Below are 144,179 nucleotides of genomic sequence, written 5' to 3'. Positions count from 1 at the left end.
AATCCTAATAAAAACATTAGTATAATTACAAGACATATTACATTCTTAAGTAAATATGTCTGCAAACATTAGAATTTATCTTATAGAAAAGAGGAAGATAGCTTTTTAGAAGAAGGCTTCAGGAAGGTTGAGGAAGCTGCTTTTGGGCAAAGATCCTAAGCCTGAAAATCAGGAAGAACTGTGTAACAAGCACTTCCTATTTAGGTATAAGCACTTCCCAGATAGGGTATAAGTCTAAAAGAAATCAAGAGAAGAACTTGGGATGGGTAGGTTTTGTGAACAGAAATTCAGTTTGATGCCTTCAGCTGTGTTAGTATACTTTGCAGTTAGCTACTGCTCCTTAGTAGTACAGAACATTTATGTGTGGAGAAAAACGTTATATAAACAATGTAACTTTTGTGTATATTGACACAATTCCCTTACTCATTGTATTAAAGTAACACAAGTTGTAGCATAATGAACTGAACATACATATATTTCATAAAACTATAAAGTAAAGGAATGTGAAATACAAATTTGGCAGTAGTTAATCTCTTTGGAGAAAGGAACAGGATGGGCTTGATTAGAGGCACAGAGGGGTTCCAAAGAATTAATATTCTTAAACTGATTATGGGCATGCAAGTATCCATTTTATTATTATTCTTTAATATTCGTATAATATATATATATATTACATATCTCTAGTATGAATATTTCATAATAAGTCAAGCAATGTTTGATATTTTCATTGTAAAATGTTAGGAAAATATAAAATGAAGAATCAAAAATTGAAGTTAGTTATGTAATTTACTAGGAAAAGAAAATAAGTGTTTTTTGGTTTAAAAACAAGAATTGCTACCTGTAAAATATGCTAGCAATGTACAAAAGTATAAAGAAGAAATCAAAAGAAACAGAAAATTAAAAATCACCCCAAAGTCCATCACCAAGAGATCTTTTGATGACTATATATACACATACATGTATAATTTTACAGAAAGGGGATCATGTCATAAATTCTGGTCTGCAACCCAGTTTTTTTCATTAAACAATATGTATTTCTTTCCATACAAATGTAATAGTCATATTTAATGACTTCATAGTGATTAGTGGTATATCAAACTTACATAACCAAGCATTTACTGCTGGGTATTTAAGATATTTCTTAGTTTCTTTTTGCTATTACAACCAATATTTCAATTAACATATTTTCAAATACTTCTTTAACACTTGTTCAGTTACATTATTATTATTATTATTATTATTAGAGATGGAAGTACTGTGTCATGAGCTTTTTTGTGTTTGTTTTTGGTCAAGGATAATTTTCTCTTTTCAAAGATTACTTGCTTTTAAAAAAAAACCAATATATACATTTTTTAAATACAAGGAGTGCTAACTGATATTTTGTTTTAGTAGGTTATTTTCTAAGGTTAAACTATTCCTTCTACAATTGGTTATGCTCTAAAGAAAAAGCATGAATTAGAAAGCTCCACACCCCCCTCAGGGAGCCTGAGTGGTGGAACTTGTTTTTAAAATATCTGAAAAAAAACACTTCAGAGAAGGTCCAAATCAAAGGCTGAAATGATTAGACTAAGGATTACCAGCTGAATGGAAAGTATAAATAGATGAAAGACAGACAGGTGGACTCTCTAGAAGCAGAAATGGGGACTTAAAAGGGGTCAATGAAGGAAGCCAGCAGAGAGATGATCAAAGTGATGAGAGCAGAAGGAAAAGCTGAAGGAAGAATGGGAGGCACTTTCCAAAGACACCTTGAGACCTGAAAGAAGGGGAGGCAATGTGGTGAGTTGGAGGAGATGGATGTGAGTCAGCTGCAGGAGGCGGTTGGAAGGTGATCAGGTCAAGAAACCAAAGTGCACTGAGTCAGAGAAAAAAACTAACGAAAGCCTGCATTAAAGAAACCAAGAAGATGGAACTCAAATGTCAGTAGAAATGGTTGTTTGTGGAGGAAATAATAAATATAAAAAGGAGCACTGGTAAATATGAACAGCATTCATAGATCTTATAATTTTTAAAAAGTGTGAAATTTTCTTCACAGTGTGAGTGAAGTTAAGGAAAAGTGGCTACTGCTCTAGAGGAAAAATGAGGTCTGTCAGGGTTCACACAACCAGGTAGCAGAGGGAAGAGAGGATGTTTAGTTAGTTTAGACCAGGAAAAGGATTTGGATCAAACAAGCTCTGAATTTGCTACCTGAACCACAGGGCACAAAATACCAGACAAGAACTTAGTTTCATGCAGACATTTCCAACACATACGATCAGCTCCCCAGCTTAGCCCCCAGGTGGGTGGACAAAAAGAACAATCCAAGAAGTCTTTAGCATAAAAACATTAACAGAGGGAATGCCCAAGATGGAGTGCCAAAGATTCTATGTCTTCAAACAACACACAGACATTTTTCCAATTAAAGAAGAAAAATAAGTTTTAAAAAGCTTCAATGTCAATTTGAAAGGTGCACAATAAAAACAATAAAAGAAAGTAAAAATCAGTCTTAGTTCTATCCCCTTAATCTCACAACTCTTTGCATTTTTGATGTATACTACATATCTGCGTCTCTTGCTCTGTATCATTTCTCTTTGAATCTATTTTGTAGTATCTGTTTTTACAAAAATGGGTGTAATCTGAAATCCTATAGTAGTTACTATATCCTGCACACATTTCTATGCCACTGAATATTCTTTTTCCAAATAATTTTTAATGACTACTTGGTACTTCATTACCTCTGTGTATCATATTTATTTTCCTCTGTTGGACATGGAACCTATTTCAATTTTTCATATTATGAATATTGCCTCCTTGAACTCCCTTAGGGTTAAATCTTTGCACATATTAATGATTATTTCCTTAGGATAAATTCAGTCATGGGAATTGCTAGATTAAAAGGATAAGGACATTCAAAAAGATTATAATATGTGTTGCCAAATTGCCTTCAATAAGGGTGTTTCCGTTTATACCATCATGGCAGTATATGAGAGAACTTTTGGCAAAATTATCGTGTTTTTTGAAGAATAGAACAAAGCTCCCAGAAACTAAATTTTGACTATGGGCTTTGGAATTATGTGACAAATGTTTGAATGTAGGCTGTTCCACTTACTGTCCGTGAGACCTCAGGCAAGTCACTTAACCTCACTAAACCTCAGTTTCTCCATTGTATTGGGATAATACCTAACTAAAGTTTTTGATAGGATCAAACAAAGCAAGGTATAAAAATGCTTAGCACAGTACATTGTAAACACTAAAGAAACAGTAAATGGTATTCCTTAGAATTTTTTTCTTAGGGTTTCACATTGAAAGCTACCAAGAATAGCACATGGAATGAGGCACCAAATAGAAGGAATTCAGACTACAGGAGGTACTGAAGGAAAGCATCAGGGCCACCACAAAAGTGGCTCACAAATGTGGGTCAGAAAAAAACCTTCTGAAAAAAAGAAAACTAATTGAATCTACCATAATGTACTAGTGCTGTCATTTTAGCAGGGTAGCTACATGAGGCTATAACACAAACACAACCTGTACTTTCCTACTAATGGACAGGGAGGAAATGAAAGCACCATGGGAAATCTCACTCTTTGGCTATGAGGCCCAGCTGCTCTGCAGACACCTTACAAGGAGATAATGAAAATTAAAAAAGGAAGATTTTAAACCCTGAGATGTATAAGCTGTCATAGGGGGTTGATAACACCATTCAAGCAATAACAGGAATAATGACCTCAAAAAGAAGGAGGAACGCAGGAATGGAAGGAGGGAGGGAAGGAGGGGAAGAAGGGAAGGGAGAAAATACCAAAGTGTACAGACCAAATGGATGGGTCCCACCATACTGGCCCTAATAGATTTCATTAGGGGAAATAGTTCATTTCATTAGGGGAAATAGGCAGTTGAGAGCTCCTGACATACTTGAATGAAGACAAGGATGCAGAGTGAAACTGGGAAGCAAAATAATGGAAATGGAATTTGAGTAAATATGGAGGGAGAGGGGTGGTACCTGGAAACCCTCAAGAAGAACCAAGTGTTATAGGGCATTGCTAGTGCTTCTCTGCCAAATGTAGGGCCTCATAGAAAAGTTCCTTCCCATGATACTGTGCAACAACAAGGCAAGTCACCCACAGCTGCAGTGGAGGGAGGCGGGAGATTAAGAAGGGTTAAGGTTGGCCTTTTTTTTTTTTGTCTTCTTGTTGATGTGGCTTGATTTCACCAAATTAGGAAAGGACAAGGTGGAGATAGGGGGCTAGGAAAGGAGAAGAGTAGGAAGGGGGGTGGGTAAGGGAAGCAGTCAGTCCCCACCATTGCTAGTCCAAGGGGAACCCAGAGATGCATGAGATGGGCCTGGATTTCAAGGAGTTCCAAATTCAGTTAGGAAGACAAAAATCCCTTAATATGAAAACATAAACACATATGATAAATCCCCAGGTAAAAACAAAAGATGTGGCGGGGTGTTGGCTGTGGGCAGCTGTAGCTAGGAAAGCTTCCTGGCATAGAAGGCCTGGCTGGGATCTGGATAGGTGATGAGGAGACGAGGGGGTTCTAGATTGGAGACTAGGCAAGAGCTAGGCAGCTGAGGCAGGACCGAGAAGGCATGTTGACTAGAGACCTGGTGACATGTACCACCATGTGAAAGGGATAGGACAGTAAAATAGAAAAAGCTTGAGCTTTGGGGCCAAGAGGACTTGCTCTTCCACTTACTAGGTGTCCTAGGACCTCAGTTTTCTCACCTCCAAAATGAGGATGTTGGAAGGATGAAAAAAAATAATATGGATAAAGCACTGACCATTACTGGAGCATCATAAGTGCTTAGAAAGTGATATAAAATTTTATTATATTACTGCTTCTGGAAATAGAAGCACAGTGTAGTAAGGAGAGAATAGGAGAATGATAACATAAAAAACAAGTTGGGGTTTCCAGAGATTAAAATGTTCAAATAAGAAAGATACTATAAAAGGAGTGATAAAAATGAAGGAATGGATCAGAGCAGGGCTACCTAAAGTGTGGTCCATGGATCAGCATCCCCAGCATCACTTTGGGAGCTTGTAAGAATTACAGACATTTGACTCCACCCCAGAACTACTTAGTCAGAATCTCCGGGTGTGGAGCTCAGCAATCTACATGTTAAGAATATCCCCAACCTTAAAGTTTCAAAGTCCTGGGCTGGAGGAATCAGAAAAATTTCTTGGCCAAGAGATTAGCTCCAAGTATATACACCTGATTCCAGTTAGGTTTGACCTTAGAGATTCTGCATGGAAAGTAAAACCATGGAAAAGGATTAAGATTGACGATAGTCACAGAATATGGGTACAGTAAGTGGGATAAGGTTGTGTCAGTTTATGTCAGTTCAATTATATTTTGCTGGTAATAAAGATACAAATTTTGGAATTGTGAATGATGTTGATTCATTTAAGCCACAAAACAACCCTATGTGGTAGGTACTCTTGTCATCCCCTTTGTGTAGGTGAGAAAAGTGAGGCATGGTGAGGTTTCCAAGGTTACATGCTAATATGTGGCAGAGCCAGGATTTGAACCCAGGTGGTGAGGCTCCAGAATCCATGCTTTTAGCTGCTAGACTATGCTGCTTCCCCCCCCCCCACCATAATTTATTTAACTACTCCCTTACTATTGGACATATAGGTTGTTTCTAGTATTTCACTTTCGTTCTTTAAAAAAAATTTTTTTTATTTACATTTATTTATTTTTGAGAAACAGAGTGAGACAAAGCATGAGCGGGGGAGGGGCAGCAAGAGAAGGAGACACAGAGTCTGAAGCAGGCTCCAGGCTCTGAGCAAGTGGTCAGCCCAGAGCCTGATGCGGGGCTCGAACCCACGAACTGTGAGATCATGACCTGAGCTGAAGTCGGACGCTCAACCGACTGAGCCACCGAGGCACCCCTACTATTCCACTTTCATAAATAAACACTGTGAAGAACATCTTCAGATATAAATCTTTAATTCCTGATGACTTCTGTAGGACAGAGTCTCAGAACTGAAATCCTTAATCAAGGGCCACAATTTTAAGGCAATTGTTTTCCAGATAATGTTACAAGGATAGCCATTTCATCCCACTCCACCAGCATTATATTTAAAGTCTTAGTATTCTTGATAAACAAACTGGCATACCATTAAAAAAAGTTCTTATTCCTTTTATTCAGGTAAAGTTAAAATATTTTTATATGTTCACCAACCTTGTGCTTTTCCTTATTTGAAAACTGTTAAATCCTTTGCCCACTTTTTTGAAACCACAGTTTTAGTGTTCTTCCTGTTCAATTCTGTGAGCTCTTTAAGATACCAAAACTTAGGGGCTCCTGGGTGGCTCAGTCAGTTGAGTGTCTGACTTCAGCTCAGGTCATGATCTCACAATTTCTGGGTTTGAGCCCCATGTTGGGCTCTGTACTGACACCTCAGAGCCTACAGCCTGCTTCAGGTTCTATCTGTCTCTGTCTCTCTCTAACCCTCCTCTGCTTACACTCTGTCTCTCTCTCTCTCTCTCCCCGAAAAATAAACAATAAACATTAAAAAAAATTTTTTTTAAATAAGATACCGAAACTTAACCTTTTGGCATAATTGGTACAATTTGTTTTAGTTTATTTTCCTTTTAATTTAGTTATGACTTTTATAGATAAGTATTTTTAAATGTTTATATAATAAAATCTATCAGTATTTTTCCTTCATGATTCTCTGCTACTTTTACACTTAAAAAAAAAAAAGAATTTCCTCATTCCCATAAAATATCCTCTGTTTTCCTCCCCACACCCCCCAAAAAGAAACTTTCCAAACTTCAAGTTTAACTTGAAGTTACAATTTGATGGAGTATATTTACAGTAAGAAGTTCATTTCTTCAGAAGGCTAAAAGAGCTATCTCTATGTGTTCACTTTTGCTGTTGGTTATCCTTTGAATTCCATGAAACCTGCATAAGATCAAGAGACAGCCAGATAGTGGGAAGGGTAGAGAGCTGGAAATAAATGAAGTCCAGAGTGTTAATCTACTCTGTCATTTATAGTCACGTTTTCTCAGGCAAGTTATTCCACCTTTCAGTGCCCTCACTTGAGAAATGGAGATGATGATACCTGTTCATTTCCCTTATTTATCTCTTGGGATGTTCTGAGGATCGTGAGTTAATATTAGGAAAGTAGACTGGTTTAGCAGTCTACAGTACTGAGATTTGTTCATTCATTCAGCTCTTCCAATGTACTAGTCACCAAGCTGGATTCTGGGGTTTTAACACCGAGTAAGACATGCTGTCTGTAGTTGATGAGGTTGAACAATGTGTATTGGCTCATTTAAATCTTTTAACAACCAATAAGTGGGCAAAGTGAGGTGGGTGAAATGGGTGAAGGGGGTTAAAATGTACAAACTTCCAGTTATAAAATAAGTCATGGGGATGTAATGTATAGCATGGTGACTGTATTGCACATTTGAAAGTTGCTGAGAGTATATCTTAGTTCTCATCACAAGGAAAAAATGTAACTATGTATGGTGATGGATGTTAACTAGATTTATTGTGGTAATCATTCTGCAGTATATACAAATACCAAATCATTATGTTGTATATCTGAAACTAATATGTATCAATTGTAAGTCAATAAAAAAATAATCAATGAAGTGGGTAATATTAATAACCCCAGCTTATGGATAAAGAAACTGGAGAACAGAGAGATTAAATAACTTGCCCAAGGTTACACACTTGTAAGTTGTAGGGCTGGGACACAGGCCCAGGCAGTCTAACTCCAAAGCCCAGACTTTAAACCACCATGCTGTGCTGCCTCTCAAAAGATGATGGTGAAAATTAGATGATAATTGCAGAGTGAAACTTTATTTGGAATATTTTCATTTTTAAGACTACAGAAAGAGAAGACCATTTGGCCTCCTCACTATTTTTATCTCTTGGTTTCTCCATTGACAAATAGCACAAAAGGGCTCTCTTGGACAGGGCCTTGGGGCATAGGGAGGGACAGACCAGGATCCTGACTTGAAGGAACTCATGATCTGATGAACCAGGGGTCTGAAGCTGTGGTAGAGAACCTCAGTCTGAAGGTTTCCTTCTCAGTGGCTTTCTCTGATCAGCTGGCAACCCCCCCCCGCCCCCCACACACACACCTTTGCCTACCCATCCTCTTCTGCAGGGGCCACCAGACTGGAGATCTGGGTATCAAGGCTGGCCTGAGTGTGTAGTGCTAACTTAATGCCTGACATGCAGTTGGAGATCAACCAATGTTTATTGAACTAAACTAAATGCTTATGTCAAATTATAGAATATTTAGGACTAAATGGAGGATATGATAATTTTTTTCAACCATTAACTTCTGTTAAGAGGAAAAAAACAACTTTCTTTCTAAGGACAAACAGATCATAATTATTATTGAGGGTTGGGGGAAATGGTTACAATATTTTTGAGCCTGCTTCTCTCTACATGAAAAACAACAAATAAATAAGAAACATGCTTGTTAGGAATGCCGAACAACAAAAAACATGGGAGAAAGAAGTCAAATCACTTCATTTTTCTTACTATTAGTAATTTTTCTTGTATGTAGGTGAAAGACTTGTTGAAAGAATAGCTAAAATTAGTCTTCTCTCCGCGGGTATCATATTACCTTTGTCCGCATCATACTGATAAGCATTCCCCGAGGGTGGAGGAAAACAGATTTCCACCCCAGTTCCCAGGGGAAAAAAATCAATTATGGATGAGAAACACATAAAAGCCAATTAATTCAGGTTACTTAACCTAAGAAATCTTGATTCTTCCTGCTTTTTCAGTGTAAAAAAAAGATTTCAGACAGGAGCTGAGCCAAAGGATACAGACCAGTTAAATAGCTACCTTGCAGGCATTGTGTTAAACACTTTTCATTTATAGTTCATTTAAACCTCACAACCACCCTTTGAAGGAGACACTACCTCAGTTTTACAGATATTCAAAGGAATATCCACCAGTAAAAACTGAGGCTCAGAGAGGTGAGATGTGTTGCCCAAAGTCACAGAGATTGGAAAATCCACTTTTATCCAAACTCTCTGTCTCTGGCAGAGGCAGACCTTATTTTTTCTCATTTCACACTTTACCACCTAACTCATTGGCCCTGCCTAATTATAATGTCTGTTCATTTCTGCGGCTTCAAGTAATTATAAAATTGTTCAGGCAAGTGAATCCAACATTCAGTCAGCATTTCCTAGGATCCAGACTTGGGGGAAACAGGCATAAAGTTCCCAGCAACTTTTCAGCAAACACTATCACACATATGTGGATTATTTTCCATCTTAGGAACGGATGATGTGGTTACCAAGACTACCTTGCATTATAAAATAGGGAGCACCTCAATCCTCTCATTCTCACTAGCTTTGATAGAGGCACCTCAGCCTATGCATATTGGATTCTGAGAGAGCATTTGAGAAAAAATTCAATCAGGCTGGTGTCAGGCAAGAATAGAAACAAAACTACAAGGCATGAGTGCTTGTTGTATGTGCCACTTTATGACAGTGGCAAATGGATGAAGTCTACTGTTCACTCACCTTGAACGAAAAGCCTCCCAGAGATGAGAGAGATAATGGATTTTATTTGTTATGGATCAACTAAGCCTTCCCAGTACTATTTTACGTTGTGACATAGAAGTTGTCAAGGAGTCTTCTCAGTTACAAAGACAGCTTTTTTTGGTACCAATCATTAAGTCCTCTGCTAACACAGAAGCACTTCCTAGATACCTGATCCCTAGTCCCGGTTGACACATGGCATCCTTTCCTTTATCCTAAAATCACTTAGATGACAGAACCAAAATATGACAGAGCAGAGTCCCACTTCCCACAAGTAATGAGTAATTGAGTTTTGTGGAGTTTACATTGCAGACATCTCTAGCATTGGTTCCTTTTCTCCATGGCCACTGCTATGGCCACCATGGTTCGGGCTATCCTCATCATCATCTGAATGGTTATAATTTCTGTAAGTGGTTTCTCTGTTCCAAACTTGCCCCCCTTTAATTCAGCATCCATATACAGCCAGGATGATTATGATCTAACCCAAAATGCACATTAAGTCTACTTAAAACCCTACAGTGGCTTCCTTTGCATTAGGATAAATAATAATAATAATAAAAAAAGCCAATATTAACTATACGCATAATCTTGCCACGTACCACATGACTTATCATTTCTTGCAGGAACCTAATAAGGGAGGTACAACCTTCACCGCTATTACTTATTGAGGTCAAGTTACTTAACCAAGGTTCCACATCTAGAAAGTGGCAGAGCCATGACTCAAACCTGAGTCTGTATCATTTCAGATGCATATTTTAACCACCAAGTTATCCATGTGATGGCATGCAGGTTCTCTGTGACCTGGCCTGCCCACCACTCCAGCCTTGTCTCTTCATGAGTCCCTCTTTGCTCCTAATGCCTCAGCTCTTTGAGCTGCTTACAGGTCCTGGACCTTGACATGCTATTTCACACCTCTGGTTTTGCACATAAATCCCTTCTCTATAATGCCCTCTTCCCTTTGTTTATCTTGTGGAGTGTCTCATCTTTCAAGATTCATCTCAAGTGTTAACTCCTCCATGAACCTTTCCTCAGCCCCTCTTCTCCTTGGTAGAATTGACTACTCCATTCCCTGTGTATCACTGTACCTTAATTATGCTTTCATTATGGCAACCACAACACTTTCCTATCCTTCCATGGACAAATGATTCCCTCCTCTTAGATTCCTATGAATTCCTTAAATGCTGAGACCATGTCTTACTAATCCGTTTTATCCATAGTATCTAGCCCAGTGCTTGGCTTACAGAAATTTAACTGCAAATATTGTTGAATGAATGAAAATATTTGTTTGTACATGAAGTATGCTGCTTGGTCAGAGCACCCCATGCCAATACATTGTGAGATTTATATTGCTTTTATTTACAGCATCAGTGTAATTAGTAACGTTTTTTCTTTACTGAGGGACTGAATATAAAACTCTGAAGAAGTACATGCAGCTTTATGATAACTAAACATTTTGACATCCTCCCAATTAGAGCAGAAGATAGGACTGGAGAGAAGATATTGTAGTCTACCTACCACACTTATTTTCACTTGAGAAAGTACTGGGAAAATGATAACAATGAGTTGTCACTGTACCAGCCAAATTTGGTATGGCAGTTACACATACATATCTGCCTCTACAATGGGAAATATTCATATTTGAACCACAATGCACATATTTTATTATGCATAATAAAATAAACTAATAAAAATGAAATTAATTTGAAATTTTAATTTAAAAGCAAGAATGACAGCAATGGAAAGCCACGACCAACTCAAGACGGCATAAATGATGTTGTGTGAACAAGGAATATCTCCCCAAATTCCAGAAATGCCAGTTCTACATGTCTACACATGCCATATGGAAAACACTACATGGCAGCCAGACTTCTTGATTACTAACTCACTAGCAGCCAAATGCAATGTCTAGCCGATACATTCTGGTCCCATCTCAAAACCATATATCTCCAATATTTCCACCTACTCTTGAATCTCAGCTCAAGGGAAACTTCCTTGAGAAAGCCTTCCTTGGTCTATGCAGTAAAGTCTGTATACACCCTCAATGAACTAACATTCTTTTCTTTAGGGAGCTTATTTTAGTTTATAAAAATATATTTAATAGTTTGTTATTTTACTAACAGTTGCCTCCCCAAAGCATCTATAAGCTCCAGGAGATCAGAGATCTTGCCTGGTTTTTTCACCACTTTTCCCCCAGTTGCTGACACATAGCCAGGCACTCTTATAAACATTATGAATGAATGAATGAATGAATGAATGGATAGAATGATTCCTTCACCTCTTATTCATTGTCCAGTTCTCTGAAGAATTATACCTGATTCCTTGGGAAATACAAATCAAAACCATGATGAGATACTAGCTCACACCTGTCAGAATGGCTAAAATCAACAACATAGGAAACAATAGATGTTGGCGAGGATGTGGAGAAAGGGGAAACCTCTGACACTGTTGATGGGAATGCAAACTGGTGCAGCCGCTCTAGAAAACATTACAGAGGTTCCTCAAAAAGTTACAAATAGAACTACCCTACTCTCCAGCAATTGCACTACTAGGTATTTACCCAAAGGATAAAAAAATACAGATTTGAAGTGGTACATACACCCCAATGTTTAAAGCAGCATTATCAACAATAGCTAAACTATGGAAAGAGCCCAAATGTCCATTGACTCATGAATGGATAAAGATGATGTGGTATGTATATACAATGGAATATTTTTTTAAATGTTTATTTATTTATTTTGAGAGAGAGTGAGAGAGCATGAGTGGGGAAGGGGCAGAGACAGAGGGGGAGAGAGAGAATCCCAAGCAAGCTCTGTGCTGACAGTGCAGAGCCCGACGCAGGGCTCAATCTCATGAACCTCAAGATCATGACCTGAGCCAAAACCAGGTGTTGGATGCTCAACCAACTGAGTCCCCCACGTGCCCCTACAATGGAATATTAGCCATCAAAAAATGAGATCTTGCCATTTGCAACTGCATGGATGGAGCTAGAGTGTATGATGGTAAGCAAAATAAGTCAGTCAGAGAAAGACAAATATCATATGATTTCACTTGTATGTGGAATTTAAGAAACAAAACAGATGAACATGTGGGAGGGGAAAAAAGGGAGAGGGAAACAAACCATAAGAGACTCTTAGAACAAACTGAGGTTGATGGAGGGAGGTGGATGGGGAAAGGGCTAAATGGGTGATGGGCATTAAGGAGGGCTGTTGTTATGATGAGTACTAGGTGTCATATGTTAAGTGATGAATCATTGAATTCTTGAAACCAGTATTGCACTCTATGTTAACTAATAGAATTTAAATAAAAATTTGAGAAGAAAAACCACAAAGATTCCTTATGAGACTCAAGCTGGTACTCAATTCATTCCTCCTCATTGTTTCCTTACCCTACGACAAGGATCAGTCATTATTTTCTAATCCATTCTCCTCTCAACCTCCATTCAAAAAGGCTTCTTAGAAAGGGCAGTTTCTAACCAACCTGAACTTTCTGACATGTGTGGGATCCAGGTCTAGGTCATGCAACATGAAAAAAGTGAACAAAATAAAGGAAAATGTAGTGACTTGGAGTACCTATTAGGTTATTTTAAACACTCTGCATAATTCCTAAAAAACTTATTATTTCATTAAAAATAATTTAAACCACTTATATTTTCTCATATAGATAAAAAAGGGGTTTATTTGCTGATTTTTTCCATTTCTCAATATATTTTGGCCTTGCATAGTAAAAGCCTTGGAACAGAGTTGATTGTGCTGATTGTTGGCAGAAATAAGCCACATGTGTGGTCTTTTAGCAGAATTATCTGATGATTGTTCCTAAATGACAGGGCCCTGTGCTCCAGGATTCTTTTCCACTCAAGAGTCTTGGCCTACTCCTCCCTTCCTACTTCTCTGTTCCCCTCTAACTCTTCTACATCTTTCCCTCCTGGTGGTCTGCCACAAAGCTATGTCCCTGAGCCCCTTTACAAGTATAAAACACCTATTTTCTGAGATTCTTACGGAGGAAGAATACTATGCCTGCCACTCTGTTGGTCCTGGGTGGAGAAGGGACAGGCAATGTAAAAGTGTAATTGGCCAAGTTCTGCTTTCTGGAATTCCTGGAAATCTAGTGCATTTTAGGAAACAGCCTTCATTAATTCCCCCTCAGTACCAGACTCTACTTAAATTACACTTGGAAAGACTAGTTTAAGGGAAAGAACAGATAGTATAGTACTCATCATGGATTCTTCCCGAATGCTGGGACAGTTAGGGAAAGTAAATGAAATGTCATGGTAGTGGGCTCCCTACCCCAAGGGCCAGCCCAGTGAAAGATTCTGAAGACAGCAGGGGTGGTACCAGTTGGGAACACTGGAGATTATGGGGTGTGGGCAGTGGCAATGATGTCATTTTCCTCTGGTACTTTCATTAGGCAGGAGGTAGGATAAAGAATCAAGGGGCGCCTGGGTGGCTCAGTCGGTTAGGTGGCCGACTTCGGCTCAGGTCATGATCTCGAGGTCCGTGAGTTCGAGCCCCCGAGTCGGGCCCTGGGCTGATGGCTCAGAGCCTGGAGCCTGTTTCCGATTCTGTGTCTCCCTCTCTCTCTCTGACCCTCCCCTGTTCATGCTCTGTCTCTCTCTGTCTCAGAAATAAATAAACGCTAAAAAAAAATTAAAAAAAAAGAATCAAAAGGAAGGGACAGAGCAAGAGAGGAAGGATATGAGTAAAAACAATGAGCTATAGATACAAATGCTGGTATAAATATTATCTCTAGAAGATTAACTTTTGCATTGTTTGATTTTAAAAATCGGGTGCCTGCGTGGCACTCTTGATTTCAGCTGAGGTCATGATCTCCAGTTGCTGAGATCAAGCCCCTTCTCAGGCTGTAGGCTGACAGCACAGGAGCCTGCTTGGGATTCTTTCTTTCCCTCTCACTCACCCTCTCTCTCTGCCGCTCCCCACCTCTCAAAATAAATAAACCTTAAAAAACCCATGCTCATGTGTTATCTGTTGAAATTATCTCTTAAAAATAGTTTTAAAAATAATAAAAAAAACCACATCTGGTTCTTCTTGCTCTTTTTTCCTTTGTCCTCAAGACACCTGGAGGCTTGGGCCAAGGAAGATGGGTGCTGACACTGTGGCCCTCCCTTAAATATCCGAAGACACTAGAAAGCTGCCTGTTGCCTTGTTAACATACACGGAAAGGTGTGTGTTCTTTCTGACCGCGCCACAGGCAGAAACAAGGCGCAGGCACAAGACACTACCCACAGTCCGTGTCTTGGCACGCACTTCGGTTCATCAGAGAGGGCGACCCCCAGCTCCTTCTGGGGGTAACTGAACAGTCTGGTCCTGTGCCCAGGAAGTCTTTTTGGTCTTGTAACCTGGCCCTGACTTTCCCCGCACAGACCCGCACCCGGTGTTCCCGGGGCTGAGGTGCTCCCGCGTGCGCCCTTCCTTTGGTTCCTGGGCCCTTGCGGTCCCTGGACCCCGCCACTGCCCGCCCTGCGTTGGGGTGCTTTCCGGCCCACCCTCCTCCCCGACCTTGGTCCTACCTGCAGCCCTGGCCCGTGCTCCCTCACCAGGGGTAGCGCCGGCCCGTCAGCTGTGGGTCTACACGAGAATGGGCTGGAAGTTGAGCTCAGGACGCCACGCGGGCCCAGCTCCCGATGCCAAGGTCACGGTCTCGGAGAGGCGCCAGCTGTCCGGTCCGGCCACAGCAGCCCCCCCACCCCCCACCCCCCGCGCCGACCCTCTGGGCGGCTGCCACTGCCCGGGCCTCGGAACTCCGCCCCTCTCCCGCTCCCCGCCCGCCTGCCCCCTCGGGGTCCCAGACTGAGGAGCCCGGCTCCCTTCGGAGCCCACTTGCCGGCTGCTCTGTTATCTTGCACTCCTGGCAGCCCCAGCACCCTCACCGTCTTCCCCGTCCACATGGAGCTGCGCTGACTCCTCTGGAGCCCAGCGCCGAGGGCGCGTCTTTTCTCTCCCGGGGGCCACTCGTTGGGTCTGGTTCCCGGGGACCCGGCGCCCCACGCTCGGGTCCTCTCCAGTCCTCTCAGCGCTGGGAATTCCTGGACCCTAGATCCTGCTCCTGCAGTCTGAGAGAACCCCTTCCTTCCTTTTTGGAAATGGAAAGAGGCTTTAGACGGTGGGGGCTTACGACTACACCAACGTTCTCCGTGCCAAGAGTGGGAAACTTTTTTTTGATAAAAGGCCAGAGAATTACAGTAAAATAAATATAAAACCCATGCTCAAACTCTTACTCATTCTGCAAGACTCAGGTCATGCGCTGCCTACGCAGGGAGACTTTCTCGGTGCTCGCAAACAGCTCCCTCCTCTCTTCTGTCCACTCTCCGCGCCAAAGGGCTCTCAGTCCTCCTCGGCCAGAAGCAGTCACCGCTCGCGTGTCATTTCCTGTACGGAATCGACCCTGCGCTCCTTGAAGACGGGGACCCACCTGCCTTGATCATCCCAGTCCCCATCCTCTGGCATGACGCCTGCCACCTATCAGGCGCTAGAATATTTTTTGAAAAAGGGGAAAATGAATTTATTTTGTAGAAACCCAGTTTTTTCTTTTTACCCTCAAACAACATGTACTCCTTTGGGTGAGCAGCTTGCTGGTGTCTGTAAAGAGCCACAAAAATTATTATCCCTTTGATGCAGTAATTTCATTCTTGGGGAAATTTCCAGAACAAAATAATGTTCATGGGCAGATGATCATAGCAAGATTATTTTTTTAAACATAAGATAACAGCAGTAAAAAAAACACTAAGGCAAACAAACAAAGCAAACTGTCAACAATAGGAAATTGGTTAAATAAATTATGGGAGGGTAACTTAATGAGATATTACACAATCTTTAAAAATGAAAAACATCAGGGCAGGAGTGCTCAAAATGTTTTTTAGAACAAGAGGGAGTATTTATTTTTAAAGCAAAAAAAAAAAAAAAAAAGAAACCTAAAAGAAAATATGAAGTAACATGATGAAGTGTTTGCAAAATAACATTAAGCCATAAGAGTGAAAAGTTGCATAGTTACTAAGCTTAACAACTTTAAGTAACAACGCAGATTTCTCCTCTGTATTTCCATTTTCTTGCTTCAGAGGAGCATAGACTCACATCGGGACTCTCAAATACATCCTTATCAGACCCCAGTTCTGCCCATTGACTTACTTCCCTTCCAATGCAGCACAAGGGGAGGTAAACAAATGTTCCAACACCAGGATAGAGTGAAGAGAAGAATCTAGTTAATAAAAATAACTTGTTGTGATGAACACTGGGTGTTATATGTTAGTGATGAATCACTGAATTCTACTCCTGAAACCAACATTGCACTGTACATTAACTAAAATTTAAAAAATAGTAATAAATGCCAAGTCCTCCCTCAGGCCCAAACACCCAGCAATACAAATTCATAGTGGGGGATTTGGTTCAGTAGCAGTAGGTATTAAAATGTCCTAACGACTGTACAACCTAGTCAGTGCCAAAAGGCTGAATTAATTCAACTCCAAAACTGAATGATGCTGCAGCCTTAGGCCGAATTAATTCCTCTCAGGGATTAGTTTATACCTGGGCATAATGTTCAAATGCCTTTGATTAAGAAAGTTTCACTCTGAAGAGCTATTATTACATTTTAAAGATGAAGAAACCGAAGCTTACAGCAGTTAGGAGGTGGTGGAAACATGACCAGCCAAGGTGTTTGACCATTTTGCCCGTGGGTCTCAGTGTGTACATCTCCCACTAGAGGTACAGTAGATGGTTTTGAGTGGTACACAGTTGATGATGTTAAATAACTAGATCACGTGGTGAAAAAATTTATGTCTTTTTCAGTTCTCTTGATTCTATGGATTATGTCTGGGAAGAACTATCATTTTTGTGATTCTTTGTCTTTACACCTCTCTACCACTTGCTAATCTGTTTTAACAAAGAGAAAGCCTGCCTCGGGCTCAGCACCTTTGCTAGGCAACAGTTCCTAAGTAGAATTTAATATCATCACTTTCTCTTCCTTCTGATATTATTCCTTACACTATTAATTTCTAATTGATACAGGCTTTCCACTTACAAGGTGATGTAGTTTCCATTTAAGGTCAATTTACTTGCGTAAGAAAATTGGGTAATTTTCAAAGAAAGATATTAAAGGAAGAATAAGACCAGTGATATTTGGATATAGTAGAAATGGCAACATAATGAAGGTGGGACACAGATGCCTGACATTTAGGAAATACTGCCTCACACTCCATTATGACCAGTGGATGGAAGGTATGTTGGGGCATGTTTCAGTTGAAAATGAATGGATACTCGAAAAGAATGTGTATTCTTTTCTAAATTCTAAATAATTCTAATTTCTGCTGCTTTAGGGTGAAATGCTCTGAATGTATCTGTTAGGTCCATGTGATCCAGTGTGTCATTCAAAGCCATTGTTTCCTTGTTGATCTTCTGCTTAGATGATCTGTCCATTGTTGTAAGTGGGGTGTTAAAGTCCCATTCTATTATTGTATTGAGTTTCTTTAAGTTTGTTATTAATTGACTTATATATTTGGCTATTCCTACATTGGGGGCATAAATATTTGCAGTTGTTCAATCTTCTTGTTGGATAGCCCCCTATATTATGATATAGTGCCCTTCTTCATCTCTTACTACAGTCTTTGATTTAAAATCTAGTTTGTCTGATGTAAGTATGGCTACTCCATCTTTTAATGTCCATTAGCATGAAAAATAGTTCACCCTCTCACTTTCAATCTGGAGGTATCTTTGGGTCTAAAATGAGTCTTTTACAGGCAGCATATCAATGGGTCTTGTTTTTTATCCATTTTGATACCCTATGTCTTTTGATTGGAGCATTTCAAGCTATATTACAAAGCTTTACTCATCAATACAGTATGATACTGGCGCAAAAACAGACACATAGATCAGTGGAACAATATAGAGAACCCAGAAATGGACCCACTACTGTATGGTCAACTGACCTTTGACAAAACAGGAAAGAATATCCGATGGAAAAGAGACAGTCTATTTAACAATTGGTGCTGGGAGAACTGGACAGCAACATGTAGAAGAATGAAACTAGACCACTTTCTTACACCGTACACAAAAACAAACTCAAAATGGATGAAAGACCTAAATGTGAGAAAGGAAATTATCAAAATCCTAGAGGAGAACATAGGCAGCAACCTCTTTGACCTCAGCTGCAGCAACTTCTTACTAGACATGTCTCTAGAGGCAAGGGAAACAAAACAAAAAATGAACAATTGGGACTTCATCAAGATAAAAGTCTTGTTCACAGTGAAGAAAACAATCAACAAAACTGAAAAACAACCAACAGAATGGGAGAAGATATTTGCAAATGATATCTCTGATAAAGTGCTAGTATCCAAAATCTATAAAGAATTATCAAATTCAACACCTCAAAAACAAACAATCCAGTGAAGAAATGGGCAGAAGAAATGAACAGACACTTCTCCAAAGGAGACATGCAAATAGCTAACAGACACATGAAAAAATGCTCAACATTACTCATCATCAGGAAAATACAAGTCAAAACCACAATGAGATACCACCTCACAACTGTCAGAATGGCTAAAATAACAACTCAGGCAACAACAGATGTTGGTGAAGATGTGAAGAAAGGGGAACCCTTTTACACTGTTGGTGGGAATGCATACTGGTACAGCTACTCTGGAAAACAGTGTGGAGGTTCCTCAGAAAGTTAAAGGTAGAACTACCCTATGACCCAGCAATTACACTAATAGGTGTTTATCCAAAGGATAAACAAATACTGATTTGAAGGGACACATGCACCCCAATGTGTATAGCAGCACTATCAACAATAGCCAAATTATGGAAAGAGCCCGAATGTCCGTTGACTGATGAATGTATAAAGAGGTGGTGTATACACACACACACACACACACACACACACACACACACACACAGGAATATTACTCAGCCATCAAAAAGAATGAAATCTTGCCATTTGCAACAACATGGGTGGAACTAGAGGGTATTATGCTAAGTGAAATTAGTCAGAGAAAGATAAATGCGATATGATTTCACTCATATGTGGAATTTAAGAACCAAAATAGATCATATAGAGGAAGGGAAGGAAAAATAAAATAAGATAAAAACACAGAGAGGCAAACCAAAAGAGACTCTTAACTATAGAGAAAAAACTGAGGGTTGCTGGAGGGGAGTTGGGTGGGGGATAGGCTAGATGGGTGATGGGCATTAGGAAGGGCATTTGTGATGAGCACTGGGTGTTATATGTAAGCCATAAATCATTAAATTCTACTCCTGAAATCAATACTGCACTATATGTTAACTAACTTGAATTTAAATAAAATCTTGGAAAGAAAATAAATTAATGGCAACTCTGACAATCAGAGCTGTCTGGGAGGATTTGAAAGGGCTGCCTTGGAGGTATTTACCACATTCCCTTCCCTCCAAGGACTGAAGCAGAGGTTAGGTGCCTGCTTGTCACTAATGATACCATGGGAGGTCACACACTAGATAGGCTATAAGCTTTGAAGTTCCTGCCAACCAGGAGAATCTGAGATTCTTGGCATCAAACTTCCTAGGGAGCTGACCACTGGAGAGACTGCATTTTGAAGTAAATTACATAAACTTCCTGAGGAAAAATCCCAAGAAGGGTTTCAAATAAGCTTAGAGCAACAGCAGCACCAGTGTGACAATTGTGTTATATATAGAACAATAGCAGATTATTCTCAAGGTAGTTGCTTTGAAAGGATAACATTTGGGGCTATTGAAACTGTTAAGGTGTTTGCTTACAATTCAATCATTTTCTCTATAATTACACTTTCTTCTGGTGTAGCCTCTATTCATAACCATCCCTAAGGGCTGGGAGGACAAGGCTGCTCTTCCTTCTTTCAAATATCAGCATCTCTCAGCCTCAGGCTTCATTTTGTGTGGTGTCTGCTTACCCCAAAGCAGCTGCCCCTGCTGTTCATTTTAACCCATTTTGACCAGTATAAAAATGCATGTGTGGTGAAAAAGGCACATAGCAGATAAAAAGTTACTTTGGTGTGGGAAATTTACTTTGCGACTGCATGGCCTAAAAATTCATGATGTACAGGATCATGATCTGACTGCCTTAAAGCTCCATAATGTTTGGCACATGCAATATCTTAGAGGTCACCCAGCCCATTGCTTCTAAGGATCTTACACAGCAGGTAAACTAGAAGGAGACAAACATTCAGGTGGAATGAGTAAACTGCCTATGCTAGAATAACTGCTCTCAGGGAAGCTCATTCAACAGACAGATCTTTAGGTTAGAAAGTTCTTTCCTGAGGCATCCCTGGAAGGACTCTTTCCCTCACATTCCATATCCAATTCATCTGCAAGTCATGCTGGCTCAGATTTCAAAATAGAGCCAGAATCAACCTCTTGTCTCCACTTCCACCACCACCAGCCTCATCCAAGGCAGCATCTCCTAGAAAACTTTCTAACTGTTCCTGCTTCCACCCTTGCCTCTCTGCAATCTATTCTTCCCATAGCAAAGGGATCGATACATTTGGAATAACTTGGATTATGTCATTTCTATGTTCAAAACCCTGTCTGTAATGGCTTCTTATTTCACTCGGACTAAAATCCAGTAAAATGCATTGTTCATAAAGGCCAGCATCATCTGGCTATTTCCCTGATCTCATCTCCTATAATCCTTCTTGGTTCCCACACACTGGTTTCCTTGTTGGTCTTTGAATGTGGTCAGCAGATCCTGCCTCAGAGACTCATTTGCTATTCCTGGTCTGGAACACTCTTCTCCCTCACTTCTTTTGCTCTCCATTCAATGTTACCTTTCCAGAAATGCATTCCTCTGGGATTCATATCACCATAGTGTAGCCCCTCTTTCACCCCACTCCATCACTATTTCTTTATTCTTCTTTACCATTTTTTAGGGTGTTGCAAACTTTATTTATGGCTTGAAAGCAATAAAGTTGGGGGGTAGGTGATAGGGTCACAGAAGTTAGAGCAAATTGCACACAGAAAACAACTTAAAAATGAATATGTAATACTCTGTTCTTTAAAAACATGTAGGAATCCAGCTGCCATGAATTTCTCATTGGCTCTCTTTCCTCCTGGGTTCTGACTTTCCTGTCTCATTGCTAGAGGGTGTTTTCACACTCTCATCTTTAGCCCCTGTCCTCTTTTCATCCTGATCCCTCTCAAGATGCTCTAAGAAACTCAAATAGGGCCTAGTCATTTTCTTTTTGTTTTAATTAATAAATTTTATTGAAGTAGAACACATGTTTAGAAATTTGTACAATTTGATCAGCACTTGTACTTTTTTCCATTGTCCTGATTTATAAAACCATAGATTATTTATATTTATATCAGTGGAATTATTCAGTAAATACTCTTTTGTATCTAATTTTTTTTCATTCAACAACTTGTGAGATTCAACCATATTGTGCAGTAACTTGCTCCTTTTAATTGCTGTAGAATATTCTCCTGCATATATCACAATTTATTGATCATTTCAGTTGATGAGCGTTTGAGTTGTTTTCAGTTTTGAGCTATAATGAATAATCCTGCCATGAATGGTTGTTGGTGTACATGTGCTTGAATTTCTGTTGGGCAATATATCTGAGTAGAATTACTGGGTTAATAAGATAAATAAGAACTCTCGGGGAACCTGTGTGACTCAGTGGGTTGAATGTCTGACTTTGACTCAGGTCATGATTTCATGGTCCGTGAGTTCCAGCCCCACACCAGTCTCGCTGAGGTCAGCACAGAGCCCAGTTCAGATCCTCTGTCCCCCCTCTCTGCCCCTCCCTGACTTGTACTCTTTCAAAAATAACTAAACATAAAAAACAGATAAATAAGAACTCTCATTGACTACTGGTGGAAATGGAAATTAGTATGACCACTTTTGAAAAATCTTTGGCAATATCTTCTAGTGTTAAACACATGCATACCTTTTATATTCTAGGTTCTTTGTCAATTGTTGATATTAAAAATAGTTTTTCCAATTCTGTAGTTTGCCTTTTCACTCTCTTAATAGTGTCTTTTTATGGACAGAAGTTCTTATTTTTAATATAGTCCAATTAATTATCTTTTCCTTTATGGTTAGTGTGTTTTTATCCTGCTTAAGAAAGCTTTGTGGACATCAAGTCATGAATATATTCTGCAGTGTTCTCTTCTGGAAGCCTTATGTTTTCCTTTTACTTTAAGATATATAATCCTCCTGGAATTGATTTTTCTATGGTCAACTTTCATTTTTTTCCCAATGAATATCCAATTGACTTGGCACCATTAATAAAAAAGATAAACATTTTTATTCTGTGTGTCATCTTTGTCATAAAATACCCAATTATATGTGGGTCTGTTTCTGGACTCTCTATTGTGTCCTATTATGTCTTTGTGCATTCTTTTGCCAAAACTCCACACTGTTTTTTTTTTTAATTGTGGCTTTATAGTAAGTTTTGTAATCTGGTACAGTAAGTTCTTGAACTTTATTCCTCTTTAAGATCATGTGGGCTGCTATTGGCCCTTTGCATTTCCATATACATTTTTAGAATCAGCTTGCAAACACACACACACACACACACACACACACACACACGTCTGGATTTTTTACTGAGATTACATTGAATATATAGATCAATTTTGAAGAAAATTGATATCTCATAGTTAGGCTTGCAATCTGTAAACATGACATATTCTCCCATTCAGTTAAATCTTCTTTAATTTCTCTCACTAATAATTTATAGTTTTCTGTGTATAAGTTTTTTGCACATATTTTGCTAGATTTGATGCTTTTTTGATACAATTGTATTTGGCATAATTTTAAAATTTCATTCTTAATTGTTTGTTGCTGACACTTTGCTGTATTTCTCTTCTTAGGATACATCATCCCCCATCACCTGTCATACTTATGTGTTATTGTATATCTCTCTTACAAAATGAGAATCAAATTTTGTCCATTTTGATTACTGCTTTATTCCCAGTGCCTCAAACAATTCCCAGTACATAACAGATTCCATAAATATTTGTTGACTTGAATTGACTTATATTGAACTGAAATCTTCCTGCAGTTCATCCTTCCTTCCTCTAGAACAATACAGAATAAGTCTCTTTCTTGTACATGCTGGCTCTTCTACTGTTCCCCAGCAGCACTTCCTTCCCACAGCCAAGTGCTTCAGTTCCTTCAGCAGTTCCTCAAAGGCAGGTTTTAGAGACTCTATCATCATATTGCCTTCCTTCCTTAGTATGAACTCTGGTTTGCCAATATTCCCTTTCAATCTGGGCTCCCAGAGTGATTTGACTGATGCCTATGGTAAATTTGGAATATTACTTGCCTGAGATGGCTCATTTTTATTTGCTCTGTCACAATATTGATGCACAGTAAGATTGTGGTCAAGCAATATCCCGAGTTTGTATTTTTGAAATAAAATTCAGTTATCTTAACATAAATGTAGAACTTTTGCCAAAGGTAATTATACCTTCAAACTAAAAAAGTTTAAACATCAAGATCCTTCATTTGTATAGCTCCTGTGAATCTGCACAGGGATGCTTGGGGTTAAATAAAAGGACCTAAATAAAGCTGTAGTGATTTCTTTATCACACTAATAAATACTCACTGTATTTTTTGTATTCATAATGTTGCATTTTTTAATTTAAAAAATTAATTTAATCTTATTAATTTTTCCATTTTATCAAGATAAAATTGACATAATATTGTATGAGTTTTAGGTGTATGTAAATATGAAGTGATATATGTATATTATCGTGAAATGACCACTTCAATAAGTTTAGTTAACATCTATCACCATACATATCTGTAAATTTTTTTTTCTTGTGATGAGAGCTTTTAGGATCTGATCTCCTCACAACTCTCAAATATGTAGTGCAATATTGTTAACTGTAGTGACCATGCTGTACATTACATCCTCAGAACTTCTTTATTTTCTAATTGGAAACTTGTAACTTTTTGATCGTTTTTGCCCATTTCACCCTGTCCTGCCTCTGGCAACCACCAATCTGTTCTTGGTATCTATGAGTTTGGCAGGGGGCAGGTTTTGGTGAGTTTCTCCCCCTAGATTCCATATATAAATGAGATCATACAGTATTTGTCTTTCTCTGATTTGCTTCACTTAGCATCATGGTCTCAGGGCTCATCCATATTGTCACAAATTTCAGAATTTCTTCTTTTTGTGGCTGAATAACATTCCATTGTATACATATACTACATCTTTATGCATTTTTTTGTTGATGGACACTTAGATTGTTTCCATGTCTCGGCTATTGTAAATAATGCTGCAGTGAACATGGGGGTGCAGATATCTTTTTAAGATAGTAATTTAATTTCCTTTGGATACATACACAGAAATGGAATTGCTGGATTGTATGATAGTTCTATTTTTCAATTTTTGAGGAACCTCCATTTGGTTTTCCATAGCAGCTACACTTGGGAAATGCCCTTTTCTCTACAACCTCACCAACACTTATCTCCTGTCTTTTTGGTAATAGCCATTCTAACAGGTGTGAGGTGATATGTCATTGTGGATTTGAAATGCATTTTTCTGATGATTAGTGATGTTCCTGTTGGCTATATGTATGACTTTTTTGGAAAAATTCAGGCCTATGCAGGTCGTCTTATCTGAAATTGTATTGCACACCTGAAACTAATATAATGTTTTATGTTAATTATACCTCAGTAGAGAAAGAGGACAGCTAGAGAAAAGCAACTCATCACATATAAGGGATCCTCAATAAGATCAAAAGTTGATAGAATTCTCAGAAGCTAGAGAGGTCAGAAGGCAGAGGGATGACATACTCAAATACTGAAAGAAAAAAATTGTCAACCAAAAGATATATTCAGCAAAATTATATTTCAGAGCCAGAGAAGAAATTAAGGTGTTCTCAGATAACAAAAAGCGAGACCTGCCCAGAAGAAATACTAAGTGTATGTTGTGATGGACATTAGGTGTTATATCACTAAAGTATTTAATCACTAAATTCTACACCTGAAACTAATATTACATTGTATGTTAACTAACTGGAATTTAACTAAAAACTTGAAAAAAATCCTAAGTGTAGTCCTTTAGGTTCAAATGAAAGGACACTAGACAGTAACTCAAATCCACATGAAGAAGTAAAGAGCACCAGTAAAGGTAATTACATAGATAAAAGGTATAAGTGGGTATAAGTGTACTTTTTTGTTTTTAACACTTTTTTCTCCTATCTAATTTAAAGACAAATGCATAAATCAATGATTATAATGCTGTGTTGCTTACCTTATATGTCTAAAGATACAATTTTTATGACAATAATGGTACAAAAGATGGTGGAAGAAAAGGACCTATACCGGAGCAAAGATTCTTATACTGTTGAAATTAAGTTGGTATTTATCTGAATTAAATTATTTTCAGTTAAGATGTTAATTGCAATCTCCAGAGTAATCACTCAGAAAATTAAAAAAGTATATATAGTAAAAAAAAAAAACCAAAAAGGGAATTAAGATGGTATGCTAGAAAGCCTCCCTTTCATCTAAAAGAAGGTAGTAATGGAGGAATAGAGGAATGAAAAGACCTAAGATACATATAAAATAGCAAAAAGGCAAACATAAATCCTATCTTTGCAGTAATTTAATTAAATGTAAATGGATTAAACACTTCAATCAAAAGGCAGAAATTGGAAAAATGGATAAAACATATGATCCGACATTTATGTTGTGACAAGAGACATTTTTTTTCTGTTTGAGTTGACACACAATGTTACATTAGTTTTAGGTGTACAACAGTGATCTGACAAATTTATACATTATGCTATGTTCACCACAAGTATAGCTACCATCTGTCCTGTTATATTGCTATTACAGTATTATTGACTGGTCCTTGCTCTGCCTTTTATTCCCATGACTTGCTCATTCCATGACTGGAGGCCTATTCCTCCCTCTCACCTGTTTGGCCCAAACCCCCACATCCCTCCCCCTCTGGCAACCATCAGTTTGTTGACAAGAGACATACTTCATTTATTTATTTATTTATTTATTTAAATATGAAATTTTTTGTCAAATTGGTTTCCATAAAACACCCACTCATCCCGACAGGTGCCCTCCTCAATGCCCATCACACATTTTCCCCTCCCTCCCACCCCCATCAACCCTCAGTTTATTCTCAGTTTTTAAGAGTCTGGCAAGAGACATACTTCAGATTCAAAGATACAAATAGGTTAAAATAAATAATGGAAAAAGATATACAATGTAAATAGTATCCAAAAGAGAACTAGAGCAACTATCTTAATATTAGACAAAATACATCTTAAGACAAAAATTATTATTAAGGACAAAATAGGTCTTTTTTTAGTGGTAAACGGTTTAATTCATCAGAAAGATATAACAATTGTACACATACACATACATAACAAGAGATTTTCAAGATCCATGAAGAAATAAATTAAAAGAATGAAAGGAAAAATATAATTTTAACAGTGATAGTTGGGGACTTCAATACCCCACTTTTATCAATGAATAGAACAACTAGGAAGAAAATCTAAAAGAAAGTAGAAAACTTGAACAACAGTGTAAATCAATTAGACCTAAACAGACACCCATAGAATATTCTACCCCAAGATAGCAGAATACACATTCTTTCAAGTACAAATGGAACATTCTTCAGGATAGACTATGCTATAGACTGCATGTCTGTGTCTCCCCCAAATTCATATGTTGGAACATAATCCCCAGTGTGATAGTATTTGGAGGTGGGGCTTTTGACAGGTGATTAGGGCTCTGAACTTATAAATGTGATTAGTGTCCTCATGAAAGAGGCCCAGAGAACTCCTTTGCCTCCTTCTCCCTATGTGAGGACACAGCAAAAAGACACTTGCCTGTGAACAAGGAAGTGGGTCTTTACTAGACACTGAAACTACTAGAGCCTTGATCTTGGACTTCCCAGCCTACAGAACTGTGAGAAATAAATTTCTGTTGTTTACAAGTTGCCAAGTTTATGGTAGTTTGTTATGGCAACCTGCATGGACTGAGGCAGACCATATGTTAGGCCATAAAACAAGCCTCAATTAATTTAAAGGGATTGAAATCATATGAAGTATGTTTTCTGACCACAATGGAATGAAATTAGAAATTAATTATATGAAGAAATTTGGGAATTCACAAATATATGGAAGTTAAACACACTCTGAAATAAATATGTCAAAGGAGAAATTATAAGGTAGATTAGAGATTTTTTGAGATGAACAATATAACAAACATAAGGGATGCAGGTAAAGCAGTGCTTAGAGGAAAATTTATAGCTGGAAACATCTCTATGGAAAAGAAAGAAAGATCTCAAATCAATAATCTAGCCTTCAAACATAAGAAACAGACAGAAAAAGATGTGAAAACTAAATAGAGAACAAACACAAGGAAGGGAAAAAGGACCTGAGTGGAAATAAGTGAAATAGATAATAAAAAACTAATAAAATCAATAAAAGAAAAATTTGGTCATTTGTAAAGGTCGATAAAATTAACAAATTTTTAGCTAGATAAACTAGATAAAAAGAATACACAAATTACTAAAATAATGAATGAAAGAGGTAGCATAACCACCAACTTTGCAGAAATAAAAATGATATAAGAGAATATTATGAAAAGGTGTATGTCAATAAATTAGAAAGCCTATATGAAATGGATAAGTTACTAGAAAGACACAAACTACCAAGAATAACTCAGGAAGAAATAGAAAATTGGAGTAGACCTGTAATAGGTAAAGAGATTTAATTAGTAACTAAAAAACTTCCTACAGGCATAATACCTTTCAGTTCCATTATGCTAAGTGAAATAAGTCAGTCAGAGAAAGACAGATATCATGTTTTCACTCATATGTGGAACTTGAGAAACTAAACAGAAGACCATGGGGAAAGGGAAGGGGGAAAATTGTTTCAAACAGAGAGGGAGGCAAACCATAAAAGACTTAAATACAGAGAAAAAACTGAGGGTTGATGGGGGGTGCGTTGGCAGAGGTGGGGAAAATGGGTGATGGGCATTAAGGAGGTCACTTGTTGGGATGAGCACTGGGTGTTGTATGTAACAATGAATCACAGGAATCTACTCCCAAAACCAAGAGCACACTGTATACACTGTATGTTAGCTAACTTGAAAATAAATTATATTAAAACAAAAACAAAAACAAAAACAAAAACACTTCTTACAGGAAAATGTCCAGGCCCAAATGGCTTCACAGGTTAATTATACCAAACATTTAAAAAAGAATTAATACCAAGTCTTCACAGACTCTTCCCAAACAGAAGATGAGGAAACACTTTTTAACTCATTTTAGGAAGCTACTATTACTCTGATACCAGAAGCATTCAAAGACATCATAAGAAAACTACAGCTCAGTATCCCTCATGAATATAAAAACAAAATCTTCAACAAAATATTAGCAAACCAATCCAGCAACATATACAAAAGATTATATACCATGAACAATTGGATTTATCCCAGTCATACAGGGCTGGTTTAGCATCTGAAAATCATTTATTGTAATATGCCATATGATTAAAAAAAGAAACAAAACTGCATTCTCATGTCAACAGATGTAGAAAAAGCATTTGACAAAACCCAACTCAATTTCATTAAGATAGAAACACCGAACAAACTAGGAATAGAAGAGAACTTCCTTAACCTGACAAAGAGCATTTTTGAAATATCCACAACTATCATCATACATAAAAATGAAAGACTGGTTCTTTAGATAAGGAACAAGATGAGTATGTCTGTTCTCACCATTTATATTCAACATTGTTCTGGTGGGTTTAGCGAGGGCATTTAGGCAAGAAAAATAAATTTTAAAAAATCCAGGTTGGAAAGAAAGAAGTAAAACTATCTTATGACATGATCTTATATATAAAAACAAAATTAAGAAACCTACAAAAATTATAAGAATGAATAAATGAGTTCAGCAAGTGGCAGAATACACAATAAATATGCAAAATCAAGTGCATTTCTATACACCAACAATGAACAATCCAAAAATGAAAGTAAGAAAAAATTCCATTTTCTGATAGGATCAAAAAAAGAGAAATACTTAGCAATAAATTTCAGCAAAACAAGTATACTCTGAAAGTAACAAAACATAGTTGAAAAAAGTGAAAGAAAACCTCAATACAAGGAAAGAGACCTCATGTTCATGATTCAGAAGAGCTAATATTTTTAAGATGGTAATGCTCCTCAAATTGGTCTACAGAGTCAATGTAATCCTTATCAGAATCTCAGTTGACTACAGAAATTGATGAGTTGATTCTCAAATTCATATGGAATTGCAAGGCAATTAGAATAGTCAAAACAGTTTTGAAAAAGAACAGGGGTGCCTGGGTGGCTCAGATGGTTAAGTGTCCGACTGTGGCTGAGGTCATGATCTCACAGTTTGTGGGTTCAAGCCCCACATCAGGATCTGTGCTTACAGCTCAGAGCTTGGAGCCTGCTTCGGATTCTGTGCCTCACTCTCTCTCCGCCTCTCACCTGCTTGCACTCCTGTTTTTGTCTCTCAACAATAAATAAACAAAATAAATAAAAAAGAAATTTAAAAAAAAGGAACAAAGTTGAGGACTCACATTTCTTGATTTCCAAACTTACTACAAAACTACGGTCATCAAGATCATGTACTAACTACTGGCATAAGAATAGACATACAGATCAATGGAATAGAATGGAGAGTCCAAAAAATAAACCCATGAACCTGTGGTTAACTGATTTTTTTTTCTTTTTCTTTTCCTTTTTCTTTGTGATGTTTTTCTTTTTCAATTTTTTATTTAAATTCCAGTTAGTTAACATACAGTGTAATATTAGTTTCAGGTGTAGAATTTAGTGACTCATTACTTACATACAACACCCAGTGCACATCACAAGTACCCTCCTTAATACTCATCACCCATTTAACCCATCCCCCACCTGCCTCCTCTCCAGCAACCCTCAGTTCTCTATAGTCAAGAGTCTGTTTTCTGGTTTGCCTCTCTCTTTTTTTTACCCTTATGTTCTTCTGTTTTGTTTCTTAAATTCCACACAGGAGTGAAATCATATGGCATTTGTCTTTCTTTTAGTGACTTATTTCAGTTAGCATAATATTTTCTAGCTCCATCCACATCATTACAAATGGCAAGAGTTCATTCTTTTTGACATCTGAGTAATATTCCATCGTATATGTATAGCACATTTTCTTTCATCAGTCGGCGGACATTTAGGTTATTTCCATAATGTGGTTATTGTTGATAATGCTGCTATAAACATCAGGGTGCACATATCCCTTCAAATCAGTCTTTTTGTGCCCTTTGGGTATATACCTAGTAGACAACTGATTTTTGACAAAGGTGTCAATACCATTCAACAGGTGAAGCAATAGTCTTGTCAGCAAATACTGCTGAGAAAACATGATGGCACATGCAAAAGAATGAAGGTAGATCCACCTTATAAAAATTTTAACTTAAAATAGATCACAGACCTAAATACAAGCTAAAGCTATAAAGTTCTTAGAAGAAAACACAGGAGTAATGGTCAATAAGCATATAAAAAGATGCTCAGCATCATCAGTCCTTTGGGAAATGCAAATCAAAACCACAATGAGATACAACCTCATATTCACTAAAATGGCTGTAATAAAACAGATGGAAAATAACATGTGTTGGTGAGGAGGGGGAGAAATTTGGATTGTCATAAATTGCTGGTGGGGATGTAAAATGGGTGTAGTCACTTTTGAAAACACTTTGACAGTTCCTCAAAATGTTATAGAGTTATCGTATGACCCAGTAGTATGTGTAAGTGTAACTGTATATACCTAGATGTTAGGTGTATGCCCAAGAATTGAAAATGTATGTCCACCAAAATCTTGTATATAAGTATTCATAGCAGTGTTATCATAATAGCCCAAAGTGGAAACAACCAAAATGTCTCTCAACTTATATATGGATAAATGAAATATGGTATCTCCAACTAATGGAGTTTATTTGGAATAAAAAGGTGTACAATGCTGATAGCATCCTATAACAGGGATGAATATTGAAATCATACAGAATGAAAGAAGCCAGACACAAATGGCTATACATTGTTTAGTTCAATTTATATGAAATGTCCAGGATAGGCAAATCCATAAGACATAAAGTTGCCAGGAGCTAGGTGGAAAAGGGGAATGAGGAGTGACTATTAATGGATATGGAGTTTCTATTAGGGGTGATAAAAATTTTCTGGAATTAACAACTTTATTAATATTCTAAATACCACTGAGTTATACACCTTAAAAAGATGGATTTATGGCATGTGAATTATATCTAGATAAAGTTGTTATTAAAAATAACCAAGACAAAGTGAAAAATGTAAAGATATCAATAAAAATAGAGAAGTAGTCCAATAAACAAATGGAGAGTGATATCATTTTATGCATAGAAAGATTTAATATTATTAATAGGGTATATTACCAAGGTATATTATTTGTCCCCAATTTGACATATAAATTTAGTGTAATTTCAATGAAAATTAGTTGCTTTTTAAAAAATTAATCCTGGGATGCCTGGGTGGCTCAGTTGGTTGAATATCCACCTCTTGATTTCAGCTCAGGTCATGATCTCACAGTTTATGGGCTCAAGCCCCACATTGAGCTCAGTGCTGACAGCACAGAACCTGCTTGGGATTCTCTCTGTCTCTGTCTCTGTCTCTCAAAACAAATAAATAAAACAGAAATAAAAAAGTAATCCTTTTCTAGATGATTCTAAAGTTTATTTGAAAACATAAAAAAAAAAAGAGGTTAGAGTGGGAGAGAGCCAAAGCATAAGAGACTGTTAAAAACTGAGAACAAACTGAGGGTTGATGGGGGTGGGAGGGAGGGTAGGGTGGGTGATGGGTATTGAGGAGGGCACCTTTTGGGATGAGCACTGGGTGTTGTATGGAAACCAATTTGACAGTAAATTTCATATATTAAAAAAATAAATAAATAAAAAACAAAAAACAAAAAACAAAAAAAACCAAAAACAACAACAACAAAAAAGAAAACATAAATACATAAGAATAAACAATAACATTTTAAAATAGGAAAGATATCAAGGAGATATCTTCCTCCAGAAGAACAAAACCTATTATGAAGTTAGTAATTAGAGAACATAAAACTAGATCTAAGAAGACTACGGATTTAGTTTGTGATAAACGGACAATTGCTCATATATTTTAGAAAAAATAAAATCACTCTTCACAACATACACAAAATGAAATTCCATACAGTTTAAATAGCTAAATATAAAAAAATCATTATACTAAAACTTCTGAGAGTATTTTTATAATCATGGGATTGGTAAGACTCTTCTAAGGTAGATAAAAACATAGTTGCCAACTTGTTAGGATGAGCACTGGGAGTTATATGTAAGTGATGAATCACTAAATTCTGTTTGTGAAATCATTATTACACTATATGTTAACTAGCTTGGATTTAAATTTTAAAAAGTAAAACAACAAACAAACAAGCAAAAAACCCATAAGTGGCAAAAGGGAGAGACAGATGGATCTGACTATATACAAAGATTAAAAATCTCTGTACACAATGGAGTACTACGTGGCAATGAGAAAGAATGAAATATGGCCCTTTGTAGCAACGTGGATGGAATTGGAGAGTGTGATGCTAAGTGAAATAAGCCATACAGAGAAAGACAGGTACCATATGTTTTCACTCTTATATGGATCCTGAGAAACTTAACAGAAACCCATGGGGGAGGGGAAGGAAAAAAAAAAAGAGGTTAGAGTGGGAGAGAGCCAAAGCATAAGAGACTCTTTTTTTTTTCAATATATGAAATTTATTGTCAAATTGGTTTCCACACAACACCCAGTGCTCATCCCAACAGGTGCCCTCCTCAATACCCATCACCCACCCTCCCCTCCTTCCCACCCCCCATCAACCCTCAGTTTGTTCTCAGTTTTTAAGAGTCTCTTATGCTCTGGCTCTCTCCCACTCTAACCTCTTTTTTTTTTTTTTCCTTCCCCTCCCCCATGGGTTTCTGTTAAGTTTCTCAGGACCCACATAAGAGTGAAAACATATGGTATCTGTCTTTCTCTGTATGGCTTATTTCACTTAGCATCACACTCTCCAGTTCCACCCACGTTGCTACAAAGGGCCATATTTCATTCTTTCTCATTGCCACATAGTACTCCATTGTGTATATAAACCACAATTTCTTTATCCATTCATCAGTTGATGGACATTTAGGCGAGACTCTTAAAAACTGAGAACAAACTGAGGGTTGATGGGGGGTGGGAGGGAGGGGAGGGTAGGTGATGGGCATTGAAGAGGGCATCTTTTGGGATGAACACTGGGTGTGGTATGGAAACCAATCTGACAATAAATTTCATATATTAAAAAAAATCTCTGTTACAATACGAGCCATTAAAAACAAAGAAGACAAAAAGGAAACATTTGCAATATACATTACAGGCAATATATTTTGGTAATATTTAGAGGCCTTCTGTAAATCAACAAATAAAATATGAACAACTTAATAGAATAATGGGCAAATACCCATAGTCTGCAACGATAGGAGAAATGAATATATGTGGTTGATATATTAACATTGTGGTTGAGAGTTTAAATGGTATAGCCTATTTGGAAGGCAATTTGGCATTGTCTCCCCCAAATTCAAATATGTGTACCTTTTGACTTAGCAATTATACCTCTAAGAATGTAATCCTCTAAAAATACCTGTCAGTCTAAGAACATCTCCCTCCAGGAAATAAGTGGAAGTTAATAGACAGCTTCCCTTGTGCAGAGTAACTGGGATACCCATCAGTATTGGTGGAAATAGAAACTATATCAATATTTATCAAAAGTGCAAAAATTTCATACCATTTGACCAGGTAAATTCCATTGCTCATAATGCACCATGAAGGAATTACCCTATGATAACAAAAACTTTATAGATAAAGATATTCATAGCATTATCATCCTTTATAGCTAAAAGTTTGAATGTATTTAAAATAGTCTAGTATGGGGAAATATCAAATAAACCAGAGCATATTTGCTCAGTAGACTATTCTGACACCATTGGAAATGATATTTTTGAAGATAATGTATTATTAACATAGAAAGTACTTCTGAGATTATATTTTGCAAAAAAAGTCAAGGTACTAGATTATACATGAATTATCACCACAGATGTGTTAAACAAATAAATATCTACTACTTGGAAAACCTCTTCCCATATAACAGCTCCAAGGCCCTCAGCCCCAATCCACCTATTTCCCCGTTCCCTGCCCCCTTGTCTGCAGGATTCTCTTGTGTCTGCTCTCTCTGAGTTTATCCACACTGCAGCCTGCCTCTCTACTGTTTCCTGGCTTCTACCATTTCTTTCAGCATCTGTGGTCCCGTCTCCTCTGTGCTTCATTCCACAATAGGCACCACCCTTCTTCCTTCATTCCCCCAAGGCTGCAGGAATATAAATATATAATATACTCGATTCTGACTGAGGAGTTAGGGATTTGGCGGGAGGATTTGAAAGTAGCCCTTGAAAAGAGTGTCAGAAGAGTATACATCACTGTTGCTAGTTGTTCTCTTCCCTTAGTAGAATTCCAGTGCTGTTAAAACAGTAATGTGTTTTCCTCTCCTAGTGAAAAAATAATATGCATTGTTTAACTGAGGAAATATGTGGTGATTTTAATCAGACATGCCTACTCTGATTGGTGGGGCTGCCAAGAGTTCTGTATTCTGAGGTTGGGTTTAGGTTCAGTGAGAAAGATTAGCACTGCTCTCTGCCATGGCCCAGGGAGGGCCTCCAGTCAGCCATCTTAGGTTAGTATTAACATTCTGTGATTAAATAGGGTCAGACACTGAGACCATTTCCACAGGCAAGAGAGGAAATCAAATTCTCCAGCCTCAGAATAGGGACAGCTTGTGCTGTTCCAGAAGCACATTAAGCAAAATTAAAAAACAAAATTGTGCTTTCCTGTGAGATGGTGCTGCCCTCATATCCATACGCTAGAAGATAGATGAATCATGTAGCTCCATGCCCTGGTCATCCATGTCCACAGGCTGCAGCCAGGAGTCAAGGACAGGGCAGGAAATGACTGTGAGTTGCTTACCACAGTTTGTTGCTAGAGAGGAAAGCTGCCAATGTCTTCAGGATACTTATGGGGGGATGCAATCTTATTAAGCTCCTGTTAATAAGCACAACTTCCTTATTTATCAGGATAATGTGGTCTGGGATTAGAGAGAGAGCCTAGTGTTTAGCTTTCAGGAAATCAACTATTTTTTTCTCTTTTACCCCACAGCTGTGAACCCAAGATTAACTATTTTACTGTCATGGTATTGACCTTAACCATGATGTACCAAACTCATATTTGAGTGTTTAATTCTGTCTCCATTCTTGATTTATAAAATTGTTGCCAACTGATTATTAAGAAACCCATAATTGTAAATATCAAACTTCCTTTCTAAAGGGTGACTTAGGCTGTTTTGAGAAGAAAAAATTCTGACCATATTTTTCTTTGTGATAAGAACAAATCTCCTTGAATTTTAGATGATTTATTGATTAGGTCCATCAAATTTTCCAGCAGAATTTCTAAGGTGAACTTTACCCTTTCAGGTGGGGAGCCCTGCAGAATGTCTCTTTCCTTCCCTGAGAATCCCTTCTTATTCTGTGTCACAGACTAGTTTGAGACCAAGTGCAGTTCAGAGGGAGCCTCCTTCTACCCCATGTACTATGCCACCAAGAGCAGAGTTTCCTGTAGAGCTGAAGGTTCCATTAAACACTCAAGGAAGCAGCCAGAAATGATGACCTGGTGGGCAGCACCCTACCCCATACTCTGACAGTTTATGATTGGACATTTCATAGCTATAGAGGTAAAGCAGATGACAGAATGCTGCATGGAGAAAGTTAAAACATATGAACTCACTGAAGACCACCATGGTGTGGGATAGAACTCTGGTCAGGAAAGAGATTCATTCATGGGGCCTGGGACTGGGTAAGTGGTCTGCTGTGGAAAGCTAATGCCATGCAACTGTTATTGGTGGGAGAGTCTGCATTGTATGAATGGAGGTCTTAGTTCGTGGATTCCCCGTGGAAGATTTACATGAGGATCTGTGCTTGATTAAAGACAACCAGGGGCGCCTGGGTGGCTGAGTCGGTTGAGTGTCCAGCTTTGGCTCAGGTCATGACCTTGTGGTTCATCAGTTTGAGCCCCGCGTAGAGCTCTGTGCTGACAGCTCAGAGCCTGGAGCCTGCTTTGGATTCTGTTTCTTCCCCCTCCTTCTGTCCCTCCCCTGCTTGCACTCTGTCTCTGTCTCTGACTCTCTCTCAAAAATAAATAAACATTAAAAAAAATTAAAAATAAATAAATAAGCATTAAAAAAAAGACAGCCAGAAGGAAAGTAGCAAAGCACAAAGCAGTTCATTAAGACAGTACACTCTCAAGTAGGGAGAGTGTGCAGGTCCAGAGGAGGCAACTAACCCGAGGCTACAGGGGTCTTTTTCTTTTATGTGAAAGTGGGGTGGGCTTGGGTCATGGAGGGTGGTCTCTAATGAAGGCTGCTTCCAATCATTTGGGAGATTCTTCCTACAAGCTGGGAGAAGTAGTTTTGGACCCTACAAGATTTGTACCAGAACAGTCATGGCAGCCTTCCCCATGGGGGGACTAAAATTGCAATACAAATGTATTATAATGAGTCTAGGGGTTACCCTAACACAGAAATGGAAGGGGATAATGCATGTATTGCACTGGTGGCTCTTGGTCTGCTAGCCCTGGGGTCTTGGAAACCACAAGGCCATGATATGGAAGGGTCTTGGAAGGCACAAAGTCAGGATGTTGTGTCCCTAGCCTGCTAATGTGTAACCTATTTATTGCTGTTCTTGCCTCCAGCTCATGTCTATCACAACCTTCTATGTTGAGCATGTGGTTAGCAAAGCTCCTCTAGCCAGCTTGAGTTTTCATTTTAGCTCACCTTGACTAAGAATGTTAATATGCATTAGCCAGTGCTTTTGCTTTTTTTATTTAAATAAATAAAGCAAGGCACTTGGCCCAGGTAAATGGAGGAAGTCTTTTCCTTTCCATGTTTGGGGGTCTTAGCTAAGAGTATGTGTCTTGGAATGCCGTTGTGTCACTCTTTGCAGACTTGGTCACCAGGCCTCTGAAAACCTCTGTGGGGCTGCAGAGACCATCTACAGAGACCAACTACCATTTATCTTAGAGAAGCATCCTCACTATTTGAGAGAGGCCTCAATAATAAAAGTCTAGCTGATTGAACAATAAACATTTATTGAGCATCTAATATATGCTCAACACTGAACTGGGTGCTGAAAAATTATATATTATAAAATTATAATGCTTACATAGATTAAGTATTAAAACCCTCTAGAAGGCCCATTATTATTCAAATTTTATGATGAGAAATTGAGCTCAAAGTGAGGAAGATTAAATAATCTCCCTAAGACCATGCAGCTGGTGTTGCAGAGATTTTAATTGTAAATGCCAAGCCCTTGGCTTGAGGAAGACACTAGACGGCCCTTTCCTGTCACTTTAGGACTTCTTCTAAGATCCTGAAACCCTAAGGATATAATAGCTTATTTTCCAGACTATAGTGATACAGAAAACATGGATTCATTGACTGCATGTTCGGTCTTCTGTTTTTTCACAGTCCAAATACTTAGGTTTGTTTTTGTCACGAGATCTCTATTATTATTGTGAGGACTTTTCTCAAGGCACTGGAAGTATTTATGTGCCACTGTTTCAAACAGTACTCAAAGTGTACTTTTATTTACTTCACTATCTGTTTGCTCATCTAAGCACAGAGTATTTTATCTGGATCAGGTTCATCTGACAACTTCAGGGTGATTTTTCCACCCCTACATGCTCCAAATCCCTTACGCTAGGAGTTTTATTTTTCTGTCATATCTTCATTGGGTCAGTTTTCTCAGAACTTCGGTTTTCAGAGCAAGAGTGACTCATGCCATGCTAAGTCAGCAAGGTGGCGAGGAGAAAGGGATGCAGAAGCAAACTTGGGTCTATCCTTATTAGGGATGATGGCTCAAAGTGGAATAGTGTCAGACAAAAGACATGTTGGTAGCCAAGGAATAATAGCCACAGGTATCAGACAATTACAATAAATCATGGTGCAAGCTTTTGTGAAGGTAAATGAGGCACAGTGAAAGCTCCAACACCCATTCTCTCTCCCAGAATTTTGTGTTTCTCTTTCATCATATTTACTACACTATGAAATGAGTGTGCATGTTTAATTACCTGTTAAATGTATGCCCTTTCCACTAGACTGTGAGCTCCATGAGGGCAGGGGTCTTGTCTGCTTTATTCACTACTGTATATCCAAGTTTACTCATCCACTGTGCCTGAAACATAGCAAGTACTCAGTATTAATTGAACAAATGAATGAGTGAATGGCAACCATTCTATTCTAAGAAAGATCAGGAATTGTCTTTCATAGTAGATGCAATGCAGAAATGTTGAAGAGCAAATTAGATATAGGTAAAATGTTAGTGAATTACAAGATGGGGCAAAAAAATGTTTACAGGAAAAAACTCTGGGAAATACAGGTGGAAAGTTAAGAAGCAAAGAGGGTAGTGTGGGAAGACTCAATCAGTTAATCAGAACTGCAGTAGAAGAAAGAGAAATTTGAATATGAAGAGATACTGTATGAAAATTTACTGGAAATGAAAAAGAGATATCAACACAGCAACTAAGAAGCTTCAGGAAACCCAAGCAACATAAATAAAAAGAAATCTGTATCTAGATACATTATAATCAAACTTCAGAACCCCAAAGTCAAAGAGATTATAAAATAAGTCAGAAGGAAAAAGAAGACAGATTGCTTTCAAAGGAGGGACAGATTATCAGTTGACTTCTGAACATAACAAGGAGAGCTAGAAGACACTGGAATAATATCTCCAATGCATCAAAAAACAATTGCCAACATAGAATTTTATATCTGTGTCAAGTACAAATGGTAAATAAACAAAACAAAGAGCTTTTCAATAGCAGACCCTCACTAAAAGAAGGTCTAATGCATATACCTTAGATAGACAGAAAATGATCCTAGAGGGATCCTAGAAGGCCTACAATTTAAGAAGAAATAAAGAACAGTAAAAGTAGTAAATATGTGGGTAAACTGACTATATAAAACAGTAATGATGTCTTGTGCTATTTTTTAAAAAAATAAAGATATAATTAAAGTATATGACAAAACTAATATGTAAGTTGGAAGGAGTTTAAATGGTATTAAAAGTGTACTGTTAGCCTTGTATTGTCAAAGAGGAAACAGTGATTAATTGTGCACTTTGATAGGTTTGTATATTGTTATTTCTCTAGTAATCATTAAAATAATGGAACCAAAATGCCTAATTTCACACCTAGTAGAGGATAAAACTAGAATATTGAAAGATACTTAACCTAAGAGAAGCCAAAAAGGAGCGAAAAATACACATAGAACAGGTGGAAAAAATAAAAAGCACAAAATAAAGCGATATATTTAAACCAAAATGTATCAGCAATTATAATAAATATAATAATAATTGATAAACCGGGTTTATAAAAACTAAGAATAAATGTATAGACACATCTAAAACATAAGGACACTAAGAGATATCTTAAAAGGATGAAAAAAGATATGGTATACAAATACTAACCAACAAATCTGGCATGGTTAACTAACATAACACAAAGTATACTTAAATACAGAAAGAATTACTATATGTAATGAGATTCACTCCATAACAATAAAAGAATGCACCAGGAAGACAATTACAATTTAAAATTTACAATGCATTTAATTATATAGCTTCAAAATATACAAAGCAAAAATTGACAGAATTATAAGAAATGGAAAAATGCTTAGCTATATTGGGCAATTTAACTAGTTTCTCTCAGTAGCTGATAAAATAACAATACAAAAAAGATCAAAAGGATTTAAATGATTTAACTAACATTGATTAACAGATTTGACATACTGAATTTATATAGGACCCAGCAACTACAAAAGTACAAACCCATAAGGAGCATATTAAAAAACGTGACCATATACTGAGCTATAAAGAACAACAAAACCAAAGGCTGGAAATCATGCAGATCAAAACGTGACCATATACTGAGCTATAAAGAACAACAAAACCAAAGGCTGGAAATCATGCAGATCATGTTCTCTGACTATGATGCAATTAATCTAAAAATTGGTAAAAATAACACAACAAAAACAAAAAAACTTAGAAAATCTCTAATTGTTTAGATAATGAGAAATACATTTATAAGTAACCCACAAGCCATATAAGAAATCATAAGAAAATAGAATTTAGAAAATATTTTGAACTGAACAATAATGTAAATGCTGCATTTGGGGACACAAAGCAGTTTTTAGAGGGAATTTTATAACCCTAAGTAATAGATCAGAAAAGAAAAAAACCCGATGATCAATGGTTGAATCATCTATTTCAAGAAGTTAGAAAAAGCATGACAAAATAAACCAAAAGTAAGTAGAAAGAAAGAAACAATAAATATAAGAGCAGAAATTAATGAAGTAGGAAATAGTATATAAGAGAGAGGATCAATAAAACCAAAAGGTAGTTTGTTGGAAAGACTAATAAAATTGACAAACCTCTGGTGAGATTGAGTGCATGTGTGGGAGAGAGGTTGGTTGGTATGGGGGGAGAGCACAGGAAAATAAAGGTACAAATAACTAATGTTAGGAATGACAAAGGAGCCATCGCTACAGATCTTGCATACATTAATATACAAGAAGATTTCATAAACAATTATAAGTCAATAAATTTGAAAAGTTAGATTGGGTAATTTCCCAGAAAAATATAACAAAACTGATTCAAAGAGAAAAAGTAAACTTGAATAGTGCTATACTACTAAAGAAATTGAATCAGTAGTCAGAATATCCTTGTAAGAAAACTCTTGGCACAGATGGATTTACCAGCAAGGTCTGTCAAACATTTGATATTGAGATAATTCCAGAATGAGACAAACTCTTTTAGAAAATAGAAAAGGAGAAACATTTCTCCAACTCATTATCAGAAACTAACATACGTTTGATACCAACACTGGACTAGGACAAGAAAATTGGACAAGAAATTACCAGACATTTCACACATGAAAATGGGTACAAAAATCTGAAGCCAAATGTGGCAAGCCAAATCTAGTCACATATAAAAAGGATCAAGACCAAATTGTATTTATCACAGAATACAAAGTTGAATTACGTTAGAAATACAATTAATATAATTTGCCACATTAATGGGATAATGTAGAAAAATTGTATTATTGTCCCAAAAGATACAGAAAACCATTTGATAACATTAAAAATCCATTTATAATAATATAAAAAATCTCTTAAAGTAGGAATAAAACAATATTTAATCTGATAATGAATATGTACAAAAACCACTGCAAACATTCTTAATTGTGAAACATTGGAAAGGATCTCTTTTGAGATCAAGAATAAAACAATACCTGCTATCACTTTTTTTTTAATTAAAATTTTTTTTAAACATTTATTTATTTTTGAGAGATGGAGAGAAAAGAGCGTGAGCAACGGAGGGGTAGAGAGAGAGGGAGATACAGAATCAGAAGCAGGCTCCAGGCTCTGAGCTGTCAGCACAGAGCCCAACACGGGGCTCAAACCCACGGGGCTCAAACCCACTGACCTGAGCCGAAGTTGGATGCTTAACAGACTGAGCCACCCAGGTGTCCCTACCTGCTATCACTTCTAATCAGTTTTGTACTGAAAATCCTAGGAAGAACAGTAAGGCAAGGAAAGTAATAGATGATATAAATATCATCAGAAAGGAAGAAATAAAACTATCACTAGTCTCAGATGACACGACTGTGTAAGTAGAAAACCTGAAAGAATCTACTGATAAATTAGTAGAATTAACAATAGCATTTAGGAAGTTTACTGCATACAAAATTAATGTACAAAAATAAATTGTAGTTCTAGATAATAGCAACAGTTAATTAGATGAAATAAGACTGCAAATATCATATCAAGTGCCAAGGATCATGCCTATCAAAAGATGATCAAGTAAGGATGGCCACCATGGAGAAAATGTTAGCATTTTATTGAAAGGCATCAAAGAAGACATAAATGATTGGAGAGTGTTACAATATTCATAGGATGGAAAACATGATTTGGTGAAGATACCCATTCTTTGTTTTTTAATTTATTTTTTTAAATTTACCTTCCAGTTAGTTAGCATATATGTTAACATATATGTTAGCAACAATGATTTCAGGAGTAGATTCCTTAATGCCCCTTACCTATTTAGCCCTCCCCCGTCCCACAACCCCTCCAGTAACCCTCTGTTTGTTCTCCATATTTGTCTGTTTTGTCCCCCTCCCTGTTTTTATATTATTTTTGCTTCCCTTCTCTTATGCTCATGTTTTGTATCTTAAAGTCCTTATATGAGTGAAGTCACATATTTGTCTTTCTCTAATTTCACTTAGCATAATACCCTCTAGTTCTATCCACATAGTTACAAATGGCAAGATTTCATTCTTTTTGATTGCTGAGTAATACTCCGTTATATATATATATATATATATATATATATATATATATATATATATCACATCTTCTTTATCCATTCATCCACCGATGGACATTTGGGCTCTTTCCATACTTTGGCTATTGTTGATAGAGCTGCTGTAAACATTGGGGTGCACGTGCCCCTTCGAAACAGCACACCTGTATCCCTTGGATAAATACCTACTAGTGCAACTGCTGGGTCATAGGGTAGTTCTATTTTTAATTTTTTGAGGAACTTCCATACCATTTTCCAGAGTGGCTGCACCAAGAAGATGCCCATTCTTTACAAATTGATTCATAGATTTAATGTAGTAACAGTCAAAATTCAAAAAGATCCATTTGTGGAATTTGGTAAGCAAATTCTAAAATATATATGAAAGTGCTAAGGGCTAAGGACAGTCAAGACAGGAAGTGGAAGAACTTGCTTACCAGACTTTATTTTAAGACTTCTTGGTAAGCCCTAACCAGACAGCATGGTAGTATTGGTGTAAGGATGAAAAACAGGTAAATGGGTAAAACACAGAGCCCCCAAACAGATCCATGCATGTCTGGACAATGACTTATGACAGAGGTAGTATATCAAAGCAGTGAAGAAAGGGTGGGTGTTTTTTTTTTAGTAAATGGTGCTGGAAATATTGGGTATCCAAATTGAAAAAAAAAACCACTATTTGGGACACTTCATACCATACACAAAAATAAATTGTAGATTGTACTTAAATGTGAAAGGAAAAAAACAAAAACATTTTAGGGGATAACACAGGAGAAGAATATCTTCATGACTTTGCATGTAGGGACTGATTTCTCAAACAAGGTACAAAAACACTGATCAAAAGGGAAAAGATTGATGCTTTTGACTATATTAAAATGAAGAACTTCTGTTAAACAGAAGATACAATAAAAAGAATGAAAAGACAAGCTTATGGAGTAGGAGAAGATATTTATAACATGTAAAACTGACAGAAAAACCTCACTAATAATCAAAGAACTCCTATGAATCAAAAAGATAAAGGTCGACAATCCAATATAAAAACTGAATAAATGGGTACTTCATAATAGGGGAAATTTAATTAGCCAATAAGCATATGAAAACATGTAATCAGGAAAATGCAAATTAAAACCAATCAACCACAAGTGAAATGTCACCACACACCCATTAGATTAGACTGACAATACCAAGATTTGACAAGGATATAAAGTAAGGAAAACTGTCATACATGTTGATGGAAATTTAAATTGGAGCAACTTTGGAAAAGATTTTGGCTTTTTTCTAATAAAGCAGAAGCTAAACATGTCTCATGGCCTTATGTATGAACCCTGGAGACACTTGTTCACATGTGTACCAACACATGTGTGTGAGAATGTCAACAGTGGTATTTTCCATAAGGCTGTACTTAGGAAAAATTCAACTGTCCATCAAGATTCAATGGATTCTCAAAATCATGCTTAGGGAAAGAAGCCAGTCATGAAAGAATAATACATACTAGTTGTCAAATCGCTATGATGTACACCTGAAACTAATATAACATTGTGTGTCAACTATATTTCAATAAAAAATTTTTAAGTTCATTTACTTATTTTGAGGAAGGCAAATCATAAGAGACTCTTAAAAAAACTGAGAATAAACTGAGGGTTGATGGGGGGTGGGAGGGAGGGAAAAGTGGGTGATGGGCATTGAGGAGGGCACCTGTTGGGATGAGCACTGGGTGTTGTATGGAAACCAATTTGACAATAAATTTCATATTTAAAAAAGAGAGAGAGAGAGAATCCCAAGCAGGCTCCACACACTATGCACTGTCAGTGCAGAGCCAATGTGGGGCTCAAACTCATGAACTGCGAGATCATGACCTGAATCAAAAATAAGAGTCAGGCACTGAACTGACGAGCCACACAGGCACCCCTAAATTTTTTTAAACTAAACAAAAGAATTATGCTTATGTAAAATTTTCAAAAGTCAATCTATCATCTATAAAAACAATCTATAATGACAAAAAGATCAGTGGTTGTCTGGGGACCAGGATGGAGGGAGGAATGGACTGCAAAGGACATGAGAATCTTTTTGTAAATGTTCTGAATCTTGTTTTTAGCAGCAGCTTAATGGGTGTATAAATATGTCAAAACTCATCTAATTATACATTTATATGGGTACAATTTTTAGGTTTTACAAATTGATCTAAACAGTAATGGACAAACGAACTATAGCATCAGGGCTGGCCTTATAATATGCCAGGCCCAGTGCAAAATGAAAATGTGGGCACCTTCAAAACAGCAAAAAGAAAGCATTTTCCTTTATTCTATGGTTTCTTTTGACGTGTCGTAGTGTTTGTGATTTGCTGTTTAATGTCATGCTGTCTTGGATTCAGGGACACTCATAGGGCAAGTGCAGATACTCCCAGACACTTGGGGGCCCCACCTCATGACTCCATACTAGTGCAGGCATAAAACCCACCAACTGCTGGATTCTCAGCAGCTTCCAGACCTGGTCCCCAAAGTTGAGGCAGTCATCTACCCTTTCCAGTCCACATAGTATTGCAACCTCATGCCTAGAAGTGCTAAGTTCCTGGACATGGGTGGATGAGAGGTTTGTCCCTGCCAAGTCACCTCTGAATTCACCATGGCATACCTGGCCTAGGACAGAGACAATTGCCACCATACTCCACCCTAGATACTGTAGGAACCAATCTTGACCCTCTGTGTGCCCTCACCCAGACCTCCAATAGGGCGTTAGCCATTGCTGTATGGGATTGGGACCAGTAGGCCTGGGATGACTTTGGTTGGGAGTAGTTGGCTGAAAACCTAATCCAGGAAGATGGCAGGAGGTAGGATCATTCTTGAGCCAAGGTTCCAAGTCTGCAGCACATGCTGCATTGTTCCATCAGACTTCCCTTTCAAAACTAAAATTCAAAGATAAAATGATTAAACCAAGAACAGGTCCTTTTGAGTGTGGGACCCTGTATGACTGCCGTGGTTGCATGTTCCATGGAGCAGAACTTGTAGAGGTTGTTCATACAATGGAATAACATGGAGCACACACATAATACATATACATCTCACAAACATAATGTAGAGTGAAAGAAATTAGTCATGCACAAAAAACCATATGGTACAATTTTATTTATATAAAAGTTGGAAACTGGGGTAAACTAAATTATATTGTTTAGTGATCATACATAGGCTACAAAATAATAAATCAAACGAGAAAATGTTTATCACAAAGACAAGATAATAATTACCTCCAGGCGTGGGGAGATGGTGGGCTCATGACCTCAGTTTTCTTCTCATCTGTTCTTGGTCCTTTTTGGTTATATATATTAAACAGCATCTCTGAGGACGGCCTGTTTTCTTGCCCCTTGGGGTACCATTTCTACGAGCCATCTCTAAGGATCGCTGAGGCTCCCTGGCTACTGTTCCAAACTTGTTGCCCATCACATTCATTATGCCCATTACCTCGGATGTTTAAGTGCTGCCCCTGCTCTCTATCATCCCAGGGTCATGTCTTCTCAATACTGTAAAGCCCACTCTGCAACAGCATCTGCTACTATCAGTCCTCATCTACAGAGAACAAATATTACTAGATTTTCAACCATGCTTATGTCCCATAAGCATATTTGTTACTGCCTTGGTTAATCAAGCATCTTCCAGGTCGTCCTGAGAAACACAGTGATAGGGTTTCCAGGTTTATATTGTAGGCTCATTCTAGCATTCTAAGCCTTCTGAGCCTTTCCTCCACAGTTCGCCATCACAGTTCTGACACCTCTACTTCATTTACTATGCACCATGTTTTTTTCCAATCTTTAAGTCTCATTTCCGTAATATATTAGGACTGTCACCCAGGGCCCTTTTACAGTCAGATGCTAAATCCTTTATCTAGGGTTTCATTCTTCCCCCATTATACTTTATTCTTCCCCCATTATATTTCATTCTTCCCCCATTATACTTTCCCCCATTACCTGCCAGCCAGGTCCTTCAGCTCCTTTGGTATTTTTTCTTTCTGTTCCTTTAGTAAGCCTCAGACTTCCCAGTCAGGTTTGCTTAGACTTGATATTAATGATGTGTCCAGTGGCCAGATGGAGATGAGGGCATAAAATGAAGAGGGCAAGGATGGCTTTAAAAATAGGGTTGCCAGCACTGCCTCATTGAGTTATCTTTGTAGTCTTTAAGCAGCAGGTGGGCTGTATATTTCAACAAGGGGGAGTTGTTCACTTCTGTAAGCCTAGAGGGTCCAGGCAATTCAAAGTTCTTGATCAATCCTCAGCCTAGTCTTCAGCCATGCCTCCCCTCCAGCCACAGGAAATGAGTGTTCATTTAAAAAATTTTATTTAATGTTTATCTTTGAGACAGAGGGAGACAGAGCACAAGTGGGGGAGGGGCAGAGAGAGGGGGACACACAGAATCTAAAGCAGGCTCCAGGTTCTGAACTGTCAGCATGGAACCCCACGCAGGCTCCAACTCATGAACCAGGAGATCATGACCTGAGTGGAAGTCAGACACTTAACCAACTGAGCCACACAGGTGCCCCCCCCCCTTTTTTTGAGTGTTTCTTTAAATGTTGTCAAGGAGATCCTCTGACTTTCACTGTTCAAAATTTTTCGTTGATAAACCTGAGCCTTTGATTTTTCTCTCTGCAAGGAATCAGTAGCATTACCAAGAGCTTTCTTGTAACTTTCCTGTATCTTTTCTTGTAACTTTCTTACAGTCACTGTTGCTCCCCTATCCCTCAACTGTCTGTGGTAGTGGTTCCTAAACTTGCCAGCACACTGAAATCACCTGGGAGCTTCTAAAAATACTGGTGCCTTTATTCTTCCCCCCGGAAATTGTGATGTAATTATCTTATCCGTAGTCTGGGCTTAGGAACTTTTAAAAAAACTTCTAGGTGACTTTAATGCTAGGACATTGTACCAGTTAGTGCCTCTTGTGTCTGTATCCTATTATAGCTTACTACAGGTAAGTTTTAATAATCCACTACCACAGCATCCAGACAGTATTGAAACCTAGATCTCCTTGTTATCCAGCTGGTGAGTAATCGAACTACAGTAACTCACCTTTAGTGTCTACTTTCTAGAACCCTTCCTGGTATCAACTGTTTTAGGTAGGGTTCTTTGAAGCTAGGGAATCCTATCCAAGTAACTTGCTGGGAATGCTCTCAGAAAAAGAGACTGAGGAAGGCAAAAAGGGGCAGGAATAAAAACCAGCAAGAATGTGATCCTACCTGGAGGCTAGCTGTAGGATCTGATCCCCTGAGAAGCTCCTACTGCAGAGTTAGCCCTGTCTTGAGGCAATGGGGCTGACCTTTTGTACCCCTACATCCATTAATCATTGACTGAGGTCTGTCCCCAGAGGGGATGGCAGAGGGCTGGTGTATAGCTCCTTAGCCAGGGCTAGGACTAGGGTAAGGGGAGCAGGGTAAAATTGGAGGGTGAGAAAAAACCTCAGTAATCAAGATGAACACTATTTTAATGCAATATTTTAAATAAATCGATAATTATTGATAAATAATTAACAAACATTGATTACATTAATTTAAGTTAATTAAATCATAATTAATAAAAATCATAATGAACAAAATCAAATTTTAAAGATAGAATTAGGGGAAGAGTTTCCTGTTTGGCCAAGGGCAAGTCTTAGAGAATGCAGCTATGGGTTGTTTAGAACAAACATTCACAGCATCCAAGGGGATGGATGCATTGGTCCTGGATGGGTCACTAACATCCATTACACCACTTTCCCTATACAACATTTTGTTGTATTTGAGTTTGAGTTGACTCTATTCCCCTGGGATTTGGGAGAGGGAGAAATGGAGCACAATACTTGGACCTATTTAATAAGGTCAGAAATTCCTGGCCATGGTGATTGCTTCAGGGATGAACTTGTGACCCAAACAAACCTAATCAGCATCCTCTCAAGGATATATCTGCTGGACCTAACAAAAAAGATTCTCCAGACAACATAAGCCAGAACTTCTTGTGACCATCTTTCACATTGAGAGAACCTGCCTGTAATAGGAGAGGGGGTCAATAAGCAAAGAAAGTCCAAGTCAAAATGAAGCAGGGGAATAGAAGCTTGAAAATATTGATTGCACCTTTGGACTGAGCTGGACCAAGATTTTTCCATTCTGTGATGCATCAATTAGGAATATTTTTGTTGTATGGAATAGAAAGTATGACTTAAGGAATAAAACCAACTTGAGGAATAAAAAAGGGTGAGAGGAGAAATGGAGAGGGAGAGAGAGAGAAAAAAAAAAACTATAGGCTCACATAACTGAATGTGTGGCTAAAAACAGGGCCTGCATGACATCACCATGATCTATCTCTTGGATCTGCTTTCTTAGGACTGTCTCCATGTTCAGGTTAAACATGAATCAAACAATAAGCTGGGGGAGAGATGCTCCTGCTTACTAAAATCTACTTACCCTTTGGCAATAGTTCCATAATTCCTGAATACTCATTACTGAATTCTTTCTTTAGGATGAAATATTTCCTAGTATTACCAGTTTTCTTTGCCAGTTCTGACCTCATGATCACTTATACGCAACTCTTAGTATAGGACTGCACCTCCCCATCCTGCCCCAATACCATAAAATACTTGTTCACTACTGCTTTCATACTTTGCCCCCCGCTTCTCTAAATTCTGATACTATCTTATTTTATTATGCTTTTCTTTTGATTTTCCCTTCTCAAATGAGTTCTTAAACTTCTGCAGTGTGATGCAGCCTTTATTCCTTCTTCCCAAGGTAATATACATAAGCTGTTTAACATAGTGCCTGACGTATAGTGTGCTCAATAAATAGCGATGATGATGATGATGGTGATGATGACAATGAAGATGATGGCAATGATACAGTATCACTTCCTCACATAGGTTTGGGAAGATTTGACCAAACCAATACTTAAGACCCTGAGGTAAGGTTTTCTTTATAACTTACCTATATTTCCTGCTTCAAATAAACTATTTCTAACAAGTTCTGAATATAAGCAATTAGAATCAAAACTCTTAAAATTTACATTGACCTGTCACCTTGTTTCTTTAAGTCTTGCTACAATATATTTTTTTTTCCAGTCAAGACTGTTTAAACCCTGAGGACATTCACATATGTTAATATGCATACCTGGACTATTAGAGATTCAAGGAGAAATTAACAGAAATATAATTTTATTGTAATAGTGGAACTTGTGACTCAGTCTTTGTTCAAGTAAGCAAACAACAATAACAATAAGAAACCAAAAGTAAAGATAAAAAAAAAACATGCATACCTGGTTTGGACATAGGAATATATTTTTCACATTAAGAAAAGGCATTCCTTTTTTTCTTTCTAAATTGATAATGAGAGTCTCAAACTCTGAGATATGACTCTAAAAGAGTTCAACAAATAAACTGAAAACTAGAGGGGAAAAAAGTCAGTAAAAAACCCACTATGTTTTGATTGTTTGGGTTGGCTTTTTTTTTTTTTTTTTAATGAAATAGACTTGATGTTTTCCCATCAAATGGATACAGCTCAACTGTTCTACAAAGGTTGTGAGGTGTGAAGCCTGAGGGCAAATACTTGATGTGTGCAGTTAAAAAGTTGCAGGTGGGCTGGTGGAAACAGCATGTAACTAGTTTGTGTTACCAGTCAACATGGCAACCATACCCTGGCGCGCCCTAGTAAGAAGCTTCAGGTATATCCTCTGGGTTGCAAATATGAACTTAAAGAGTTTTATGTATTTGGTAGTCAGCAATCTGGGAAGCAAAAAGCCTTTGCTTCCTACTTTGTATCTCTTGTCTTTCATTTGTCAAATTACCTTTCTCCTACTCCCATATTGGATCTGTTGTATTGAAAAGGATCTTTTCATCTTGGTGACTGTATCAAAGACTGTGATTTATTTATTTATTTTTAATTATTCTTTTAAAGCAAAAAATTTTATTACTGAATAATGCTTCCATTTGTTTAAAGAATTTAGGTTTTTTTTTCTTTAAAAAATTTTAATTCTACTGTAGTTAACAGTGTTGTATTAATTTCAGGTGTATATATAGTAATTCAACACTTCCATATATTACTCAGTGCTCATCACGATAAGTGTACTCTTTTAAAAAAAAACTTAAAAAAATTTTTTTTAATGTTTATTTATTTTTGAGACAGAGAGAGACAGAGCATGAACGGGGGGAGGGTCAGAGAGAGAGGGAGACACAGAATCTGAAGCAGGCTCCAGGCTCTGAGCTGTCAGCACAGGGCCCAACGCGGGGCTCGAACTCACTGACCGTGAGATCATGACCTGAGCCGAAGTCGGACGCTTAACCGACTGAGCCACCCAGGTGCCCCTAAAAAAATTTTTTTTAATGTTTATTTATTTTGAGAGAGAGAGAGAAAGAGCACGAGCAGGGGGAGGGGTAGAGAGAGAGGGAGACACAGAATCCGAAGCAGGCTCCAGGCTCTGAGCTGTCAGCACAGAGCCCCACGCGGGGCTCAAACTCACAAACTGTGAGATCATGACCAGAGCCAAAGTTGGACGCGTAACCGACTAAGCCACCCAGGTGCCCCATGATAAGTGTACTCTTAATCTCCTTGACCTATTTCACCCGTCCTCAATCTCCCTTCTGGTAACCATCTGTTCTCTATAGTTAAGAGTCTGTTTTTTGGTTTGTCTTTTTTCCTTTGTTCATTTGTTTCTTAAATTCCACATGTGAGTGAAATCGTGTGGTATTTGTCTTTCTCTGGGCTATTTCACTTAGCGTTATATTCTCTAGCTCCACCCATGTTGTTGCAAATGACAAGATTTCATTCTTTTTTATGGCTGAATAATATTTCATTATATATAACATAATATGTTATATATATACATTATATATATGTTATATATGTGTGTGTGTATATATATAAATATAACGTTATATATATCCATTCATCTTTTGATGGATACCTGGGCTGCTTCTATAATTTGGCTATTGTAAATTGTAAATAATACTGCAATAAATACAGGTGTGAATACATCTTTTCAAATTAGAGTTTTCATTTTCTTTGGGTAAATACCCAGTATTGGAATTACTGGATCATATGTTAGTTCTATTTTTACTTTTTTGTGGAATTTGCATAGCATTTTCCATAGTGGCTGTACCAGTTTGCATTCCCACTAACAGTGTGTGAGGGTTCCTCTTTCTCTGCATCCTCAATTGGCCTCACTTTATCCTCACCAACACTTGTTTTTTGTGTTTTTTATTTTAACCATTGACAGGTGTGAGGTGGTATCTCATTGTGGTTTTGATTTGCATTTCCCTGATGATTAGCCATGTTGAGCATCTTTTCATGTGTCCATTGGCCATTTGTAGGTCTTTGGAGAAATGTCTGTTCATATCTTCTGCTCATTTTTTAACTGGATTATTTGTTTTTTGGGTGTTGAGTTATATATTTAAATAAACTTTATAAGGAGGTCTTGTGTACCCTTTACCCACTTTCCCCCAGTGGTAACATCTTGTATAGATGCAGTACAACAGTTAAAACTAGGAAATTGACATTGGTATGATCCACAGAGGTTATTTAGATTCACTAGTATTGTTTTATGTGCATTCATCTGTGTGCATGTGTATAGTTCTATGCAACTTTATCATGTGTATAAATTTATGTAAAAACTGTCATTCATGTAATAAGGAAATATTCCATTGCTACAAGGCTCCTTTGTGCTCTCCCTTTGCAGCTGTGTACCTCCTCCTTTCTCCACCACCCATAACCATGGCAACCACCAATCTGCTTTTTTGTCTTTATGATTTTGTTATTTAAAGAATGACGTATAAATGGAATCATATGGTATGTAATATCTTGGGACTGGCATTTTGTAGTTTGATTTACATTTTTCTGATGATAAGTGATGATTATTCTTTTCATGTGTCTGTTGGTCATCTGTATGCCTTCTTTGGAAAAATGTCTGTTCATATCATCTGCCCATTTTTAAATTGGATTGTTTGTTTTTTTGGTGTTGAGTTTAATACGTTTCATATTTGGATACTAACCCTTTATCGAATATGTCATTTGCAAATATCTTCTCCCATTCATTAGGTTCTTTAGTCTTGTTGATTGTTTCCTTCACTGTGCAGAGCTTTTTGTTTTGATGCTGTCCCAATAGTTTATTTTTGCTTTTGTTTCCCTTCCTTCAGGAGACATATCTAGAAAAATGTTGCTACAGTTGATGTCAGAAAAATTACTGCTTATGCTCGCTTCTAGAATTTTTATGGTTTCGGGTTTCATATTTAGGGTTTCATACTTAATCCATTTTTAGTTTATTTTTGTGTGGTGTAAGAAAGTGGTCCTGTTTCAGTCTTTTGCATGTACTTTTTCAGTTTTTCACCACCATTCTTGAAGAGACTTTGTCTCATTATATATTCTTGCCTCCTTTGTTGAAGATTAATTGACCATATAATTGTGGGTTTATTCAAAGACTTTGATTTATACTATTGTTTGTAGTCTACTAGCCTTGCCTGAATTATGTCACCTTTCTAACATCATTTAGGATTTCTTTTATCCCATTCTGATTGAGTGCAGAGAACTCTTGTGGTCTGTCTCTCCTAAAGCAGCTCCCCTAAGTTTCCCTTTTCCTGTCATTTGGATTTGCTTCTGTAGTGGAGTCTACTTAGACCTGCCCCTGATCTGATGAGCCCAGACACCAGGATCCAGCCTGGAAATGTAAGGAGGCTCTTCTAGCTTAGCAACTCAGAAATGCTAAACTTGCAGGGGCTAGTTGTGCCAGTTTTCTAACTGGTTTTCTTGCCTCTAATCCAAAACCATTCAAATACAAAACCATTCTCTGCATAATTGCCCTCTAAGACAGAGGTCTTCCAAAATCTGGACTGGGAGCCACTGGCCCTTGAGAGAACCCCTTTTTCTCTCAGCCTGACTGCATAGAATTTTATGTTATATTTAGTAAGGGCGGAGCTCTCTGCCATCTTGATGGAAAGGAGATATTATTGAGTCTGGAAATAATCTTGACAAAGATAAATATCTTAAAAAGATGACTTTGGCTTCAGCAGTAAGGATGGAAAATCCCATGCATATAAAGTGATTGCATGGATCATCTCGGTCCCTGGGTTGAGATGCTGAGAGAGGAACTTCTTCAAGTGAAGCTGATGTAGGAGGAGTTGCAGGAGCATTTCTGGCTTTCAGCAAGGTGTGGAGGGACTTCTGGGCTAAGTGTTACATGAAAGAATCCACACCCACTACTATTACTCCATCATGGCTTCCTGTTCCCATCCTCTCACTACTAATGCTCACTCACCACCCCCCAACCCCACCCTACTGAAACAAACTATATAATTGCTTATTTGCTGGATCCCTCCCCTCCTCCCCTTCTCCCTCTCTTTTCAACTGTATAATCCTCATATCTTTTGGATTGTGCTTGATTTCATGAAGCAGGTAGGTGTTATTAACCCTATTTTACACATAAGGAAACCTAGGATCAGAGAGCTCAAGTAATTTGCCCCAAGGTCGCATGCCAACTGTAGCAGTGCCAGGTCTATCTGACCCAAAGTCAACGCTCTTGCTACATTATAATCTGTTGATGCCCATTTCCCAGCCCTTCCAGCTAACAGGAAGCACAGAGGGCACCATGAGGTGGAAAGCAATGACCTGAAGGTCAGGAACCTGAGTTCTAGTGCTGACTTTCTTTGATGTTGGGTGAATCCCCTCCTCTCTGCCCTTGTTTGCCACCTCAAAGGGAAGGGCTCTACTGGATGGTTTCCACATTTCTCCCATTTCTAATCAACTGTTAGGAAAATTTAGTGAATATTTACTCTGTGTTCTCCATATTTTGGAAACCTAGGAGTTCAGAGTGTATAATCTCGGAAACAATGCTATACAATCTGATCACGGGAAAGGAAGCCACTTTGCCACATGCAATGAGTAGGAGGAAACTGATACTACTGCCAGAGTGGAGAGCTACTTTCTGCAATAAGTTCATGTATATTTTTAAAGGGCTTCTTTTCACAATAAGAGATTTAAAAAGTAATGAGCACTCTAATATTTGTTATGTTACACTTGTTTGTAAAAAAAAAAATACTACCTTGCTCTTGTGTGTATGTAAATAGGGAACAATGTAAATTGTGCCAGGATGAGAAAGGCTGGGGTGCTTAGTTTCCTCTGAAAACAGTATTAGTAGACAGCCTAGTCCCAAGACACAGCATCTGTGGTTCCCCAGCATTGGGATTCTGATTTAGACTTTACAGGTGTAGGGCCCTATGAATACCAAAATGTATTCCCCTTTCCTCATTCACTAAAGAAAATTTATTAATCACTGTAATCGAATGTGTAGCTTAATAAGAAATAATTTGAGAAGTGGGAAATCTTATGTGTTTTTTCATAAGAATGAAAACTACTGGTTCTTTCCTCTTCTCTGTTTCATTCATTATCTGTGACTTTTATCCTTAATGCTTGTTAAGTTACTCTTTGCAGATAAATATTTTCTTAGGAAATGTATAAGGAACAGACAAAAATAACTGCTCACAAAATTAGAAATGTTTTATTACATGTTGGCAAACTTGAAGGGTAGCACGGTTCAGAGATGTTGCTGTAAACAGACAATTTTCCTTTTCTATTCTACTTTAACCTTCCCACCACCTTACCCATCTCTGAGTGAGTTCATTTTCTGTTTCCACATCTCTCCAGACCCTGCTTCTTAATTCCTGTGGTATCTACCTCCACCTCCCATGAGGGCCAAGGAATGTTTGAGTTCTTTTAAGCTCTAAAAGTATATGATTCCATGAAATGAGAGGTTTTATTTAAGTTAATGAGGATGTTTACTAAAATTGAGGGGTAGGTACGGGACACACTTTTACCTCCTGTGTAGGGCCATGTGACTCTGTAATCCTGCTTCCTGTTGGCTGGGAAGATCTGGTCTGGTGTGACTGCTTTGAAATAATGGGTTCAGAAGGCTGAGATGGTTCAAGGGATGATTATCCTGGGTGGCCAGAGGCAGCTTTTTTAGGGAGTGAATCCAAGTCATACTTAGAGCGGGAAATTAAGATTTTAACCTGGGAGGAGAAGTTGATTGTCAGGTCTCAGTGGTATGGCAAGGTCAGGGGCAATTGGGTGATCAAAAGCCAAAGCTAGGATGGTTGGTAGAAGTTGGCATGTAGAACATGAAACTACCCAGACTAGGATGTTTAGGACTATAGCTGTGTATAACAAAATAACACTTGCTATTTGGTGGCTTGGATTTCCCCTAGGAAACCTGGAAGTCCTCTATATATTGGCCAATGGCCAGAATCGTGGTGCTTGGTAAGAAGGAAAGTTTTAAGATAGGAATGAATTACTGCTGGGAGGGGCATTCTGTGATCCAAGGATATGGTGTTACTGTGCAGCCTGGGTAGTTGTTAGGTGTGTGGTCCAACAGACATAGTGGTATTTGAGCCAGGTTTTAATGATGAACAAGAGTCCATTAGGGGCACTTGGGTGGCTCAGTTAAGTGTCTGACTCTTGATTTTGGCTAAGGTCATGAATTTACAGTTAGTGGGGTTCGAGCCCTGCATCGGAGCCTCTGACAGTGCAGAGCCTTCTTGGGATTCTCTCTTTCCCTTCCTCTCTGCCCCTCCCCCTCTCATGCTCTCTCTGTTTCTCTCAAAATAAACAAATAAACTTTAAAAAGTTAAAAAAAAAAAAGGGTCCAGTAAACAAAGACAGAGATGGGAAGAAATATTCCAGAGATACAGAATAGTGTAAATGGAAACAATCTGGATAATACAGGCTATATTTCAGAAATTATTAGTAGCTAAATCTGGCAGTTTCCAGATTTAGATTCCAAACCATGGTTTCCAATAAAAGAAGAGGGGAAAATAAGGTTGGTATAGTTGGGTTAGTTTCAAGTCACATTGTTGATGACTTTGGATGTTAGACTGGAGGCACTCAATGGTAGAGTCCTAGAATAGTGGAGTTCCAGGTACAATGATAGATTAAATACATACCTCTAATTTTATTACCTTCTAAAATTCCACTAAAACTAAAGAAAAATATTTTTTAACTTAAGTGGACAAATTTAAAAGTATAAGAATAGGAAAGGAGACAAGTTTGGAATCTGAAAAGTAGATGGTTGAGTGGTAACTAACTTAATAAGGCAGGACAGCCAAGTCTAACCTGTCAGTGCAGAAACCCAAGAAACAATCCAGTTTATACTCCAGAACCATCAAAAGCCTCAGGAACTGGTAGGACCAAGAACCAATTGAGGGGAAGTTTGAGGGAAAAGATAAGGGCCAAAATAAGGAAGACTGGGTAGAAGTTGTGTGATAGTTAGAGCTGCACTTTCCTTTCCCACTCCACACCACTGGGCAACTCCCCTCTCCCATCTTGGCAGAGGTCAGGAGTCTTGTTCTATGGAGAGGGTAAAGCAGAAAGTGTTTGAATTGGGAAATATCTCACACATTTGAGGATGGAGTTACCATACTGAAAACATAGATTACATAAATTTATTCATACTTAATAAAGCCTGCAGAGACCCCACCACTATCACATGTGCACATATTGCTTTTCTCTTTTCTCTCACGTGACTCCCAAAGTGCTGACAGCCAGACTTCCACCTTCCAAGCAAGATACAGGAAAACTACCAACTGAAGAGGAAAGATTTAAATATGGTTCCCCCATAAATGCCCATCCAGATCCCTTGACTATAATGGTAAAGTTAACAAGCCCACCCTTAGACTTAGATCCTCCAAACAAATTTTTAATTCCTTACTCTTAATCATGAACAGACATCACCATCAGACATCTGAGCAATCCTCCAACATGGATGATATAGACCAAAACCAAGAAATAAAAAGAAACAACTTGGAGGACACAGAGATAAGGGAGGAAAAATAAGACTTAAACAATAACCTATTACTGACATTTTCAGAGAGTCAAGAGATGATAATGCAACCATTAAGAACAGACTCCTTGCAAAAAGAAACATTCAGAGAATAGAAAAGAGCTTTTGGAAATTAAACATGATAGCAGAATACAGCAAAAAGGTTGAAAGTTATACTTGAGGAAATCTTTAAGAAATCAAACAAAAGACAAAAAGATGGAAAAGGAGAGAGAAAGATAAAATGGGAGGATCAGTCTAGGAGATCCAACATTGGAATCCATATCCTAGAATGAGAGATTAGTGAAATAGAAGGGAAAAAAATAATCAATGAAATAATTCAGGAAAATGTCTCTAGAGTGAAGGACATGCATTTCCAGATAGAAAAGGCCACCTCAGTGTAAATCACAGTAGATGAATGGGAATTTTATTACAAAATTTAAGAACACTGGATACAAAGAGAAGATCTTAAAAGCTTCCACATAAAAGGATAAGGAGTCAGAATTTCTATAGCTTTCTCAAGAACAACACTGAAAACTAGAGACAATGAAAATAACTTCTAATCTAAAATTCCATATCAAGCCAAGTGATTAATTAAGTGGGAGAGGAGAGGAGAATAGGGTAAAGACATTTTAGATACACAAAATATCATTAATTTCCTATATATCCTTTCTCAGAAAGCTACTGGTGGATATGTACCACCAAAGAGAGGGAGTAAATCCAGAAAGATAAAAAATGGGGGCACCTGGGTGGCTCAGTTGGTTAAGCACCTGACTCTTGATTTCGGCTCAGGTCATGATTTCACACCCGCATCAGGCTCTGCACTGACAGCATGGAGCCTGCTTGGGATCCTCTCTCTCCCTCTCTCTCTGCCCTTCCCCCATTCTTTCTCTCTCACTCTATCTCTCAAAATAAATATTAAAGAAGAGAAACAAAAAATGAAATGCAATAAATGGGAGATACATTTCAGGGTGACTGTTGTTCATCAGACCTAGGGTATAACTTGTTCAAACTGGAACAGGCTCAAAATTTGTGTCTAAAGATAGTGCAGGACTCCATATCTGTTAAGCATTTTTTTCTTCTGGAGTTAACAGGCAGATGTGGTAAAAGCCAATGGGATCTCACTTTTATTATAAGATCCACAGTAATGCTGGCATATGGGTGAGAGTGAAAGCCAATATAGTAATATGTTTTTAATATGAAGGATTATACTGAAGACAGGTGTCTCTCTTAATCATCTTAGCAAGGGTCTTATGTTTAGGCTGTTTGCTTAGGTGTAGAATAAAACCAAATCTGGGGTGCCTGGGTGGCTCGGCCGGTTGGTTGTCCAGCTCAGGTCATGATTTCACGGTCCGCGAGTTCAAGCCCTGCGTCAGGCACTGTGCTGACAGCTTGGAGCCCGGAGCCTGCTTCAGATTCTATGTCTCCCTCTCTCTCTGCCCCTCCCCCTCTCACACTCTGTCTCTCTCTCACTCTCAAAAATGAATAAACATTAAAAAAATTTTTTAAATAAAAAAATAAATGAATAAAACCAAATCTGCCTGAATAAGGGGAAAAATATGTACGCACACATGTGTGTATGTATGTATGTTTATATATATATATATATATATACTATATATACATATGTATATGTACACACACACGTGTGCACACACACTTATAAATAGGCATAGTGTGTCTATGGAAAGATACATAAGAACCTGGAGATCATAGTTGTCTCTGTGTGGCTAGGGAAAAGAAATGTGAGGAGACCTTTTCTTCACTATTTATCTCCTTGTTTCTTTTAATGTTTTGGACAGAATGCAGGGTAAGAGAGACAACAGACTGGGATCAGTAGAGATTGTCATGTTCTTGAATTGAGGAAATAAGGGCCTGAATGAGAAAAGAAGGGGTGGGTGCTGTGATAACCAAATGTGGCAGGAAGGTGGGGTGGCAGTAGGTACTGAGGGAGAGGCTGGAGGGCAGTGGTCAGAGATGACTCTTTGCTTTCTAGCCCAGGTTAACAAATCTGAGAACACCGTGAGAACACTGAGGAGGGTGGATTACAAAAGAATAAGTGGCAGGGGTAGAGGTGGAGGAGTTGGAGGCAGAAGTTGTAGTTCGCTTTCCTTCTGACCCAAAACTCATTTTTGCTGGTCATATCATGTGTCTTATCATCCACAGCTTCTGGTCTTGTGAGATGATGGAGTGGCTTCTGGAAATCTCAGTGATGCATCCTTGGGAGGCACCACCTCAGAGGGTTGAGGGAGTGTAGTGCAAAATGTGCTGTAGGCACTCAACCAACCAAAATGGTATTTCTTCTATGGCTGAGAAGCAAAGGGGCAGAGGGGCTGATGCTTTGCAAAACTTCCCCCAGCTCTGTCACTTACTAATTTAGTGACCTTGGGTTAATTACTTTGACCACTCTATGTCTAAGTTTCTTCATCAACAGAATGGTCATTATATCCCGATACCTCACAGGGTCATTGTGAGGAATAAATGAGATAATGAGTTTAAAAGTTTAGAAGAGTGCCTGGTACAAGGTAAATACCCGTAATGTTAACTAGTAGTGTTATACTTAATGACATCTTTTAACTGTTCTTGGCTTTTCTTCCCCCAGACTTGGAACACAGAAAATCTGGAGAATTTAATATACAGAGGAAGGATGTTTTCACCAGAGGCACATTAATGTTTCATTCAGTCTTTGAACAAATAGTTTTGAGGTACTCTTAGGTGCCTAGGATTCATTGGTAAAGAAATTAGACACATTGCTGCCCTCACAGAACCTAGAGGTTTTTTTCCCAGAATTTCCTTGGGTCTTCTCACATGTAGCAATATATACTAAGTGCATGCTATATGCTAAGTGAATATACATATATGTGTGTGTATGCATTTATTCATTTTTAGTTGAGATATAATAGACATATAACATTGTACCAATTTTAGATGTACAACATAATGGTTTGATATATGTATAGATTGTGAAATGATTGCCACAATAAGTTTTGTTAACATCCATCACTACATATAGTTACAAACTTTTTTTCTTGCAGTGAGAACTTTTAAGATTTACTTTCTTAGCAACTTTACAAATATACAATACAGTTATATGCATTTATTTTATAATCAGGGTATTTTAAGGAATATTTTACATTAAGATTTTGTTTAATGTATATATGAGCACATAATTTAAAATTACAGAATATAAAAGTTACAAACTGAAAACCAAGTATCCCTTCCCTAACTCCAAACTTCCCCGTTGTCCTCAGAAAGAACCTCCCTTACTTGATTTTTTATGTCTCATGACTGAGATAAACATATAGAATCATATAAGCCCCCTTTTCTTATACAATGGTTGGGGAAAGGGGAAGAGGAGGGTTTGGGATGAGTCAGAGGCCATTAGCCAGGGTGACTGGAGAATGAGGCTTCCATAGAGACATTAAGAGGGAGAAAGTACATTAGGAAGACAGAGGAAGTAATATCAGACTACAAAGGTTAAGTAGTACCATTGAAGTAGAAGCAGAAAATGGAGACTTTTAAATCAATTTAAGAAAAATTTATTAAGAACTCACTATACGAAACATGTTAGAAACTAACAAGATGCTTATGGCCTAATGAAGCAAATGCAGGGAAGAACACACAAATGGTAATATTACAAGGACAAGCATGGCTAGTACAGCTGTCTACAACCTTCTAGATTCCTTTATGTAGAATAAGAAGAAATATTTCTGTGGGTTGGGCCTCCCAAAGTTCTCTCTTGGTTTGGACTGAGGCTGCCTCGTCCCTTAGTGATGCTGCTTTAGAGCCAGGGTCATCTGACTCATCTCTACTGGGCTAGTATAGTCCTCTCGTGTACCCAGTTTCCCCATCATTTATAATGACATATAGACAGTCCTCAGATATAAATTTGCCAGCCCTGCTCTTGGCCAGCTGATCTCTCCCTAGGGCACCTGCCAGCTAAGTTGGCCTCTAGATTATTTACATCTTGGTCCTCCTGATTCCACTCTAGCTCTTTGTGTCTCAGAAGTAAGTTGAAAGAGTCCTAAGCTTCCTTCCATTTATCCCATTATCAAGATGATAGATAGCTCTTCCTCCCCAGCTCTGCCTGCAGCCAGATGAAACATCACAATAACTTGATTATTATCCAAACTTCTCACCAACCACCATGGAAGCTGCTGTCTGTTTTAAGTCCTTTTGGACAGACTGTCCACCTGTTGCTAATCCCAAGGTTTGTCAGAGGACTGGACAGACAGGACATTCATGTGCATCTCTGTTGTCAAGATCTTTCATTTTTTTTCTCTTTTGAGTGTTGTGATCTCTCAGTTGGCTCTTGCATAGTTGCCCTGGACCATCATCTCAGTCATTTCTTTCAAGAAGAGAAGTAGGTTCACAACGCGCAGTGCTTGACCCAGTGTTCTCTGCTAAGGCTTATCTATAGCTTGTTCCGCAGGCGGATCCTTCTCAGGTTAGCAAGGGCCCAGATAGAAGTGGATCCAGGATCCAGAGCTGATTCCATCTTCATTGTTCTTAATTTTCCAAATTTTGAGTTGGTCTGCTCATCATTGTCAGCACGCCAAGCCACCATTTTCCTACTGATCTTCACAGAGGGACAAGAGCTCCTCAGCAGTGATTTTCTCAGGGCATAGTAATTACATTATTATAGTACACATCTCTTTATGTTTCAAGATATTAATAGCAATACTATAAAAGCCATAAAATATATAACTCCCACACGACTGAAGAGGTAGTTATTCAGTCACAAATATACAAGATAGAATGAGGCACTACCTTAGAATTATCATAGATAAAAGCCATTATTCCAGTAATTGGGAGTTCTACATAAAACACAATTTATAAAATTAAGAAAAGAAGGCTGAATGTGAAACAGGAGGTGTTAGTCTTAAACATTATTCCTGAGCCAGGAGCCAGTCAGGTGAGCTTGGCACACAAATTTGCTCTGAAATGAAAAGAAGCAGTTAAGGTCTGCTCCTGAGGTAGGGAGCAGAGCTGGCATTACAGAGTGGCTTTCTCAGATGGAGTCCTGGAACCTCCACTATTATTAATGGTAATAATAATATTAATAGACAAGGAAAAGGTAAGCCCAAAACTTGAAGTGAAAGGCATATAAACAATGGACAGTTATATGGACTTTATTCTTTAATTAAAAATGTGTAGTACTTTTGTCGCCTGAGGCTGTCTTCAAAATGTTAACACACTGGGCTTCATCAGATCTCTCAGGTACATGGTATGGTACTCTGGAAAAACAGGAAGAAAAAAAACTGGGTGAGATTTCACAATACAGCCATTTTATTTTTCTAGATTTCAATGACAGGGTGAAACATAGGGGGCCACTGCAATAGCAATAAGGAGAAACAAACCATTGAAGAGAGAGAAGGGGATGTGCTGTTCATGCTTCCTTCAATTAACTACCCTTTATTTTAGTCTGGGCCTGCCCCTGCCATGTGTTGATTCCTTGCTGCCTTCTCTCTGTAGGCTCTTCTGGCTATTTCTGAACTGGGTCTGTGAGGACAGGCAACATCTCAGCACCTGGGCTCATCATCCAGGATTCCTAGATTCACAGCAGCTTATGCATTAGGTCAATGCTGAGCACTCTGGGGGCTGTGCATCCTGGGGTTATGACTGTATCTTTGTGACCAGGTGTTTGACTTAGGATTGCTTTGACCCTATGACTGTGTGGCCAGAGCCTTGATATTCTTGAGAGCCCTGTTTCTCAGGGAGGATGGAGTACAAATAATCTGATTTCATCATGTTGTGAAAGAACTGATCACCAGGAATCCTTATGCATTCTTCATGCATACATTCATTCTGTCAACAAATATTTGCTACAATAGCCAAGATATGGAAACCTAAGTGTCCACTGATAGATGAATGGATAAAGAAATTGTGGTAATGTACATACAATGGGATATGATTCAGCCATAAAAATGAATGAGTATTTTGCCATTTGTGACAACATGGATGGACTGTTTTTGTTTTTAGTTTGAATAAATTGAATTTAAAAACAACTGAAAACTTGAACTCTTAATAAAAAAGCACTTCATCATATTTTGTCTACTTTAGCCCCTAGTATGTGGACAAAAGATAATATAAAGAAAAGGATATACACATTTCCCCTGTGTCATATTTAGGATTGCTTATTTAGATTTGATTACGTAAAAAATCTAGAAAGAAAGCAAATAAATGAAAAAATAAAAATCAAACAACTTATAATACTGCTCAGCTGAAAGCAAATGTAAGAGAAACTAAGCCCTGATGAATAGCATTTACTTTTCCATGAAACTCTTTTTCAACATGTTATATATTTACCAAATCACTACCATGTAAATGTTATGAATACATCCCATTATCTGTAAATCGGTAGATGCCATGAAAATTATAACTATAGAAAATTGTTAGTATTATAAAAAGGCTACTTTCTATGAATTAAAAAATATCTGCTACTATAGTTTCATAATAGAAAAAAATTATTGAGCACCTACTATATGGCAGGCACTGAGCTGGGTGCTAGCAGCACAATGATAAGCTTAACTGTTATGGTCTGTACCCTCCATAAGTGTGTACTTCACAGACGTTAATAATGTAACTGCACAAAAATGTAAGTATTGCCCGGTGTTATGAAGATAAAGCATAGGGATCCATATGATTCTATAACAGGTTAGCATAATCTAGTTTAAGAATGGGTTTTTTAGAAGTGCAGCTCGAACCAAGATGTGAAGAATGAGTAAAGAAGTGGCAGAAGAACATTCCAAGTAGACGGCACAGCAGATGCAAAGACACTGAAGTTACAGGGAACATGTTATCTCTCCTCACTTATTTATTCATTCCATACATGTAGGATTCCCACTAGTCCAGGCATCGTGATAGGTACCGAGGTTACCATGTGAATCGTATACAGCACACACACACCACACAGACCACCTTTGGTGTTAATTTTTTACTTTACCATGACTGAGCTTGCCATGTCCCTTGAGCATTGTGTACTGGACATCCTGCCATCCATTTATAGCTAGAACATTTCCTTCCAGATCCTGACTAGTCTCATTTTCCTTTCTTTCTTCATTCGTGCATGTTTGCTAAGGGCGCAGCATGCCTCAGATTCAACTGATGGTCAAGTTATAAATTCTCTGGAGATGGTACCTCTTTCAGCAATGTTGTAAGGTCAAGACTCACCTTTCGTTGGTCTGTTTGCTCTCTTTTCTCTCCCCTTTGATGGTTTCTGAAAGAGACCAAAACAACTTTAGAAAATGTATTGCCTTATAGACACTAAACGAGGGAAAGTTTGAAGAGAATCCAGTCCTAGGACTCAAAGAGAAATCATGTGCCCATACACGTGGAAAAGATGGTTACTTGATGCAATTTCAGGGGGACTGAGAAGGCGTTTTTTTGCATCCAAAAAGCAAATGCTTTCCTTTATTCACTGTGTCTTAAGTTCTAATATTGGAAATAGACTTTTCACATATAGCTCTACTCTTTACTAAAATAAAAATACTACTGGGAGGGGTAACACATTTAGTTTTAGCAATCATTTAGTGATTGGAAAAGTTTTCAATCCTTTTCTGAAAGTAAAGGTTTAGAAGAAGGAATAAAAGGAAATCCTGGATATGTTGATGCCTAAATGGTTGAGTCAGCTGGCACTACCCAATATTATACAATGTGGCACGGATGGGCCTAAATGGGAAATCTCTAGCTGGCTAGATCTCCCAAAGCCTGAGTTGCTACTGATATGGGCTTACCACTGATGCAACTTGGAGTATGAATTCCTTTAGGCTAACTGTTGTGATAGTGCTTTTGTCTCACTCAGAATCTTGCAACAGGGATTGTTAACCTGGATGTCCATAGAGAACTTTAGGGAGTAAAACAATACCCTTGATGGGTTTTAACACTTCCTAGCATTGGCAGTTCTGGTGTGTGTGTGTGTGTGTGTGTGTGTGTGTGTGTTTAAAGATAATCAGCTTTATTGGGGGTTAATTAATATACAACAAAATCCAGTGATTGTCTGTATAGATTTTTATGAGTTTAGCAAATGTATGCAGTCAAGTAACTACCACCATAACCAAGATATAGAACATTTATATAAGCCCCAGTAGTTCCCTCCTGCCCCTTTTCAGTCAATATTTTCCCCTATCCCATCCTCTGATAACCACTGATCTGGCTAATGTCACAATAGTTTTGCTTTTTTAAAATTTCATAATTCCAAACGATCATAAGTGTGTGGTCGTGTGGTCTTTTTGTGCCTGGTCTCTTTCTCCTAGCATACTTCTTTTGAATTTATACATGTTGTTGCATGTTACTAGTAGTCTGTTCCTTTCTATAGCTCAGCAGTATTTCACTGTATGAATATACCACCATTTGTTTATCCATTTACCAACTGATGGAAATTTAGGATACCAGACTTTCAGTATTTCAGCTGCTGTGGACATTTGTGTATGTATCTTTGTGTAGACATATGTTTTTATTTCTCACGGGTAAATATCTAAGATTTCTGGGTTGTGTAGCAGTGCATGAGAGTTTCAATTGCTTCACATCCTCTCCAGCCCTTGATATTTACCAGTACCTTTAATTTTAGCCATGTTAGTGAGTGTGTAGTGGTATCTCATTATAGCTTTAATTTGTATTTCCTTAATGACTAATGATGTTGTGACTGTCTGACTGTGCTCATTGTCTATTTGTATATTTTCTTCTATGAAGTATGTGTTCAAGTCTTTTGCTCCTAGCCTTTTGTTAAATGGATTGTCTTCTTTACTAGGTAGTAATTTATAATTATACATTCTGGATATATAGTATATAAGTTCTTTTCAGATATGTATTTGGAAACATTTTCTCCCAGTCTGTGGCTTGACTTTTAATTTTTTTAACAAAGTCAAAAGGGCAAAAGTTTTTTAATTTTGATGAAGTCCAGTTTATCAATTTCTACTTTATTTATTTATTTATTTATTTATTTATTTTTGAGAGACAGAGCACAAGTGGGGGAGGGGAAGAGAGAGAGAGGGAGACACAGAATCCGAAGCAGGCTCCAGGCTCTGAGCTGTCAGGACAGAGCCCGACGTGGGACTTGAACTCACAAATCATGAGATCATGACCTGAGCCGAAGTCAGACGCTTAACTGACAGATCCACCCAGGCGCCCCCAATTTTTACTTTGTGCTTACTGTATCCTATCTAAGATTTGCCTAACCTAAGATCAAAAAGATTTTCTCTGATTTTTAAAAATCTCTTAATTTTAGCTCTTATTTTTAGGTCTATGATCCATTGCAAGTTATGTTGTGTGTGTCAAGGTTCATATTTTTCCATGTGGGTATCTAATTGTCCCAAAACCATTGTTGAAAAGACTATCCTTTTCTGCATGGAATTACCTTAGCTCCTTTGTCCAAATCAGTTGACCGTATGAGTTTACCTTTTGATTATCCCTCTTGTTTCATTGGTTGGTATGTCTGTGCTTTCACTAATACCACACTGTCTTGATTACTATAGCTATATAGCAAATCTTGAAATAAGGTAGTTTAAGTCGTCCATTTTTATCTTGTTTTTTAGAATTGTTTGGCAATTGTATGTCTTTCACACTTCCACATAACTTTAAAATTAGCTTTTTAATTTCCACTAAACAGCCTGCCAGTATTTTGATTGGTATCTCATTGAATCCACAGATCACTTTGGGCCAAACTGATATCCTAATATCTACTCTTCTGATCCATGACATGGCATATTTCTCCAATTATTTAGGCCTACTTTAATTTAGTCAGTAGTAATATTTTTCAGTTTTTGGTGTACAGGTCTTGTACTTATTTTTAAAAATTTACTCCTAACCTTTTAATATTATTTGATGCTACTGTAAATGGTATTTAAAATTTTTTTCAGTGTCCAACTTGTTTGTTGTTAGTATGTAGAAATACAACTGATTTTGATTTTGTGTATTGACTTCGTATCTTGAGACAGCTACACACAATTAGTTCTAATAGCGTTTTATGGATGCCTTGGGCTTTTCTATAAACATGATCATGCTATTTTTGAAAAAAAGACAGTTTTTCTTCTTCCTTTCAACACGTGTGCCTTTTCTTTCTTTTTCTAGATTTTTGCACTGGCTAGGACCTCCAAGAAAATTTTGAATAAATATAATACATTCAAATGTGGTATCTTTTCCTCATTCCTGATCTTATGGAGAAAACAGTCTTTTATCATTAAATATGATGTTAACTGAAGGTTTTGGTATATGTCCTTTGTCAGGCTGAGGAAGTTCCTCTATATTCCTACTTTTATGAGAGTTTTTCTTTCTTTTTGAAAATTATGAATGAGTATTAATTTTGCCAAATTCTTATCTGTATCCACTGACATGATTACATGGCTTTTCTTTTTGGTTTGCCAATATGGTGAATTTTATTGCTTGATTTTTTTTATATTGAGCCTATCTTATATTCCTGGAATAAACCCCACTTGATCATGATGTATCATACTTTTAATATATTGCTAGACTTTAGTTGGTAATTTTGTAAAGCATTTGGCCATTTATGTTCCCAAGGCATATGTGTAGTTTTCTTTCCTTATCAGAGCAGTCTGGAAACTGACTTTAAGTAGTAGTTTGGGGGCAATCATACAGCTCATCTCATCTTTTCCCTTCTTTCAGGGATTACAATTTTCTAGAGCTTGTTGTCCAAAGTCTGAAAACAGTTGTTTCATATTTTGTCTGATTTCCAGTTTACTGTATGAGGGAAATTCCTGTAGCAGTTCATCCTACATGGGAGGAAGAAGTTTATATCTTCTATATAATTTTAAAAATTTAATAAATTAAAAAAATTTTTAATTTTTATAACTCAGTCATATTTCCTTACATCTTCTTATAATCATGCACTGAGATGCCCTTTGAAGCCACAGTTAAGTATGATATTTGTACTCTATGGCAGTTCTTCAGATATTTGAAGGGAACACCTTTCCCATTCCCAAAGCTTCCTTTCTGGCTAAGCATCCTCAGTTACTTGAACTATTTCTTATTTGACTGAACTTCTAGACACTTTATATATCTGGCTAGGTTTTGTTTTTGTCAAGGTTCCTTTTTTAAAAATAATGCTTATAGCTGAATACAGTTTTTCAGATGTCTGTGGGCCAACATAGAATATTTATATTGTCTTTTCATACCCATGACAAAATCATCACCATTTAAAAAAAAAAAAAAGCTTCTATTTTAAAATAAAAGCAGACAACAAAAAAGCAGATTCTAATCTTGTGTATTTGATTACAAATTTAGCATTCTGAAGGCCAGATGTAATGATATCACCAACTTTCAGTTTTTAAGTCTTGTGAAGGTTTCTGTCTAAATAGTGGTTAAAATTATTTATTTCAGAAAAGACACTTGCCCTTTAAGAAATCATTCCTGAAAGAGCTGAGACTCTTCCAGGTTTGGTGGAGTGAGGCAAACTGTAAAAACTGTTGGTTGCTAGGGCTCTATTACATACAGATTTCAGTCACACAAGACCCAAATGAGGAAGTAAAACTTCAGGAGGAGCTATTTTTAGTCTCTCTCCCCAATGGGTAAGCTGATAGGGTAACTTCTGATTGGGAAAAGACAGTAATTCAAGGTTACAATTTCTCATGCCTAATCTGCTTTGTTTGACAAATCAAAAAAGAGAAGAGAGATTAGAAACCAGCTAGAAGAACTGTGGCATTTCCCTTTTATTCATTTAACAGCCTGAACAGAGTAAATCTGGACGGTTGGGGCATAGAAAAAGTATAATTACCGAACAAACACTGGAAAAGACTTCTGATGCCAAATTATTTAGCTAGAGGCTGTCTCCTCTAAGAAACAGATTAATATTGGATTAGGAGGAAGCTCCATTTTTGGAGAAATTCCTACTGGTTATCAGTAAGTTGTGTCTCTGTGGATGGATCATGACTGCTTCCACGTCTATTTGTCAGCAGAATTTAGTTCCTTGTGGTTTTATGACTGAGATCTCCATTTCCTTGCTGGCTTTCAGCTGAGGGCCAGTTGCAGATTCTAGAGGCCACCCACATTCCTTGCGTCACGGCCCCTTCTCCATCTTCAAAGCTAGCAATGATGTGTTAAGTCTGTCTCAACCTTTGGATTTCTCCTTCTTACATCTCATCCCTCTAACCCAGCCTGGGAAAGATGCTCTGACTCATGTGATTAAATTGGGCCCACCTGGGTAATTCAGGATTATCTCACCATCTTAAAGTCAGTACCTTAGTTACATATACAAAGTCCCTTTTGCCATGTGAGATAACATAATAGGTTCTGTGAATAGTATGTGGACATCTTTTTGGGGACATTGTTTAGTCTATCATATAGGCAGTGCCAGAGGTATCCACAAAGCAAAGTGCAGACATTGCTGAACTACAGAAGCCAAATTTACAAACACATCTACATAGCATGGTTACTTGGAACATGTCCTCCTCCAGTGATATCAAGACTCTTCTCTTTGACCAAACTCACTAGCACAGGTGATTGTCTGATCAAACTTTCCCTAGAAATATTCTTTATCACATTCTTGGGAGGAAGAGGTCATATATATGCTATGTTCTCTTGTTATTTTCTGCCTTTTATCATTCATAGCTCAGTTTGACTATTTCATATGCATACACACAGCTTCTTTTTTTCTTTTCATATTTTTATTTAAATTCTAGTTAGTTAACATACAGTGTAAAACTGGTTTTAGGAGTAGAATTCAATGATTCATCACTTACATACAAACCCAGTGCTCATCATAACAAGTACCCTCCTTATACCCATCACCCATCTAGCTCATCCCCCACTCATCTCTCTCCATTAGCCTCATTGTCAACAATAGCCAAGCTATGGAGAGAGCCCAAATGTCCAAAATGATGAATGGATAAAGAAGATGTGGTGAAATATTACTCAGCCATCAAAAAGAAGGAAATCTTGTCATTTGAAATACAAAGCTTCTTGAACCCCCTTTCAACTTCTTTCATGTATACACACACATCCTCTTTAACTCTATAGTCCATTCTCCTGAATTTTTCTGATTTCCTCTTGGGGGAAGAAACATTCTTACTCTCCTTTTCTCCATTTCTTCTTTGTTTCATTTGTGAGCTAATCATTCCAAAGTAAAAGAAAATTTAGGAAACAGCTTATTTTCAAGCTGAAGCCTGCTTCTGCACATTTAGCTAATTCTAAATGGCAATGAGATTGAAAGAAAAAGCTCAAAATTGTCACCTTGAGAAGTCAAAGCTTTGATAACCACGATATATCTCTACATCTGACCCTGTGTTCTGAATTTTACACTTTCATATCATAGAAATCTATTATTATATCAGCACACTACATACTTTGGTGGTTTGAATGACTTTACCATAGGCTTAGTATTCATTTATTGAAATTGGATAATCAGTCCCCAATTTCCTGTGTTGTTTTGTTTTAATATAGCAGGATGATGGGTTGTCCGGGTGGCTCAGTCAGTTGAGTGTCAGACTCTTGGTTACCACTCAGGTCATGATGTCACAGTTTGCGGGATTGAGCCCTGCATCAGGCTCCCTGCTGACAGTGCAGAGCCTGCTTGGGATTCTCTCTCCTTCTCTCTCTCTGCCATTCCCCAGCTCATGTTCTCCCTCTTGTTCTCTCTCAAAATAAATGAATAAACTTAAAAAAATATACATAATAGGATGCAATGAATGACTGCTAATGTTATCCATCTATTTTCTAGTGGATCTTATAATCAGTACACTGACTGAGCCAGCCAGGTGACCCAAAATTTTATTTATTTATTTATTAAAGTTTATTTATTTATGTATTTATTTATTTATGTATTTATTTATTTATTTATTTATTTAAGTAATCTCTATACCCAACGTGGGCCTCAAACTCACAATCTTAAGAGCCCCATGCTCTTCTGAATGTCAGAATGGCTAAAATTAACAATGCAAGAAAGAACAGGTGTTGGCAAGGGTGCAGAGAATAGGGAATCCTCTTGCACTGCTGGTGGGAATGCAAACTGGTACAGCCACTCTGGAGAACAGTATGGAGTTTCATCAAGAAACTAAAAATGACACTAAACTATGATCCAACAATTGCACTATTAGGTATTTACCCAAAGGATACAAAAATAAAGATTTGAAGGGGTACATGCACTCCAATGTTTACAATAGCATTATCTACAATAGCCAAACTATGGAGAGACCCCAAATGTCCATTGACTAATGAACGGATAAAGAAGATGTGGTATGTATATACAATGAAATATTACTCAGCCATTAACGAATGAAATCTTGCCATTTGCAATGATGTAGATGGACATAGAATATATTATGCTAAGCAAAATAAGTCACTCAGAGCAAGACAAATACCAAATATCATGTAATTTCACTCATTTGTAGAATTTAAGAAACAAAACAGATGAACATATGGGAAGGAAGGGAGTAAAGAGAGAGAGGAAAACAAACGACAAGATGCTCTTAATGATAGAAAACAAACTGTGAATTGACAGGGGGAGGTGAGTGGGAGATGGGCTAGATGGGTGATGGGTACTAAGGAGGGCACTTATGATGAGCACTGGGTGTTGTATTTAAGTGATGACTAACTGAACTCTACTCCTGAAACCAATATTGCACTGTATGTTAACTAACTAAAATTTAAATTAAAAATTATAAATAAATAAATAAAATCATTTGTGAACATTAAAAAAATAAAAATCAGTATACTGAAATCTGAAATAAGATGCTGATCTGAAGCATTTACTCATCTGATGCTTTTTACCAAAGTGAGTAAGAAGGTTACCTAATTATTAGCACCAACCAAACTTCTACTACAGGCATTACTGATATAAAGTCCAACCTTACTCTACAACTTTGCCCAAACAAGCCCAAACCACAAAGAAGCATAAGATTATTATAAAGCCAGGTGCAATTTTGTCCCCCATTAAGCACAGGGCCACTTTTATAAAAGTCAATGAGGAGGCTGCTCAATGCAGTGCTATTTATAATAGCAAAACTATGGGAACATCCTAGGTGTCTACCAATATGGAGTTAGTTAAATAAATTAAGGTATATCCACAAAATGGAATATCTCACAGCCATTTAAAATGATGCTGTAGAAAAAAAATAAATGATGCTATAGAATGATACTTACTGACATTAAAAATTTTCTTGCTACATTTAGTACAAATAAGTTAGAAAACAGTACACGTGGTATTATCCAAACTGTGAAAAACAGTCCTATGATATTATTCCAATTATGGAAAATAACATAGATTCCAGAAAAATCTGGAATATATACACCAAAATGTTGTCTACATAACTATTTCTTTCTTGTGGAACTATAGATGATTTTTACTTTCAGTATAATTGGTAATGGGTATGTAATACTTGGTAATCAATAAAAGTTAATATTATTTTTATAATATTATTTTATATTATATTTTATTTATTATTATTTTTATAATAATATTATTTTAACAAGTCAAGAGGGAACAATTCATCCCACTTTCTTTTCCTCAGAAACCTAGACTTTTAGAGATGAGAAGGTGAATCTTATGGTCATCTAATTCTCCCCTCCTCCCACCAAGCTTCCCTGCTTGAACTCTGCCAGGTCCATAATCACTAACATTTAGAAGTGTTTTCACCATTTTACTTCATTTAAATGTTCACAGTGAACTCATGAAGTGAGGTAGGTAAAGCAAGGAATAATCAGCTTTGTCTGGAAACCAGAAGTACCTTTGTAAACCTTAGAAATGTTGCCTCTCCTAGAAATCCAGAGAAATGTTGAGTCCCATCTATATGGGCTACAAACTCTGAGGGAAAACCTTTTCCTCCAGCCACTTGCTGACTTTTTGCCAGTCTGAGCTCAGTCAATGAGCTCCAGAAGGCAGCTGATCAGGAGGTAGCTGCAAAATAGCAATCTGTAGAGAGGACAAGCACTGACTCACCACATTCATGAGAGGGGCCAGGCTGCTTCTTCTTCCTTTTCCTTAGTGTTTTAAAGGACACCATCCCACAAAAAACAACAAACATTACAAGTACAGCCGCAATCCAGAGGAAGTGGCCTTGTTCAGGGTCTTTATCCTTAGGTTGTGCATCTAGAAATGACCACAAGTTTTCAATCAGCCAGGAAGGTTGATTATAAAAGGTTTATAATTATTGTTGTCTTCATTTACAAGTCAACATCTCCCCAGGGTTCTACTGCCAGAGGAGCCTGAAATCCACAATCTGAGGCCATAGAAAGCCCGAGTCACAGGGCCTCACAGCTAAGAACCAAGCCATTGCTCCTGGCCAAATGCTTGGACTAAGCTACCTTCTCTTCCCAGAGGTTGGGATGACAAGGACTGTGATCTAGAAGAAGAGTGTCAAACTGGCCCTTGGTTCTGTGCATGGATATGGTACCCATGCTGAAGGTTTTGAATGTATAGTCATCTGTGCAGCAGCATGCTTCCTCAGCCCAGGCATAGTCAAGCCCTGGGGTCCTGAAGTTTCCCTTATAATAATTTTTCCATCCACTATCATCTGTAGATCAGGTGTCAGACATACCTCACTTGGACAAATATAACAGCTTCCTATCTCCAGTTTTGCTTGTTTGTTTATTTGTTTCTTCCACTGAGGTCACAGTGGAAAAAGCAGGGCTTTCAGAATGTATCACCTACTAGAAAACCTTTGATATCTTTTCATGCCCTGAGGAAACCGGTTTAGAATCAGCTCCTGGGAGGTCAGGACATTCTTTCCTGCATGGGGACTTCTAAGTTTCTACAAAGTTGAAAAACAGACTTTGGAGAGAAAGCTTATAACTGAGTGGCCCATTTTATAGACAATTTATGGAAATGATTTGAATAGTTAATCTCAAATTACAGGCAAATAGGAACCACTGACCTATTAGTTTAGCTGCAATTTGTGGATCCATACCTTGTTCCTAAGACATTAACAAAAGGAGTTGCTGCCATTACAGGCCATATTCAACACTTTTTTGAGTCTGTCCCAGTTTATCCCACTTGAGCCTGTTTGGCATTCCCAGTATAGAGAAGTTATACTTGATAACATGGAGACTGCTACCTTTTGACACTCAAAAAGATTCCTTGATTCAGGGTCTACTCAATTTCTGATCAAGCCATAGAACAGGGATACAGAGAGGCAAGCCCTGGCTTCCTGAGGCAGCTAGAGCTAAAACATTTCTGAATATGGTGATAGCTGGGAAGGTTTTGACAGTAGTGGAGAAACAGCAGAAAGGTGAGACATGATGAAGCTACAGTGGTGGTAAGGCTCTGTTCATTTGTAGACTGTGGGAGGCATGGCAGAGGAAGCCATGGCAGAAGGCCCCAAGGCATGTTAGGTGTGGTGGTGTTGCTGGCTCCAAACAGGTGCTGAACCTCAGGGATAGCTTAGGAGAGGCTACTATTAGGCCAACAGAGGTTACAGTGAAGCAACCAGGACAGGCTATGTGGCCTATTTACTGGACCCTCAGAGGCAGAAGTGTCTTAGCAGGAGGAAATCAGTAGAAGGAAAGGATTGGGCCACCGGTAAAGCTTATTGGCCCCAAGGACTGTCCATAAGAATGTGTCCATGGACCAAGTTATGTTTGAACAATGAGACACCAGGAGAGAGGAAACAGCAGGGTTAGAGGATTAAGAAAGAAGTTGAATGGATGCCTTAGAAGAGGAAAAAACCAAAAGGGAGAATTGGAGAAGGGGCCAAGGTAAGCAGAAGGCAGACGTGTGGGAAAAGGGGTCAGGATCAGAAGCAGCCATAAGGGCAGTGTGGGTACAGGGTCCCTTTATTCCAGGAGAGAATCTTGGAGTTACTGCTCCTCACAAGTGAAGTCTCAAATATGGATACATTTCTTCCAGGGCAAAGCCAGACTTTAAAATGTCAGGCTCGTATTAGCAGACACTGCTTTATCGTCAGCCCTTTCCTCCAACTAGACTGGACCCTGTACTATACTGTCAACATGCCACAAGAACTTCTGCTTCTGAGTCTTTCCTTGATGCATATGCCCACCACCACCACCTGTGCCCATATCAGATACTGTGAATTGATTTTGGTCCTCTCACTTTTCTTTTTTAATGTATGTTTATTTTTGAGAGGGAGAGACAGAGTGAAAGTAGGGAAGGGGCAGAGAGAGAGAGAGAGAGAGAGGGAGACACAGAATCTGAAGCCGGCTCCAGCCTCCGAGCTGTCAGCACAGAGGCCAACACGGGGCTCAAACCCACAAACTATGACATCATGACCTAAGCCAGAGTCGGATGCTTAACTGACTGAGTCACCCAAGCGCCCCAGTCTTCTCACCTTCTAAGCCTGGATGCTGAGAATTTTTCTTTCTGTTTAGGAAACCACTAGTCTGATGCCTGTCATCTCTTCACCATACTTTTAAAGCCCAGTTATCTTTTAAGATCCCATTTCCTTTAGGAAGAATTCCCAAGGAAGTTACCTACCTCTGAATGTCTATAAAACTGATTATCAGTCATTCTTGTTTTTAAATTTGGTCACATATTTCCATGGGATATGCTTTAGACTCTAATTCCAATCTTTTTAAAATCAAGTTTTCCATGTGTTTACATCATGGAGTTCTGATTCTATTAGAAGGTCCTTGAGGGCAGAGAGCATGTCTTACACCTTTCAGCTTTCATGTCTGCAGTCAACAATGTGTAGAATGGCTCTATACTCAGCATGTACTGTTATGTATGAATGTATGTATGATGTGTGTGTGTTTGTGTGTATGAATGAATGGAAGAATTCTAGCCTGGAGGAATCTTGCATTTTCTGACTGAATTTCAAAATATTCTATCCAAAGGTAGCCCAGAAGACTGGGCTAAGAACATACTTCCTCAAGTGCAGCATGCGTTCATAGTTTCTGGGACCCTGCAGCACTCAGATGGAGAGGAGACCTCTGTCTGAGTCCTCCCTAATAGTACCAAAAAATGACCCCATTGGAGGTTTCCTGGCAAGCAAGGCACATTGAGTGATCTGCCTCAACCATTTGTGTATAATACCTGTTAAAAGAAATAGTCTTGAGAAGCAGCTTTACCTATATTGAAAGGTAGGGAGAGCAGCATCTCCAGTGTCTCCAGTTTCAGGGCACAAAAGACGCTCACATTGTGTGCTTCAGGGACTGAAAAAGGCAAGCTGATAGAAACGTTGTACAGTTCTGTCACATTATTTTGAGATTTCTTCATGACAGTATCATACTTAGTAGTTGAATTCTCAGTGTTTAGCTGAAAATACATCTCCTTAGGTTCTGGGTAACCTTGTATAGATGAGCAGGTCAAATTTATGATGCCAGAATTTTCTGTTCTATTAGAAGTTACTGTTATTTCAGGTTGACTGAAGTTAGCTGAAAGCAGAATAAAGAGACAAAAAAAAAAAAAGAAATCAGTCTAAATTTAGATGTGTCTAGAAGTTAACTGCAAATAACGTTCTGATCTGGGAACTCACTGGGGGCACATCTGGGAGCCTCCAGGTGTGTAAATTGTGGGCCTCAGTCCATGGTGAGAGCTTCATAATGACCCCACATTTATTTTTCAAGAATAGAGTTTTGGACTATGCTTACTTCCAGCTTACCCAAATCAGGGGGGTACTCTCTGAGTGAAAGGAGGGCTGAAATTGAGTCACCAAAGATTCACAATGAGGCCATTGTGCTGGAGAGTGGAGTCTTGGGAAGGAGAACTGGTGTGACTTTAGAACTCAGCCGTCTCGTGGGGTACGTTCCAGCTTGCCAGACTAAGGAAGCAGAAAGGGATTGACACCAGCCGAGTTTATGGTGCTGGCATACTCTGGGCCATATCTTCCAGAACCCCAAGCAAGATAGTGGTAAGTGAGTGGATGGGGATTTTGGATTTAGAAATTCAGAATATTGGTTTTGGGCATAACTGTCAAGTTTTCTACATCATATACAAGATGAAGGTCAAACCCAGCCATTTTTAGGGAAAATATATGATCTTGATAAACACAGAGATTCCCCTGCCTTGGTTTGCCATTCAGATTCCTGTGGCCATTGAGGATCACTGGCACCTAGCCCCTTCTGCCAGCCAGATCCCTGTTCTTCTTCAGTAGTCACTGGGTAGCTTTCAGGTTCTACATACTAATTTATAATTTAGTAGATTGCCTTTAACAGTGATTTACATGTCATCTTTGTAAGTTTTGCTGTAAGTACCCTGTTTTTGTAAGTTTTGTAAGAACCCTGCCTATACTTTATGGAGTCTGTAGAAAGTGGGTTGCCATGGTGCTACCTACTTCACCCTCCTTAACAATATCTGTGGAATCACAGGTTGGAAAAATGATTGTGTCCCACCTAAAACACACCATGTTTCTCAATGGTATCTGGCCATACTTTAAAAACATTGATTTAGCATGTGTACAAAATGTTCCAAAAGTCCTGCAGCCTACTTTAAATCACATAAAGCTTAAAGGGAGCAACTCATCATTCTATTTCTACTTTGCCTTTGGTTTAACTCTGTGTTTTCAGAATCAGTGTTGATCTGCCTTTTCCAATTTCATTAAAAATTAATCTGAATCTAGTAATCTCACACTTGGGTATCTACCTAAGAGAAATGAAAACTTAACATTCACACAAAAACTTGTACATGTTTACAGAAGCTCTATTTATAATAGACCCAAAACAACTATAATAACCCAATGTCTTGCCATACACTGAGTGGATAAAATATAATACTCCTCAGCAATAGCAAGCAACAGGCTTTTGATACATGCAACAATTTAGATGAGTCTCAAAGGCATTATGTTGAAAAAAAGAAGCCAATCGTAAAAGGTTACGTACTATGTGGCTCCATTTAAGTGACGTTTTCAAAAGTTAAGACTGTAGGATGCAAAACAGGAGTTATGCATATGGAGAGGATATGATAATAAAGTGATACAGCATGAGGAAAAATTTTTAGGGTGACAAAAATGTTTTATATTCTATTTGTAGTGGTGGTTACATAAATCTATACATATGTCAAAATCAACAGAGCTATGCATCAAATAAAATAATTAATTTTACTGTATTATAATAAAAAAAACTGTAGTGATATGTAGACTTTTCAAGGCCTGGAAAAAAAGAGGAGCTGAATTGTCACTTTTGGGGATTATGTGTTCTGGGTTATTTCCCTTCGTCAACCAGGCTCTTGGTTGGTCAGCAAACAACTCATAAGTGACCTACAGGAGGTTGAAGAAAAAACCCAGATCAATCAGCTATTACCTTTGCTAGTTGCTCTAGGCAAAGATTTAGTGGGTGAGAAATCTTGGACCAAAGGAAAAAATGAACATAAAAGAAATCTGAGGCCTATATAGCTTTGTAAACTTAGTAATGGCCAAATTACCCACGGTTTTCCCTTGGCCACTTTAACTTTGTTCAGTTAGCTCTATTTTGCCCCCAAAGCAGATTCTTAGTGATCCTTCAGAAGCAATCTATAAAAAGTACAAGGACTTTCAGTTCCCTATTACCAAACCTTGCCTTCCCTTCAAATGGACTTCCCAGAAATGGCTGGCCCTTGCCTTCTCTCTCCAGGTACCACCCCCACCCCTCTCACCTCCCCAACCCTACCCCCTGCAACATTTCTCTGTTCATTGCAGTCTCATCTGAGAAGGTCAGGGATCTGAACATGCCCTTGATTACATACCAAGCACTGATAGGTCAGAACTCATTTGGTGCATGGGAACTAGTCCTTTGGGCCCTTTATAATGAATGAAACAGTGATATGTGCCCTTGTCCTTGATCTGAACATTGTGGAGTCTCAGGGTCCAGTTGTCCTTGTCAAAGCTTGTACGGCCCTTATATTTGAGATGAACATTTTGAGGGTTCTCTTTGCCTCTGAATAGCTCATACAGAACCAGCTTATCCTGGTCCTGCCAAAATACTACCAGCTCATCCAGGCTTATGTTTTGAGAGTTTGTAAAATGGCATGGCAGTTCTCCAGTCTTGTTGAAATATGCTTGACTCTTCATGGAAGAAACACCTAAAAAAGGAAAGGTGGAGATTGGAGAAGGTGAAGCAAGAAGGAAAAAGAAAAAACAACTCCATTTATCTTTATACAATACCCAGATGCTATCTCACCAGTACAGATACTAAAGAACTAGGTATTAAACTCTGGAATGTGCAATATACTGGCATCTGGAGAATGGGACCTTTGTTCTCTCTCACTCCACTGCTAACTAAAGTGGGCCTTGTGCAAACTGCAACCACTATGAAATGCACTTTCCTTATCAGTTTAATGAAGGGGTGGACTAAATGTTCCAAGAATCTTTCAAGTACTATGGTTCTGTGAATTTAAATCCCAAGACAGGGAAAACCAGCAGAGTTAGATAATACATTTACATTCACCCATCTATTAACCTTCCTGTAACCTGAATATTGATTCTCTTCATTGTAGCTGTTACAAGGTCCATTACTTCTATGCCATCACCAAAAGTTCTCCCTTCCCTTCCCTATCCCCTTATCCCTTGGCCTGCTATAGTTGAAAGATTTCTGATAATGGCAACAAATTTGATACTCCCTCCCTTTCATTATGCCTTGATAGTTGGGTATTACATTGAGTAATATCTTTGAAATTCAAACAGTTCCCTTTGTAGAGCTTCCCTCATGAATACTGCTTTCCATGGCCAGCTCGCCCAAGGATATAAAACAGTTTGGAAATGACACGGTCAACCAAAGCCTCTATTTTCAGTGACCTCCCTAAGCTCTTTCAGGGATCAGAAGGAGAACTGTGCCAATATGATGGTTGTTTTGGGTTTGTGGTGGTCAAAAACCATTTAAAGTACATGAATAAAATCCTGGAAATGAATCATAGATGAGAAGGTGAGGATGTGCCTTTGGAGTACTGGGGAAACCCCAGGTACAAGAAACTTGCTCTTCCCCATATGTGTTGCCACTGGAAATTTTTACAACCCCTGGAGGACATGCTGGGAAAGTTCAGATAAAGGCTTTCACCCCTAAGGACATAGTGAAGTGTGGAAGGGATGTGGGCCACCTAACTCCTTAAATGTGATTGATTATAGGGTTTTTGTAGGACTTGTTCTGAGTCACAGAATTACGTATGAGTTGGCCAAGAAATTAAGTAGTAGTGGGTGAGAAGTGCAGGGTTAGTGGGAAATGAAATGCTGTTTCTTAGTTAATACGAAGTTAAATACCACCCTGGGGAGAATGTTAGGGTGGGTTTTGAATAAAGCTTCATCATTCAAGACTTCAGTGAAGAGATGTTGACATTAAGCTGGAAAGGAGAGCAGGTTGGTGAGAGAGATGAGAGGAGTTTCGTTTGAGGTGTTCTTTGAGGGTGGTGGGAGAAATTGAATTGATCTGATCAATGGGTTCCTCTTCTAAGAGGGAGTAGGACATATAACAGTGACATGCACTTGGCAAAATTGAACTATTCAAAGTGTGGCCCAGTGAGAACACATAATCAAGAGGGTTGGGTGGTCTTGCACTCTAAGGGAAGAGGACTCTGGGCACTCTTGAGAGTTGTTAGCACAAGTTCAAATCACTGACTGTTGCATTGTGCTCACTAGAACCCTGTAAAACACTTGGCAAGTATAAAATGCAACATCTGTATGGGATGTGTTCCCATATTGGAGGGTGGTGAGAAAATTTACCTGAGTACCTGGAACTGTGAAAGGGGAACCTAAGGAAGATTTACTTACAATTTACAGCAATTGCCTTACAAGGCAATCCGAGGGCTCCTGCTACTTCTTTGCTAAACTCTGAATGATAATGTAAGAGTGCCACCTGCTGTAAAAGCTTCTAGTAGCTATATCTCTGGGGAAACTCATTCTGGTTTTATCGCTAATTTACCATATATATATATATATATATATATATATATATATATATATACAGGGCAGATGACCTAAAGGCGAAACCAAACTCATAGTTGAAAATTCTACCAGTTAATGGTCAACATTAAATTATTGCTTAGTGGTCAACTGTGTCTTCTGGGCTTGGAAATGACTTCAACTTTGGCTTCTTCTTTTTGTCTTCTTTGTCTATGACTGTTTCTCTGCAGAACCTCTCTCTCCTTCCTACTCACTCTTTCCACTCACAGATCAGTCAAAATTCTTTGACTCAGGTCCCACCCCCCTCCTCCCAAAGATTATAAGGGCTGTTCCTTCCACCCATCTGACTGCCCCAATCCTCACCTACCAATCAAAAGTGAAAGGCATGGGCATCACTAGGGGACTGGACAGAAATGCGGAATCTCTGCCCCACCCCCACCACCAGACCTACTGAGTCAGAATCTTCATTTTAACAACAGCTCAGTTTGAGAAGCTGGAAGAGAGGATCTCTACCTCTGTCTTTGGAGTAGAACAAAGAAGATAGTGATAGGAACAATTTATTCCTATTTGTCCCTCCTCCCTTTCCCCTCACTCTAGGGTAGAAATCACTCTGAGGCCCATCTTGAGTGGAACTGAAAGTATTTCACAATTTACATTCCAAGTTCCTCACCAACCACTGGCTTACATGACATCACTCAGAGCTACACATGCTAATTTCCTCTCTGACAATGTGGGGAACATTTAGCTCAAGGTCTATTTTTCCTAAGTGGCTTTAGGCCTCCCCTGTTATGACTCCACACCTTAGGTCACCCAGTTACTGGACTCATTGAGACTCCATTGGTGGTTAAGCATTGAGATTCTCTCCCTTGACCAGCATCTAGGTAACAGAAAAGGTCTGGGTCTAGTTATCACTGATTGCTATGATGATGTCAGGAGCTAGGCACACAAGAATCCATCTAGACACTTCCCCGATCAAGTAGAGAAGTTTGTTTCAAAGGGTACTTGAGGACTTTCTTAGCAATATAATGTTTAAAAGTTACACAAAACTGTAGTGTTATGACCTTGTGAGGTCTCCGACCACACCTGGGACTTTAGTCTTTCCAGGCCACTACCCCAAATGCATGTCTTATACATTCAAGGTCCATCTTCTTCTCATGTTACTATGATTATTTATGCTCATAAATTTTTCTTCTTTTACTAAACTTCCTCCAAAGCTTTACCAAGCCCCCTGGAAATCTCATTCCATTGTAATAAACTCCTCTACATCTTCAATCTCTTCATCAAATATTTCCCCCAAGGTTGGGCTTTCATTGGAATCTGGCCTACCTGAAGGCCACCCTTTGTCCCCAGCTACTGCTTGTTTTAGCACATTTCGAGGGGACCTTGAGAAACACCCTTCCCCTTTTGAGGTGTTCACCTCTCTCACTGCTGTTACTACTAATCACTTGTCATTACTTCTTTGCTCACTGAGGATTTTGGCAGTAGATGCAAGATCCTTCTTTCCAACAAATTATTACTATCAATTTGAGTGATTTCAGTATGGATAAGTTCACCAACAACCTTGCTTCAAGTTTCTTTGGTCTTTTCCACTTCAAAGATCTTCATCCACAGGCTATTTCAGCAGCACCTCTCCCATGACATAACCCTGAACCTTTTCACCAAGAACATCTCTGCTCCTAGAATCCTAAACCTCAATGTACTTATCTCTGTCCACAATATATCTTCCTCCAACATTTGCTCCTGACTACTCCACCTAAGTTTGTTCTCTGACTTCATCAAGACCTCAGCTCTATCCAGTTTAGACCCTGTAGTGTGGTGCTTACCAAAAGACCTCTCTACAATGATAGAAATGTTCTGTATTTGTGCTGACCAACGTGACAGTCACCAGCCACTATAGCCATTGAGCACTTGATATGTAGCTAGTGTGACTGAGAAAATGAATTTTTAATCTTATTTAATTTTAATTAATTTAGTATTTTTTATTATTATTTTAGAGAGAAAGAGGAGCTCATGTGGAGCAGGGGAGAGGGGTGGAGGGAGAGAGAGAGAATCTCAAGCAGTCTCCTACTACGCAGTGCAGAGCCTGACGTGGGGCTTGATCCCATGACACTGGGATCATGATCTGACCCAAAATCAAGAGTCGGGTGCTTAGCTGACTGAGCCACCCAGGTGTCCCTAATTTTAATTAATTTAAATATAAATAGCCATATATGGCTAGCGGCTATCATATTAGATGATAGTATGTCTTTCCAATCATTCTTTTGCCAATAAACTTGCCCCGCTGTACAGAATTCATCCTAAGAACATTTAATTTTTGATCTACATATCTGTTCTTACAACTAAATAATTAAGCAGTACCAGGGAAATTACTCAATTATTCAGACTGATGACATTACAAATCTGTAGTCTCCCGTCTCACTTAATTTGTTCTCTGGGCTGATTACCCTCCTTACTCTCCCTCATAGCAGTTACTTCAGCAGTTTCCTTCGCTACTGCTTTTAGTTTCTTTTTCTCTTATAGTCAAACTCTCTGAAAGAGTAAGCAGCAACTGCTGCCTCCACCCCCAGGCTCTGTCCCCCACCTCTCTGCCAAAACTTCCCTCACAGAGGTTGCCAGTGATTTCCCACCAATGCCAAATTCAGAGCTCTTTTCAGACCTCATGTTATATGACCACTCTGTTGAATGTCACTGTGTTGACCATATCTCCTTCTGGAAACTCTCATCTTTCCCATTCTCTGACCTCCTGGTCAGTTTTCTATGATCACTCTTTAAATGCTGATTATCTCAAGTGCCTGTTCTTGATCTTCTCCTTACTCTCTACTCTCTATGTTTTTTCTTCTCTACCCCCCTGGATTCTTTTCTTCTCTATTCCCCTGTCAAGTATAAGCTAATAATTCATAGATGCTTTTCTTCAGCCAGTCACTTTTACTAGAGTTCCAGATATCCATATTCAACTACCTGCTGAATACTGCTATTTATATAGCAACAGATACTCTCTTCCTCCCCTGTAAATGTTCTTGTCCTCTACCTCATTGAATGGTTCCTATATACCATATATATATATATATATATATATATATATATATATAAAACATAATATCTATATGTTTTATAAAGTTATAAAAATGTTATATGTTTTATAAAATATTATCTATTAAAATATATGAAGCATCGTATAACGTACAATGGAAAACACATCATTATACATTAAAAAACCCCAGCTCCTTTGAAGTACAAGCCATCAGAATATACCATCCATGACCCCTCATGGCTGCTGTTGCCTGTCTTCTTCCTAAGTGCCCCTTTTTCACTGAAGATCTGAGCATCTGGCTTACTATAGTTATCTTCTCCTGTCTTCTCCTTCACTGCCCCTGTCTAGGTGATTTCAGCCTCATGAACACAGTGTCGGGCCTCCCACTTTCTTGTCCTCTTTCTGTCCAATGGTGTTATTGTTCACGCAACCCCAGCCATCTCCTCCCTGGACCAGACCCCAGACCAAAATTCTACCTCTATATCTCCTAAAAGCTCTCAATATCAAGCACCTCACCTTATTATCACCACCTCCTGTCTTTTTACTTCATTCCTTCTACTACCACCACTCCATCAATTCTTCTGCCTCACTGAGATAGATTTTGAATTGGAACATTACTCACTGAGTTTGCAGATACTCCCCTAGGCCAAGCCTCCATTCCATCTCCACTGGGATAATTGCAATTGCCTCCTAATTGATCTCCCCACTTTCATCCTTGCCCCCACATCTAGTTACTTAAGCCCAAATAATCCTTTAAAAATGTATCTCAGATAATATAATTCTTCTGTTCAGAAGTCTCTGATGACTTCCTACAACACTGAAAATTAAATCCATATCATTTCACATCACCCTGAGAACTAAATCCAAAATCCATCCCATGGTCTATAAGGTCTCATATAATCTGGCCCTTGGTACCTTTCAAACCTCTTTCCCTCACTTACTCAGCTCTAGCCACACTGGCTCCCTTGCTATTCCTCCAAAGGCAGGCACACTCTATCTCAAGGCCTTTTCTCGTATTGATCCCTCTGCCTAGAAGGCTCTTCCTCTATATAGTCTCATAGTTATTTCTTCACTTCATTAAGTCTCTCATAAAATGCTACCACCTAGGGAGATTTCTCTGACCGTTCTATTGAAGATAGCATCCTTGCCACTCCCTATTCCTTATACTGACTTATTTTTTATCAGAGTAGTTATCATGCCCTGACATGATGTGGTATGTTGGTTATTGTCTGTCTCTTCTGAGGAATCCATCTCCTAGTTTAAAAACCTATGTGTGATTTTTTTTAAGTCCTCACCCTAAAGAATTACAAAGGTTTTACCTAGAAGGCTTCATGGGGAAGAACTGTCCTTCCCAAACCAGACTTAGTGCACAACCCATGCACAGCAATCTCTGATAGGAACTGTAGTCAAAACTCAAGATCTGTGGCCAGTCATGCTCATTCAAAAATTTACATTAATAGCCCAGACTCCTTCATTCCTAGATTCCTTTGAGTTCTTGAGCAGAGGCCTTCAGAAGCCTTTCCTGAGGTCTCCTAATGTTGGGGAAGAGGAAGAGCCTTGAAGACACTTTTCTTCACGCTGACTCAGTATGTCCAACCCAAGCACTTCCCTTCATCTTTCTTCCCCACCCCAACCTCAGGGTCCAAAACACTGTTGGAGCCTTTTGTTCTGGGCTCCCTCAACAATGAGAAGACCTCCTGGCTGTGCTGATCTACCTGACCCTTGGTTAGCATGCTGTACAGAAAGAGAAAGAAGTAAAAATGTGGAAGAACAGATTGAGTCATGAACAGTTAGTGTGAGAAGTTCTAGAGCTTCTCAAAGAAGAGAGAATGGAGGAATGGTACGTAAACAATAGTTGAAGAGATAAAGATTGTGAATATTCAAGTTGAGAAGAACTTGGGTCCTCTGATTTAAAATACATTCTAAGTATCAAGTAAGATAAATGAAAATAAGTTCACACCTAGAAATGTTGTGGTGAAACTGCTAAACTTAAAGCATAAAATATTTTTTCAAACTTATACACTCATTCTTTAAAAACTGAAGAAAGAAAACCTAAATGACAATTAGATTGAAATGTCCTTAGCAACCAAAGAAAACAGTGAGGTCATAACTTCTAAATGAGTAACACACACACACACACACACACACACACACACACACTAAATTTTAACTCCAATTCAATGGATTAATGCAATTTCAAAAATTATGAAAATGAAAATAATTTAGAAACTTTAGAAAGTATGTATGAAACAATATTGAGTAAATGTGAGAGATTCTTATATATATTGTGATCATAACTGTATGTAACTGTTTTTACTGTCTTATCTGTTGCTTTATAGTAAATACCAGAAAAGTGATTTTTAAATGGGGAAAGGAGTTGAATGCTTTTTAATAGACACATATATAAGAAGAAGGAATTAAAGAAAGTGAAAATGAAACCAAGAATGGGTAAATACTCTTAGAGGGTGTTAAAAGTGTTTTTATACCTTTGAAACTATGGCCCTGGAACTTGGCCCTATGGCCTGACAATATAAGAGGGGTCACTTCTGTTGAATAGATTGGCTCTAGAAGTAAAATGTTGCTTATATAGTAAGGGCTACTAAGTGTTTGTTTTTGTTTCCATAAATTACAACAGTCCCATGGGGGCCAAAATTCAGAGTTACATATTCTGAAAATGGTATTAAGATCTCTCACAAAGTAAAAATAACCCATAATATCTCAAACTTTTAACTCCTTTCTGAAGGAGTCTGTCTACCATTGAAGCCTCTGTGTTCCCTATTCAAATTGAGCACATGGGTCCTCAGAACAAAAGTGCATTGTAAGTACCAAGCAAGATAAATGAAAATAAATCCACACCTAGAGAAATTCTCTTTTCCCAGTTTTATTCTTGCTTCTAAACAACCCTACACTTATCCTATTCAGTGACCATCTCCCACTAAATTATCATGGCTGACAGCCCATACTCTTTATTTTTCACAGAGTGTGAGCAGGGGAGGGGCAGAGAGAGAGGGAGACACAGAGTCTGAAGCAGGCTCCAGGCTCTGAGGTGTTAGCACAGAGCCCAACACGGGGCTCAAACCCACAAGCTGTGAGATCATGACCTGAGCTGAAGTTGGACACTTAACCAACTGAGCCATCCAGGTGCCCCTTTTTTCACTTTAAAGAGAGAGAGAGTGAGTGGGGGAGAGAGGCAGAAGGAGAGGAGAGAGAGAGAGAGAGAGGGAGAGAGAGAGAATCCTAAGCAGGACCCACACTCAGCTCAGAGCCCAATATGAGGCTTGATTCCATGACCCTGGGATCATGACCTGAGCTGAAATCAAGAGTCGGAAGACCAATGAACTGAGCCACCCAGGCGCCCCCCAGCCCATACTCTTTGGAACTTAACTAAACACTCTACTAAAATGATGAATTACTTTTGGGGTAAGATACTACCTACTGGGTTGCATGAATGTATTTCAAAAGACCCTGAAACAGTAGCTTAACATGGAATGACCCCAATAGGAGAACTATTAGGCTTCATGACAATTCTTTGGGAATTTTGCGATTAAGTCTGAAGTATCTGCTCACCTCCAGGTAATGATTTTAGTGACCACTATCAACAGTAGCAGGAAATAGGAGTGAAAGTAACCACATATATAAACATAATCTCCATGCAACCATCCGCTGGGAACCTGCAAAAATCTGGGGAAAACAGTGGACCTTTCCATAAGATGTGGAATAAGGGTTTGACCCAATTTTATGTAAATTTTAAAGTGAAAAAAGACTTTCAGTTATACTCCGGGTACATTCATTGAGCCAGAGGTATTGATCAAAAGAAATGGGAAGCACTACCAGACGATAAGAGAGCCATCAACAAAAGTCAAACAAGAAAGAAATTTCCTTCTGATGTGTGAGCTACTGATTTTCCAAATACCACTCTGGCTCCAGTTTTAAAGAGTTACAGAGGCGCTGGGACAGCAGCAAACAGAACTTGACAGTTAAATGTGTCTCTCCAAGTGGCACCTAGAAATTCCCTTAGCTTTATAAATACAGAGCACAAATTGTAACCTAATTCTGCAAGGCCCTCCTTCCCTTTTCAGTCTTAAACTCTCATCCAGTTTTCATCTGAAGGGCAGAGGTGGCCACTATAATGTCTAATTTCCACAACTAAGGGAAGACACGAAAGATATGGGGGAGAGGAAAAACAAAATTATTTTGCTGCACTGCTTTATCTCTGCCATCAAATAAATCATTCAACCCTGCATTTTTGCTGCAGATTAACTGGGCCAACTGCATCTCCTTTCTTCCCTTGGATCCATGCCTATGGCCGGGTCAATGCTCACCAACTCAGTAAGCAGAGATGTGTCCTGAGAAGAAAGACAGATAAAATTCAAGTTGATTCTTCCCCTTCTTTAAAAAAGAATGATATCGGGGCGCCTGGGTGGCGCAGTCGGTTAAGCGTCCGACTTCAGCCAGGTCACGATCTCGCGGTCGGTGAGTTCGAGCCCCGCGTCAGGCTCTGGGCTGATGGCTCGGAGCCTGGAGCCTGTTTCTGATTCTGTGTCTCCCTCTCTCTCTGCCCCTCCCCCGTTCATGCTCTGTCTCTCTCTGTCCCAAAAAAAAAACAAAAAAAAAAAAAAAAAAAACTTTAAAAAAAAAAAAAAAGAATGATATCTGTTTTGTTGTTGTTCTTCTTTTTGTTGTTTTTAATAGCATGTGAAGCATTGGCAATGCTACATTCTAATTCTAATCCGGTATCACCATTTTCCTATCCCAATATTGCAATTTTTATTGCCAAATATATAGCTTATACTTTTATTTATTTTTTATTTTTTTTTATACTTTTAATGCCATAAAACTTAAGCAGTTACCATTTGGGGGGTTATTTTTAAGGTTTCAATACTGGTAATTCTCTTTTCTGAGGTTAAGAAGTGTCCAGGCAGTTTCAAAGTTAAAACAAGGGCAAAAGTGACATCTGGACTCAGTTTTGATAGGGTTTCTCAGCTTTATTCTCACTTTCAGTGTGCAGAGTCAGAAAGTTTAGGGGAAAATGGTATCTCAGTTCAGACTTTTCTAAAAATTTGTTTCTAAGCCATTTTTCTTCATTTTTCCCCCACGTCATAAGAGCTGGGCTGGCCACTGTAATGAGAAGGGGGGGGGGGCCCAAGCATTAGAGACAGCTGAGGTGTTGGCTATAGGAAAGGTGGAGGACGTGCTGGTGGGGATCTGTGACCTTGGCTGAGACATAAGTGACCTTATCCAACAAAGTTGTTTGTATCTTCAAGGAACAAATCCTACCACTTATGAACAGTTCATGAGCAACAGTTAGGAGAGGAAGCATAATGTCAAGGTTAAGTGAATAGATGCTGAATCTACACTGTGGGGTATGAATCTAAGCTCTGCCACTTATACCTATGTTGGTCTTAGACAAATTACTTAACCTCTCTGGGCTCTTTTCTACATCTATAAAATGGTGAATCAAAATAAGACCTAAAGCAGCAAATTATTGTGATGTTCAAATGAGTTATTATTTATAAAATGCTTATAACAGTACCTGGCACAAAGTAAGTGCTACATCTAAGTATTTGTCAAGTAAATAAAATAGGAAGTAGAATGGGAAGGGCTTCCTGCTGGATAATGTTCTCCAGAGACTTGTCTTGGCCCCTTTCTCTCTTACTCTTGCTCACATATACCTTATGCCTCCCCAAGAGCTAAAGTTAGCAGGTTATTGGCCCTGGATCGTAGAAGATTCTGTTCTGGCCTAAATCAGTGAAGTGGTCAGTTAGCACATCTATAGACCTCATACTCATGGACTCAACAAGCTCCAAGGTGCTAAGTAGAAAACAGAAATCACAAAAGGCCTGTCCCAGCTAGCATCAATCTGAGGGAGTATCTCTCCCTAGAACCTTGACTCCTCATCACAGACAGCAGGCATGAGGCCAATGGCCATGGGCCTGGTGTGCAGCCCTCTGGAGGAGGTGAACTCACCAGCATGCTGGTTACTGAGGGGCAGCCTGCCTCCTGCTATGGCCACGCTTGGGCTCAGCTCACCCTCCCTTCCTGCCCCACATCAGAACTGGGATGGTTTCTCTCTTGGTGCTGAGGGTGTGGAAAATGAGCAGCAGGAAGGGGCGGGAGAGGAGAAACTAAAGGCACCCAGTCATAGGGTGTGCAGCAGGAACCTCGATCAATCCCAGTTTATAGATGAAGAAACTGAAACTCAGAGAGGAGCAGCAAACAGGGAAGATCTGAGTTTTGTGAGGCCTGAGTCTTCTAAAACATCTTTGTTGGGGGTGGGGAGGGAGGGGGAGTTCTCTTTAAGAGAAAGAATATAGAATTCAAATACAAAATGCCCATGGCCACTACAGTGGCACCCAACAGAAGGAGAATGTGATGGAGAGGAAAGCTGCAGTGGAAAAAGACAGTGGTCTTAACTATTGTGGTTAAAATATCATATTTATGAAAATTTTACCAAAGCATGAGATTCATGATCACACTACTAGGGCCCCTTATGGAGGCTCAGAGGGGACTTTGGAAAGTGTGAGAATCCCTGAAGCTCAGCTTCATTAACTTCATGGTGAATCCACTGATGCAACAAGCTGAAGGTCACTGAGGTAGGTAGCAGGGCTGGGCTTCTTGATATTTCCAGTAAACAGTGGCAACTATGATGTATAGGCATGGGCTGGTAGGGAAGGCAGTGGAAGAGGAAAGGGAAGGTAGGGAACATGGAAACCAGTGGTCCCTAATGGAAGGCTTTCAGAAGCCCATCAGCTATTTTCTAAAAGCCAGAGAATGCCAGGAATGGGGACAGAGAAGACCAGTAGGAAGTATTTGTGGAGCAAAAGAGTTAAGCCTCAGTGGTGTCAGAGCAGGGGCCTTCCCATAGCTCCCTGGGTGCTGCTGGACAGGCCAGTGTACCTTACTTTGTGTATCCAGTACCATGGGTATAAGATGGCAAAGGAGGAGGATGTGCAGAGGGGTGGAGCTCCATCCCAGGCTACACCTGCCATTGGTTGAGATATCTGTTCTTAATCATGATGCTTCCTTCTTCTCCAGAAAAATGTGTTTTTTTTTGTTGTTGTTGTTGTTGTTTAATGTGGTATTGTGCAGCACTGTATAGAAATTAAGTAAAATCCATCAAGTCTCAGGACTGGGCTCACAATGGTCAACTCATTGGGAGACAGTAGAAGGATTCTAGGACTTTACAAGTCAAAGGTTCTTACCAGAGAGCAGGAGGGCCATCACAAGGAGAGTGCGACTCAGTCCCATAGTGCTAGAGTTAAAAAAGAAAAGATAAAATTTGATTAGCAAATGACACTGAATATCAAAACATGACATGTGGAGTTTAAGATTCACTTAGGCCCATGGATGTGGCAGAGACCATGCTATGTATTCACCAAAGCTATTTCCTTTTCCTCCTGGCTCCACAGATATGCCCTACATCCCAGCCTCCCCTGCAATTAGGTGGGCCACGTGATTGGGGTTCTAGCCAGGGGAATAGTAGGCAGAAAAGACTGGTGTTGCTTCCAGACCTGCCAACAAAGCTTCCTCTCTCTTTGTTCCCTCTCCTGCCTTCTTAGATGCAAAGAATCCAGAGGAAGAATCCAAGGCCCCAGAGGATGGCAAAGCCTCACTATGAAAGGAACTGGTTTAGTGAACAAATTAATGAAACAGCTCTTTCCACCCTAAAGTGATCAATATTGGACTGTAGCATGAGCAAAACATAAACTTTTATTGTGTTAAGCTAATGAAATTTTGGGGATTATTTATTGGAGTAATTAGCATTACTTATCTTGACCAATACAATGGGTTTGATGGGACAAATAAAGAGTATGTTTAGCAATCAACTTGCCTTTGGTTTCCCTGTGATTCTCGAACTTTAATGTGCATAAAAATCATCTAGCAGATCATGTTAAAGTAGTTATTTGGGCCTTGTCCATAGAGATTCTGAATTACTAGGCAGGGTGAAACCCATGTCTAATGAACTCAGAGGTGATGCTGCTGCTGCTGGTCTAAGGACCCCTCTTTGAGAACATGATGGAGCCAAAGAAAACAATAGGCATTGCTTTATACTCTCATCTCTTTCTTCCTCTCCACCCTCCCTCTTTCTTTACTCACCCATTTACCCCAACTTAGACAAAAAAGCTGTTCAGAATGGCTTACAGGGAAGCATAGAATAGGGGAGAATGACCAAAATTAGAAACAGTTGAAAAGCAAAACAAATGCAAGAATGAAAAACGGAGCCTTGTACAAGCCCAATGCTAAATGTTTACCATAGAAATCTGCTCATCCTGCATGGTTCAAGTCATAAGTTTGGCCTATAACTTTTTACCAAAGTGAAAATGAAAACCTAATTGGTGAATTAATCTACAGATCTAATTAAGATACAACAAACCAATGCCCAGGAGAAGATGCACAACTATTTCTTATCCAATAGAAGAAATGTCTTCCTTAGGGGTGTCTGTCGAGGAGCCATCTCTAATCCATTTGGGCTATGCTAGATACCCTTTCTCTCTGCTCCCATAGCACTCAGCATAGAACTTTGGGCTAAAAGTGTCTGTTATGTTTCTTCCCTTCTAGACTATAACCTCTTTTTTTTAGTTAAAAATCTTTGAATAGATTATACCTGCACATGGAACTAAATTTAAAAGTTAAAGGTGATAAATAGTGGAAAGCAAGTCTCTCTCCCAATCTGTCCCCTAGCTATCTAGTTTTCCTTCACAGACATAACTGGAGTGACCACTGCTATCTGTTAAGTTTCTTGCTTAGACTTGCAATTATTTTAGGTAATGCAGAATGAAAACATAGACCCATATTCTTTTTCCATTTCATCTTTAAACACTAGCGGTAGTATTTTATACACAATTTTGCACACTTGCCACTACCTTAGAGGTTGTTCTGTATCAGCATGTACTGGGTATCTTCATTCTAACAGTTGCATATTCTGTCGTATTCTATTGAGTGATAATAATTTATTTTACCAGCCTCTATCAATAGATGTATTTTGCTGCAATGAAAAACCTTGGTCATATGCCAAATCACTGTGGGAGTAAGCTATCTTCCTAGAAGTAGAATGGCTTGACCAAAGGGTCAAAATTAATTGAAATTTTAATCTTTGAAACATTGCAAAATTGTTTTCCCCTAAGATTATATGTTTATGTCCCCCATGAGCATGCTTCTTTTCACATAGCTTTTGCCAACATAACATGTTTTCTAATTTGTCATCTTTACTAATAGGGAAAGTTAAGATGACACCTCATTGTAATTTTCATTTTTATTATTTTAAAAAATTTTTAATGTTTATTTATTTTTGAGAGAGAGATAGAGTGTGAGTAGGGGAGGGGCACAGAGAGAGGGAGACACAGAATCTGAAGCAGGCTCCAGGCTCCAAGCTGTGAGAATAGAGCCTGATGTGGGGCTCAAACCCACAAACCGAGAGATCATGACCTGAGTCAAAGTGGGACACTTAACCAACTGAGCCACCCAGGTGGCCCCTCATTGTAATTTTTAAAAATTATTTTTTGGGGTGCCTGGGTGGCTCAGTCAGTTAGGTGTCCAACTTCAGTTCAGGTCATGATCTCACTGTGAGTTCGAGCCCTGCAACAAGCTCTGTGTTGATAGCTCAGAGCCTGTAGCCTGCTTCGGACTCTGTGTCTCCCCTCTCTCTACCCTTCCCCCACTCACACTGTCACTGTCTCTCTCTCTCTCTCTCTCTCTCTCTCTCTCAAAATAAATAGACATAATAATTAAAAAAATTTTTTAAATTATTTTTCATTCTGGTAAAATACACATAACATAAAATTTACCATTTTACCCATTTTTTTTGACAGAGAGCACACACATGCAAATGGGGGAGGGGCAGAGGGAGAGGGAGAGAGAGAATCTTCAGCAGCCTCCATGCCCAGCATGTTGTGGGGCTCAATCTCATGACTGTGAGATCATGACCTGAGCTGAAATCAAGAGTTGGAGGCTTAAGTGACTGAGCCACCCATGCGCCACCACTCCCCCTGCTCTTTTTTTGAGAAAAAGAGAGAGCGCATCTTACTCATTTTTAAGTGTACAGTGGTTTTAAGTACAATTACATTATTGTGCAACCATCATCACCATCCATCTCCAGAACTCTTTTCATCTTGCAAAACAGAAACTCATTACTTCCTAAGCACTAGCTCTCTATTTTCTCCTCCACCCAGGCCCTGGAAACCACCATTCCACCTTCTGTTTCCATGAATTTAACTACTCCAGGTACCTCATATAAGTGGAATCATACAGTATTTGTCTTTTTGTGACTGGCTTATGTCACTTAGCATAATTTAATCAAGGTTCATCCATGTTGACTGTATCAGAAATTCCTTCATTGTTAAGGCTTAATAATATCCCACTGTGTGTATATGCCACATTTTGTTTATCCATTCATCTGTTGATGGATATTTAAGTTGTTTCCACCTTTTGGCTGTTGTGAAAATGCTACAAACATGGATGTACAAGTATCTCTTTGCAGCCCTGCTTTCATATCTTTTGGGTGTATAGTCAGAAGTAGAATTACTGGGTCATATGGTAATTCTATTTTTAATTTTTGAGGAACTGGCATACTGTTTTCCACAGCAGCTGCATACTTTTACATTCCCATCAATAGTGCACAAGAGTTGCAATTTCTCCACATGTTTGTCAACATCTGTTATTTTCTTTCCCTATGGTATTCATCCTAACGGATGTGAGGTGGTTCTTATCGTAATTTTATTTTTTTAATTTTTATTAAAAAATTTTTAAGTTTATTTATTTATTTTGAGAGAGACAGAGACAGTAGTGCAAGTGGGGGAGAAGCAGAGAGAGAGGGAGAGAGAGAATCCCAAGCAGACTCCACACTGTTGGCATGGAGTCCAATGCAGGGCTCAAACTCATGAGACCATGGGATCATGACCTGAGCCAAAACCAAGAGTTGGACACTTAACTGACTGAGCCACCCAAGCACCCCTCTCACTGTAATTAAAACAAAATTTTTTTACATTTATTTGTTTTTGAGAGACAGAGAGATACAGAGCACAAGTGGGGCAGGTGCAGAGAGAGGAGACACAGAATCCGAAGCAGACTCCAGGCTCTGAGCTATCAGCACAGAGCCTGATGTGGGACTTGAACCCACAAACCGTGAGATCATGACCTGAGCCGAAGTCGGACACTCAACCAACCGAGCCACCCAGGCGCCCCTCACTGTAATTTTAGAATGAATTTCTTTTATTATGAGTTTGAATATCTTTTCAAATGTATAACAGATAACATTTCTTGTTCCATGTACTGTCCATACATTTCTTTTACATACTTTTGAATCTTTGGGCTTTTTACAAGTTTTTCTTAATTTGTAGGAGCTCTTTAATATTTAAAAAATTAGTGTGAATTGGTAACTACTTAGAAAAGTAGAGCTTTATGACACTGAGTTGCAAATATGTTCAGTTGCTGAAGCACACAGTACGTGTTCAGTATGTGAATCTCACACTTGCTCCCAATTAATCTGTCTCTTCCTTCCAATGATTTCAATAGGGCACAGAGCTTGGGCATTATCTGTTGGGCCAGAGCTGACACCACTCAATGGTAGAGCCTAGAGAGTTCTCTGTTTGTTTCCTGTGCACTTCCTCATACTAAATCACCACCAGCATCCTATTTGTCATAGAAACTGAGGACTGGGAATCCTTTGATCTGAACTACGATCTACTATAGGAATCTCCCATTGTTTGCAATCCAAAAACCAGCATGTTTGACCTAGCCAAAGATTTGTTTTTCCTTGAGGTGATGTGTTGAACAGGGACACAAAATCAAATTATATTTCACTATAAATTTAACAAATCGCCTTTAATTCAAATTATTACATGAATCAGTATGGCCCAAGAAATCTTGGACAGATGGTCCCTGTAATTCATATATTGGGGAGAAACACTGCATATGACAAGGAAATCAATACCATTTTAACTTCTCTATTTGGAAATTCTCTCTTCCCCTGAGCGAAAACTGCCTCTCCTTAACTTCCTCTCATTGATACTGGTGTCACTCTCTGGAGCTATGCAGAGAAACCTTAATACACTTCTGCGAAAGCCCTTTAAGAATTTGGGGGCAGAGATTGCATCCCTCCTCAAAATCCTGGCCCAGCAGTGACAGTCTTTTCAGTAAACTTTACTAACATTAATTTGAAGATTGCACACTGTCCTGGACAATACTTTGGACATTTTGTTTGTCAGAGACCCTCGTAAAATATGGTGCTAAAATACTTGAGATTGACATGATCCTCTATACCCCATGTGAAGAATTTCTCTCAACTCTAGACATGGCGTATGTGTGAGGATGCAGGCTTGGGTTGGGAAGCCAGTTTCTTCAATGTTTTCAGCTCTGAAGAAGAGCAGAAATGTCACTGTTCCCTCAGGAATAAACTCTCAACCACAACCACAAGTCATTGCTTTCTCCAGAGGGCCTGAGAAGTAGATACTCTTGCTTTTGAAGGGAGCGAGCAAAAAGGGGAATGGGAGAGGAAAGAACCTAAGAATTTACGGGGGGGATTCTCTGAGAAGAGATTTCTGTCAGTGGTGAGCAGAATAAGGTCTGTAGGTAGGTGAACTGACCAAAAATCTAATAGTAGGTTTTTGCCTCCATGTAGCTGGAGGCCCATTGTAGAAACCAAAGCAGAACACCTACCCTAGCACCCCACTTTCCCTTACTGTATATGCCTGGCTCATCATAGACCATGAGTGAGAGTCAGCTGAATGACTATTTACACTTTTATTCCTCACAGCCAAGTGGGATTATCTGCCCCCAAGTTACAGATGAAGAAACGGAGCTGCTGAGAGGTTAAGGAACTTGCCCTAGCCACTCGGTAGTAAATGACAGAGTTGAGGTTTAAACCCACACAGTATCATTGTGTTCTTTTTAACACTGATAGAGTTCCTTTAAAAGTTCCAACCAGTTTCAGCTGTGCTGTGGGAGCAAGGAGAAAGGATTATGATTCTACCCACTCTTAAGGTAGCAGGGGAGCAGCACATCCCAAAGGCCAAGTGTGAAGGTGGCTCCTGGGATCGGAGTGTACATTACGGGAGAGGCAGGTGCTGTGATGGGGGTGGGAGGAGCCAAAAGGCCCTTCCTATCAGAAGAGTTTCTGTCCAAGCTTCTATTCATTCCACAAATATTACTTGAACACCCTTTCCGTGCCAGGCAGAGAATGTTCCTCTCCACTCCAGCCCTGAACAGGTTATCAGCGTTCTAGTGTGGACTTAGCTGCAGGCACAAGTTACTGTGTTTCAGCAAGTCTCACCTAGAAGAACTCTGGGGGAAATTCAGGTATTTGGGCAGAAAGAGGAGGGGATAAAGAAGGTATCTTTGGTGTCTCAGATCTGAAGGAGCATGTGGGATCTATTTCAGGCAAGAGGCTGTATGAAGGGAGGTGGGGTGATGGTGGTTAGCTAGAGGGTGGGACTGGGGAGTGCAGATATGATGTCACAGGAAGTGAGAGAAGAATTCAAGGTACAAGCTGGTGTCAACAAAGAAAACTGTTTTCTGTTTCACAACTTTATCTAGAGTATTAGCCATGATCAGGGTATCAGGAAAAATGCTAAGTTTGCTGGTGTCTAAGGAAAATTGTTTGATCATTGAGACCTTCTCTCATGTAAACATTTATTGAATTTACTCAGTGACAGCCTTGTTCTACAGGTTGTGGGGGATGTAAAGATGTGTGGGCCTTGGTCCCTCACTCAGTACTAAAAAAAATGATAGGGTGTACACATATAACTACAATTTAAGTTCTAGGATCAGTGTGGAAGGTGGCAATGCTTATCTCCTCCTGGCACATACAAGAGTCCTTGTTCTAAGCAAAGCAGGAGATGATGCTGCAGCCTCCATGGAGGGAAGATTAGGTCAGACTCAGTCCAGTACTCTGGGCCTGGTCCTTTGCCTTCTGTCAGTTCATCCTGTGACTGGACAAGTCAAGCTTGCTGTACTGGCATTGTGAGTGAAGTCCAGGAGGATCACAAGCTGCCTGGGGCCTTGGTTTGCCTCTGGTTTGACATGCTGCATGAATTACGTCTCAGAGCACCAGAATCTGAAGGTATAATTTTAGAGCAGCTATTATCACCTTTGAGCTACTGGGAGGAATAGGGTAGGCTTATTTCCTTTTTTATAAAGTTTCTGAACTACAAATTCCTAAGATTTCTGGGAATGGAATGTGTCTGAATTTTAACAGGGCCTCTGACAGGGTGTCTTGTGATATGCTTGAGAGCAATATGGAGAAATGTGGGATCAATATTATTAGTACAGTTAATGGCTGCAAAGCTGTGCCCTAATATCATTCATTCATTCAACAAATATTTATTAAACCAGGCATTGTGCTAGCTGCTTAGAATATAATAATGAACAAAACCAGGAACCTCTTCACATGGTTGGTTATAGTTTAGTGGAGGAGCAAAAGAATCACACAGATAGATGTAAAATTGTTAACAATGACAAGTGCCACATAGAGTTTCACGGTAATTTGAATGCCTATAATAGGACTAGTCTTAACTGAGATTTGAAGAATGATGTGATAGATTAAAGATGGACACATATTCCTTGTTACTCCTCCCATGAAGAGGTGAAGTCTAATCTCTCCTTAAATCTGGGCTGGCCTTAGAGACTTCTCTAATAGAATACAGCAGAAAGGATGTTTCATAAAAAGCCTTGAAGCTTCTGTTTTTCTTGGAAGACTCCATCATGGAAGATGTCCTACTACCCTAAGACCACCATGCCAAAGAGTCCATGCATTGATGTTTGGGTCAACAGTCCCAGCCGAATCCTGCCTTCCAGCCATCTCTGCCAAGCCACAAGACATATGAATAAAATCTTGGATTCTCTAGGGGTGCCTGGGTGGCTCAGTCAGTTAAGCGTCCAACTCTTGATTTTGACTCAGGTCATGATCTCACAGTTCATGAGATTGAGTCCCACATTGGGCTCTTTTCTGACAGTGTGGAACCTGCTTGGGATTCTCTCTCTCACTCTCTCTGCCCTTCCCCTGCTCATGCTTTCTCTCTCCCTCTCAAGATAAATAAATAAACTTAAAAAACTCTTGGAAGCTCTAGATCAGAGGTTAGCAAACATAGCATGCAGACCTAATCTGGCCACCATCTATTTTTATAAATAAAGTTTTGTTGGAATGCAGCTATACCCATTTGTTTAATTATTGTCTATGGCTGTTTTTTCATTACAGTGGTAGAGATGAGTAGTGGACTGTCAGGCCTGCAAAGCTGAAAATATTTTCTATCTGGCCTTTTGTAGAAAAAAATGGTGACCCTTGCTCTAGATTAGCACCATCCACTAGAAATTTAATGCAACCACATACGTAATTTGAAAATTTCCAATAGCCATATTAAAAAATTAAAAAGATATAGGTAAAAATTAATTTTAATGATATGTTTTCTTTAATTCAGTATATCTAAAATATTATAATCTCAACATATAATCAATATAAAATTATTAATGGATATTTTACATTCTTTTTTCTGTACAAAATCTTGTAGGTGTTTTACACTTACAGAACTTAGATGAACTACATTTCAAGTGATCAGTAGCCACATGTGGCTAGTGCCTACTGAATTGGATAGGGAAGTTCTATACTAGCCCATTCACTAACTTAGTACCAACCACCAAGTGACTTCAGTTGATGCCATGAGGAACAGAAAAATCACTCAAAACCCTGCCCAAATTTCTGGCCCACAACATTGTAAGACAGAGTAAAATATTCATTGTTTTAAGCTGCTGAGTTTAGGGGCAGTTTTTTAGGTAAACATAACAGATTGAAAAGTGCCAGATAGGTGAAGGGGGTAGCTTGGAAGGATTCTAGGCAAAAGGAACAGCAGGTGCAAAGGCACCACGGCAAGAAGGACATGAGGGAAGGTTGATGTGGCTTAAATGACTAGAGGGGTGGGAGACAAACCTGGAGAGGTCAGTGGAGGCCAGACCATGCTTATCTTAAGGGTCAGCAAAGGATTTTGGTGTTTATTCTGAGTGCAGTGTGAATCACTGAAGAAATTAAAGTGGAAGAGTGACATAATCCGGTTTGTAGTTTGAAAAGATGACTTTGGCTACTGTGTAGAAAGTGGATAGTAGGGAAGTCAGAAGATGCCAGAAGATCAATCCGTTGACTATTGCAGTCATTTAAATGAAGAAGATGGTTGTTTGGTCTAGGGTGGTAGTAGCAGAAGTAGCAGTGGATAGGTTCAAGTGATATTTAGGATTATAATTGACAGGATGTGGTGATGGATTAAGTATGGGAGATGAGAATAAGGTATTAATTGATTGGTTTATTTATTCGTTCACTCAACTGAGTGTCAGGAATCACTCTTATTTAATAGACTAATACAGTGGATGCTACAGAGTTTTTTTACTTTTCACTTGCACAAATAATGGGAAGTTCATTTCTTTAAGTAGAGTAGGATAGCTTAATGCAGTCTGGTATGTCAGATGAGTTTATATTTGATGTGATAGAAAATTGAGAGTTTGGGACTGATGGTCTGGAAGCAGAAAAATTATGTAATGAAAGTTTAAAGAAAATGAGCCTGTCAGTGGTCTGAGGAAGGGGTGAGGGCTGGTATCAAGAAAGCCAATATTAACTCTCAAAGACCTCAGATGAAGAGGCTGAACCAGCATACGGACGAGAAAGAGAAGAGCATGAGCGACACGTTGATGAAAACGTGAACACTTCCTGGTGTCTGGTGGGCATAGATGATGGGCTATAGATGTGTCACCCATCTTGAGCTTTGCTAAGCTCCCATGCCAAACATGTCTCTTTCTAGCTCACGCTGGATCATATGTCTGACTTGGTCTCCAATCTCTTCTTGGAGCAAATCCTCCTGGACTCCCATTTGTGGAGATTTTTCATACCTAACACTGCCTTAATTTGATTAGGTGTCCTTTCCCATACCCATTTGGGAGCACAATGTTTCCACACAGATATGAGGGGAACAGCATCAAAGATGAATAGGTACAAAGAAAAAATATCTATGTAGATTCATATGGGGGAGAAGGCTGCTTTTATTCATTCCCTGATATTGTAGGTAACTAAAGTATTAAAATTAAGAGTCCATTCCCCTCACTCCCGGAAGAAGGAACGTACATAGCATGGTTAGCTTTCCAATCTCCTTATAGCAAGTTTGTGTACAAGACATATGCCCAAAAATCAGATATTTTTGAGTCAAGGAGCATCTCTTTTCCAAATTATTAATGGTTTTGGAAACCATTTTTTCCTTTTTTGCCAAAAGGTGTCTGTGGGTAAGCATCATGCAAAGTTTTACAGGTGAGTCTGTGCACATCTGGTCAAGGGCTCTGCCTACCACAAATAAGAACCCAGAACTCACTAAAAGGCATTTATGCCAATCATGGCCCCTTAAGAGGGCCCCTTCCTGTTGTCTCAGAACCAGAACCATGGTCAAAGAGAGAAAGCCAAAGTATCAAGGGCACAATTTGAGGGACGTCCCCTCTCCCCATTCTGTGTACCAGCCCTACCCTGGTGCTTGGAATTCCCAAATTACTCATTCCTTGGGTTTAGGCATTTTTGAAAGCCCCTATTAAAATGCAAATGCTAGCTAGAAGGGAGAAATGTTTTCTGTTTTTAGCCATTAAGAGTTAAGTTCAAGTTAATGCAGCTAAATAGGAAATGGAACTCAGAAAGAAATCATACTCCTAAAAAGAGGGAGAATAGTGAATGGGAAGTTTCCTACCCTGATGGGGAGATGGAAAGTGCCGAAGACATATTTTTCTTCTACATATATTCAAAATGGTGTGTATTTCCCAACCTCAGCCTGAGTATACTCTGATGTATGGTTTAGAAACTAGTCTCTATATTAGGTTAGAGATGAGGATAAAGGTTCAATAAAGGATTGTGCACCTAGCCTATGGCCCTATCCTTCTGTACTGCCCCCCTAAACCACTCTTATTTGCCTGACCATGAAAGGTGAATTGTCAACCCTTGCCTGGACACTGGATAACCACTCAGGAACCTTCCTACTCCTTGCTTGTTTCAGACATGTTAGGTTCTTACTCTATTTCTTCACAGCTTCAGTCTCCTGGGAGAGGGACCCCCCAAACTTATTTCTCACCTTTTTGAAACATGGTATTTGAACCTTGATTTTCTCCTGAAGAATCTGGCTTAGCTCACTTTTTTACCTTTTATGCTCTTTCTTCTCCCACCTTAGCCTCAACTCCATAAAATCCAATTCTCATTACCACCAGGAAGAGATATCTGATATCCAGGGCTATTAGAGCAACCAAAGTATCAAGCTCAAAGACAGTCATTAAACAGTGGGTACAATCACAAAAAGCCATTTCCTTCTCTTCAAAGCAGTGTTGCTATACAGTCATTTTAGTGTGACTGTTAATACTATTTTCCCACTAAGCTAAAAGCTTCAAGAGTACAAGGACCATGACTTTTATGCTCTCTGTTAAAACCCAGGACACAGTTAATCACTCAGATACATTTAGAACATGCTAATGAACAGAGATTTATAACAAGCTTCCATTATACACAGGATAGCTCATGTAAATAGTATCAATGATACCTGCAACAGCAAACAGATGAAATAATATAGAACTGTGAGCTTGTGCACATAATTAGACTCATTTAAGTCCACAGCCTTAGTCCCAAGATTGAGGTTGCATGTCAGAGGAATAGATCATCTCCCTAGTTATTACAATTTGAGAGGAGTGGGAAGTTCCCTTGGCCAAAAATTATTTTCACCTGTCTCTCCTTAAATAACTATTAGTGGAGGCACTATTTTAAGCCTATTTGCAAATGCAAATATGTTCATGGTATACAGAACACGAGAAACCACTGCATGGGCTCTTTTTGGACCTAAGACTTTCTTTTCAAATGAGCTATTGGTCTCTGGTGCCAAGAGGAGCCAATATTGTGAGGGGCATTTAGATGGGAAGAAGAAATGGAGACAAAGAGATGGGAAGAGAAAGGCCAAATAAGAAAGCAGAGACCACTGCAGAAGCTGTGGGTTTTGCCCCAGTTCTTTGAACTTCTCACTGGCACAAGGGGCTCAGGCAGGGCCAGCATCCTTGGATACTTTCTCCTGCAGTGGAGCTCGTTGGAGCCCCCAGCACCCTGAGGCCAAGGGCAGCTGTTGGTTGTTTGGTAAGTGGTGCCTTCTGTTTCCTGCCTGTCCTGTCTCTTAGCTCACCAAAGCAGACAAAGGATCTGGATGGAAGAGACACATTTCTATAATGTCCTACCTCCAATGTAGCCAGTCTCAGAATCAAGCCTGATGGTCAAAAGTTTTATGCACGTATTCCACAACCCTTCTTACCCACTCCCTTGCCAGCCATCAGCCCAACCTCTGAACATCTGCCCCAGATGTAGCTTTATCAGACACCAAGCTCCCAAAGCATACAAGCTTCATAAGAACATACCTGTCACAAATGCCCATCCACTGCAGCTCCTAGAGACCAGATGTATAAGCTCAGTGACATTCCCGAGGAACACAGAAACAAGGTGTTAGGAATAAACGATGAGGAGCCTTTGTGAGCTCCCCATAACTTCCTAACACTCTTTGTAGAGAAAGAAATAATGTCAGGGCTGAGACTAGAACTCAAATGCAGAAAGGGGAACTGACAAGAAAGAAATAGCACCACAGACAGGGGCTGGTTCCAGATAACTTCTGATGGCAGGTGGGCATTTCCACCGATGAAAATGACTACAAATGCACTGGCGGAGAGTGAGTGAATGTAAAGCCCTGAGGAAACTCCCCAAAGGCAGCCCAGCCACAAACATGACAAAGACTAACAGAGATCCAGGAGTGTAGCCTTTGAGTCCCATAGGTGAAGGTTCAGCTCAGTTTAACAAGTGTTTTATGCAGCAGCCATGTACCAGGTACTGTTTCCGGCTTGGCAGGGCTGCAGGAGGCAGTCTGCAACCACAGAGCCCAGAGACTGGGTATTTTTTTCTCACCCCACCCCCCTACAAACCATTCATTTGAGTATATCTCCATGGATCCTGCTAGGAGCCAATTAACATACACAGCTTGTTTTTAAATTATCCTCATCTAATCCTAATTATCCTAATGTAGAAAATTTGGCCCCTATTCCTGGAAGTAGGTGGTACTCGAGTCTGGGGACAAGTCACCAGCAGAAGAGTGATAGGTGTGTGAATGCCAAGTGGATTTTTCCAAACCTAGTGCTTCGAGAGGGACAGGCTTCACACATATAATCCTGATCCAAATGTATGGCTTCTTTTCCTGATCCAATCAGGCCCTGAAAAGCCCTCTGCTCAGTAGGGGGGGTGGGGGCAGACGTTTATGCGCCTCTGAGCCTGCAGCATTTGCATTCGGGAGAGAAACAGCTACCTGTGAACCTGCCTCCTCTGATCTCTTGGTGGCTAGCTGGGCCCTGCAGGACTAGAGAAATTAAAAGTAGCAAAGGGAGAGCTGTTTGTTGTCTGGGTTGAGAAGAGCACCCAAGCAAGCACATGTGGTGCAGGGGAAGTAGCATAGCACAGGTTTGGAACTGGTAGTCCAAGGTCAAACCCTGGCTTGACCACCAGGCCCTGGACAAGTTATTGTCCAGGAGATGTCTAAGATGTCCAGATGTCTAAGTTACATCTCCCCATTTTAGTCTTCTCATCCAGGAAATGTGACCAGCATCCTTGATGCATTGTTCTGAAAAACAAATGGGATCTTGCATGTACATCACCTGGCACAGAGCATGATATGCAGCTATTTAGTCTTCGTTATTACTTTTCTGTTTTCCTGCCAGACTTTACAGTTCTGACTTTGACCTTTGCGCAAAGTTGATCCTTAATCACTGGAAAGGTGATGATCATTCTTCCCAAAACAGGTCTGTAAACTCCTCACCTTCCATCCAGGGTCTCTCAAACCCAGAGGGCTCTTATGTGGGTCCTGGGCCCTGACTCATAGGGTCTTCACTTCCTCTCAGCGATTCTCTGTGCATACCTTGGAAACTTCATCCTTTACTCGGATAGGCACCACCTGGGGTTTTCCTCTGGATTTTACAATCATATATATATTTTTTTATTTGAAAGGGTCCATTTAGTTTCCTTATTGTAACACATGAAATTACCCATGTATCAGAGCACAGGAGAATTAATTTACATACCACTCCGTTTTCAAGTTTCCTTCTTTTCCTTATACTCAGCAGTCAAAATATCAGATAGGCTAAACTGGAAAGTCTTGCTATCAAAATATTTAGAATAGTATTTCCCAAACTTCAGTCATTCTAGCTACTAGTACCACTTCATATCCATGTAAAAATCTGTATTATTTTTTATGCACTCATTTTATTCTTGACTTATTTTAAAAGGAATCTTTATATAAATACTAAAAATTTTAAAGAGCAGTATTATTTACCAAAAATAAAGGGTGAGTTCAAACTCTGTGTTTGTTCAAACCTGTTGTTCAAACTCTGGCCCCACTAGCTAATACCTGTGTGTTCTTGAGGAAGTCACTTAATTTCTGAGCCTTAGTTTCCTCACAGAGGTAATATTAAATGTCTCATAAGCTTGTTGTGAGGGTTAAATAGGAAGACACGTATATGGTGCCTCACACAGATCCTGGCATACGGTAGGTTATTTAAAAAAAAAGTTTTATTGTTTTCTCTTTTCCGTATCCCTTCTCTCATCTCCTTATTTCAGGTCCTGATTAGAGTAGTATCCAATGCACTGTAACAGAAGTGATGGAAGATAAGTAGTGAGGCAGGCAGCAGAAATAAAGGACAATTCGGGGTCACGGAATTCTCTAATTCTATGAACTAATTAGCATTGCAAGGTTGTTTCAGGGACCTCAAAAGTCATTTTAGTCTCTCACTGAAGCAAGGACTCCCCTCGGTGTTATCTGTAATAGATGGATGTCCAGTCTTTGCTTTCTTACTTATGTTGGAAAACTCACTACCTGATATGACAGTTATGAGAGAAAGGTCTTCTTTATAATAATCCCAAATCTCCCACCACTCACTCCCCAGTCCCCTAAGTGTCCCTGTCCTGTTTTCTAAAACTGCCAGGATATGTATTTTTACCCCTTCACATGGAACCCTCCAAATAATTGAAAACAGATATATCATAAGTTTCCTCAGTAGTCTTTTCTCTCAGCTACATATTATCAGTGTCCTCAACTGTTCCTCATATAATGTGGTCTCTAGAACCCTAACCAGCTTGGTGGTTCTCTCACTGGCACCTGTCTCCCTGAATGTGTCAACATACCTCTTTGCAGAAAGGGCTTACAGAATGAAATGGATAGTGACAAGATCACTTTCACTAATGAGTCAGAGATCAAATTAGCCTGTACACAGTTTTACTGGAGTGGCTGACCATGATTTTTTTTTTTTCAAATATCATGTCACATCACCACCTCTTGGCCCCATCTTATTTGTATGTCAGTGTTCAGCCAATCAGAATTACTCTGAATCCTCTTTATGTCTTTCATTGTACTAGTCATCCCTCCAATCCTGTGCCACTCAAAAAGCTGATAAGGAGGCCTACCCAAGAGTCATCAGAGCCAAGCATGGACGGGGTTCAGCAGTGATGGTGGTCAACAGTATCAAATGCTGAGATGAGGTTAAGCAAAATGAAGAAAATCAGTTCCTTGTGTTTAGTGAAGAGGAAGTTACCAGTAACCTCAGAAAGTTGCTTTCTGTGTGGGGCTGCTTCCTCCATGCCTCACTCCCAGATGTTCTCATGTCTGAGGAGGCCAAGGCTACAAGAAAAAGCAGCCGGAGGGGAGTGGCTATAGATGGTAGCTGGGTTGGGGGAAGAGATATTCCCCTGGGACCACATGGTTAGGATTTACTCTGAGGGTGGAGGGGCAAAGCTAGAAACTTGTGGGCATTTGGAAAGATCCAAACACTTAGCTGAATTTTCCAATTCCAGCTATATATTTGTTTGCTATACATAAATGGCTTCCCGTGGCCACCAGTCAAGAAGCACTCTAAAAATATTCTAGGTGGTGGTGGTTCTAATATAGGACAAAATAATTTCCACAAATAATTATAGAGGCATTACTTATCGAAATGTTAATTAGCATTTGTTTTCTGAGATTTCTTGACACATAGATTTTTGCAGGGGAGAAAGCAGAAGTGACTTAAAGTCAAAGGCACTTTTGGACTTTTGTGAAAGCTCATGGAAGAGATAATATAGATGTCCTAAAAGGGAAGAGAAAAGAGAGTGTTTTTGAGATGCAAGAGGAAGGAAGGGCAGAGTTGTTTGGGTCCTGTGAGCAGAGGGATCAAACAAAGCACTCTCTCTCAGTGCTCCCAAGGGGATAACAGTTTTGGGAGTGATGGCTCGTGCCTACAGGGGCAGTGCACTTGGTTCATGGGCCTCAGGAGATAACCTCATTTCCCACTGTGACATAGGGGTGGAGAGCTTCCAGACTTCACAGACCACCGTGGTTTAGATAGTGAGGTTGCCAATAGCAACCAAAATGGTCTTGGGATTTGAGGCCCTTCCTCCTTCTAGGCACTAGGTAAGCTTCCTGAATTATGACTGGGCTGTAAGAAGGAAAGGGCATCCCTGTATGATCAAGATGGAATCCCCTATCCAACTGGTAGAATAGGTTTCACAGGTGAGATTAGGTTGAATTAAAGGAAACATGGGAAGTGACCATCTCTTACATACTTGGATTCATGGACAGAAATTCATGCCCTATTCATAGTTCCTAAGTTATTTTTAATTTAGAAGTGATGCAGCACAGGGTGGTCCTGTTCTTATTCCCAGCCCTGCTGCACAACCTCTCAGAGTGCAGGAAGCCACAACCACTGTCCCCAGAACCTGACTTTTCCCTTTTAATGAAACTCTTCTGGGTCCATAAACAGGGTTCTCTGATACTGCTTGAGAGAGAACATAAAACATTTGCTATGAATTTTTTATTTTACTGCTGTTATAAAATTGTATTTCGAAAATCCTTCATCCTTAAAACATAAACACACTAACTGCTGAGAGGATGAAAAGAGAAGCCACAGACTGTAAGAAAATATTTGCAAAACACATAACTGATAAAGGACTGATATCCAAAATGTACAAAGAACTCTTAAAACTCAAGAAAACAAACAATTCAGTCTAAAAATGGGCAAACGATCTGATCATACACCATACCAAAGAAGATATACAGATGGTACAGATATACATATTAAAAGATGCTCAGTATCATATGTCATTAGGGAATTGCTAATCAAAACCATACTGAGCTACTACTAAATACCTATTAGAATGGCTAAAAAAACCCCAAAAAACAAAAAAACAAAACTCCTGACAATACCAAATGCTGACAGGGATGTGGAACAATGGCAACTCTCATTCATTGCTGGTGGGAATGGAAAATGATGTAGGGACTCTGGAACTCATTGTGGCAGGTTCTTACAGCACTTAACATAAGCCTACCAGATGAACCATCAATAATGCTCCTAGGTATTTACCCAAATGAGTTTAAAACTTATGTCCACACAAAAACCTGTGCATGCATATTTATACCACCTTTATTCATAATTGCCCCAAAGTAGAAGCAACTGAGATGGCCTTCAATAAGTGAATAGATAGACAAACTGTGGTATGTCCATACAATGGAATATTATTCAGTAATAAATAGAAATGAGCTATCAACCCATGAAAAGACATGGACAAACTTTAAATGCATGTTGCTGGGGCGCCTGGGTGGCGCAGTCGGTTGGGCGTCCGACTTCGGCCAGGTCACGATCTCGCGGTCCGTGAGTTCGAGCCCCGCGTCAGGCTCTGGGCTGATGGCTCGGAGCCTGGAGCCTGTTTCCGATTCTGTGTCTCCCTCTCTCTCTGCCCCTCCCCCGATCATGCTCTGTCTCTCTCTGTCCCAAAAATAAATAAAAAACATTGAAAAAAAAAATTAAAAAAAAAAAAAATAAATGCATGTTGCTTAATGAAAGAAGCCAACCTCAAAAGGCTACATACTGTATGTTTCCAACTAGATAACATTCTGCAAAACGCAAAATCATTGAGACAGTAAAAAGATCAGTGGTTGCCAGAGGATGTGAAGAGGGATGAATAGAGGAGCACAAGGGATTTTTAGGGCAGTGAAACTTTCTGCATGATACTGTAATTAATGGTGTATATATCTTATAAATTTGTCAAAACCCACAGAACTGTAGAACCTAAAGAGGGGACTTTAATGTAAAGTGTGAGTTTTAATTAACAATATTGGTTCATTAACAAATATACCACACCAATGCAAGATCATAATAACAGAGGGAACTATGTGCAGGGGAGAGGGTATATGGGAATTCTCTGTATGGTCTGCTCAATTTTTCTATAAATTTAAAACTGTCACAAAAATAAAGTCTATTAATTAAAAACATACACACACACACATACACACATACTACATAAGCACTGATTCCTGGTAAAGCAACTAAGTTAATAACATGACATTTTAGAGGGCTTCTACCCCGTGGGTAAAAAAATTAGCATCAATTTCACAGTCCAGAGGTTCGCTTCTCCATGTTGCACACTTGTAATTAAATGCCATACATAAGACATTGCTGCGAAACATCTCTAGTTTTGTATTTCTGCCCTCTATTTTGACATTTTTTGCATCTTTCTGGTGCAGAATCATAAATTTTCATGTCAGTTCCTTGCGTACATTAAAAAGTCCCATTGTTTTCTAAGGGCCAGATCAATAAAAAAATAGCTTTCAGTTCCATGTTTCTGGAGGAACATTCTTAGAAATGTAGTAAGCTTCTTTTTTTCTTTGAGGCGGAGATACAATGTTGACCTACACTTAAAAGCAATTTTATATAGTTAAGCATTGGAGGTTGAGTCTTTTTCTTTCAGCCAAACTTTTACAGCCTCCATATTTACATCCTATAAGAGGGTCACCAAGGTTGGGGGAGATCCTCACTCTTACAACCTCTAGCGCAGTCTCCTCTCTAGTCCTGAGTTGGTTTGTTTGGTCTCCTTGGCTGCCCTGGGGTATCTTATTTTATTCACTTTCTCATGATGCAAATTCACACCCATCATTCATGCATGTTAAGAAAGAGGGAACGTGTATTGTTTCTTAATTTATATTCGATCAACTTCTGAACACAGAAACTAGGACTCAGTGACACACTTTTGCCTAGATGTACTCTAAGGAGAAGTCAGAAAGGTAAAGGACACTAACAGTTATTTACAAGATCCTACTTAAGATCCTTGTCTGCATTTTCTCTCAAAACCAAATGGTGGCTTAATAAAACATACCTAAACTTCGGCAACAAAATTTATGTGGGTTGAAAATTACATTTGCATGTTGTAAAAGGTAGGGTAAGGAAAAATTGTCAAAAGGCTAAGTATCAGGATGTGCACATTTTAGAAAAACAAGTAATGTTGTACCTGGGATGACTGTGGCATTTACATGATCTGTTACTTTAGCTGTATGGGCAAGTGGAGAAGATTAAGAATGTGGCTCTGTGTAGAGCTCAGGCTAAGGACAGCAACCCCAGCTAGTACGGAGCCAGCCATCCCAAACCCAGGGTCTGAGAGTGGTCAGTGGTCTGGTGGAGACATGGCGGAGTGGGGTGGAGGTGTGCTGTGGCACAGTCAGAATTGGGAGTTTCTGGGAAGTGTGATATCTACAGTGTGGTGAGTGGAGATACTTCATTGTTTGCCCCTGTGAAATAAGGGGCATTGTTTGCCCCTGTGAAATAAGTGTCCTGGGGGACACTGGGGGACAGGCCCTAAGGAGCAATGGGGAACTGGGGCCACAGATCAGGAAATAAGGCCAAGCCAGAGAAGGACTACAGCCTGGAGAACTGAGGAACTCACCATTCGCCCCCTTGGACACTAGAGATCAGAATTATAGCAGCAAGACGACATCTGGAGCCCCCCTCCCACCAGCTATGTGTACAGACACTTCATAAAAGGGACTGGGCAGAGCTTCAGGAGTGGTTCCAGGATGCTCATGGAAACTAGTAATACTATAGACTCTAGTGACACAGAAAAGCACATATTTTTATTCTTTACCTTTGTTTCCACCCATCTTTGTATCTTAACATTATTTCCCACTTTCTAATAATACTTTAAAATCCACTGATGTAATTGCACCATTTGCAATTTCTACTTTTTAATTTGCCTTCATTCATTCAACAAATGCTTATCCAGCCCTAACTAAGTATAGGACTTGGGCTGGTCCTGGGATACAAGGAAAAGCAGAGGGTCCCTGCTCTGCAAGAGCCTGAAGGTGAGTGCAGGAGACCGACACCAAACTGGTAATATCAAGGGGCCTGCCAACAAGTGATTTTCAACAAAAACAGCTTCAGTTACTAATGATTAAGTAACATCTGAAGAGCATGTGGTAGATATTAACTAGGTTGTATAGGTCACAATTAAGAAAAATTTCCCCAGGCCCTCTGACTCAGGAATAGACTTCTCTAAGAAATATTGGTTCTCCTTCGGTTCATATTTTAAATGGTCACTGTGTCTGCATGACTGTCAGTCACAGATGGCACAGCAGAGAACTCACTCTGAGAGAAGGGTAGATGAAAGTGATACTTAACTTCTAATTTAATAATTCTATATTCTAGCTATTTAGTAATGTTTACAATACGAGAATCTCAGGATTGGGGAATCTCAGGACTTCTGAGAGTTTATACAAAAGATGGCCTGTTAGTTAACAAATAACAAAACCACGTAAAATCTTTCCAAGATGAATGAAATACATACAGCAGCAAGTTTAAAAATTGATGCCAATAAACTACCAACATCAGTGATGGCACTTTTCAGAATTCAACAAAGTAAATATATGATTCCAAACATATTATTTCGATCTTTAGTGTTACCTGGGAACATTAAACCCAAATTCACAAGATTGTGATCTCTGAATTTAAAGTGGCCCATTTGCTTAAAGATATGCCCTTACGCATTCTGAGAAACTGTCATCTCTTTCACAAAGCATCTGACATTTGCCATTTCCTTTAAACCTTAGTTAGAAGAAATAAAATGAGGTAATATTCTAAGTATAAAAGTTGCTTAAAGAGTAAAGTCCATATGCTTTTTCCTATTTGTGCAGAGGAGGGAATATAATACATAACAAAACTAACACATTTTAATAAATGGCAGCATATTTCAATTTTAGGGAAGCATAATCAGAGAAAGCACCTTTTTATGCAAAATATTTATATAAGAACATAAATAAAATGTGCTCTACAAAGTAAAATAAAATATATTGGGGCATATAGAACACAGCCAATATGACTAAGCTTGTTAAACAAAAAACCAAAAACCAAAACCACTGGATTTTTTAAAGCTTCCATTTCACAATAGGGTCGAAGGAGGGGGCATTGCACACACAAAGGCTCACTTCCCTGTGGCATCTTTGTAACCAAAAGCAATGAACATAAGACTTCTGGGAACCCTGAAAATACGTATTTATCAACCTGGATTTGCAATTTTCAAGTTGGTGGTACAGAACCACCAGGTGTAATTTTGTAGCTCCCTTCACATGCCTTTATCTGGAAGATTCTAAAGGTCCACCACCACTTAGACATGTTGCCACTTACAAGAAATTTTCCATATCTATTCATCAGTGATGGACATTTGGGCTCTGTCCATAGTTTGGCTATTGTTAACAGCACTGCTCTAAACATTGGGGTACATATGCTCCTATGAGTCAGCACTCCTAAATCCTTTGGATGAATTCCTACTAGTGCTATTGCTGGGTCATAGGGTAATTCTATTTTTAATTTTTTGAGGAAACTCCACACTGTTATCCAGAGTGGCTGCACCAGTTTGCATTCCCACCAACAGTGCAAGAGGGTTCCTGTTTTCCACATCCTCGCCAGTATCTATTGTTGTGTGAGTTGTTAATTTTAGCCACTCTGACTGGTGTGAGGTGGTATATCAATGGTTTTGATTTGTATTTCCCTGATGATGAGCGATATTGAGTATCTTTTCATGTGTCTGTTGGCCATCTGGATGTCTGCTTTGGAAAAGTGTCTATTCATGTCTTCTGCCCTTTTCTTCACAGGATTATTTGTTTTTGATACAATGGAATACTACTTGGCAATGAGAAAGAATGAAATTTGCCATTTGCAACAACGTGGATGGAACTGGAGGGTATTATGCTAAATGAAATAAGTTAGGCAGAGAAAGATAGAGGTCATATGTTTTCACTCATATGTGGAGTTTGAGAATCTTAACAGAACATCAGGGGGGAAGGGAAGGGGAAAAATAGTTTCAAACAGAGAGGGAGGCAAACCATAAGGGACTCTTAAATGCAGAGAACAAACTGAGGGTTGATGGGGGTGGGCAGGGGAGAGAGGACAATGGGTGATGGGCATTGAGGAGGGCACTTGTTGGGATGAGTACTGGGTGTTGTATGTAAGTGATGAATTATGGGAATCTACTCCTGAAGCCAAGAGCACACTGTATACACTGTATGTTAGCTAACTTAACAATAAATTGTATTTAAAAAATAAAAAAATAAAAAGTAAACATACCATTTGGCAAATGACATTAAACCTTTTACTAATAAATTCAGATTCCTTTGATATTTCTTGAATAATTCTAAATACTGAAGATAAATACTAAGTGCTAATTAATTTCTAAATCTATAAAATAAACTAGCACCCTGCATTTTAAGAACAACAACAACAAAATTTCCAGTAAAATAAGATGTCGCTCCTCCTACTCTTCTGCCATGTGAGTAAAGGATGGTCTCTTTTGAAAAGTGCCTTAAATAGCTTTCCTCAAATCTGGTTTAATATCAGAAATGATCTCAAATAAACCTTGTACTTGTTGGCTACGGTTTTAATGTGAGGAGTTGGAATTCTTAAGAAGGACAGCATTTGTAAACCAATTTGATCTTTGCAATTCAAGGATTGGAGACAAAATATTGTATTTGTCATCATACTTGAGTTGCATTTTCACTATGCATGGCCTATTTGCATACAAACAAAAGAGATTATTTTTAAAAGAGGTTTTCTGTGTTTTTGTTTTGGTCCTTTGGTAAGTAAGGGACCAAGCCATTTTCATACCACGGACTTCACACATTATGTTTATGTCATCCTTCACTTCCTCTTCCTTACCACCCACTTCCATTTCATTGGTGGCCAGTTTTGGGGTCTCTGTCACCTCCTGTCCAGACTACTGCAACAATCTCCTGGCTGGATCCCTTACACTATCCTTTACCCTATCATTATTTTTCACCAAAAGCAATCTGACTATGAAACTTCCTTGCTTTGAAGACTTGCTCCCTTTTCCTCATGGACTAGTGGTCATACTTCTTAGCAAGACACACAAAGGCCTTCACAGCCTGAACCCAACTTTTCTCTTCTGCTTCTATCAGTCAACCCACATAACTTACCTTCTAGTCACACCAGAACTGTTCACTGACCCTTGACCCTCCTAGACCTTTCAGGACTTTTTGCCGTCTTTGTCTTTGCACAAGCTATTCCTTCTGCCTGGAATGCCTTTCCTGCCTTTTCTGTATGCAGAACTCCATCCACTGTTCCTTTGAGATCCAGGTCACTCTGTACGTCACAGCTGGAACCTTCCCTGCCATCCTTCCCTCCTTTTCCACTATATCTATATCTTTCTCGCTCCCAAATCACATCATTTATTCTTTCATTATAACAGTTTCCTCCTTGTGTTAAAATTTCCCTGCTTATATAGATGTCCTATCCTGACTTCCACAAGAGCAGGGAACATGTTTAGTTCCCTTTGCATTCCTGATACTTAGTGCAGTAACAGGTCCAACAAACGTCATTAAAGTTAATATCTGTTAACTGATGACTTATAAGCTAGGTATTCTGCCAGGTACTTTAAGTGTATTGCTTCATTTAATCTCCACAATAAATGTAGGAATTTTACAGATGAGGAAACTGAGTTTCAAAGAAGTTAGGCCACTTGCCTAGGGACACACAGCTGGTGACCTCAAGTTTTAGCAGGATATAGAATTGAATCTGTTTCAATTTCTAGCTGATTTTGCTATATGACTATCATTAGAATGTCAGATAGATGTCAGCGTACTTTTTTGGTGTGGTTTGGCTCTTTTTAAGTCTCTCCACTCTACCTTTTACTAATTATGCAACCTTGAGTAAATTACTAAACCTCTCCAAACCTCAATTTCCTCATTTTTTTTTTCGGTGGGGGAAAATAATACCTAATTTACATGGTCATTATAAAGATTCAGGGACTACACCTATGTGAGGTTCCTAGCCCCATCCCTGCTCATCACAGCAATCATTTCTTCCTTCCTGCTGTCAGCCATGCACTTCATATTCCTCCATTCACTCACTTAATCCTTACTCTCTGAAAATTGGAAACTATGAAACCTTCTAACAGATGAATAAACAGGCTTAGAGAAATAAGTAACCTGCCCCAAATTCTTTTAATCCAAGTAAACGTTTTTCCTAAAGTCCCCCAGAACTGAATGGGACCCTCAGATCAATACCTAAGTGTGTGTAAAGGGATCACTCTGCCTGTATGTGTGAAAACACAACTAGAGACATTAAAGAAACTGAGTTTGGGTTTGTTTTCCCTTTTTTTTTTAACTTTTTTTTCCCTAGTGACCATGAACACTTAACAAGTCAGAGAATCCTCTTGAAAACTGAATTTTGGGTGAGCCACTGCATAGGTGTATTAACTTTTCTACTCCCTGCTGTCTCAATTCTCCATGTCCCTCAAATTCCCACCTTTTCCACTGAACCTTCAATCAAGTTCCCCCTTCTCTACCAATCTACTTCCTTCTAACCTGCAAGCAAAGATCTTGGGACCACTTTCCAGCCCAGTCAGAAGGGAAGATGTAAATGGCTTCTGCCTTAAAATTTGGTGCCCTGGGGGAAGTATCTTGCTGGGTCTATATTTTCAAACTTCCCTAGCTTTTGTAACTCCCAGCTCTCACTTGCCTTCATTCCATTTGGTTATTCCTTCCCACCTGTTGATGCCTCACTATTTACACCAAGGCTTTTAGACTCAAGTGTGTACATGGTCCTGGCAGTTAATGTAAATAAATGAGCAAAGTAGGCCATGTAGGAAAAGGAGAGCTTTTACCCACCCTTAGAAGTTGAGCAGCCTCTTCCAGATTCACCTGTTGTTACCATATGGGAATGAGGGCCCATTGTTACTGGTTATTCTGATTTCCCAGAGGAGGTGGAAATCCAAATTTATGTGAATTCTCCAGATTTTTAAAGTACTGGCAACTAGTTATAGTTAATTTTTTTTAATTTTTAAAAATTACTGTCTATCTATATGCTATTTTTGGTCTACCAATCTTTAGTTTTCAATCTCTGTCCCAGACCACTTGCTCCCTAGTTCTTACCTTTATTACTTGGCTGCCAGAGCTTGTTTTGGGCCCTGATACAACACAGCTCTCTCCAAGCACAAATATTTCTACCCACAAATCTGTCTTGGTCTGCCATAATAGATGCTCCCATAATGCTGTTCAGAGCTTTGGTCTAGAATTAGATTGGTGGCTGGACTCCTGGCTCTGTATCAGCTATGCGACCTGGACAAGTTATTTAACATCTCTAAGATTTAGTTTTCAGTTGTGGAAAATAGGGGATAATAATAGTACCTACCTCCAGGAATTGTAAGGATTAAGTGAAATAATATATGATAGAATGTGCCATAATGCCTGCCATGTGATAAGAAATGCTAGCTATAATGTAACCTTCTCCCTTCATAGCTGCTAAATAGGATCTCTATGTGATTCATCTTCATTTTCTCAACATTAAATAAAACTTTACTGAATGAGTTAATAAACAAATTTTCTCAGCCCCCTCTTTTCTAGCCCTGATTCACTATAGCCTGGAATTTAATATATTCTTAAACCTTTCCATCCATAGTGTTCTCACACTCCTCTGAACCTCTGTTGCACTAGAGAACAGAGGTCAAAATTGGAGGCCTGAGCCAAGCAAGCCCCTCCAGACATTGAGGCATTACATAAAAATCAGGAGATATCACATATAAGTCTACCTCCCTAACTTCTCTCCAAAAAATGAGATTAGGTTGTACTGGACCACATTCCAGCACACAAGACAACAGAGTGGGGACCAGCAGCATTGCTCAAGATGGGGCTCATCTGTGGGGCACCTGGGTGGCTTAGTCGGTTAAGTGTCAGACTTCAGTTCAGGTCATGATCTCATGGTTTGGGAGTTCGAGTCCTGCATTGGGCTCTGTGCTGACAGCTCAGAGCCTGGAGCCTGCTTCGGATTCTGTGTCTCTGTCTCTCTCTGCCCCACCTCTCTCTCTTTCTCTCTCAAAAATAAACATTAAAAAATTTTAAAACAAACAAACAAACAAACAAAAAAAGATGGGGTTCATCTGCTGTGTAACGAAGCTTCCACCATTCAGGCGTCATGAGGGTATAATAAACTATATGCCTGCATCACATTCTATTATCTGAGGATCTCTGTAGGCATTCTGTGTTTACTCTTCCCGACTCAGAGACTGTACCTCACTACTAGGTTGCTTTTTATCTTGATTTTATCCTGCTTAGCAGAGCAATATAAATTCACTGTAGATTTAGCAATTTCAAAGAAAAAGAAACCCTATTCCTATGATCCTGCCAACCTAGAGGTAACCACTATGACTGTTTTGACATACTTGCTATGTTGTTTCCATGCGTTATTTTCTTTATAATTCCATAGCTTTATGTTTTCTCTGTCATTAAAAAGTCATCAACACACACACACACACACACACACACACACACACACACACGTTATCAACAACTTCATCTTTAATTTACTTAACCATTCACCTACTATGAAAAATTCAGGTTGATTCTTATTTTTCATTATATTAAATAATGCAATAATAGACATTTGTGTGCACAAATCTTTTTCATGTCTCATACTATTTATCTATATCCTTAAAAGTGAAATTATTGCAGAAGAGGAATAAGCATTTTCACAATAAGCAAAAGTGGTAGTTTATATATCTTCTAGAATTAGAAGTGCAAATTTGAATATGTTACCCATGATGACTAATAGGCAAACAAGTCTTTATAAATTAAGAGCAGACATTACCAAATGTACCATATTGGAAATCCAGAAGGCTAAAAAGGGGGCTTCATAGCTTCATGAAGGTACATATAATTACCAATTATAGGACAGGACTTTATTTTAATGTTTTTGGCATCCTACCTTACATAAAATATATTTTAAGTGGCTTTGTTGTTTGGCTTTCACCTTATTCACTTGCATTGAGCCTGCCCTTCTCGTATCTATAATTAGAGGTTTACTATAGTGACTTCGGGGTTTTAGGTAAGAATCCACTTGCTATGGGGCGCCTGCGTGGCTCAGAGTTAAGCGTCCAACTTCTTGGTTTCAGCCCAGGTCATGATCTCACAGTTTGTGAGTTTGAGCCCCATGTCAGGCTCTGTGCTGGCAGTGAGGAGCCTGCTTGGAATTCTCTCTCTCTTAAAATAAATAAACAAACTTAAAAAAAACCATTTGCTAGAACTAAATAAGAAAAGGCAGAGCTAAAGAAAGTGAAGACAATTTAAAATATAGAAAATAATAGATTTTAAAGAAAAAATATGAAGACTAAAACATGTTATTTCCATGAGACTTCATATCCACTATAAATTCCTATAAGTCTCATGGCATTAAAAAGTACTCATAACCACATTTTTTAGATGAGGGCACTGAAGTTCAGACAAGTAGATAGCTTCCCCAAGGTGACATGGCTGGTAAACAGAAAACTACTTATTAACTACTTATTATTTGACACCAGCCAGACTGACTCAAAACTCTGGCACTTATTCAAGACATACTGCCTACAGACAAATAGAAAACATATTGGAACCTCACACGCTTCACTGCTATTTTTAAAAAATCATCATATTTGATATATTTACCACTAAACTGAGCTCCTTGAGAAATCATGTCACTCATTTTGGCAATTTCTAACACGTAGCCCAGAGCCTGGAAACAAAGGTGCTGAATGAACTGAGAAATTACTAAGAACATAGAGAAATAAGCAGTTGGCTAGAATGGGTGTTTTTAAGCATTCTTAAGCTTTTTACAGTGGGAAAATTGCTTTACAGAAAGGTTATAGCCATTCATAATCCTCCAATCAATACCATATGAATGTACTGTTCTTCTTGTATACTCAGTAGCATTATTATCCCCACTCCAACAAAACATAAATTGTTAATTTGGTTAATAAAAATACCTCATTGGTGTTTGAATTAGTATTTGTTTAATATTCAGTGAAGATTAACATTTTGGGTTTTTTCCCATTACTTTTTAAAATTAAGTTTTTGATTTTAATTCCAGTATTGTTAATGTACAGTGTTACATTAGTTTCACGTATACAATACAATGTATACAATTCAACAATTCTATACATTACTCAGTGCTCATTGTGCTAAGTGTACTCTTAATCCCCTTCACCTATTTCATCCATCCCCCCATCCACCTCCCCTCTGATAACCTGTAGTTAAAAATCTGTTTCTTGGTTTCTCTCTTTTTTTCCCTTGCTCAGTTGTTTTGTTTCTTAAATTCTGCATTGTGAGTGAAATTATATGGCATTTATCTTTATCTGATTTATTTCACTTAGCATTATATTCACTTCTTCCATCCATGTTGCAAATGGCAAGATTTAATTCTTTTTCATGGCTGAATAATATTCCACTGAATATGTATATACCACACCTTCTTTATCCGTTCATCTACCAATGGACACTTGGACTGCTTCCATAATTTGGCTTTAACTATAAATAATGCTGCAATAAACACAGAGGCACATGTATTCCTTTGAATTAGTGTTTTTGTGTTTTGGGCATAAATACCCAGTACTACAATTAGTAAATCATAGGGTATTTCTATTTTTAACTTTGTGAGGAACCGCTTTGGTTTTTGATTGTAGCCATTCTGACAGGTGTGAGGTGATATCTCATTGTAGTTTTGATGTGCATTTCCCTATTGATGAGTGATGTTGAACATCTTTTCATGTGTCTGTTGGCCATTTTCATGTCTTTGGAGAAATGTCTGTTCATGTCCTCTGCTCATTTTTTAACTGGATTATTTGTTTTGGGGGTAATGAGTTGTATCTTTACTTTTTAAATGTTTTATTTTGAAATAATTTAAGATTCAAAGGAATTTGGTAAAACTGTAAAGGAGGTCTTGTGTGACTTTCACCCACTTTCCCTCAGTGGTAACATCTTTTACAGCTGCAGTATAACAGTTAAAACTAGGAAATTGAGATTGGTATAACCCACAGAGCTTATTTATATTTCACCAGTTTTATGTTTTATGTGCATGTGTATAGTTCTATGCAACTTTGTCATGTGTATAAATTTATGTAAAAACTGTCACTCTAGTGTAATAAGGAAATATTCCATTACCACAAGGCTCCCTTGTACTATCCCTTTATGGAGGCATACCTCCTCCTTTCTCCACCACTCATAACCATGGCAACCATCAGTCTGCTTTCTTGTCTTTATGATTTTATTATTTCAAGAATGACATATAAATGGAATCATATGGTATGTAACATTTTGAGATTGGCATTTTCACATAGCATAAGTCTCTGGAGATGTATTCAAGTTTGTGTGGGTATCAATAGTTCTTCCCTTTTATTGCTGAGTGGTATTCCATAGTATATATGTACCATAGTTTGTTTAACCATTCACTCAGTGAAGGATATTTTTCCCCGTTTTGACTACTAGGAATAAATCTGGTATGAATATTCATGTATTGGTTTTGTGTGAACATAGTTTTTTCATTTCTCTGGGATAAATGCCCAAGAATGCAACTTGTGAGTCATATAGTAAGTGTATGTTTAGTTTCTCAAGAAACTGTCAAACTGTTTTCCAGAGTGGCTGCACCATTTTACAATCCCAACAGCAAAATATAGGTGATCCAGTTTCTCTGCATCCTGCCAGCGTGATGTTACCATTATTATTATTTTTTAAAGCTATTCTGATAGGTGTGTAGTGATATCTCATCTCACTGTGGGCTTAATTTTCATTCTCATCATGGCTAATGATGTTGAACATCTTTTCATGTGCCTGTCACCTGTGCATCCTCTTTGAGAAAATGCCTTTTTATATCTTTTTCCTATTTTATAATTGGATTGTTTGTTTACTGTTTAATCTGGTAAATGAAGATATCTCATTGGAGCTTGAATTGGCATTTCTTTAATATGTAGTGAAATGAACAATTTTTGTCATTTACATTTATTTTAAAAAATTGCTTAATTATTAACTGCATTGGATTGCTTTTGTCATTTTATAATTGTTGGTTTCTCTTCCTAATTACACTGTAAAGATTAGATGTTGGCTATTTTTTTCTGTATTCTACACAGTTCCTGAAGACAATCAGTTTCTTGATGAAGATTTATTGTTTAGTTGGTTGAAAACAGTCATAAAGATGAAGGTGATGATCTAGGTTTATCTTATGGGTAGTTACTTTCTCAGGTTTTACCCCATGGTTAGTTTCTGGCTGGTATTGACTAATTGGTTTACTTAACTAACTATTCATTCTTTTTTATTTTTATTAGATCTTTCAGTACAGCCAAATTGGATTAATTTCATCCCCTAAAATACAGAACTGTGACTTCTGAGTTGTTTGGCTGATAATGTCTCTGAGACTACAGAAAGCAAATTTTAGACTCATTTTGACTTCAGAGCTTTCTCTTTTTTTTAAATCTTTTTTAAAAGTTTATTTATTTATTTTGAGAGAGAGATAAAGAGAGAGATTGAGCGCACATGCAGGAGGGGCAGAGAGACAGAGAGAGAGAATCCCCAGCAAGTTCCACACTGTCTGCACATGTGTAGAGCCTGATGCAGAGCTCGAATCCACAAACCTGAGCTAAAATCAAAAGTCGATCGCTTAACCAACTGAGCCACTCAGGCATCCCATTGGCTTCAGAGCTTTCTAAGAAGATGCTTTAATACTTCTTCATTCCAATTCTACTATATTTTTCTGCTTAAATGATAAGCGATCCCCCAAATTCGACATCATCAGATTCACCACAAGTCTTCATCTCTGAGAAGTTTCAAAAAACAACTTTCTTATGGCTTTACAAAACAGAATAGAATCTGTGTTAGTACTAAAAATCTACCTTGTGGGGCACCTGGGTGGCTCAGTCAGTTAAGCCTCTGACTTCAGCTCAGGTCACGATCTTGTGGTTCGTGAGTTCGAGCCCCATGTCAGGTTCTGTGCTGGTGGCTCAGAGCCTGGGGCCTGCTTTGGATTCTCTCTCTCTCTCTTTCTCTCTGCCTCTCCCTTGCTCGTGCTCTATCTCTGTCTCTCAGAAAAATAAATAAACATTAAAAAAATAAAAATCTGATGTGCCAAAATGTTAGCTACAAAAATCCTTTTCTTCCTGAAATCCTTCCCAAACCAGTTTGGGTGGAAAAGGAATACCTGTATCTGCTTTTCTCTCCTCTGTTTAGCTATTAGAGTAGAGGAAGGAAAACTCCAGGTCTGGCTGTCTGGACTCTAGGTTGTTTCCATGTGGCTGTTATGGACAGCAGAGGTGAGTTTTGATCCAGAGAGGAGGTCCCTTTTCATTGCCAGACATTTTGCAGGAGTGGTCCCTGTTCTGTCTCTGTATTCTCGGCTCTCTACAATTTACTCCCTCTACTCAACTAGGAGATCTCTGCAAAGGTCACCAAGGGCCTCTGGACTGACATTTTTAGTCATTCTCCTACTTCACCTTTCTGCAGAATTTGACACTATTACTACCCTCTGCATTGTGAAATATTTTCCTTCTCTTAGCTCAGGTGACCAATCCTTTTTCCTCCCTCCCTCCCCCATTCGCTTATGCCCAGTTTCTTTCTCTGGCTGTGTGCACTCTTCTCACCAAGGTATTATGCACACTCACCAAGTGTATTAGTTTGTTAGAGATAGTAACAAAGTACCACAAATTGTGGCTTAAACAACAGAGGTTTATTGTCTCACAGTTCTGGAAGCCAGAAGTCTTAAATGAAGGTGTCAGCAGCATCGCTTCCTTCTGAAGGCTGTGACAGACAGGTCTGCTCCAGGTGTCTCTCCTTGGCTTGTAAATTGCCTTCTTCTCCATGTCTTTTCACATTGTCTTCTCTCTATGCATATTTCTCTAAATTTTCTCTTCTTTATCAGCACACCAATCATCTTGGATTAGGGTCCACCCTAATGACTTCACTTTAACTTGATTATCATCGTGAAGACCCTCTCTCCAAATACGGTCACATTCTGAGCTACTGGGGTTAAGACTTCAACATATTAATTTTGAGGGGACACAATTCAGCCCTTAGACTCACTTTTTCTGTTGTATCTCATGTGTTCAACGTAGAAGTTTGGTAAATATGCTTTGTCTTTCCCTAGGCATGTTCTGTTCTTTGTTTCATCTATCTCCTCCCTTGGTTCCTAGGACATCACTTTTCTCCTGCTTTAATTCAATCTCTCTAGTCCCTCCTTGGTGTGTCTATTTTGGACTCTTCATCTTCATCTCCCTCCTTAAATGTCATGGTTTTCCAGGTTCTATCCCTGGCTTTTTCTCACTCCATCATCCTCTCTCCCTAGTGATCTTACCCACAATGAGAATTGCAGCTATGTTGAATCTATTCCAAGCCCATACCTCCTTTTTGAGCTTTGTACCTGTATATTCACTTGTCTACTTATGCATCACCATCCACCTACTCCATAGGATCTCAAATTCAGCATGCTCAAAAATGAACTCACCTTTAGTCCTCTCTTTTCCCCAGCTCAAACCCAATCCACTTCCTATATGCCCCATTTTATGAAAGATGCCACTGTATACTTAGATCTCTCCTTCCAAGCTCCACATCTTTCAGAAACCAAATCCTGTCAATTCTTGTGCTTAAACATCTTCTAAAAGCATCCTCTCCTCTCTGATCCTGCCATAACTGTACTGGTTTCATGTCCTCAACACCTCTCCTTGGATTATTCCAATAGTTTCCTAAATAATCTCCTTGTTAGCCCAGATCAGTTCTGCACTCTGCTGACAGAGGTATTTCTTTAAAGCAGATATTATCTCATCTTTTGTTTATTAATTTTCAAACTTAGGCTGTAATTTTAGGATAATCACAGCTGGATGCCTGGCCCCTCCTAGTTTCCACCTCTTCCTTTATTATTACTATTACTATTATTACTATCTTCTATCTATTAGGATCTTCTCACAGCTATATTTGTAGTCCCTCCCCACCCCACACACCCCATATGTCTATTTAATCACCCACACCTTGGGTCTTTAAACCATGTTGAGCCCCCATGAAGCCCACAGCTGGTGGTCTATAAAAGTCTCAGCAGATCTCTGAGCCATCTCTTCTCTTCTGCCCTATCTCTGCTCCTGGCTGCTCCCTGCATCCAAATTGACTCTCTGCTTTCTTAGCCTCACCCTCCTTTTCCAGCATTTGGCTTCCCATTGTAATTAGAGTCACTCCCTAGAGTGGCTGGCTTTGTCCTGGGGCTCTGTCTTTTTCATGTCAGCTTCACCGGGAGCCCAGCTTGGGGTTGTCTTAACAGGCTTCAGAGGGTACAACACACTTCTATTGGAAAAAACCTTCCTGAATTTTAGTCCTAGCATTGTCATCAAATAATTGTGTAACCTTGGACAAATCACTTCCCCTCTATTTCTTAATACTAACAGTAATAGTAATAATAACAACTAATAATAATAACTAATAATTAATACTAACAGTAATAATAATAACAACTAATAATAATTACTGAGTACTTATCAGAGCAAGATTCTAAGCATTTACATGGGTTATCTCTCACAACCACCTTATGACATATCACAATTATCTCTATTGTACAGATAAGAAACTAAGGATCACAATTTTTAGGCAATTTGTCCAAGGTCACATAGCTAGGAAGAAGGAGAAGCTAGGATTCAAGCCCCAACACTCTGGTTCCAAAGCATGGCCACTTAACCACTGCCCTGTTCTTTCTCCCAATATGTAGCTCACTCAAGAGCCATCCCATCACATCTGTAAAATGACATGAGCACTCTGGTCTTTCCGCACAGAACTTCTATGAAAACAGGTTTATTAGGATCTAGTGAGTATATTTTAAACATTAAAAAAATTTTTTTTAAATGTTCATTTATTTTTGAGAGAGAGAGACAGAGCATGAGTTGGGGGGGGTGGGGATAGAGAGGAAGGAGACACAGAATTTGAAGCAGGCTCCAGGCTGTGAGCTGTCAGCACTGAGCCTGATGCGGGGCTCGAACCCATGAACTGTGAGATCATGACGTGAACTGAAGTTGGACACTCAACCGACTGAGCCACCCAGATGCCCCATTAGTGAGTATATTCTGAAGAAGAGTTAAGAGAGAAAAAGTTAGACACAAAAGGCCAAAGCCTAAAAATAGAATTCCACAAATTATGAGTGATCTCATAGTACTAGACAGCTGTCTGGTTTTCTGAGAGAAGCTAAGTATTGATTTATTTTTTTAATAATCTAGTTTTATTTTTCTGCCTACAGATATGATCCAAGTTCAAAAGCACAAAGTAGAAAATAAAAATCATCTGTATTTCTGATTAACATTGTTTGTATAAAGGTATTATGTATAAACGTCATAGTACTGTACATTCTGCTTTTTTCTTTAGCAAAACACATTAAAAATTGTTCTACAATAGAATTTTTAATGATTTCATAGTATTTCATTATGGATGTTCCATAATTAACCAATTACCTATTTTAAGACATTGAAGTTGTTTCTAAGGTTTTCACTATTAGACACAATGACAAGAAAAATGTTCATGTCACTAAAACTTTACAAACATATGATTATGTCTTTACAATAAATTTCTTTTTAAATTTTTTTAATTAATAAAAATTTTTAAGTTTATTCATTTTTGAGAGTGAGAGAGACAGAGTGTAAGCAGGGGAGGGGCAGAGAGAGAGGGGGACAGAATCCAAAACAGGTTCCAGGATCTGAGCTGTCAGAACAGAGCCCGACACAGGGCTCAAGCTCACAAAATGTGAGATCATGACCTGTGCTGACGCTGAATGCTTAACCGACTGAGTCACCCAGGTGCCGCTACAAAAAATTTCTAAAAATTGAATATCTTGGTTAAAGGGCATATAAATTTTAAGGGTTTGATTTGTATCACCAAATTTTTGTCCAGAAAGATTATATTAGGTAATAAGAGCATAAATGTTCCTCTCTTCTTAGAAACATGTAGGCTTATTGTATGAATGGTAGTTACTTCGTAAAAAGAAATCTGCCATTTAGGGGTGCCTGGGTGGCTCAGTCAGTTAAATGTCTTACTCTTGATTTCGGCACAGGTCATGATCTCGCGGTTTTTGGGATTGAGCCCTGTGTTGGGCTTCGGGCTGGCAGCATAGAGCCTGCTTGGGATTCTCTCTTTCCCTCCCTTTCTGCACCTTCCTCCACTTGTGCTCTCAAAATAAATAAACTAAAAAAAAGAGAAATCTGCCATTTTGATAAATAAAAATGGTATTTTGTGGTTTTAATTCACATTTCTTTTATTTCTGAGGCGATTAAACATTATTTATTGGTCACTTATATTTAAAAATTTTGTTTATTATCAATTTTCAGGCACTGTGAAACAGAGAATCTTAACAAAAACAATATAGACAGTGGCCTGTGGTTCTATAGATGTCTGCAGGCAGCATTAGCATAATTAAACAGTATCACCTCTAGTTCCACAAAAATTATAAATTCTAAATTTTTTTCATACACGTGTAATATTTCAAAATTCTACAGCAAGGAAGCAAGACTCTTTACTTGGAAATTAAATTCTAATCTTCTGAAATGAAATCAGCAAAGCTGTTTCCCTAACCAGTAAGCACTGTGTAGATGAGGGTTACTTAGATTTTCAAAGAACAATAACAAATGATGACTGATTCCAGCTGCCACCAACCAAGAGGAGGGTGTATGTTACTGCTTCCAGTAAGTTCTGCCATGGGGGCGTGCCACACATGAAGAAACCTTGTGGTACAGAGCAAAGCAGCAAGAAAGATTTTAGTTCTATTCCTTATGAGCAGTGTGACCTTAACAAGTTATTTAGGCTCTTCAAGCCACAGTTATCTCATCTATAAAACAGATATTATCTGTCCAAGAGTCACTGTGAAGATTAAAATGCGTGAAATAACATGAATAAAGCACATAATACATCATGTATGTTCAATACCAGAGAGCTAATTGAATTACTACTCTCCTTCTTTCTACTACCTCACTCTGTTTAGAATCTCTCATGGCCTATTTGTGACTCATTTTCTGGGTTCTGCGTTTTCTTCTTACACCTCTTCTCCCTCTTACTTTTCCTTACAAAGGAAAATTTACTCTCTAGTGTATGGTACTACTTATGCAGACATTTAAAATTTTTCTGATTCTTAAAACCAACAACTGCAACATTGAAATATTCAAAAAATAAATTTATAAAATTAAAGTTAATCACTTGAAAAAAAAAAAAACAACAACAACCAGTAAACTTTTTGGCACCTTAAATAATTTTTACCTTTGAGTGGCAGTCAAATGTCCTTGCTAGAAATTTCTTTAAAAGATCCCCTGCCTTGGAGCTATAAGATCAACCTAAGGAGATGCTCTCAGAAGGCGAGAATGGCTTTGGGACTTTATCCAATTTTTCACAACATAGATCATTTATTATCCCAAGCATTCATGCTTTTGGCTTGTGCATAATTATGCCCTTAATACATATTAGCATTCTTGAGCAGGAAGGACAGAAAACAGAGAATGAGCACCATCCTCAACCTCAGCCTGCTACTGAGGTTACATAATCCTTAATTGCCTTTCAAAGAATAGTAAGAATGATCACTCACCACCCGAGATCCATCTTGACTGTCTGCTATTGTGCTAACATCTGGGAATGACTCTTGTCTGTCTGTAGAGTCTGCGTTACAGTGGAAGGAGGAGCAATCTCTTCTACCCCTGTGAAAAGCCTTCTTCCTCAATGACTGTATATCCTGTAACTTTCTTTAATAAAGGCCGTTCCTCTTTTTTCTACAGATTTTGCCAACACTTGTGGAAGAAATTTAACTCTTTCCTTGCATTTGAATTCACTGACCTAGATCTAAACATGTTTTTAAAAATAATTCAGTGGCTTGAGTTCCAGACATGACATTAAGATGAGGCTGACTAAAACTCCCCCTCTTGAAATTCCCTCAAAAAATCTAGAAAATAAAATAATTAAAAAGAAAAAAATATCTGTATATATAAATAGAATAAAAAGTATTTTAAAGTTTTGTTAAGATGAGAAAAAGTATGATTTATTATGGACTTGGATTTGGAGTCAGTAACCTCCTCCTACTGATTTCCATCACAGAGACAACAGAGGATTTCACTGAACTTTGGGGGCAAGGGAAAGTCCTCCTGTGAGAGCTGCATAATCAAGGAGGACAAACAAAAACTACAGATTTTATTATTTCATTCTTACTGTAGCCAAAGATTAAATTGGCCAAAGAGAAGGTTCCTGAAATAGAGGCCTGAAAAAAAAAGCAGCATCCTAAAATTAAGAGATGTACTTGAGAGAAAAACATAAAATTCATTAAGTAGAAACTATTTTCAGAAGAAACAAAATTTCCATACATGAACTGAAAAGGACACTATTAAGGAACTCAAAGGATTCAAATTTACCAAAAAAAAAAAAAGTAAGAAAATGGATATTCCTACAGATAAATAATTGTAAGCATTTTAAATTATAAAGACATTGAAAGCTAAAAGCAAAATGAAAAAGTAGGATGGCTACAGAGAAAAATAAACCAGTTTGACCTCTTACTAAACCCTGCATGTCAAAAAAACACAGCATAATATCTTGAGAGTTTTGAGGTAGCATTCTCTACCTAGAGAAGATGACAATTAAGTAGGAAGGTCAATAGAAATATATTACCAATCAGACAGAACAATAACAACAAAAATGCCACTACAAAGATAAACTTCCTAAATAAATTACCTAGAGTGTTCCAGAATAGTAAAAAAAAAAAAAAAAAAAAAGAATTAAAGTTGAAAACATAAAGATGGAGAAGTTATTGTCTCATTGTCTGGCTCCAAAAAGGGGAAAAAGAGAAAAATGGAGTGGTAGGAAGGGCACAAGGAAAGCAAGAGCTAAGGTGGAAATTTATAGATGTAAACACTAACTTTAAGAATTAAGAAAGATCTCAAAAAACAAAAAAACAAAGAAACAAAAAGAAAGATCTCAAACCAACAACTTAACTTTACAACTTAAGGAACTAGAAAAAGAAGAACACACTAAACCCAAAGATAGCAGAAGGAAGGAAATTATAAAAATTAAAGCAGATAAATGAAATAGAGAATAGAAAAACAATAGAGAAAATCAATGAACCCCAAAGTTGGCTCTTTGAAAAAATCAAAACCTTTAGCTGCCAGATGGACAAGGAAAATAAGAGAGAAGACTCAAATTAGTAAAATCAGAAGTGACCAATGGATCAAAGAAGAAATCAAAAGTTTCCCTTTTGATTTCCTTCTAAAAGAATCTTGAGGCAGACAAAAATGAAGACAGAAATTACCGAAACTTATGGGATGTAGTAAAGTACTTCTAAGAGGGAAGTTCATACAAATAAATGCCTACATTGAGAAAAAAAGTAAAATCTCAAATAAACAATCTAACTTTGCATGACAAGGACCTAGAAAAAGAACAAACTAAGCCAAAAGTTAAAAGAAGGAAGGAAATAACAAAGATTAAAGCATAAATAAATGAAATGGAGACCAGAAAGACAATTAAAAAGATAATCAAAATTAACAGTTGGTTTCAAAAAGATAAACAAAATTGACAAACCTTTAACTAGATTAAGACCAACAGAGAGAACACTCAAATCAATAACATTATAAATGAAAGAGGAGACATTACAACTGATACCACAGAAGTACAAAAGATAGTAAAATAATACAATGAACAATTATATGCCAATAAGACAGGCACATGAAAAGGAGCTCAACATCACTAATCAGCACTGCTTTAAAGACCATATCTCAGAGGTTAGAGTGGAAGAGAGCTAAAGCATAAGAGACTCTTAAAAACTGAGAACAAACTGAGGGTTGCTGGGGGGTGGGAGGGAGGGGAGGGTGGGTGATGAGTATTGAGAAGGGCACCTTTTGGGATGAGCACTGGGTATTGTATGGAAACCAGTTTGACAATAAACTTCATATTGGAAAAAAAAATAAAATAAAATACTTCCTAAAAAAATAAAAATAAAAATAAAGGCCATATCTCCAAATACAGTCATATTCTGAGGTACTTGGGGTTAGGGCTCCAACATATAAATTTTGGAGGGACACAATTCAGTCTATACCAAAATCAAATTTCTGGAAACCAAAATCACAATGAGATACCACCTTACACCTGTTCCAACAGCTAAAATCAAAAGACAAGAAATAGTAAGTGTTGGTGAGGACATGGAGAAAAAGGAATCATTGTGGCACCGTTGGTGGGAAGGTAAATTGGTACAGCCACTGTGGAAAACAGTATAGAGACTTCTCATGAAATTAAAAATAGAAATACTATATAATCCATTAATTCCACTACTGGGTATTTATATAAAGAAAAGGAAAATATTGATTTGAAAAGATATATGCATCCCTGTGTTTATTGCAGTATTATTTATTATAGCCAAGATATGGAACCAACACAAGTGTCCATCCATAGATGAATGGATAAAGAAGATACTGTATACATACACAATAGAATATTACTCAGCCATAAAAAGGATGAGATCTTCCCATTTGCGACAACATGAATGGACCTAGAGGATATTTTGCTAAGTGAAATAAGTCAGACAGAGAAAGATAAATATCATATTATTTCACTTATATGTGGAACCTAAAAAACAAATGAATAAATAAACAAAAAGCAGAAAGCTTACCCATAAACACACAGAACAAACTGATGGTTGCCAGAGGGAAGGATAGTGGAGGGCTGGGAAAAATGGCTGGAAGAGAGTGGGAGATACAGGCTTCCAGTTATGTAATGAATAAGTCACAGGAATAAAAATCACAGCATAAGAATATAGTCAATAGATACTGTAACAGCAATATATAAGGACAGATGGTAGCTATATTTCTGGTGAGCATGGCATAATATATAAGCTAGTTAAATCACTATGTTGTACATAGTTGAAACTAATGTAACATTGTATATCAAATATACTTCAATTAAAATGAATAGATAGAATTGGCAAAAAAATTATACACCAACAAACTGGGTAACTTAGAAGAAATTGATACAATTCTGGAAACATATAACCTACCAAGGTTGAATCAGGAAGAATAGAAAATCTGAACAGACCAATAATGATTAAGAATATTGAAGCAGTAATCAAAAACTGCATCCAAAAAAATGCCCAGGACCTGATGGCTTCACAAGGTTCTACCAAACACTTAAAGAGGAATAATGCCAATCCTCCTCAATCTCTTCCCAAAAATTGGAGAGGAGGGAACAATTCCAAAGTCATTTTACAAGGCCCCCTTTACTCTCATTATAAAGCCAGATAAGGGCACTGTCATAAAAAAAAAAAAATTACACGCTGATACTCCTGATGAATATAGATGCAAAAATTCTTAGTAAAATACTAGCAAAGTGACTTCAGCAGCACATTAAAAAGATCATACACCACGATCAGTGGGTTTTGAGGATGATTCACCCCAGCAAATCAATAAACATGATATACTGCATTAACAGAATGAAGGGTAAATATCACATAATCTTGATTTCAAAAAAAGAAAACTCTTGACAAATTGGTATAGAAGAAATGTGCCTCAACATAATAAAGGTCCATTGTTATGCTCAACAATACAAAGATGGAAGCTTTTTCTCTAAGATCAGGAATAAAGATGCCTATTCTCACTGAAATCCTAAAATTTTTATGGAACCACAAAGACTCTGAATAGCCAATCTTGAGGAAGAAAAACAAAAGATGGAAGCATCACACTTCCTAATTTCAAACTATATTACAGTTTTTCTTTCAGCACTTTAAATATGTCACTCCACTGTCTTCTTACTGGCATTGTTTCTGGGACAAAGAGTCCATGTAATTGTTATCCTTTTTCTCCTGGAGGTAATTTTATTTCTCTTCTGTGTATTTTCTTCTTTAAAAAAGTTTTTTAAATTTATTTTGAGAGAGAGTGAGCACAAGCTGGGGAGGGGCAGAGAGAAAGGGAGAGAGAGAATCAGAAGCAGGCTCCATGCCCTGTCAGTGTAGAGCCTGATGTGGGGCTCTATCTCATGAACCATGAGAGCATGACCTGAGTTGAAAATCAAAGAGTCTGCTGGAGTTCCTGGGTGGCTCAGTCGGTTGAGCGTCTGACTCTGGCTCAGGTTATGATCTCATGGTTTGTGGGTTTGAGCCCCATGTCGGGCTGTGTGCTGACAGCTCAGAGCCTGGATCCTGTTTCAGGTTCTGTGTCTCCCTTTCTTTCTGTCCCTCCCCCACTCTCACTTTATCTCACTCTCTCTCTCAAAAATAAGTAAATGTAAAAAAAAAAATGTAAGAGTCTGCACTCAACCAACTGAGCCACTCAGGCGTCCCTCCTCTGTGTACTTTTTGGCTTTAGTTTCCAGAAGTTTGATTTTGATATAGACTGAGTTGTGTCCCTCCAAAATTCATACACTGAAGTCATAATCCCAAGTACATCAGAATGTGACTGTATTTGGAGATATGGCCTTTAAAGCAATGATGAAGTTAAAATGAGGCTGATATGGTGGCCCCTAATCCAATCTGATTGGTGTCTTTATAAGAAGAGAAAGTTTGGACACAAAAAAAGACATCATGGATGACACCCATGGACAGGTATAGATACAGCAAACAGGTGGCCATGTAAAAGCCAAGAGGAGATGCCTCAGAAGAAACCAACACTGCCAGCACCTTGATCTTGAACAGGCAGCATTCAGAACTGTGAGAAATAAATTTTTTATTTAAACCACCCAGTCTATAATATTTTGTTATGGTAGCCCTAGGAAACTACTACAAATATGATATGCCTAGGAGTGGAGTTTATTTTGTTTGGTTTTGGTTTTGGTATTTATCCTTCATGGTGTTTTCTAAGCTTCTTAGATCTGTGGTTTGAGGTATGGCACTAATTCTAGGAAATTCTTGGCCATTATTTCTTTGAATATTTCTTCTATCTTGTTATTCCTTTTCTCTGTCCCTTCTGAGATTCCAGTTACATGTATATTATAACATTTGATATTTTCCTTCAGCTCTTGGTTGCTCTGTTCTGTTTATTTTCCCCCATTTTAGTTTTTTTCCTCTTGTTTGTCAGTTTATATAATTTTTATTGACCTATTTTCAAGTTCCATGTTTTTTTCTTTTGCTGTGTCAGGTCTACTGATGGGCCTGTTTAAGGCATTTTTCATCTCTTTACTACATTTTTTAATTTCTTGCATTTCAATTTGATTCTTTTGTTTATAGTTTATATTCTCTGCTGAAATTATCTTTCTGATCCTGTATATTATCTTCCTTGTCAATTAGACCCTTTAACATATTAATTTTAATTTTTTAAATTCCCTGTAAGATAGTTCCAACATGGGTCATATTTGTGCCTGGTTCTGTTCTGATGATTGTTTTGTCTTTTCAGATTTTGATTTTTCTTGTCATTTTGTATTCCTCTGCTATAGATTGAATTGTATCTTCTCACAAATTCATATGCTGAGGCTCTAACCCCCCAATGTGATGGTACTTGGAGATGAGGCCTTTGACATGCATTTGGGTTTAAATGAGGTCATGAGGGTGGAGATTTCATGAGGATTAATGCTCATATAAGATGAGACACCAGGAAGTTTGCTCTCCTTCTGTCTCCACCATATAAGCACACAGTGAAAAGGCAGTCATCTGAAAGCCAGAAAGAATTCTCAACAGAAACCAGCCATGCTGGCACCCTGATCTTGGACTTCTCAGCCTCCAGAACTGTAAGGAAATAAATTTCTGCTGTTTATACCTCCAAGTCCATGGTATTTTGTTAGACAGCCTGAGCAGACTGACAGCCTCATGATTTTTGGTTCAAAGTAAGATGTGTTCTACAAGATAATAGACACTGAGTATACATCTTTCATGCTTAGAGATAAGCATGCTTTTCCTTTTGCTAGGCACTTAGTGACATGAGGACTGGTGTTAAGTTTGTCTGGAGTTGAGTTGGGCTGGAAGTTTGTTGTTACTATGGTTACCTCAGTGTACACAGGCTTCAAATTTCTCTAGCGATACCTTGTGTGAGCTATTTGCCAGAATGTTTTTCTTGGTGTCTTCTCTACTCTTGGTTTCATGTCTTTCTGCTTTCTTTTGAGTCTTCCCTTTGAACTGGTTCCCCAAAATAATCTGTCTTTTGCTGTTCTCCTAGCTGTATTCCATTCTTATTTTTACTTAATGTTTATCAGAATGGTTGTGGGGAGGAGGGTAGGCAAGGCCTAGTTCTCTGTGTTTTAATTGCTTCAGTTTTCAGCAGACATTGTGAACCTTCACTTATGTTCCTGCCTTCCACCGGACTTAGTGCTGGGCCAGAACCTATTCTTGACTTTCTCCCAGGGGTAAACATTTTATTTTCCTGTTTTCCTTCCCCAGTAGCAACGGGCTTCCATCAGTACCTTAAAAATACAGTTTTTGTTTCCATTAACTCTGCAGATTGAGCCTTTTGTTTCACAGAGGAGCTAGAATAGATGGGTTAGAGCAGAGTTTTGGCAATGATTTCTAGTCCCTCTCATGCAGCCATTCCTGTAAGGAAAATGTCCTTAGAGTTTTCTCCAATTTTCCTTGTGAGCTCCTGGTGAGGTTCTCACAGAAAAACCCTGAAAGAAGGTACAGACAGACCCACGGGGGCTTCAATGTATAACACTGGTCCACACTCAGCCTTTAGCAATTTATTAGTTTTCCAGCTATTCTTGTGACTGGCTTATATGGCATCAGGAGGCATCTCCCCCAGATAAGCAAATGCTCTGATTCTGTTTTTCTATATAGGAGCTTGCCTCCCAAATTTGGGTTACATTTTTGTCCAGTGACAGCAACCTTCTTAAGGGTTAAAGAATCTTTATTAGTTTTGCAGTTTGTCCAGCATTTTCTTAATGTAAGGGTGGGAACAGCTCTTTATAGCTCTCTATACCTCTGAGGTGAAACCAGAAGTAATTTCTATACCTTTTCATGTATTTCATACAATTTCTGGGACTCAACCAAAATAACCAGACACACAATTTTGCTGAATACAAGGTCAATATATGAAATCAACTGAAAGTCTATACACTAGCCATAAACAACAGAAAATACAATTTTTAAAATGATTTTTAAATTGATGTAATTTACCATCAAATTATATAAATACCTACAAATTAGCCTCATGGAGATGTATTTCTACCAAAAAAATGAAAACCTAAAAAAAATTAAGAAAAATGGAAGAATATAAAAACAATTGGAGGTATATACTAAGTTCATAAATTGGAAGGCTCAAAAATATAAAAATGGCAATTCCTCCCAAATTCATCTATCGGGTAGATGGGTAAGGCAATCCCAATTAAGATCCTAGCAGATTTTTGTGTAAATTAGCAAGTTGATTCTAAAATGTGCGTGGAAATGCAACTGGCTGAGAATAGCCAAGTCATTCTTGAAGAAGAAAATGAAATGGAAGGACTTGTTCTAGTAGATATGAAGACCTGTTATAAGGCTATCATAATTTTAAAAATGTGGTATTGGCACAAAGATAGGCAAACAAATAGAAAGACTAAGGAAAGAAAGTAGAGAATCCAGAATCAAATATACACACGTATGGACAGTTCACTTTTGGAAAAGCTGACATTGTTGAGCAGAAAGGAAAGAAATTATTTTTTTCTTTTTCCCTCTTTCTTTCTTTCTTTCTTCCTTTTTTTGGGCGGGGGTGGCATACGTGCTGCTGAAGCAAGCATAGAAATTAATTTTCAATAATTAGGTTTGGTTAATTGGATATCTGAGGAAAAAAATGGAACTTAACTCCCTACTTCATACATCAGTTCTATGTGGATTGTAGATCTAAATGTAAAAAGCAAAATATAATGCTACTAGATTACAGACGAGAATATTTTCATGACCTTAGGAAAGGCAAGTATATATTAAATAAGACACTAAAATCTTAAAGACATTAAAATATTGATAAATTAAACTTCTTTAAAATAAGTAATAAATATATTTGTTCAGCAAACAATATCATTAAGAGAGCAAAAAACCAAGTCACAAATTGGGAGGAGGTATTTTTAACCCATGAAAATCACAAAAAGGACCATATCCAGAATACCATAAGAAACTCCTATAAATCAAGAAAAGAATAGAAAATTGAATAGAAAAAAAAAGCAAAAGATTCTACTAAAGCCAAAAAAAAAAAAAAAAAAAGAAAAAAAAAAAGTAAAAGATGCTAATAAAGCCAAAAAAAAAAAAAAAAAAAGAATATCCAAAAGTCCCAAAAGCCAATAAACATATGAAAAAGTGCTCAACACATTAGTCATCAGGGAAATGCAAATTAAACCACAATGCAATACCATTGCATACCCACAGTAGAGCTATAATTGAAGACTGTCAACCCCAAATATAGCCAAGGATGTGAAACATTAAAACTTTCATACACTAGTGGTATATAGGTAAATTTGGAAAAATCTAAGGTTGAACATGTGCTTACTATACTGATAATCTAATGCGGCATAATAGCACTATTGTTTTAAACAATAGTTTAAACAGTAGTTTGTTGCTTAAAACAACAAACATATTCTCTCTCTTCCTGTGGGTCAGGAATCTGACAGTAGCTTAGCTGTGTGGGTTTTGTCTCAGGGTCTCTCATGAGTTAATAGTCAAATGTCAACTCTTCTGAAGACTTGATTGCAGCTAGAATATTTCCTTCCAAGATGGTTCACTCATATGATCATTGGCAGTCCCTTGCCATGTGGACCTCTCCATAGGATTGCCTTAGTATCCTCATGATATTGCAGCTGGCCTCCCCATACTGGGCAAGGAAGAAGCTGTAATGCCTTTTATGATCTGGTCTTGGTGGTAACACACTATCACTTTTGCTGTTCTTTTCATTAGAAGTGAGTCACTAAGTTCAGCCTATACTTGAGGGTCTCTTTTGAAGAGAGGAGGGTCAGAGAATTTGGGTACATATATTAACATCACCACACATACCCGATGACCAGATAACTTTACCTTAAGTTATAGAAGCAAAAATGGGTTAGTGTATGGTTCTCCAAACATTTACAACAATGTTTATAGCATCATTATTCATAATAGCCAAATAGTAGAAACAAAATCCTTATCAACAATACATTAAATAAATTATGGTATATTCTATCAATATAATTCTATTCATAAATAAGAGTTAACAAACTTACAGATACATGCAAAACTACAGATGAATCTTGCTAATATTGAGCAAAAGAGACAAGCTCCAAAAATGTGTACTACATTATTTTCTTTATGTAAATGTTAAAAGAGGCAAGACCAATCTATAATGTAAGAAGTCAAGATGGTGGTTACCTTTGGGGAGGAAAAGGGAGGGAATGATTTAGAGGGGTTATGGGGAAATCACCATTTCATTACTGATCTATAACTTGCCCAGAATAATTGTAAAGATATGTTTACATTGTGATAGTTCATTGAACCATACACCTCTGATTTGTACAGGTTTCAGAATTGTCTTATATTTCAAATTTATTAAAAATTTTTTAAATTTAAAAAAAAAATTTTTTTAACGTTTATTTATTTTCGAGACAGAGACAGAGCATGAACGGGGGAGGGGCAGAGAGAGAGGGAGACACAGAATCGGAAGCAGGCTCAAGGCTCTGAGCCATCAGCCCAGAGCCCGACACGGGGCTCGAACTCACGGACTCACAGACCGTGAGATCGTGACCTGAGCTGAAGTCGGACGCTTAACCGACTGAGCCACCCAGGCGCCCCGAAAAATTTTTTAAAAAGACGCCAAAGAAAGAAAAAATAGTATTCTTCAGGCAAAACCCAAACATGACTGTGCACTGAATTTGGTCTGCAAGTAGCCAGTTTGTAATATCTGCTTTAGACCAGGTTGGTAAATATGATCTTCAAAAGGCCTCAAAGCATATGGGTTATGTTAGACTTTGGTGGTAGCATAAATCTATTCCTGTAGAATTTAGAATTGTCAACTGTTGGCTATGGAAAAGCCTTTCTGGATCATTCAATCCAGTGATTTTTTCAAACCGACCTTTCTGGCAGAGGCAAATCCTTAGGTACTCCACAGAATGCAAGAGCTTCTCAGAATACAGTGTAAAAACCACTGATCTTGCCTAAGTCCGTTGTGTTAAAACAAAAAACTGAGGCTTAGAGAGACTGTTATTTGTTTAGAGTCAAACAGCTGCTTGGTGACGATGTCCTTAGCCTCACTCCCATGTGAAGGTACCATGAGTATGTTGTGCTGTCCTGGTGAAGAAACCTAACCTCGGAAAAGTTACATACCTCAGGATCTTGGTCTTTGGAGTAGAAACTCTGTTATTCTGTCATTCAAGGTGGTGGCAAAGCAGAATTATCAAAGATAAACTGAGACAAGAAATGTGTTGGAAAGTGTTCTGTTTAGGGACTGCCCTGGGGAATGCCCTATTTGCTAACAAAGATGTGGGGCATTCTCTCATCCAGCTCACTCTTCAAGTAGCTTCTCAACTCTGGCTGTACATTAGAACCACCTGGGAACTTTTGAAAAAATACTGCTTCCTGGGTCTCCCCATAGACTAACTGAATCAGATTCTCTGGAGTGGGCTGGAAAGAACTGGATATTCTGACCCCTACTGAGCTTCACTGAGATGTGTATGGACTGAGCTCATCATTTCAGAGAAGCTCTGAGTCTGAATAACAAATTGGGCCTTGACACAAGATGAAAAACACTAGAGAGAGAAAAAAATCCCTCTGTTGGTAGCAAAACTCCAGGCTGCCTACCTTTGCTTTGCTATGAGGATTTGGGCCTCTTCTCCAGCCTCAAGAATTGGACAAGCCCCCCCAATTGTCCTTAGATTTTCTTCTTACAATAAAATAGTCAGAAAACCAGATTCTTAGGCCTTCCATGAAAAGTGCAGTTAAAGTACCTTGGTTCCATGCATGGCTTTGGCAGAATATGGAGTCTACATCTCTGCTTAGAATGGGTAGAGCCCATTCTCTGAGGAAAGTCACCCTTAGAGATGCATTAGTTCTGTATTCCTCTGTCCAGCTAAAGAACCCTGGTATCTTCCTAATCTGGGTCATTCTCACTTTTGTAGAATGCCAGAGGTGGGAAGAACCAAAGAAGTTATCTCATCCAGTTTCCCATTTGATAGATAAAAACATTCTTGGCCAAAGTGATTTACCTAAAGTCACACTGGATGTCAGTGGAAATGTCATAGCCCAAACACACATAGTCTCATTCAGTGCTACTCTTTTTTGTCTTTAAAGCATTTTTAATTACAAAATAAGCCAAAGATACAGAAAAGCATACAAAATAATACAGTCAGCACCATTTATACCACCTAAATGTAACGGATTTTACATTTTTAGCGTATTAGTTTCAGATATTAAAAAAAAAATTTTTAATGTTTATTTTTGTGTGAGAGAGAGAGAGAGAGAGAGCACGCACGTGAGGGAGAGAGTGAACAGGGGAGGGGCAGAGAGAGAGGAGACACAGAATCAGAAGCAGGCTCCAGGCTCTGAGCTGTCAGTGCCAAGCCCCCCCGCCCCCCAAACAGGGCTCAAACTGACAACACAGGGCTCTAACTCACAAGCCGTGAGATCATGACCTGAGCCTGAGTTGGATGCTCAACCAACTGAGCCACCCAGGCACCCCAAGATATATATATTTTTAAATAAAATGTTATAGATTCAGCTGACGTCCCTCCTAACCCATACCTCTCCTCCCTCCCTCTCAGGAGTAACAACCCTCCAAGATTGGTGAATCCTATTCCCTGGAATGTTTTTGTATTTTGTTCTACATATATGTGAATCTTATATATATTGTTTTTGTCTTAACATTTGACAAAATACTGTAAATAATATCTTGCAACTTCTTTATTCATATAACATTATGTTTTTAATATTCATCCATGGTATAGATTTAGTTAATTCATTTTAACAGTGTCATATTATCTCATTCCATTGATAAGCCCCGTTTTATTTATTTACTCCTCTCTGTTGGGAAGTTGTTTCCAGGTTTTGCACAAACTGTTTTGCAGCCAACATCCATGTATCTGTGTGCACAAGAGTGAGACTTTTTATAGATTGGAGACCTAGAAGGGAAATCAAAAGGTGCAGGGATATACGCACCTTCAATTTCATGAGATTTTGCCAAATTGTTCTCCAAAGTAGTTGAACCAATTTAAACTTCTCACATCTTTACCAACACTTAGTTTGCTCAGACTTTTACATTTTAACCAATTTGTCACACATGAAATAGCTTTGTTTTAAATTTACAATTTCTGATTATTAGTCAGGTTGAGCATCTTTTAATATAATTAATAGTGAATCAGATTTCCTCTTACGTGAATTGGCTATTTGTCTCCCTTGCTATTGGGTTGTCCCCTACTTACTATTTAGGAGTTGTTGTTGTTGTTGTTGTTGTTATTTTTTAAATATGCTGGTCATATTTTTTTGCCTTTTAAATGCACAGCAAACATTTTTCTCCAGTTTGTGCTTTGTTTTTTCATTTTGTATACATTGTCTTTGATTATAGAATTTTAAAATTTAACATAGTCTTCTGTATCAGTCTTCCTTAATGAATTATTCTTCTTGTTTTCTGTTTAAGAAATAATTCTTTTCTTCAAGGTCATATAAGTATTCTACCATATTTTCTCCTAAAAGCTTGAAATTTTTGCTTTTAATGTTTAGATTTCAATCAGTTTGGAATTTTGTATGTAGTATGAAGAAACAATACCTTAACTTTTAACATAACAAACACTAATTGTCCTAGCATCACTTATTGAATAGTTTATGGTTATTCCTATCCTCCCATTGAAGTATAATGCAATCTCTGTAATGTATCAAGTTCCCGTCTATATGGGTATCTGTTTCCAGAATCTCTTTTGTCTTCGTTCCACTTGTCTGTTTGCTTATCTATGCCACTGCCACATGGTTTTAAGTGCTCTAGCTTTTTCATTTAAAGAGGCAAATTTCTCTCTTCCTTCTTATTTTTCTTCAAAATTATCTTAGCTATTTACCACTGTATTCCATTTGATTTTAAGAATATCTTAGGAAGTTCTGGGGAGATTTTTCAGGTTTTTGTTAGAAATATTTAGAATTAACTCAGAAAAAATACTGTCTTTAGTGATATTGTTTTTATCTATGAATATGGTACATCTTTGCATTTATTTACATCTTTGAAAAGTGTTTTTACTAACTTCTTACAATTTTCTCCATCGAGCTATTTCACATATATTGTTAGATTTATTCCTACTTTATAGATTTACTGCTATTACAAATGTATATTTTATTTTTATTTTTTAAAGTTTATTTATTTATTTTGAAGCAGGGGGGCGGAGAGGGAGAGAGAGAGAGAGAGAGAGAGAGAGAGAGAGAGAGAGAATCCCAAGCAGGCTCCACACTGTTAATGGAGAGCCTTATGACACAGGGTTCAATCCCACAAACTGTGAGATCATGACCTGAGCCGAGACCAAGAGTTGGACACTTAACCGACTAAGCCAACCAGGTTCCCCACAAATGTATATTTTAAAGTTATATCTTCCAAATGGATGTTCCAGTGACATTAACATATTGACCTTGTTTTCAGCAACTTCTTGTTAGTCCTTGTGTATATAGATTCTCTTCAGTAGTCTATGTAATCAAAACACTGTGATAACAATATCTTTATTCATTTTCAGCCTTTTAAATTTTCTTATGCTAATTAGAAGATTCAGTATAATGTTGAATAGGAGTAGTAATAATGAACATATTTGTTCTGAAACTCCTTTCCCCAGATTTTTTCACCTCCTGCTTTTAGCCCTACTCCCAGATGAATTGTATCTTGGATTATATTCCACTGACCAAAAAGTAGGTCTCCCAGTCCCATCTGACCCAGACCTCTCTTATTAAGCATGTAGTTCCTACCAACCCCACTCAAACAACTGTACTTAATAAAGGTGTCGAACCATCCATGAGGGTTTCATTTGGATACTCCACTATTCTTTCAGGTGCAAATGTGTCTAAAATGATTCAAAATTTTTTCTGTATATCTGTGTAGAATGGCAACACCATCTACACAGACTTAATAATCAGAAATATATATTCTCTCAATTCCCACATCTAATTTACCATCAGTCTTGTCAATTCTACATTCTAAATGTCTGCCAAAGTATTTTTTCTTCCCATTCTCAACACCAATGACTGGGTTGAGACTTCAGTATTTCCATCTTGACCACAGTAACAGTTTCCTAACTGATCTCCCTGCCTTTCATCTCAATCCTTGCTTACCATTCTTCTCATTGCTGACAAGTTTATCTTCCTAACACGCAAGTCTGATCATGTCTTGTCCAGCTTAAAACCCTTTGCTGCCTCCCTAACGTCTACTGTATAAAGTCTTAGTTCTCCAGCTGGTCATGCAAGGCCCTTTATTTACCCTGGCTCTCTAACAAATTTTCCTACCACTCCCCACCTTGCCCTGGCAAAACTAAAGTGCTTATAGTTAAACTATGCTGTTTCCTGGTGCTATGATTTTCGCACATAGTCTCTCTGCTTGGATTGCTCTGACAAAGTCTTGTTCATTTTCAAACCCAGCTTACATGTCACTTACTCCAGCAACTATAGATAAAGAACTCAACTATATCTATTGAGCACTACCAATATGCCAGGTGCTATGCTCTTTGTATGCCAGACATACAAAATGAATGAGATATTTCCAAATGTTGCAGCATCAGTTAGCTACTTTCATTTCTTGCGTCCCTTTAGGTTTAACTGGAGCAGGATTTTTAATTACATATTTCTTTATTTTCTTTCTTCCATTCTTGATAAATACACACATGTACAAATATCAAACTATTCTCGAGCAGAGATGCATATGTATATATAGACACAGTATTCAGAAATATTTATGGACAGTTTTAACTAGAAAGTATGATTATAAATGATGAAATCATAAGCTCGGTACTTTGTGGTTAGACCCTAGATGAGTGAACACCAAGAAACACAATATGGCTAGGGTAATAATTAAGGGTGTGTTCTCCAAAGGCAGATTGCCTGAGTTTACCTCTCAGCTTTTCTGCTTACAAGCTGGGTGACCCCAAGTAACTGAATCTTTGTGCCTCAAGTTCCTTAGCTGTAAAATGGGGACAATAATAATACCTGCTTCAGAATGTTGTTGAGAGAATTATTGAAGTGCTGAGAATAGTGCCCAGCACAATATAAGCATTTAATAAATACTACCTATTGTTACTTTGTATATGAGGACACTTTTGTCTCAGTCACTATCAGCAGGTCAAGTGATTTTTACTTCTATATTTAGTAATGAAAGAATTGTTTGTTGTTCTGAGCCAAATGTATATTCTTATCAAATCTTTATTGAATCAATGGTACATGTTGGCAGAATAACTGGTCCAGGAGAGCTCACGGTAGTGGAATGGAGTTTTACTTTCTGTAGAGCTAAATGATATATGTGGAAACAAACTGCCTTAGCTGATAACATTGAGATTAGATTGAGACATGGCTAGGTGAGAGTGTATGGTGTAATAGCTAACAGCAGAAGGTCTGGAATCAGACTGCCTCATTTAGATTCATAACTCCACCACTTACTAGCTTTGTTACCTTGGTCAAGTTACTTCTTTGTACCTCAGCTTCTACATCTGTAAAATGGGATTGATAATAACAGAATAACAGTCCCT

General features: G+C 38.4%; 1 protein-coding gene across 5 annotated transcripts; it reads right to left on the bottom strand.

Moving 5' to 3' along the window:
• Nucleotides 1–60,934: 60,934 nt before the first annotated feature.
• On the bottom strand, nt 60,935–128,336 carry CD86 (CD86 molecule). 5 transcript variants are annotated; one of them, XM_049628276.1, is made up of 7 exons: nt 128,194–128,336; nt 91,695–91,744; nt 79,316–79,651; nt 76,726–77,031; nt 73,643–73,792; nt 64,930–64,975; nt 60,935–62,993 (listed from the first exon to the last, which is right to left on the bottom strand). In XM_049628276.1, the coding sequence occupies exons 1-7, from the start codon at nt 128,205–128,207 to the stop codon at nt 62,900–62,902; spliced, it is 996 nt and encodes a 331-aa protein (XP_049484233.1). In that variant the 5' UTR covers nt 128,208–128,336; the 3' UTR covers nt 60,935–62,899. The 5 variants fall into 5 exon arrangements, with proteins under 5 accessions (XP_049484233.1, XP_049484232.1, XP_049484230.1 ...); XM_049628275.1 differs by lacking the exon at nt 128,194–128,336 and adding an exon at nt 103,885–104,054; XM_049628273.1 differs by lacking the exon at nt 128,194–128,336 and having other exon boundaries at nt 60,935–62,335; nt 62,917–62,993; nt 91,695–91,981.
• Between the last annotated feature and the right edge of the window lie 15,843 nt (nt 128,337–144,179).

Source organism: Panthera uncia, chromosome C2 (genome assembly GCF_023721935.1).
Source record: "Panthera uncia isolate 11264 chromosome C2, Puncia_PCG_1.0, whole genome shotgun sequence".
NCBI classification, from domain to species: domain Eukaryota; kingdom Metazoa; phylum Chordata; class Mammalia; order Carnivora; family Felidae; genus Panthera; species Panthera uncia.
The sequence above is the reverse complement of the archived record's forward strand: the minus strand, read 5'-3'. Positions and strand labels throughout refer to the sequence as shown.

Coding starts and splice junctions, on each gene's coding strand:
- CD86 (XM_049628272.1), bottom strand. CDS start 91,809: ATGTCATGTTTTGATATTCAGTGTCATTTGCTAATCAAATTTTATCTT. Junction 79,652..91,694: donor GATGGCCCTCCTGCTCTCTG/GTAAGAACCTTT, acceptor TTCCTTTTTTAG/GTGTTTCTTCCATGAAGAGT. Junction 73,793..76,725: donor CTCCCTACCTTTCAATATAG/GTAAAGCTGCTT, acceptor GGTCATTTCTAG/ATGCACAACCTAAGGATAAA.